The following is a 144,179-nucleotide window of genomic DNA, read 5'->3' on the forward strand; positions in this document are numbered from 1 at the left end:
AGGCTTTGTCCTAAATTTATATGATTGTGTAATAATTATGTACAATGGGCTTTTAGCAAACGATAATTAGCAATTAATCATTATTTAACATTTGCATGGATAATTCATACATGATTCCGGTATATAATAGCAGGATTCGGAGGAATTTAACATGCTGTTAGTTATTTGATAAATTCCATTTTATACATTTTATTACATTTTCATTTTTTCCATTTTATATATATTAATGATAAATTCCATTTTATATTTTATTATTAAGTTTCTATACAAAAAACTTAAAATTATATGTTTGAAGAAAATCAAGGCGTTGGTATTTCTGCTATTATTCTTAACTTGCCGCATTTGGCAACCTGCTAGTTCACCGGGATCAAAGCTTGCAAAAATGCTATAAATATTTATGTAACTTAAATTTTTTATGTAACTTGTTCACTTAATAACTTCCTCAACCAGATATTGATAGTCATATAATTTATATTATTACAGAAGCCGTAAGCTATTGTACTTTGTGACTCTCCAGATTTTTCTATCAGTTCCCATAAAATATGAACTTTAAATCAAAGTGAAAGTGATTAAACTTTGATTAATATAAACTTTTTTTTTTTTTTTTTTTTTTGCTGAAAAGTATCAGGTTTGTTCAAAAATATGAGTACGAAAAACAGAATCGTTTGGCACTACTGAATACTTTTCATAATGTATACAATATCCCAAAAAATTATTCATTAATAATTTATCTGAATAATTATAAATGGAATTCTTTAAAAAAATTTGAATAATTTTCGAAAATACATATTTTATTTTTTATTATAATATATTATTGAAATCTAAAATTGGCTTATTGTTTTTCAAGACTAAAATTGCAGAACATTGCATCAGAGCAGAATTTTGGAAATTTCCTTTCCTTGTTATTATTATTATTATATTATGGTGTGAAAATTAAGGAAAGAATGAGTATAGTGTGTTCAAAAAAAAAAAAATAATAATAATAATAAGAGTGCTCTAGGGGCCTGGCGCTTTGAGGTGCCGTGAAAATGTTGGTGCGAGAAAAAGGTGGTGTTGCAGCAAGTTCAACCATTGCTTTGAAACAATAAAACAGACAACTATCGTGGGGTACTACAAATATTATTATTTTAATTTTTTAATTTTATTTTTATTTATTATTATTTTTAACCGTGTTTAATGAATCAATGAAATAAAAACCAGGCATTCCAGTGAACTTAAGTGATGGATTATTCTTACAAAAATTACAATCTTGCAATAATTTTTTAATTTATCTGTAAATAAAAAAGAACATTGCAGATTTAGAAACTAAACTAATAAATATTTTGTTCTACAAGCATTAATCATGGGATATTTTTTATTTGAACTTAATTTCATATTAATACAATTCAAAACACTTTATAATATTTTCAAGGATATTTATAATTGCTTTATATAAGTCTGATTTAATCAAATTTTATTTTGATTTTTTTTATTTACTTCATGATTGTTTTTAAAGCATTCATTCTTCCGTTATCCATCGACAGTGGCTTAGCGACTAAGAAGCAAAAAGAGGTCATTTTAAGGCTTACGCGTTGGACTACCAAATAAATGCCATATATATTGAATAGCAGGGGGGAAATTTTTACAGGGAATGCAACTTCTTATCAGTCTTTGAATAAATAGAATCAAGATAGACTATCAATTCAGATGCTTTTCCAAACACTTTAAAAACGACTTAAAGTGCTTCTCGTAGTTCTCGAGTATGATAATTATCTGAAGCCTGAAAGCTACAATATTTTGAAATTCAGTAATATTAGGTTTCAACATATTAATATTGAAACAATAATAAATATTCTAAAAACAAGTTTAAAATATGTGTAATTTTTTGAATATTAGGATTTTAGGGGCGGGGGTAGTATTTTGCTATGTTAGTTTGAAATTTTTTTTGTGGGTTTTTCCTTTTTATATTATTTTCATTACAGAAGCAGAGCGTTAAATTCGAATTACAATTATCAGTACACAACCGTCTCAAAGAAAATATGTCAGGCAGGGCCCGCAATTTCCCCAAAGCTGATTGGACTAAGATTATGAAAGTTTTGATTGTTCTAAAACTATTATTCAAAAGTTTATAATCCAGTCAGATTTGATCGCAAAAGATAGAATTTTTGTATTATTATTTATTTATTTATTTAAAAATTGAAGCGTCAAGAATATTTCGCAGAGTATGATCCCTGGGGACCAAAGGACTAAATAAAATTTAGCCTTCATAATTTTTTGAAATACATTTATTAATCTATACAAAATAAAATATTTTTATTTACTTCATTTAAATACTTTTGAAAATAAAACAAAAAAAAATACAAGAATTGAATTTTATGTAGGATTAGAGGAATTTTTAATGGATAATTCTTTGAGATATTTTATAGATTATGAAAAGTATTCTGTAGTGCGCATAGGACATCAGCGCCGAACGATTCTGTTTTTTGCACTCATATTTTGAAAAACATTGCTTTGTTTCAGCATGAAAAAAAAAGAGGCTTTTGCATTAATTGAGTAATATTTTTTGTATTTTGTATAGTTTGTATTATCGTTTTTGTAATAATTACACTTCTACTTTGATTTAAAGTTCAAATTTTATGGAACTGATAAATAATTTGGAGAGATACAATGTAAAAGGACTTAAAGCACCTGTAATAATACGAGTTATATGACTATCAATATTTGACGCCTAAAAATATTTCGTAGAAGAAACTATTAAGAGACCAAGTTAAATAAAATATTTAATTGAAAATTTTAGCGAACATTAATTCAGGCAAATCAGAAGCTCGCAAAGTATATATTTTCGCGTAATGCATACAACAGAAATTAAACCCATTTTTAAGAAATATATGTGTTATCGGCAATTGATAAAAAGCTACGCATTCTATAGAACACCTAAGCATTTTTAGGCATAGCATGAAATAAGAAAATTATTTGAATATACTTTGCGTATTTTCCCGAGGATATTGTAGAAAGACAAAGTTGGACAACACATATTTAAGCAATGTACGAAATATAAAAGGTATGATAAGATTTTTGCTTAAAAGCTGCACGTTTTTCCAAAATACAGAGATTATTTAAAATAATTTCTTTAAAAAATGCCATTAAAATTCTTTTATTCAATCACATAAAAGAAAATGAAGATACAAAAAAAATATACCTTTCTTATTAAAATTAAGTAACTGAAATATAAATATATTTGTTGCATCGAGAAAGGATGTAGTTTTATCTTACATTGCATGTAATTTTATTCTTGTAAAATGTAATTGGATAATATTCCATACTTTGACGGAATGTCAATTTACAGAATATAAAATGCTTAAGAAATATATGAAAAATGTACCGTATCTTAATTTGCCTAAAAATGCCCAAGCATTCTGTAGAATGTCGGGTTTTAGATTTAATAGTTTATTAGTGTATATATATATATATATATATATATATATATATATATATATATATATATATATATATATATATATATATATATATATATATATATATATATATATATATATATACCAGTAATATATGCATTAATAAAACGTTTAAATACCTACAATTATCATTTTAATATAAATATAAAATAATGGTATTATATATATACGCTGTCAAATGAAATAGACTATTACAGGCTAATTTTATCAACCATACAAATAATTATTAATCTATTTAATACTACAAAAATGAGGCAAAAGTAACATTTTATAAATTAAATAAATAATAAATGCTGATTTTGCAATCAAAATTTATGATTTTTGAACTCCAGAAAACTCTGAAAATTAACAATGTTTGTATTGACTTCCAGGTACAATTTAGAAAGGAATAATGTTAAAAAAAACTTTAATAAGCCCTGAAAAGGATTTGAAGTCTATTAAACTTAATTAAATATTGTTGCAATATTATTAAAATTATAAATATTAAAAATTGTTGCTTAGTAATGTATGGAAAATTATAAAAGCATATGGTTCTTTCTTTTATGTGTATTCTTATTCAAATGCGAAAAGTAATTTTAAACTACATATGGAAATTGTTTGGATGCATCACTATATTTTTACAATCGATTCCTAATTGTTTGGAAAAATCTATCTACATTCCTTCGAAAAATTTTTGAGCCTTAATCTGCTTCTCATAATTCTGTATTTAAATACGATGTAGTTTTCTCTTCGGGATATTTTTTAAATAGAAATAATATTTAAAAGTATTCAATTTAATCGTGCAAATTACTTGATTAGCCATGAGAAGCAAGTACCTGGTTACTTAATCGGCATTTCTCATCAACAAGCTCATGATGTCTTTTTCCCCTTACACGTACATGCTGCCGTGGATTAGGTATTGTAAGAACTATTAAACTTAATTATCTAACTCATTTTTTTTAGTTTTTGAACCTTATTTTCAAGTTTCTAATAATAAAATTTTCAGTGCTAATTATGTCGAAGAAACATAAACAAATTAATTTCTTATTTATATTTTTATTACCTCAAATTTCCATTCACTTAACCAAGAAACAGCATGACTGCATTGGATTGTTGGATTTTAACTATAAGAGTAAAATTTGTTTGTTTCGTTAAATAAATTGTTAAAAAAATGTTTTAGAAAGATGATAAATACCAGAAATTTTCTTGGGTTTAAGCTATAGAAGTAGGAGCAATTATCAGAGGATTTTTTGATACATTAATTTCACTTATAATTAACAATTAAAGGATCAGAATTTTTAGTTGCTAATCCATATATGTTCTTGTCAAGAATTTATCTTCAATATTTCATATAGGATCATTGGAAAATTAAATAGACAATGTGGATAAAAAGAAATTATGTAGGCTGAAATTTAGATAATGTTCTTAAAGGAATCCGATATAAAATAGTAAATTAACAAAATATCTTATGAATTGAGCCTCTGCTTCATTAATGCTCTTTAATGGAATATCTTTAGTTGAATTCATCCGAAATGAAACAAAAAAAATCACTTGAAATTCCTTAATAGCAACCAAACACTGCATGGAACCATGATTTAAACTTGGCCTGGCCAAAAGTTATTTTTCATCTACAGCCTAATTCTTGAGAACAATTTTAATTTAACTTAATTATATTTCAGTGAAAATTAAATGTGTCAGTTTCTCTTATTACATTTTATATTTTTAGAAATTGTTTTTTCGACTGTTATATATATATATTCCGACTGTTTTAAATAAAAGAAAATGTTAGTGAATAAATAATAAAAATTTATGTGGCCTCCTCTCAATAATAATATATCTGAATGTACAATGTTTTTTATATTTTCTTATAATAAAAATAGTTTTGTTGTCATATCTGATATATATATATATATATATATATATATATATATATATATATATATATATATATATATATATATATATATATATGTCTGCTCAAATCTGCTCTTACTAAAACTTTAAAACTTAAAATCGAAAAATTCAGAATTTTTCGATTGTTAACAATAGAACTACATACACCGTTATTTTGACGGTTTTCAAATTTTATGCTTAAAAATTTTGATATAATTTATGTATTGCTCTATAATTTTATGATGACTTTTAATGAAATATAAGAACAATTGCATATTCCTATTTAATTTCCATTCATCCATTTTAACTTTCATAATCAGTATGACCTATATCTATTTATACCAAGACCCGCCAGAAATTACAGCTTTAGAATTTCAAACTTTATAGTATTTCATGGATCATCTATGCAATGCTTCATCAATACGTATTTACTTTCATTTACACATTGCTTTCCTGGAAAATTTTGAATGACATTTTTCATATGAAATTATACTGATTGACCCAAAGTGTTTGGCAGCCGTCATAATGGGATCTGTTTTGTTCCAGTTATGATTCAGTTTAGAACTAAAAGCTCTAACTGGATATCCTATAAATGCAAATACAAACTGTGCTTCGTGGGATTTTTATTAATAATTAATGAATTTTTATATTAAATGTTGTTGTTTTTTAACTTATATTCTTTTATTTACATAAACTAAGCCAAAAGTTACCATGAAAGCCATGATGATCAAAAATCCGTCAATTTGGCGGATGTGGTAAAACTAGGTATATATTTAACATCGGTAGTTCTAGTATTAAAACTAAAATGCTATTAAATTCTTTTAAAAAATATTTAAAACATAGAGAGGTCATCTGAGACTAAAATATTTCTTAAATCTCTTTTCTTATGCAATAATGATTGTAGATTGAGAAAATGTATACTGAAATTTCTTTTTCGTCAAGAATGAAAAAAATTCTGCATCGTTCTTTTTCTTGTATTTATCAAGTTGCACTTAAAGGTATTCAAGAACTTACTATCAACCGCCATTTATTAACTGTGAACTTATATTAAAGGACACACCAAACTGAACAATCAAACATGGATGAAGATTCAGGAACACCATTGATTTACCCTCAACAAATTGAAATGTGATCCTGACAAGGAAACATGTTCCACCCCAACCTCATAAAAAGACAATAAATCAAAAAAGAGGCGAGGACAGAGAGTGAAATTCCAAGGATGGGTGTCGAAATCGACCAACCAGCTCCTGTGTTTGTACTTCCCCTTAATGTGTGGGCAGGTAAACCGGTCCCTGGTCAGGTGTGGCGCGTGGTAGGGGCAGGTCTTCGTGTGTGGGCCCTGTCAGCTTGAAGCCTGACCCTCGTCTGACCCAACTCCATTTAAAAGTTCGGCACCTCTGTGGGAATTACCAAGGAGAAGACCCCGGCGTGTAAACTGTTTGTTCTGACTTTTGAGGCTTTTTGACTTTGATAGAGTGACGATGCCTGATTAACTGGCATAAATGCGGCAACGCGGCTTCCCGGGGTGGTCCTTTATGCCCGAATCTATCGGCGGGTTCAGTCTCCCATGATGCCCCCCACTTGCCACTAATCTGTTCGCTATCAGAGCGAGGTGTGAAGGATTATGCTGATGATGATGAATGGGAGGTGAGGAGACGAACCTGAAATTGCCCGCTCTTTTGTAAGACTTGTTTGACTTCGTAGTGACTTGCGGAAAATTTTAGAATACATAGAGGTTATTAGAATATAAGGAGATCGAAGAAAGCAACAAGTGAACTATATATATGTGTGTGTGTAATATATTATTAACAATGGTACTAAGGCGTTGAAGAAAAGACATTCATCTCGAATTTACTATGCTTTTACTGAATAGTGGTATAATTTTATGTTTTTAATATTATAAGGCCAATTTCAGTGTTCAAATTTTAATTCAATTTTATTTTTTGGGGGAAACAAGGAGAGGCTTTGTGTGTTATGAGTAATTTTTGTGAAGAATTATCAGGTCTTACAATGGTTTAATGTCATCTTAAAGGCTTGAGAAACAATAATTCGATGCTTGTACGACCCATGGACGTGATGATTAAGATGTTAGATAAATGAATAAACAATTGTATATCATGAGTAATTTTTGTGATGAATTATCGAGTCTTACAATGATTTGATATAATCTTAATTCAATGCTTGTACGTCGCACGGGCATGATGCTTAATGTGTTAAATAAATTCAGTATTAATTTAATATGAATTCAATATTAATATGAATTTATTAAAAGCTTGAGAGACAAAAAATCGATCCTTAATGATGCACAAGTATGATGATTAAAGTGTTAAATAAATTCATGAACATTTGTGTATCATGAGTAATTTTTGTGATGAATTACCAACGATGATTTGATGTCATCTTAATTCAATGCTTGTACGACTCTCGGATTGATGATTGAAGTGTTAAATTCGTGAACATTTGGACATCACAAATAATTTTTGTGATGAACTATTGCATCCTACAATGATTTAATCTCATCTTAAAAGCTTGAGAAATAATAATTCGATGCTTGAACGATGCACGGGTTTGATGATAAAGGTGTTCAATAAATTCATGAGTATGATTTTTATAATAATACTATCCAATTGTATGTTCTAAACATTCACGTTATTTTAATTTTTTTTTTTTTAATATCCATTAAAAAAATCTGTATAAATAATTTCCGGAATTTTTTTCCTTTCACTTTTCTCCTGTTTGTAATATCGAGTATATTAGTTCATACGACTGGCAAGTTTGCATGTGCCAGCAAGTCGCTGTGAACAAATTTTACACAAATGAAAGCATTTCATTATAATAACTAATTTTAAATCAAATTTATCATAGTCGAGGGAAAGTGCATTTTTAGATTATATTTTCCACTGCACTAATATGATCTACATACTGATATCCTGTATATAAATTTATTTTTGTGACATATTTCAAATTTCCCGTGAGTTAAAGTCATCAGTCAGACAAAACAAATCGATACTGCTTCGTTCAGTGGTGATGAGGTGGTTGGCTGTTCACAAGAAATATAAGTTAAAGTGATCAGTTCTTTAATAAAATGAATACAGACAAAAGTTTTTAAAATTAAAATAAAGTATGTGTAAATCATTTATAATTTTTTCAAGGAAGAGAGGAAATAATTACTTTTTTCTTTAAGCAAGCAATTGAGAAATTAAAATTGACAACTCAAGTAATATTATTGATGTATCAATATTTATTAATGTATTTATTAATGTAAGTCAATATTTATTAATGTAATGTGTATAAGTATTTAGTAATGTAAGTTAATATTTATTAATGTAAGTTATTTATTAATGTACTTTTATTTTGTCATAATCGGTCGAAGAAAAGAAAAATACCTCATTTCTGTATACATCATTGCTTAATATTTACACAGAGTTGAGAAGATTCTCTTTAAAAGTAATTTTTGCCAAATCATGTTAATTAATTTCATGTTAATCATGTTAATTTCATAACTATTTATGAAACAATTTTTATTTCGCAAAGTTTTGTTTGTAAATAAAAGGTGGACTTTTAAGAAATCAGATCATTGAATTTTCCGAGGGAATCTCAAAAAAGTAAGAAAATGCATAAAACACAGAAGAAGAAAAATTAATATGAGTATATATAGAGAGAAAGAGAGACATATTATAGAATATGCATTATATACAGAGTATATAAGTATTAATTTATATACAAAGTAATCATCATAGTTAAAGTTTGTCCATTCAGAAAACTCACAGCTGTAACAAAATTGCGGGCAAATTCAAAAAAAAAAAAAAAATGAAAAATGAAAAACACTTCAAAGAATGCATTAAAAAATTCAGAAAAGATTTTAAATAATATATTATATTTATTATTATGAAATTTGAAAAAAAAAAAAAACATTGCCCAAAATGTTAGTTAAAAAGATACCTTTGTAAAATTTTTAATTTGGTTACATAGCTTATATACAAAATAATTTCTGGTCATGTTTTGTAAACAACATTTCAAGTAAATAAATTTAAAATGAAGAGAATGCTTCAGATTCTTTTATCAGTTTTTAGAAAAATAAGAAATTGCAGCAGAAATTCTGAAAAACCTTTTGAAGTGTCTATTTTTAAAGGTAGACAAAATAATTCAGTGCACTACTGGAAAATGTTCTGGTTGGCGTACTTTCCCCAAAAGAATGGTAACTTCCTCGTCTCCTTCCGACTGTTGACATTCTCGGAGGGGTTGGCAGGTGGGCTGTCGAATCACTCAGTCTTCATTCATCCCTCTATCCGTCGGTTTTATTGCCAAGAATCCTCCCAATATCCTTTCGAAAACAATGACCAATGTCCTCCCCTTCAGTTTGTTCTGTTAAGCACTCGTTGATGATTGGCAAACCTGGCTCCCTCTTCAAGCAAATATGGACCTCACCGCCTCGATTGTCTCCGGGTCTTCTCAGCTGTGAAGAACGCGACTCGATCTTCCGTGAAAAACGACGGATGTTTAGGCTCTCGCGAGTAATGAAGTTGGAAACAACTCATGATCATGTTTAAATGAGTTATTTTACTGTTATTTTGTAATTATCAATGTGAACTCAAAAAAAAAAAAAAAAAAGGGTAAAATTTTCATCAAGCAAATGACAAAATTTTTCTATTAAAAAGGTGCTTCTATTTTTTTGAAATTAATCTAAAAGAGTTACAGTGGGGCAGCAATATATTCCTAGTTGTTAAAATAATTCTGAATTTGAATCAACTTAAAAAATATAGACTTGTTCAGTGTTACTTGAAATATGTCTCCTCGAAAGTAACTCGAGAGTAATGAAGATAGAAACAACTCATAACCATATTTAAATGAATTACTTTACTTTTATTTTGTAACTATCAATGTGAGTTCATGAAAAAGTAGTAAAATTTTCATCAAACAAATGAAAAATTTCCTCTATTAAAAAAAGTTTCTACTTTTATTGAAATTAACCTAAAAAAAGTTGCTGTGGGATAACAATATATTCTTAGTTTTTAAAATAATTATAAATTTGAATCAACTTAAAAAATATACTTGTTCAATTCTACTTGAAATATGTCTCCTCGAAATGATCCAACTCGCGAATAATGAAGTTGGAAACAACTCATCACAATGTTTAAATGAATTATTTTACTGCTGTTTTGTAATTATCAATGTGAGTTCATGAAAAAGTAGTAAAATTTTCCTCAAGCAAATGAAACATTTCCTCTATATAAAAGTGCTTATTTTTTTTAAAAAAATTAATCTAAAAGAGTTGCTGTGGGACAACAATATATCCCCAGTTTTTAAAATAACTCTGAATTTGAATCAATATGAAAAATATAGATTTGTTCAGTGTTACTTGAAATATGTATCTTCGAAGTGTACCCAAATGCATTACAATTAGGAAAGAGAAAGAAAACTCAAAATGTTGTTATTAATTTCTTTTATATTTGAAGAAATATGGGAAATACCGTATAAATCAAGAATGCGACAATATTTTCTGTTCATAAAAATTGATTCCGGAACACTAGATGTAAAAAAAATAATAATAATAAGTGATTGATCTTATGTGCCTGTTTTGAAATTGCTACACTTTCATATTAGACTACAAAAGTAAAATTTTAATTATTTGCAATGGGAATTATTAGTAGACTCGGTTTCATACTTGAATATTTCACAAATTCTTTCGTATTAATGAACTTTTATCTTCATAAAAATTTATAGATGTGCTTTATTTTCATAAATTCATAAAAAAAATATTATTTTAAGAGTTTTTTTTTTTCAGTTAAATTTATTTTAAGCACCAGGATTCTCACACCCACTCTCTTCTTGACTGCCAGAAAACTTAAAAAAAGTCTCCTTCCATATAAATTCCTATATATATTCGTATATTTGTATTCCATATAAATTTTTTAACCATTTTGCTAGTGTTTTATTTTTAAACAACAATAATATTTGTTCTTTGCTGAAAATTGCTTTACGAGTTTTCCACTGCGGCGATTAATTACGTACACTTGTTTTGAAATTAGATATCTCTAAGATTCAGAATCAAGTTCATGCTTTATAGGCTTGGAATATTTCTCACGGTTCATTCGTACTAGAGAAGAAGATAAAAATTCAAAAAAGTATTTTATCTTCAAAAATGCATAAAACATTTTTTTAACGATTTATTTCGGATTTTTATTTATTTGCCTTTCAGAAAAACCTTTCTTTTAGCTCCAGATTTTTATGTTTGTAAAAAAAAAAAAAAAAAAAAAATCCCTTGTCATACAAGTTTAGTGTTGATTGAAATATCTTAGCCCTTTTGCGTTTTCTTTCTGTCCTTTACTAGAAAAACTTTTCCTGAACTTTCAACCAAGTTTTAAGTCATATTGAACAAAGAATTAGAACATGATTAATTTTTGGTCACTGATAATAACATTTTGGTTAAAATAAAACAATGTATACTTTTTCAAAAAAAAAAAATCATATTCTTCTACCTCTTAAATAATTCCCAAGAACAAATTTAATGTGTAATGTTACTTAACTTATGAAATTGCAACAAATTGAAAACTGTTCAGAGCAATTTGCGCCGCTATATAAATCGTAGAGAATATTGTAGCATTATCACACCTTCGAACTCAATCACAACTTTTAGGCAATCTGCATCAGTGAGTTTTTTAATGGACGCACTCTTCTTTAGAGTTTTTCTTTCCACTGTCCATATTCCATATTTTATTCATCATTTTATTCTTGTGCGTATTCCGTCGAAATAATACTTATTTTATAATCATCTTCCAATCAGAAATATTATACTGGGAAGAATCTATGAAAATAATTGTATTGATCATTTTATTCTTGTATGTATTTCCTCTAAATAAATGTTTATTCTAAAATTCATCTTCCGATCAGAAATATTATACTGGGAAGAATCTATGGAAATAATTGTATTGATCATTTTATTCTTGTACGTATTTCCTCTAAATAAATGTTTATTCTAAAATTCATCTTCCGATCAGAAATATTATACTGGGAAGAATCTATGGAAATAATTGTATTGATCATTTTATTCTTGTGCATATTCCATCTAAATAAATGTTTATTCTAAAATTCATCTTCCGATCAGAAATATTATACTGGGAAGAATCTATGGAAATAATTGTATTGATCATTTTATTCTTGTGCGTATTCCGACGAAATAGTACTTATTTTATAATCATCTTCCGATCAGAAATATTATAATGGGAAGAATCTACGGAAATAATTGTATTGATCATTTTATTCTTGTGCGTATTCCATCTAAATAAATGCTTATTCTAAAATTCATCTTCCGATTAGAAATATTATAATGGGAAGAATCTATGGAAATAATTGTATTGATCATTTTATTCTTGTACGTATTTCCTCTAAATAAATGTTTATTCTAAAATTCATCTTCCGATCAGAAATATTATACTGGGAAGAATCTACGGAAATAATTGTATTGATCATTTTATTCTTGTGCGTATTCCATCTAAATAAATGTTTATTCTAAAATTCATCTTCCGATCAGAAATATTATACTGGGAAGAATCTATGGAAATAATTGTATTGATCATTTTATTCTTGTGCGTATTCCGACGAAATAGTACTTATTTTATAATCATCTTCCGATCAGAAATATTATAATGGGAAGAATCTACGGAAATAATTGTATTGATCATTTTATTCTTGTGCGTATTCCATCTAAATAAATGCTTATTCTAAAATTCATCTTCCGATTAGAAATATTATAATGGGAAGAATCTACGGAAATAATTGTGTTGATCATTTTATTCTTGTGCGTATTCCATCTAAATAAATGCTTATTCTAAAATTCATCTTCCGATTAGAAATATTATAATGGGAAGAATCTACGGAAATAATTGTGTTGACCATTTTATTTTTGTGCGTATTCCATCTAAATAAATGTTTATTCTAAAATTCATCTTCCGATCAGAAATATTATAATGGGAAGAATCTACGGAAATAATTGTATTGATCCTTTTATTCTTGTGCGTATTCCATCTAAATAAATATTTATTCTAAAATTCATCTTCCGATCAGAAATATAATGGGAAGAATCCACGGAAAGAATTGTAAAAACTTACCTACATCACACATTACCATTTCGAGTATCCGCTTCCATAAATATAAATTTAAAAATACAGCTGAAATACCGTGGCCACCCTCTGTTTATTTTAAACCCATAAATCTTAATATCCTAAATCACTGAACCCTAACAACTTCCGGGACCACCATGCTTATAAAAAAATTAATAATTTCGCAAAAGGAAGCAGACATTAGTTTTACACCTTAAAAAAAATCTTCACCTGTACAAGTTCACTGTCCTATTGGGACTATTGCACAATGACACAGTACAAAATTTCACTCCTAACCTAATGAACCAACCAAACTGAAGGTCATATCCATATCCTGAACAATGCAATAAAACAGGGATCCGGTGATATTTTGACCACAATAAATCTCTTCGCATTCTGCTTCCATTATAACCGTGACTTGTTCACAGCAGGCGGCAGGTGTGGGAATCTCGAATTTCTGGCGCTTATTGTTATTGTTATTACCGCCAAAGGAATACACAGAAATACATATGTACATTTTTTTTTTTTTTTTTTTTCGTTTCATTCAGAAAAATTCCAATTTTTCTTTACATGATTTTTTTATCGTAGTTTCGAACTGTTGCGATTTTACACTCGTAAGAACCGATTGCATCGGAGCTTTGGGGACTCTCTTGTTGACAACTGTGAATGATTTGGGGGAAAGTCACAAATTTTATGAACTTCTGTGCTACGAAAAATGAGTTCATATACAATTGACTATATGTTTAGTATCAGACAAAATGTCTTGTAAAAGTCTGAGTATTGTCTTTCACAATATTCTTTTTTAAAACATGTGTGGGTTTATTTCTTGTTAAAAATCATACAATTTCTAGTTTCAAGAGAATAATAATAATTATTATTATTTTAATATATTTAGTAACTGTTATTTAATTAATTATTATTAAAATATTTTGTATCATGTGTAAGGTTGTTGTTTTTTTTCTTCTAGTAATTGAAGCAGATCTTTGTACTTTTTTAATTTTTAAATGACAACGTTAAAATTTACTTTTAATAACAAATAAGGGATAAGTAGCATTGATTTTCATTGAAAATTAAAGGGAATTTATGTGTTTTTATACGAAGATAAATACATAGGAAATATAAAACTGATTTCGAAAATGTCAGCGTCTAATTTAAGTTTACGATTTGATGCCTTTTTTTTATATAAAACTATGAAAGTATCATTATATACAAAAGAATAACAATGTGGAACTTTTAAAATCTTCCAAGACTGATGTTATATATATTTTTTCAATGTGTTTAATTTGATTTGTTTGATTTTGTACGTTTCATTTTGTAGTTCCAAAAGATCTATTGTGGGATATAATTTGTAATTTTGTTTGAGTTTTGGATAAAGAAAGCGACACACCTCTCTCCAAAATTCCTCTTAGTATGAAGATAATCGGACCACGAGAATAAATTTAAGGTGAATCTTCGAACATAAACTGCCTATGTTTTATGAACTTTAGATTCTAGCTCAAACTATCCTTCAAACCAAACCTCAGCATACATAAAGGATTTTGGAAAAAAAATAAAGGATATATTGAGTATTAAAAAATCTAAAATGGTTTACATATCTATATTTATTTATCTTTGATATACAACTTGCGGCATTTCTCTCAAATATTTTATAATATCATCTTTATTCCTTTATTTTTTTTAATAGAGCTTCAGAACAATTGCATAATTATCATTTCCAACATGGTAAAAACCATTCAACAATATTTTTACTTTCTTTCAGAACAAAAATATCAGATGAATATTAACCAAAATTTAGACGTGAATTTCCTTACGCCATCAGAGACATGGAGTCAAAAAGACACCACTGTAATTTTTTATTGTCTTTTATAAACAGCATTGGAATTTATTTTGGAAACACAATACATTTTGAAAATCATGTAATTACCAAAAATATTAAAAATGTTAATATTAAAACTGCTAAATGTTATAATATTTAATGTTGAAAAGATATTATAAGAAAAACTCAAACAATCTTTTGATGAATACTTACTTAGTTTAAATATTATGAGATGACACTAACGTTAATAACTATTTGAATTTAACAAATAAAAATGAAGAATACAATACGGATTGCAATGTTGAATATGTAGAGATTAAATGGTGCATTTTATGTTTTTTTATCTCAGTTTCAGAGACGTGGTGTCAACGACTCCATAAATAGCCACGAAAACTTTGAAATAGAATAACTTGTGTTCAAACTTGGACTTCTGCCGTCTTGAAAAATACTATTTGAAGGTCTTGAAAAGGTATTGTATTCACGGACATAAAAACGCGAGATAATCAGAACCAGTGAGCAATGCGGAGTCATTTTGACTCCCAACTCCAGTTACGGGTTAAGCCCTTGCCAAAAAATGGTCATGTTTTATAAAAGAAATAAATCATGCTAAAATTTTAAAAGTCGTTATCAAAACAAAAACATAGAAGCCGCATGTTCTATCAATAACTGATTACTTTTTGCCAATGATTGAATATCACTAACCAAGTCTTGAAAAAAAAAACATCGAATGCATCATCACATCAAGAAACCGAAAGCCATCGATCGAGGCAAGAGCCCTCCACAATAAGTACACTGTCCCCCATCACCGAATAGAGATATTCCGCATTTACCAGCCCACTGAGCCCACGTATTGATATTCCAGTTCACCACAAAGACCCCCTTCCATTTCTTTCAATGTGATTACCTCTTGGCAGAGTTCTATTATTATTCCAGCGAGTCGTAATTTTATTATTATGCTACGATAGAGCGGGCAATAAATACAGATATCTTAAGATTGCCATATTCACTCGCTCGGCTGGTTTGTGTTTTCTCACAGTTTCCATGCCGACTTCCGAGGCTCGTCTTCCGCTTTGTGATCAGTTTGTTTCCTGAATTAGTTTCCTGAATTTGCGTCTGAAATGTTGTTGCAAGGTAATAGTCATTCGAAAAGCAGAGATTGGATGGTTTCTTGCAATGCATTTTTCTAAAGAAAAGGGGCATGCTTTTTTTTTTCTCGTTGTTGTTGTTAAATTAATTAAATGGATCTTCGGTTCATTAATCATATTCGTAAATTAATATAGTTCCGGATACATTAAATGGATATTTTAAGAAATCTATTTTAGGAAATATGGGTAGGAAAATTGTCTGAGGGGGAGCAGTGAACGAGGAAATTATTTCTAGAAATAAGCATTTTTTAAGGATGCGCTGTGAAAATTAATCATTGAAGCAAAATGTATCTGAAATTTTTAATATTCAGAAGAAGGGGGAAGAAAAAAGAATTTATTTATCTCGCAAATTTTTGTTTTAAACATATATATTCTTAAATTAAAAACAAATTTATTGTAAGAGGTATTATATAAGTATCATGAACATGCATTGTCAAATGATGTAATTAATAAATTTATAAATTTTGAATTTTAAACATTTGATAACGTTAATATATGAGCCAATTTAAAGTTTTCATTCATAGCTTGTGTTTTATACATTGTGCGTATAATCGAGATTATATATAAGGAAATATCATCTTTTCATCTAGAAACTTCATAATAAATAAATTTCGTTTTAAAATGAGGGTAGAGAGAAATCAAAAACTGAAACTTTCTCAACCTCTTTATTGATTTTAACTCATATCCTAAAAACTTTTAAGAAGCCAGCGATTTTACCCAGTATATATTTACTATAGAGAACACGCCTTTTCAAAAAATTTTCATACCTTTTAAAAATTGAAACGTGATTCTTCCTTGAAACTGTAATTCTCTTTATAATGTAACAAATGCCATTATCATTTCTTTTGAAAAGTTATTTTTAACTAGCAGCCTTTTGGCAGTCAGCTTAACGGCAGGAGATATTGGTTACAGTAAATTTCAGTTAAATCACTTAAACAAAATTTAATGTCTGGTTCTATGTAATTATCAGGCATTAAAGCCGTATTATTTTAAAACTTTTAAGAACTTATTTTCTGTTCTATACGGGGATTTTCATAATTGCACCCAGTCAAATAACATCTTAGTGTTATTTAAAAAGTAATTTTCCTTTGTATCAAATTTTTGGAGAGTTGTAGCTTTATTTTTTATTCTTAATGTAAATAAACAGGTACTAAAGAGAATCCTCCTTTCTACTTTGTTTAATGGAAGAAATTATGTGATTCAGTACTTGATTAAATATGGAAAATGCATTAAATTTCAGCGCGACAATATAATCCATTGTTGGAATTCAGACAAAAAAAATTACCGAAAATTTAAAAAAATTTCAAAGATGTAAAACTGATAGCATTAAAGGGACTATTTATAAATTTTAAAATGGTGTAAACATTATTTTTGTATAATTATATTTGAGAAGTTATATCTGAAAACCCTCAAAATTCAGTTTAATTTTTAATTAAAAATTCCTATAAGTAATTTAAAAAATCCTTCTAAAGTGTACATTCCTCCCTCTAAGGTATGCATGCGCCAAATTTGGTAGCTACAGAACAAACAATCTGATCTGTAGAACGCAAACACATACGCACGCACGCACACACACATTTAACATTATTACAATATAAAAAACCTTGTTGTTGTGAAATTTATTATTCAGTGTACTATCTTCATTAAATTTTGTAGAACTTGGTGATATATCATCTTTCGGCTTTGGATATTCAGCAATCATAATATCTTCAGAAGAAAATTAGATGCTCAAATGAATGAGCATTTAATTATACTATAATAAAGAGCATTTAATACAACACTAATTACAATACAACATAGTGTATTGTAATTTTCTCATTATAGTGCACTTAATACAATATAACATAATTACACTATAATGAAAATTTAATACAACTATAATTTTCAACGTTTTCAGATGATGCTACTTTTTTCACAGCAACTAATTCGATTGAATTTTACTGAAACAAATGAAAAGCTTACAAAAGGTACAAAAAGCCTAAAAATTTACAAATAAATGAAAAGACTTTTTAATCATTATATAGAAATTCGTAATATGGAGAGTTATTAATATGTAAATAACTCAGAAATTCATGCATATTTTCTAGCGAAACTTTCATTAAATGGAAATTCGTATAATGGAGGCTAATGTGGAGAGAAATTTATTTTTAATAATCTCGTCGGTATTACTTTCATGACTCTTTGTAATGCCTTCATTACATTTCGAAACACTTTATGATATGTTATCAGTCTATGTTGGATATTCTGTAATCATAACGTCTTCATCAATGCACAGAAAATTAGATAGCTATGTCCAATATCATTCAGATTTTCTCATTTTTCAAGACAAATGATTGATCAATTTTGTTGAGCTAATGAAAAGTGTGTAAAAAGTCACAAAAAAATCCATAAATAAACGAAAAAATCTATAAATTTTACTCGTCATATGGAAATTATCTTTCGTAATATGGATAGTTAGTAAATTCTAAATATTCTAGAAAATCATGTCCCACGTTCTACAAAAAATTTCATTAAGCAGGATAATACCTCGTTAAGCAGAAATGCATTGAATGGACAGTCTACTATATTTTAAATCTTTATCATAAAATCTTCAGAATTATAATGAGTTTATTCTTATATATTTGCATTGAATATATAACAGATTTCTTATATTTGTATTCCTGTTATTTCAATAACGCATTATAAACATAAATTCCTTTGTATTTCTTCGCATAACAGGATATTTATTTTCACACATATTCCTAAATTCTAAACCAGAGTGTTGTCTAGTTTGTCGTTTATCTGATACTAACAACTTCTGAATTGAAACATATTTTTTTATAATACGTCGTTTTAGTATATTTTTTACACAGACAGGTATAAAAAGATTTAGATTCAAATGAATTTTCATTTTTAAACTAGATAAAAATAAGTTAGTTATAAGGTCTCGGAGATGAAGAACCATCTAATCCAGGTGCTCCGCCGAAATAATCATCACGTCGTCGTCGTATAGTTTTTACGATAAAATCCACCTATACATACAAAATCGAATATGAGACACTCTAATTACAGAAATATGCGATCTCAAGGAAGTTTGATATTAAGGAATTAAGGATCAAATTCTGATCCAATCAGCACGAAGTTCAACTTTTGTCATTTGATCAAGAATCTTGACAATAATAAAGAGATTGGAAATAAATAATACTTCCATTATAAGATTGAATGAATATTGGTTTTTAGAAATTAGCTTTTAATACTGATGCTTCTGGAAATATTTCAATATAAATTGTGGAATATGATATTTATATTTAAAGAAGCCTGTAGGTTCAAAAATCTAGGTTATCCTTTTCTTTCCCGAGTAAACTATGAAGAATAAAAATAAGGGAACTATAATTATTAATGAATATTATAATTACAGTGATAAATAATACTATAAATATATAAGTGTTACTTCATTAAATAAAATTTATATATCATTTTAAATTGTGAGCAATAAAAATAATTAAAACATCTCACAATATATTTCTGTTATTGGTATTAACATTTTTTTAGCGTAATGTAATATATATTTAAAACTAAATACCATAACCTTATTATAATAATTCACTTATAATATTAATAATTTTATAAAATTGAATTTAATAACTTTTCACAAGGTCAATTACAATTTCTTTCTTAAGGCGATACAATTGAAAAGTTTTCAATATAAGATACTCAATATCTTGTTCAAACGGATCATTTTTTTTATATAATAAGAAATATTTCCTGAAATAAAAAGAAATCGAATAGAATCCATTTGGAATTTTATTGTTTTCAATCATTTGAGTTTTAGAATGTCTTTATTCTCATTGTGAAATACTATTCTAAACCTTTAATAATATTTTTTAATTAATTGGGAATCCTCGCATTAATTGAAACATGCGCAACTGAAGAAAAGAAAATAGGCTTTACAAACCTAAACTTAAATATATTTAAAAATAATGTGAATAAGGGGCATTTAAAATAAATATAATATTTTTTTTTATCTAACAATGATTCATTTTCGTTTAAATTCGACTTCTAAACTTTTTTTGGTATCATGTTTAACTTTATCTAAAAATTTTATTTGTTTTTTTATACATTGTGACAAAAAAAAAAAATGAAAATTCGCATTAAGTTAGTGATAAATTTTGAAAAAAAAAAAAAAAAAACTATATTTTCTTTACTTTGCTTCTAATATGTAATTTTTTAATCTTTATTAAAATCTTACATAATTAGTTTTTATGTAATATACCCTAAAATTGTTCGCTATTGTAAAAAAAATATTTAATTGAAATTTATTTACTGCTTCAGAGGAAAAGCAAACAGCTAACTAGTTTAAATTTATTCTAAGCACTGTTTTTATGTACTTATTTACGTATATTTAGTTTTAATAAGAAAGCAATTTTTTTTTTAATGTGATGGAGCAATTTTTCAAAGTAAATTTGTTAAGTACTATGTCTACTGTTAGCGGATTTCATTAAATAAAAGAACGTGCACTGTCTATTATTAAAGGGGTTTAATTAAACAAACGGACGTGCTTTTACGCGAAGTCAACAGTAAATACAACTTCATATGATTCATTAGAAAAAATAATTAGAGCGAATGTGCACTTGTAGTCTTTATTTAAGAAACTCCATAGTTAAAATCAATGTTATTAAGATATCGGTATTGATTTTCCTTTGTTTTAGTAAAGGAATTTAAGCTTAAAACTGAATCCCTTTCGTTCTCATGAATGCAGAGTTTTCCAACAATTTTTGTTAATGGTATCAAAAAGAAGAAATGGGGAAAAGTATAATTACTTTTAGTATAATTACGCGAAAAACAAATTTATAACCATGCAATTCGAAAAATATAAGTGCACGAAAAGAAACTTAATTTAAAGAATATCAACTTTAGTACTTCTTAGTTAACTATTTTTACTTTGTTATTTCAAAAAACAAAAAAAAAAAAATCATGCTCAGTTTTGAGTGATTCGTCATTCAGAGAAAAACAAACCAATGAAGTATTAATGTCGATTTCTTCTTAATCTCATTGATAACTTGTGTAGCCTTTAATCTAAAAGAGTACCCTAATTTATGGAAAGGAGTTGAAGTTCCAAAGGAACAGTCGCTTTGCTTTACAGTGGAAAATACTAATTGTATGTTAAAAGTTCACTAATGGGAAAAAACATCTCATAATCTGAGAAAAATATAATTCCAAGAAAAGTTTGTAAAACATCTATCTCTTTAGAAAAGATTTCAAAAAATTGTCTTCTCGAAAATGAATAAAATCTGAAAATAGCCTCGATATCCCATTTAAATAGCAAAATCCCCATGATTTCATATTCTCAGTACGTTCCAAGAAGAATTTACACTACATAATATTCTTTTTTCAGCAAAGGAGGGAAAGGGCATAAATATCGATTTAAAACGGTCACTGTTAGTAAACTAGCCCCTTAACACCTGTGGAGAGCCCCCAGTGTTGTTCGGCATGTCAACAATTCCGCACGTGCACTTAACCCTTTGTGCTTAATGCCATTGATGTGCACTCACCATTAAAGAGTGCGTTCAGTCACTTCATTGTGAAGAAAGTAAGGAAACTGTGGTAATGGACTGGAGTTACCAGTCACGGGGAACACGATAGATTCCGTTGTCAGCTGCAGGTGTTGAACCATTTAGTGACGTTGACAAACAAGAATTGATGGATGAATTGGACATAACAGTCAACGAGCGGATTGCAGGAATCGCTGGTATTTGCTATTTCATCGAAGAATAATTATAAAAATTGCAGATAAAAGATAGCTCTCAATGTATAAGATATTGCAATGTGAAGCAAATGGTAACGATAATTACTGTGATTTATAAGTTTATCGAAATATGATAGTAAAACTTTGATTGAAAATGATTTCAAAATGACGGAATTTCGATACTGATTTTCTTTGCATGATTTTCCTTTATAAAAATTGTTTTCGAAAATATTTTTTAAATAATTGATGTTGATCCGAGACTAAAATTGTTTTCAAAAATATTTTGCATGAACCTAATTTTAGTCATTAGGTTCATGGATGTTCTTTTACATATCTATTACATGTTCTTCCTTTGCAATTTCAGACTAATATTTTCTCAAAATATTTTTTTTTAAATAAGCATGAAGTAGCATCTTCTGCTAACTTTTGTCATTGGATTTTACATATTCTTCTTTTCGGACATTAAGTTTGGGCATGTTCTTTAGTCATTAGGATTGCATGTTATTCCTTGTGATTTTGATTTTGGACTAATATTTTGCTCAAAAATATTTTTTTTAAATAAGCATGTAATAGCATCTTCTGCTAATTTTAGTCATTCGATTTATACATGTTCTTCCTTTCGGGCATTAAATTTAGGCATGTTCTTTAGTCATTAGGATTGCATGTTATTCCTTTGTGATTTTGGACTAATAATTTGCTCAAAAATATTTTTTTTAATAAACATATAAGAACATCTTCTACTAATTTTAGTCATTAGGTTTGTGCATGTTCTTCCTTTCGAGCATTAAGTTGATAATGTAGATCCCGAACTAAATGTTCTCTGGTCATTAGATTTTATTGTTCTTCCTCTGTAATTCCGTACTAAAATTGTTCGCAAAAATAATTTTAAAATAAGCCTGTAAATAGCATCTTCTGCTAATTTTAATCATTAGGTTTATAATTAGGTTCTACTAATTTTAATCATATTTGACTAAAAAGCCGTTCCGAAAGGTTCTCAGGCCTGGTTAAGAGCAGAGAAGGTGCAACGGTTTGGTCGTAAGGTTCGAAACAGGAATGTTTCTTGGCTCAAAAATCGATTCTATCAAAACTCTGTCGTACATGTGGATCTTGTGGATGCTTATTTTCTCATCACAACCAATCCTCTACTTGCCGTGGTGGCAAGAATTTTTGAGAAAAAGGCCGACAATTCAGGTTCGAACATCGCTGATTGATCACACTTCAAAATTGCAAGATGTCTCAAAATAGGTTTAATAAATTAGAATGTTTAGTGCCATTAAGCTAAAATTATTTTAAATCGAATTTAGATAATGGGAATTCAATTCAAATAAGAATTTCAGCTTAATGGCCCTAAACGTTCTAATTTATGTAGCCTATTTTTCAAAATTTCGATATGCCATCAGTATCGTTGGAGGGAGTAATGTTTGATCATAATAAAGTGTAACAGACCTGCGAATGCAATGGATCTTTAAAAGAAACAGACTGTCATGCAACGATGCAATAATTGAAATACTAGCAAATCTGAATAACAACGACTGATTTCATAGATTTTTTTTTAAATCGATATACAAAAATGTTTTGAAATAAAAAAAGGAAGAATAGAGACATAAATTAATACTTGAAAAGTGATTTTAGATATTAAAAAATCAAAATTTTTAAGTTATATAAATAGTTTCTTTTGAAATTGCAATAAGCAAATTTTAAGTCCAAGCAAATAAATATGCTTTTTTAGAAGAGTGGCAGAAAAGAATATTTTGCTGCTTTCCGAAAAAAAAAAAAAAAAAAAGAAAGAAACGGATTGTGGAATGGTGGTTATTCGCATTTCAAATAATGCAGCTTTCTTGAAAGCAGCAATTCACAAGAAGCTATACACTTGAGTCCTTGTAGTTATTAGAAAGCAAAGATGAATTTTTAACAAATTTCTTCAATGTCTGTCATGATCTCAAAAGCTTTCTCAGAACTCTAAATTAGATCATTGATTGGGAAGTAAATATACAACTGATAAATTTCTAAAGAATTTTTTCAGATTCTTTATATTTTTTTCACATCCAACTTTCTTAATATATAGAAATTATTTTTTATAAAAGGTGCATTGAGAAGTCACATATTCAAATATTTTTATACATCACTGATTACACTAAAAAAATGTTTTTCAGCAATCAGAAAAAAACGCATTGCAAATTCTTAGTACATATTATTTCTCACTGAACTAGGAATTAATTTAAATATTTCAGGGAAAGTTTGAGTGCATTTTGCTTCTTGGAAAAAAAATTTTTTTTACAATGTTACTGATAAAAAAAAAGAGAGATTTTTTTTAGTGTGTCGAAGCATTCGAATCTGAATTAATAGTATTAGGCTGTCTCAAAAGTTTCTTTCTCATCGCGCTATGAATGGTCTTATTGTCTACTTGTGTAAACACGCAGACTAATCTATTAACCATCTATGTCATCGGTTTCAATCGTCTAGGCTTTCAACTGTAGCAAAGCCGGTACTACACCCCAAGAATGTTCTTTTGTTCATTTGGTGGAAATGGAAAGGTGTAATTTTCTAGGAGCTCCATCCTCAAGGTGAAACAATAAATTCTAAGAAATACTGTCATCAATTAGATAAATTAAAAACTGCCGTAGCAAAAAAAAAAAAAAAAAAAAAAAAAGTCAGAATTAATAAATGCCCCCCCCCCAACATGAGAACGTGAGACCACTTATTGCATTAGTCGTAAGAGAGAAGCTCTTACAGTTTGACTGGGATGCTTTACCGCATCCTGCATCCTCTCCAGATCTCGCTCCATCTGATTATTACTTCTTTCTGTCTTTAAAAAATTCCCTTCGCGATAAGCGCTTTAAATCTCTCAGCAAAATGAAAGCGCACATCGAGAATTATTCCTTGTCCAAAATACAACAATTTTGAAAAGAAGGCATAGTAAGGTTTCCTGAGAGATGGAAGAAGGTAATAGCGCAAAAGGGTTCTTATATAACAAAATAAATAATATCTTAAACAGTAAATATTGCGTATTCATTTCCTATTAGAAATTGCAAAGAAACTTATGGGGCACCCTAATATTTTTTTTTAAATTATATAACTAAGTATCTTGCAATAAAAGCTTATCTGTTCTTTATATATAATATTTTCAACAATCCGATTTATTTTACAAACAAAAAAAAAAAAAAAAAATGATTGCAAATCTTTAGATGTTGGAATTTCAAAGTTCTTTAAGAAACAGAGTAATACTAAAAATCGCAACAAAAAAGTAATAAATAGTTTATAAAAAATATGCAAATGTTTGGTATAAATATGAATATGTAAGCGAGAAACAAAATGGTAAAATTTATTGAAAAACTCAAATAATAATAATAATAGCATGCTTCGAAGATTCTAACCTCTTTTGCATTTTTTCCTTTTAATAAATTATAATAAATATGAAATCAAATAATAAATATGAAGTAATCATAATAATCATAACAAATATGAAATTCCTTTTAATAAATAGTTATAAATATTGTCATTTACCAATTTAGTCATTTGGTAAATGATTTATACAAATAAGTCACTTCAAGATTACAAATAAGTCATAATGATTACACAAATAAGTCATTTACCAAAATATGAAATCAAACACAATTTCTTTCTAAAATACTACGTAAATAAATATAAAACAGCTCTCTTTTCTTTTCTTTCTTTCTTTTTTTTTTTTTTTTTTTTTTTTTTTTGGGGGCCCTAAACAATATGGCTTGATTTTCTTTTTTTCTTTTGGAAGGCATGGTATGAAAAGTTTGTGCTAGTTTATGCAGAAAAAAAAAACGCACTATTTTTTTAAAGGATTTTATTTTACAGAATGTCATTTATATTATTAAATTTAACTTGAGTTTTTGAACCATTCTTAACTAGAAGTATATGCCCATAAAAAGCGAAAGCGGCTTGAATCTCTCAATAAAAAACTTCAAAACCTTCATTAATTTGCAAACTATGCAATGCCTTCAACTTGTTTAGATGTTCCGAAAATTCGAAAATTGCATATAGTAGGAATGCCATACCTATTTGTGAGCACAAGCGGGGGTTGCTTCGGAAATGGGAACGAAAACTAAGACCAAATTAGTCGAATTAGGGATGACTTTACGTTAACAACGTAGGATCCCAAAAAATAAACCCGAGTCAGTCTGCTGTCTATTTGTAGACGCAGTGGCTGCTGCTGCTGCAAATATGGAGCGTAATCATTACTAGGAAAGACACGGGAATTTGGGTAATGACTATTCGAAAAATGCATTTTTCTTCTAGAAATAAAAGCAACCTAAAGCATCGTCTCTCGCTTATTTCTTTTCGTTGCAAGGAGGTAGTTACGAAAAGTAATTGCATTCCGTATATGGGTTCATGGAAAAACAAGAAATAATAATAATAAAAAAAATTTATCCATGGAAAAGGGGTTGCTGCCTGTTATTTCTTTCTCTCTTCTGCTCTACCTTCTTTGTTCTGGTCGCCATGGTAACGAGAAGACGCGAGCGAATCCGACGCATAGTGGATTAATTAAAAAAGTTTTCTATTCATGAATAGAAGATACGAAGACTCGATGGAAATAAGGGATGGGCTGGGGGAGAGAGGAAAGCTGAGAAAGACGGCCCCTGGTACGTTAACAAAGCGTTGCGACAGTTCTCCTGCAAATTTCTCCCTTCACAAAATAATAAATGAAGCTTGTTTTGGTGTTAGAAAAGTTCTTACTTGCATCTCTTCTGTTTGTGCTCAAGAGAGAGATGAATTCCCTTGTGCCGGAATTCTTCTTCAGATTTTTACACTCTTTGTTTATTTATCTTTGTATTTTGTTTTATTTTGTGGCAACGGCAAATTTGTTTTCTTTTGTTCCCTTTCCCGCTCTCCATGGACAGAAAAGAAAGAAAAGGTTCTTTTCTTTTCTTTTTTGCGTTTTTTGAATGTGTTTCTCTATTCTAAAAGAAGGTTAAAAAAAAAAAGAACTTGTATTTACTCGGCGGGTAAATGTCTTTTTCGTTCTTATTTAAACAAAAATAAAAGGCATGGCTTTTTTTTTTTTTTTTTTTGTAACGAGATGAAGTAAAAATAAGTAAACTTTTTTTTTTTCTTTTTTCAGAGAGAAACTAGTGTTCTAGACACTTCAATTTGTCTCTGTCGCTCCTGAAGTACGCACGACAAATTTCTAGTTCTCCCCCACTCTTTTGGAGAACATTTTGAACACGTAACTCAAATGACAAACTTTCGCTCGAGTTTCAATTAAACTAAAAGGATTTCTTGCAGGCGTGCATTTAAAGTAGAACTGTACAATTTAAAAGGCCTTTAAGACTCTTCGGTTGCGACTTATGTCAAGCTAAAAACTTCCAATTTTAAAGCGTTAGTTGGGGGTCACTCGATACTATATTTCATTAAGTTGGTTCGAAATGTTTTTGTGGGCTCGTTATGTTTGTTTTATACATACATAATGGGAATTCGCTCTTTGAATCAAACGAAAAATTGGAATATCATTTCTGCAACATCCCTCTTTATTATTATTCTTTATTTATTTATTTATTTCAAAATAAGATCATAATAATTGCTTCAGGATTGCAGACTTTTAGAATTTCATGCTCATACATTTTTTTGTTTTTGCTATTTTGAAGAACCTGTTTGATTTTTTTTTCAAATTTTAAAACCCAAAGTGAATTCAAAAAATTAATTTATTTATTTATTGTTTATTAACCATTTAGAAATACTCCGTACAATAATTCGCACAATCTTAATCGAAAAATTAAGAAATAACTGCTGCGATATTCTTATTTTCTTTTATTTATTTATTTTGAAAATAAAACCCTTATTATTATTTAAGGATTGAAGATTTTTTAACGTTCTCCTTTTTTTTATGACTAAAATGATTTTTTTTAAATCACAATTTAATTTAGAGTTTATTTAACCATTTCGGAACATTAAGAACATCAATATTTAATTTCCAAAATGGTATCTTTATTACTGTTTCTGTTGCAGATTTTTAACATTTAATATTAGCCGCATTTTTTTCTTCTTCTTCTTTACAATTAAATAAAATTCTTCTTAAATTTTAAAAACTAAAGATGACTTAAAAGATTTATTTAACCATTCTGGAACTTTCCAAGCGCAATATTTAATTTTCGGAAGAAAGTTCAATATTTTTGCTTGATGAAATGGAGTTTCAACGTTTAACGTTTATTGCATCTTTTGCCCCTTCTTCCTTTTTTCATAAATGAAATAACAACTGAATATGAATTCAAAAAATTATTTACTCATTTTTGGTAAGTTCTATAGACCGATTTTTGTATTTTGGAAATCTAAATGCTTATACTCTATTTGTTCTTAATACATTCATACAGCTCGATTCAATAATTAGATAAAATATATTTAAAACAGTATCAAACGGCATTTTAAGTGAATCGTTTTTGTGCACACATTTATAAAGAAAAATATTATTACATGGGAATCTACTAATTATTGTTTAACTCAATTTTAAAAAGTGATTGTTACAGCTTCACGCCGATAGATGGCGTATCTGTCGAGTACAAAGTTCTGTTAATTCTTTTGTGTATCAGAACGTAGAGAGTGTGAAGAACGATGCTAGCTCTTAGACGTGGCACCCGATTGTGAGAGGTGTCCTAATCTGTAACGGTCTACATGAAGTGGCATAAAAAATGTGTCCAAAAATAAAATGGTGTTCACCAGAAAGAAATGAGTAATTATTTGTAGAGAATTACAGTGATAATTATTGTATTTTAGATTAATTAATATGTTAGAATGAAGCTAGAATTTTTATTTAAGTAATATTAGTTGTAAATTCATTTGATCGTTCCCTAGTGTTTAAAATATGACCTAAGCTAAGCTCATGATCGAATTCCAGTTATCAATTGTTTAAAATCCATTTAGATTTTTAACATAAATTCTACACATTAAGTGCATAATTTCCCTAAATTTTTTATCATTTATGAAATATTGAATATTTTTAATAAATTTTATGCTAAAATATTTGCGATGGATGTTTTATTATATAAACTCTAATTTGGACATGAATTTGAAAAACTGGTCAATCATCTCTATATCTTAACTAATTTTTTTCTCTATTTATTAATAATATTTTTCACCAAAGGGATATAAAATACATAATTGAAAATATATATTATTTCTCATTTCAAAACACAATACGTACCATTACGTAATTTGAATACGTATTATTGATGTTAATTATGAGTTTTAAGTTTCTAACTAATTTCAATGAAAGAAATTGACAAATAAAATAAAAAAATTGTCTAAAATTTTTGTTTGATTAGCCTATTTTTATTTTGCTTTTAAAACCTGCTCTTCGTTACGTAGCAGTGCTGACGTGAATACAAAAATATATTTATCATAACAATGCGCAGGAATATGAATCTAATGATTAAAGCAGTGAAAAGTATTGTTCCAAATATATTTTTTAAAAAATCTTTTAAAAAATTACTAATATTAAAAAAAAATATATGAAAATAAAACTGATATCTTTAAAAAGCTTATCTTTTTCATTTTTAAGTGTTATAAAAACGTGATATTATATACTTCGAAATTATTGATAAGAAAAGCCAAGATCCAATTGTTTTCTAATTAGGAATCTAATTAAAATTTCGAAAACTATTTTTTAGTAACCACTTCATATTCATGAAGTTATTATATGCCAAATTTGGTAACTCGAGGTGTAAAAATTTACTTCGTTGTGTACTTTTAAAAACTATTTCAACACGCATGTCGCATCAAGAAATTTAAATATGTGAATATTCTTGAACAAACAATATTTATGAAAGATGTTCTTTTTTTAGTAATAATTTTCAAAATTACATTTTTATTTCTTTTTTTTAATATCATTTTTATTCTAACCAGGATTAGGATTATTTTCACTAAAAGGATTAAGAAAGCTCATTTTGAAAACAAGATTCCATTAAATTGCTTCATGCAAATGGAGCATTTTAGTTTTCTTAATTTGGTGTTTGAAATGAGGTCTCATTTACAATACTGAGGATCCAAATTAAAAAAAAAAAACTGTGATTTGTATATTAAATAATATTTTTGAAATATTACTAAACCTACATTTTTTAGCAAATTGCTCTATTTATTATACAGAGAAGTTTAAAAAATAATATATATATATATATGTTACCGTTAAAGTGTAAAACTCTCTTGTATTTCATGGTTTAACTAGTTATTTCATAGAATAACGATCTGCAGCCCGTTAAAGTATAAAATAATCTATATCATATATCTCGCACGAGAAATACATTTACCTTCCACCCCTACTGCATTTATGTTTTTGTTTGTTTGTTTCAGAAATAAAAAATGTTTTTGTTTTAGAAATAATGATCTTTGTAATTCCAAGTGTCATTTTAGTAATCCTTGTTGTAAGAAATGATTTTATGATACGTTTCCATAAATACCATTTATACGCTGCATAAATTAGATAAATTGCTTCTTTTTCATTTTAATTGTCTATCATTAGTTTAATTTCATTTTAGATAAATTGTTTATTTTACCCTTTAACTGTCTCTCATTAGTTAATTTATAGAATACCTAGTTATTTCATAGAATAACTAGTTAAAGTGTCAAATGAATAACATATTACACACTTTAACGGACACGATCAGTTATTTCATGGAATAACTAGGTATTCTATGAAATAACTGCATTATATACTTTAACGGTAACATATATATATATATTATAATTTTTAATATGTATATATATTAAAAATTTAATATTCAAAACATTTTAAATAATAAAAAAAAATTTGAAAATTATCATAAAAAATATTTTTCTAATACATCTATTAGATATAAAAGGAAAAAAAATGACATTAAATTTGCATGACGTAAAAAAAATGAGTAGTGCTAGAAACAAATTTTAGTAAGAGAAACTGCATGTTTAAAGAAACTTACATGTTTTTAAGTCAACTAATAGTCAATGAAAGACAAATAAAGGAAACCAAATGCAGATATTAGTGATTATTATTGAATAACCAGCATCCCAATTAAAAAAAATAATATGTTATATTATGCTGACTTAAATGAATTTAATAGTAAGAGCTAACAGAAAAGAAACGAAGCACAATCTTTTAATTTCGTTATACGAATTATATTTCCAGCATCCAAAAACCACAAAAAATTTGCAAGAAACGGCAATGTGTATCATAAGGAGAAAAAAATTGAGATAAATATATCTGGAAAGATTTCAGTTTGTTTCAAGAATTGTCATAAAGTTTTTTAAACAAAATATGAGGTTTTAAACTTTACTTATAGGGACATTGGATTACACATATACATACATTGGACATACTTAAGACTTAAACACACATAACAAATAGAGTTCTTTTCAAATAATGTAGTCAGCGCTTTGCTGAGATTACTATGATTAATTTTATGCTGCTAATAAAAGCAATTGAGGTGTTTTTAATTAAATACATATGCGAAAGGCCAAACATTACAAGCATCTAATTAATTTTTGGATGGTAAAGAAACTTTAAACCATTCATCCATTGACAATAACCTCCACTGATTTTTTTTTCGCCTTTTCTGTATTAAATTGAGAATTTTTTTTTAATCATTATTTGTATAAAACTCATTCAAATCAATTCAAATACTTTTGCTGTTAACGGCACGTTATTTATATGCAACATTATAATACTGCTGCCCATAAGATTGCATGAAGTAATTGAAACAAAATTTTTATGTCACCTGAGAGAAGAAGGTAAAATGTTTTAACTTCTTTGTCGTTTGAACTATAATAGAACGGGAGTTAATCATCGTGCAGCCGCCTTTTCAATGCGTCGATTTGGATTCTTAGAGAAATTTAATGGCGGAGCTCTTGCCGAGGATGGGACATTGATCCTTCACGGATGAGTTGGAAATCGGGTTGGAAAAAGATTTTTTTTTTTCCTTGTCATCGCCTTTCAAAAGACTATGATACTAACTAACTATGCGCTAAACTGTATACCCAAGGGAGTTTCTATATATATCTTCAGTCAATTTATATGGTATGACAAAAACGCAATTTCTACATCATCTGAGGCAAAGGGGTAAAGGGTCTCAATTTCTATGTCATTTCAATCGAATCACTCAATACAGAGTCGGCATAGGTAAAAATTTAATTTTATGTGTAATGCTTTAATAATATCGTCAGTTTAACTGTATGATATGACTGAAATGCCTTTTCTGTGTCACTTAGGGCAAAAGGGCAAAATGTCTTCTTTTTCCTTTCTTTTTTATTTATTTATTTTGTCCTCTCAATCGAATCAATCATTGCAAAGTCATGCACAGTAGAAGTTTCTTTTTATAAGCAATGTTTTGCTTACATCTTTAATTCGAGTTGTATGGCATAACTGAGAAGTAATTCTTACATCCCCTGAAGCAAAAGGTTAAAGCATTTAATTTTCTAGTCACCTCAACTGAATTATTCAGTGCGAATTTGCGTACAAAACAGAGTTTCTTTTTAGAAGCAATGATTTAATAAGATAATCAGCTAAACTGCATAGTATAACCGAAACACGATTTCAATGCTACCCAAGACAAAACTTTCATTTTCTTGTGCATTTCAATCGAATGACTGTGCAAAATCGTACACCAGAGTTCCTTCTTATAAAAAATGCTTTAATGAGATCGTTCGCTTCGCTAAACTAAATGGCATAACTAACACATATTTCCTTCATCACCTGAGGCAAGACAGTAAAATGTTAATTTTTTTAATCATTTCAACCGAATCATTCAATGCCAAATCATGCGCTGATGAGAGTTTCTTTTTATAAGCAATGCTCTAATAACATCACCGATCAAATTTTAAGGCATAACAGAGATTCAGTTTCTAAGGTAAGAAGATTAAATATTTTATTTTACTGTATTTATTTACATATTTGTAATTTCATCTAAATATCTTTGTGCAAATTTTTGTAACAAATTTTATATTTGTTTTGTTTTTACAAATTTACAAAAATCAAAAACTCAGTAATCTTGATTGATTTGCGAAATATATACAAAAATTAGCTATTAACTCGCATAAGATTACGACGATATATGAAGAATAAAATTTCACTTTTCTCATTCTGCAATTACTGAACTGTAAATTTAAATAGGAAAAAAATTCCTATGCATTTGTACAACTTAAAAAAAAAAAGTTCATTCTCGCTTTTCTGCGTAATCTTACACCATTTATTAACTTCTCGTGAAAAGAAATGAATTATGAGGGAGCTGAGCGCCTTTTGAAAGGCGATGACAAGAAAAAAAAAGATCTTTCTCGATCCCGATTTCCAAATCATCGTGAAGGATCAATGTCCCATCCTCGGCAAGAGCTCCGCCATTAAATTTCTCTAAGAATCCAAATCGATGCATTGAAAAGGCGGCTGCACAATGATTAACTCTCGCTGAAAATCACTGCAAACTCTTATCGGGTGGGGCCGTGGGCCCTCGAGAGGCGTCTAAAGCCTCACTTGTTGGTTTTAGACCCGGCCATCGATGAAACTTGTTCCTAAATGAGTGTTATTTAGGAGCCATCTTCGATACTCCGGACAGTTAAGCTGCGCCCTCTTCACGCACCTCTACCGAGAGATGATTTAGATCTGCAAGAGCACCAAAATAAAGGGAAGCTACTCGGGCTCTCGATGGCTTATTTATAGGTCACGATCCGAGTAACAAAGTGGGAAGACCGAAGATATTTCTTGATGAAATATTTTGTACATGCCGCCTTTGGCGATCAGATTATTCTCTCAGACTATTGATTTTTGAGCTGTTAAATTATTGATATAAAATACATTTAAAAAAATTTACTTGTTATTTGAGTTGAAAAATACGACTTTAATTGAATCGAACTTCTATAAAAAATGTATATTCTACGAAATAGAAGTGTAAGTAAAAAACCTACTTCAGATATAAGTCCAAGGAAAACACTTTTTTTTTTTTTCAAATCTTAATTTCAACATTGTCAAAAGCCCGCGATTGAATAACTTGATGATTGAATTTGCATCTCAATCATAACATTAAAAACACTGTTATAGATTTGTATCAAATTAATTTTTTTTATTAAAATGAAAGAAAATAATTATGTACAGAAAGAAAACTCATATCATTAAAAAAAAAATTTTTTTTTTTTGTTTATTTTAAGATAATGCAAAAACAATTTTTGTGAAATAATAGTTAAGGAAGATACGAGCATCTAATTTCACAAGCAACATATAGTGATTACCTATCCTATGATGGCTCAATTTATTTTCGCATTCGATGAACTCTTCTGTTTGACGTCTATTTTAAGCATCTTAATTTCTTCTACATTGTTCATCTGACTGAATGAAGGTTTCAAAGGCAAGGTGAACCTACCCTCCAGCATTTTCTAATAATGTTTTGCAAGTAAAATAATTTACTAAGTAACGATTCGAATTAAGAGCAGAGCAAAAACTAAATCGAAAACGTACAATTTCTTTACAATTAAATGTTGCAATTCAGTGCTAAGTAATAACAACGATTTCTGTGCCATTTATTTTAGTTATATATATATATATATATATATATATATATATATATATATATATATATATATATATATATATATATATATATATATATATATATATATATATATATATATATATAAAGAGGGCTAAGCGAAACATAATTTTGCACTCAGCTGTTACAAATGTTAAGTGAAAATGGAATTCCCATTGTTAGGTTGCAAAAACAATCCCTTTTTAGAATATCAATCAGTTTTCAAAGAAAATTTTAACTCTACAATTAAGGATTGTTATTTTCAATAAAAGAAGTTTGAATCTATGTTACTGAAGCTAAGATTAGTAGGAAAAGTTCAGATCTTTTGAATTTAGCGTATAATTAAGTTAATTAATTATTACAAATTTCTTTAATATAAAAAAAACTTCCGTCTCCCAAATTAAAAAGGTATAGAGTATATAATTTCAGTATTTGATATTTAAAATTTTGACAATTAGTGTATTGAAAAAAAATTGGCAATGGAAATATGAATTAGTGCTTGGAGTTAAGTTGAAAATTAGAACGTCATGTACTGTACTTCGAAAAATTAATTATTTTAATGAAAGAAGAAGAAAAAACTAAAGTTCGTATTAGTTCCTTTTGTCGTATTCTTCCTTTGAATTTAGATTGCTACTTAAGTATAAAAAAAATTTAAAAAAAAAAAGGGGGGAGGCAAAAAAGAAGGAAAAAGATTTAAAAAAATCTTAAAAACTTACATTTGAGTTTCATCTCCCTCTCTCTCTTTTCAAGGTTTTTTTTTTTTTTTTTTTTTTTTTTTTTTAACTTTTAAAGAAAAAAATTTGAGGGAAGAGAAGGGGTGTAAAGTAGTGAAAAGATGGAAATGGTTACAAACATTTTAAATTCACTTAGGGGTTTCGCAATGTACTAGAAAATTGAGCTTCATAATTTCAGTATTACTGTTTTAAAGAACAGGGGTTTTTTTTCTTTTCTTTTCTTTATTTTTTTGCCTTACTTTAAATAATAGCAAATAAAAAAAACATTACATTCTTCTAACAGATATAAATTAGAGAATTCTTATAAAAGAACCGTCACTTAAATAATATATTTGGTAAATCAATCACAAATTTCAATAATTAAATATCAACAATTGTCTTTATATTCGTAAATAGTAATAAAGAACCTAATTTAAAAAAATAGTTTCTTCAATAATAGGAATCTAAACTTGTTATCAAAAAACAGAAAATATTTAGTTCTCAGTTAATATAATTTTCATTCGTATTTAAAAGGAATGAAAAGAATCAATATTAAAAGTAATCTGAGGCGAATTTTTAAATCATTTCTCTTATTATTATTAAATAAAGATTTTTAATTTATTTCACTCAAATAAAAAAAATATTTAAAACAAACGAGCTTTAATCCGATTTCTAAACTTTATATTCATTTAACTTTAAAAGGTAGTATTTAATTTTTGAAGTACTCTTTAATAATCCGAATTAAGGAACAGAAAGAAAGAATTTCTATTTAGAGGAAATTATAATCTATTTATAGAACATATATTCTATATAATTTTAATAGAACATTTATTTATTCATATATTGATTTTATCCATGCTAAAGCATTTGTATATAGCATCATTTCAAAAATTTTGCTGTTTAATGTAATCTTTATCTAACAACTGCGATTAATTCCATCTGAGATAACGGCAAAATTCTAGAACTAATCTCTACTTGAGAAAGCATCAAATTAATTCGCCATACGCTGGTCATCGTACCATTTGTGGTCATCCCCCTTCATCCTTCCATCCAAAATAGTCCTCGTTCCGCTCTCGGATGCTTGGGAGGTGCTACAACGCGTGCTCTGCTTCCATTGATCAAGAGTACTCCGACAGACCACGCCAATAGGAAAGCGTCTCCCTGCTCAATCTCTTATTGGTTCGTTTGAGTCAAGTGGACTCCACCCCGTTTCCCGAACACCTTCTCCCGGTTTCATCTTTTATTCTCATCCGCTCTTCGCGCTTCATCTTCATTCATCGACTCTCGGTCCGACTCGCTTCTTCAGTTCGAGAAAAACCAAAACGGACAATTCCATTCCATTTCTCCAGCGGAGAATTTTTGCAATCTTTATTCATTTGAAACTTGCATTCTTTTTCCTCCGGAGAGAAAGATATATCGGACGACGTGTGACACCGGATCCGCGCATGCGCTCTCGTGGAACGTCAACGACTCGCCAAGAGCCCATTGGTCGTGCCGACCCCCCTTCTTCCCCACTTCACATCGTATCACGCACTCACACATACGAGTAGGTCAGCCCCAGCGCATGTAGTGCCGTCCCTGTAGACCTCGGTGTCAGTTTACTGCCATCAAGCCGAATTGCGAAGCGTTTTCAAGTAGGGAAGAGACCCGATCCTGGAGCATCCCCGGACACTCTTGAGGGGAAAGAAGATCTCCAGTGACCCTGAACGGAGGGGGCACTTGTGGAGGGGCCGAGCTCTGGCGTTGTGAAGCAATGTCCCTGAGTCCCAAACATTCTACCCCGTTTTCCGTGACCGATATACTGAGCCCACTCGAGGAAAGCTACAAGAAGGCCGTCGCAGCCGCTGCAGCCGCGGCTGAGAATTCAGGACTAGGTTCTGCCTACAGGAGTCCCCAGTCTCAAGCAGCCATGAACGTGCCCGTCACCAACCCTTACATGCACATGTCCCAGCTCTCCCACCCCAACACCTTCCCTACCCAGTACTGCAACGGGACGGACATCTCAGCGCATTACGGGGACGTCCGGCAATCAGCACCAGGATGGTACAGCACCACTCCGGACCCGCGCTTCGCAAGTAAGTCACTCTTTCATTCTTTTTCATTATTGAACCATTAACTGGTTATATTTTCTATATCATCTAAGTGAATGATACTTTCTATTTTGGTAAAGATGTACCATATTTATTACACCTTAGAACCCATGTAACACTTGATATGTTTATGGACAATATTGACAAATACTGGCTATAATGTTCGTTATGTTGAAGTTGATAGTTCTTATGTTGAAGATGTATGGAAATGATATGTGAATAGCTTAATTTCAGCTTACATGCTTAAAAATAAAATGGTTCCATGTGAGTAGGCCACGGAGATAGACACTCATATTAATGACTCAGTAGTCAAGCAGCACCATTGTTTATTTCTCTAAAGAAGCACTTGTAGTTACAACAGGTGAATATACTGAAATGTAACTATCATTTTTTTTTCTTTTTGTCATTGTCGTTGTTTATCATCTCCTGCTCATCATCAATATAGTGAATAGGAAATTTGAATCAATAATCATTTGGTATAATAATTTGTCTCCTAAATTCGAAAAGGATTTGGATGTATTAATCTGAGGAGAAATGTTTAGTCATATATTTTAACCGCCTATTTTGAAATAGAAATTTGAATGGACTTGATACAAATAGCCAAAAAATTATATATTATAACTAGATAATTATTTAAGAAAAAGTGAAAGATAAATCAAATGTTAGTCATTTATAGATATTTCGTTTTAAATTGCTTAGTTAGAAAAAAAATAAAAATAGTAACAATTTTTTGAATGGCAATCAAAATGCATTAAAATATTTATTTTATCTCTTTAGTTAACCCTATAATGAAACATAAAATTTCATGAAAGAAAAAATTTTTTTGATAAAAAGGTGAAAAATAGTTTTTAGAAATAAGAACAATAAAAAAGAAACCCTCGATTTTCTGGAGCAATTCCTATTTCAAAATGTCTCAAATAAAAAATTTTATCTTCTGAAATTACAATGGGAAATGAAACCAATTTTATTTTATGATCTTTTCATAATTTTACTGTCATGTATTTCCAAATTTGATATTTCTTGAAAAATTGTTAAAACTCTTAGTTTCAGATTGGTTGGAATTTATATATATATATATATATAAGTGTTTCTTTAAAACCTGACAAAGTTATCTCGGGAATACATTTAAGTAGCTTGCATTAGTTCATTTAGATGTAACCTTTTTTATGTCGGAAGCGATATCCATGTATCTATTGTCTTATAATAAAACCAATGTAAATTCAAAATTATTTATTAATTTTCATTTTGTGTTTCTGTCTGCGATTGCTATTGTAGCAAAAAGTATAATATAAATGAGTTTACTGCTAAATTTATTATGTTTTTCAGTTTCAGTTTCAAATGTAATAAAAACTTTTCTATATAACAAATATTAATATAAAGCTTAGAAATTAAAAAAAAAATATTTTTAATCCAAATTAATATCAATCTAAACAATGAATAGATTGATATGATTGTTTGAATTGTTTTTAGAGAGTTCGTAAGAATACGATATTGAATCAAGGCTTACGTAAATGAATTTGATTTTGTTAGTAAGGCTATATTATATTATATATTATATTAGTAAGGCTATATTATATTATATATTATATTAGTAAGGCTATATTCTATTTTATAATGTTACTGTTTCATTCATAAAGTGTTTCATGCAAATTAATAATTTTAATGTCATTTCTCATTTATCAAGATGCATTAAATATTTAATAACACTTATATAATATTTCCTGAAATATTTGGAACGTGCTTCTTGTTCTGTAACGCAATTTCCGTCACTTGCCTTTTTTTTTTTAATTTATTCTTTTTAATCGTTATTTTTGTTATCATTTTTTATTGTTTAGATTAATAACAGAATTAATATAAATTACGTAAAAATAATTATATAATACAACTATAAATTATATTGATAGTTAATTAAGATTAGATATTATAAATTATATTAGTATGATTATAATTATTTAAAAAATGTTACAGATGAAAGCTTTGAGTAAATAATTAATTCTATAGAGAGAAAGTGGGAGATTAAATAACTTTTTAACAGATTTTGCAGTTGGAAGTTAAATTTAATTAACTGAATATTTCGAATTTTGAAAAAAAGAATTCCGAATTAAAAAGTTGTTGATGATAGTATTGCCGGTATGAAACGTTGCTTAGCATAATTAAAAAGGCAAATGAAAAAGATTATTATTAAATACATGAAACAATGCATTGAAAACTAATGTTTATTGCTTTTTTCCCTATTTATTATCTATTATTTCTTTTGAAAAAACCTCCTTTAACAAATATTATCTCATTACAGATTTTTATCATGATTTCTTTCGATTTTTTAAAAATATTATGTATTAGCTGATTCTTCTTACATAACAGACGAAGTACTTGCACTAAATGTCAATATCCGAGTGCCCCTTGGTTTCACTAAAAATATTTTCCCAGATATACTTATGTAGTTTTAATTTTTTGTATATTTTTTTAAAGAATCGATGATTTTAAAATTAATAATTAAATAATAATAATTTTAGTAATTAATTTAATAATTTTAAAATTGATAAATTCTCTTTTTTTTATTTTATTGCAATTAAAATGAAAAAAAAAAAAACATCTTTATGAGATAGCCATCATCAAGAGATAAAATACTTGGCTTTTTGGGATGGTAAGTGAGTACAATACGTTATAGAAGAAGAGAGAGCTTTTGGAAGATTGTTGGGAAAGTTACAGAATCATTATTTCGTTGTGGCACGAATCCGTTTTTTTAAATCACAGTGATGCAAAAAATTGCATGTAAATGTAATAGAAATTTTGAAAAATGAAGTATACCCTTAAATTTCAAAACTCATTGTTGTGGATGCAGAAATATCTAGTTCTTCATATAACCTTTTTTTTAATTTGTATTTTTAAATAAAAAAAAAGTTTAATTGAATTATTTCATTTTTTTTTCCAAATAATGCCAGCGTTTTCTTGGCATGCTTATTCCTAATTCCGTTTTTCTCTTAACTGTTTCATTTTTTTATTATCTAATTAGATCAAAACTTAATTACTAATTAGATGTCTGGTTTGGTTAATATACCATAGAATACTTAAAGCTCTTGCAAATTACACGTCGTTTTCATATGGAATTATAGCTTCTTAGAATGATTTAATATTGACCTATAAATTTCAGAAGTGATAGATAATTCGATGCATGGTGGAGTCACCGGCCTGATGGATGTTAAAAGTTCTTTTTTCGTAATGTATAAATTTATTCTAGCTTCTAAAAGGATAATATGGAGCTATTATTTATTTTTTAGAATAAACAGGAAATATCTTTTAAATCCAACAAAAAACTTCTACATTACTATTATGATTTAATTTTTTTTATTATTTTCCTTTAAATTTAAAACTATGAAACTATTAAAAGATAAAATTGTTCAAACTATAAAGTCAATATTTGCTCATTAGTAAAATATTGGCTTTTCAGAATTACTTCAATTCATCGAATATTAAAGTTTAAAAATAATAATTTAGAAAACAAATACGACAAGGCTCTCATACTTATTAATACATTAAAGGGTGAAATTAGCAAAATAAAGTGGCATTTTTTTTTTAATTTAGAGAAATTATTTAATAAATTTTCTGTAATATTGCATTTTATTCGAAAATCTAGTTTTTATGAAGTTTTTTATTTGAAAACTTTGGCAATGGAGATATTAGAAATAAATTTAATATGACTGAGAGTGAAATTTTCGGTCTAAATTTTACAAACAACAAGCGTAAGCATTTCTCATTCCAAGAAGAAGAAAAATTAGCCTCCTATATTTTAGTTACATAAAAATAATGTAGCAAACTATATATATTTTTATTCAACTAACACAATCGTTCGTTTTTGCAAATGATTTATATCTGTAATTTTATTGTAAAAGATTATTAAGGAAAATAAAGGCACCACCTTTAATAAAGAAAAAAAAATACAATAATAAAAAATTAATTATTATAAGGAAAATTATTAAGAAATTATAATTTTAATATTTATTTGAATAATATTACAAATAAAAAATATCGCTTTTCTCATTTTATTTGAAATTTTTTAAAATTCATTCTTTTCTTCTTACATAGTTATCCAAACTTATGTTTTAGTTATTCTAAATTTTTTTGAACAAATTTAGAATAACTAAATCTATGTGATAATCTAAATCTAAGCTAATCTTGCATCTAAATCTACTTGAAGAAGCAATTTTTGTCCCCCTCCCCTTTTTTTTGTTAACATTGAGTGAATATCGACTTCCCTTGACTGGTTTCAGGCATTTTCATATTTATATAAGTATCGACCATTATCAATCCAGATTATTTGAAATTAAGAATTTCGGACTGTCTTTCGTCTCGCAAAGCTCCTTAATTCTTCTTTTTATTTTCCTTTTTTCTTTTCCCAACTCGAAAAGAATTTTATGTTTTCGGTCAAATGTTTCAATCTAAAATTGCAAAGACTTTTGTTTTCAAATACAACTGACGCTGAGATAAAATTGTATTTCCATTTTCAAGTTGTGCCTTTTATACTGTTATAAAAGAAAAGAAACAGAGAAAAATGAAAAAGAATTTGGGTGTTTAATTTTACATTTTCATATTTTTCATGATTTTTTAGCAATTATATCGAAACAATCCAATAATACTTTTAAAAGTGTTCGTGAAAGTATGATCCAAAATAGTTCTTGAAGTTTTCTAAAAAACTCCTCGTTTTTCTTTAAAAAAAAAAGTTTATTATTTTATTTCCGCACTGAAAGCAAATCAATAAAGTCCGCTTTCAGCCGTTTAGAAACAATTCAGAGGAGCGGAGGAGGGAATTTGTTCGGAATGAAAAGTTGAGATACATCTACCTTAAAGTATAATGATTTCGAAAAAAAAATATTTATTATAATGAAACGGATAGACTAAGTAATTAAATGTAGCTCTTAAGCTTGAGCGGCACATAAAAAGTACATAGAATTGAGACATGTTTACGTTTATTTTCCATCCATATTTATTTATTTTGATTTCCTAATTTGTTGAATACGTAATTAAAAAGATTTTTTTTCTGATGAAGTCTAAAAGTACTTCCTTTCAGTTCCTTATTAATTTTAATCAACTTCTTCGGAATCTATTCCTGCTGTAGTGGATGCCAAATTTAACTATGGCATTTTCAGTAAATATAAACTTTTTAGATAATTAATTACTTTTCTTTAGTTATGAACTTTATATTCATTTATGAACTAATTATTTCAATATTTGTGTATGTGTGTATTACTGTAAATTTAATTATTCCTGTGATTATGTTTAATTACAGATACATACATAGTAATCACCAATTATTATATTTATTTTAACATATATATTATATTAATGATTGAATAGTTATATTTTATCAGCTAGCAATATTTCCAATACAATCTTGGGTAAGGTACGCTTTATACCAGTTATTGTTTAATAGTTGGTATTTTTATTTCAATTTAATTTTTTAACTAATTTTAAAATTAGTTTTTTAAAATTTTATTTACATCTGTATTAGTTTTAGAGTTTCCTTTAAAAGTGAATTCAAATTTCCATTTCTATATTTATCACTTATAATTTCATTTAAAAATTTAAAATTAAGTCATTATCTTTAAAGCTACTTAAACGTTTAGACATATTATCGATTTCATATTCCAAACGAAGTCTCAAATTTTCAATAACTGACACCTGACCTGGAAAAACTTACTGGTCGATCTTTTAACCGCGATCACTGAAGCATTGATGAATAGTAAACAAAATAAAATGTAATTTAATGTTGTTACTTAGCATGTTTTATGGCCATATCTTTAACCGAGATCGAATTTTATTATTAATTCAAACAACCATTGAAGAATCTCGCAAAAATGTATGTTTCCAAAAATTTCTACTTCATTTTTGGAGGCTTCTTATTTTACTGTTAAAAAAATCATATTTAAGTTTATTTATTCAGTTTTTAATTTTACAAAGAAAACAATTAAACAATTACATTAATACAAATAAGTTAGCATTTTGAATTGCATTTAGTGATAACGATCTGATATTAATTTTTACATGATATGAAGATGTGTTTCTCACAGCACGTGAAAACTGATACCTCTGATCTTCGGACCTAATTTTTAATATTATTCATGGCGCCTTGTCCATCTATAAGTTTCATTTGTAATTTCTATTCATACCGTTTAGTAATGTTTAATGTGGAAGTCGTTTCACCACATGCTTACAAATTACATAACATCGGTTAAATAAAGTAGTGGGAAAATATTAATGAAAGAAGTTATTTCTTTAAAAATCTGTCTCATTTCCTATAAAAGTTTCTAATTTTTGACATTTTAATAGCAGTATTAGTAGATTCACAAACATGGAAATAATAAATTTGAAAAAGGAAATCTGCAAGCGTTTATCATTTTCTATATAGTTTATATTTTAATCATTTTGTGCGATGAGATTGTAAGGTTGTCTTAATTCCTAAAATGCAGCATAAGTTTTAAAAAATATATAATATTTTTAAAGCGTAAGCGTAATTGCAATATAATTGCACTTTAATCGCTGAAAACTGGATGCAGTTATAGGGATGATAAATCATTTTTAGAATGATTTAAATATTTAAAATAAAGGATTTGTTGACAACTCCTAAAAAAATTCAGGGGATGATGACGAACATCTTATGCTTCTTCTAGAAATCACGAGAACTTTAAAAGTTTGAGCTATTGGAAAGTTGTTGTTATTTAATGAGTTGTTTGTTATTGGAAAACTATCGATTTGATGTTACTCGTTTGATTTGCTAAATCAGTGTGTTGTGTTGAAATTACACTCGATGTTTAGAATTCGTAATCTTGCATCGGACCAATAAAATCTAAGTTTATAGTCTTCTTTCCCATTTCATTCTGAAGTGATCTCACTTTTTTGAGACTTTGAAATATCTCTGTCAGCAATTTCATATTGCTGAAAATAAGCGATTTTCTAAAATAAAATCATCATTAAAATACGTGTACTTTTTTTGTTCATAATTGATCGTTGACGCGTTAAGTACTCTTTAGAGATGATTCCTTGCATATTTTGATCAAATGAATGTTTGGATAATCAATACTTGATTTTGTAAATATATTATTAATTCTTATATGATTGAATCAATTGATTTAATGATTATTTAACAGTGCAATTTATAGATTCAGTAAGAATACTAATTCCGTTTCCACTTAAGGCTTCGATCGCAGTTTTGTATGAAAAGAGAAAAGATAATGAATTGTGTCTATGCCTTGATGGTCTGTTAGCACAGTCTCAGGAAATGAGTGTATATAAAGTCTAATTCTCTTGACTACCCGTTGTTATATGCAGTCCTGGTATGCATTAAATATATTGATATACTTGGCCCTTTGCGGTTATGGTGAGAAAATTAGTGCCTCGGTTTTTCTTCGCCATCGAATCAAGGTTCAAAATTGAAGATTTCTTTCAAAATAATGCTTATAGTTTCAAAATAATAATAATAACATAACTAAATTAAGGCCGAAACTTGTGTTAGATTCCTATTTAGAATTTAAATTTTGTGTACTTTGTTTCAATTTTTGGCTAGTTTAAATTTTCAGCTTCAATAGAGAGACTTCAACATTTCGTATAGAATCAAAAGAGAGTTAAATTGCGATGTGGCCGATTTATCTTTGAAGATAGAATAATTTTTATTTTGAAAAGGAATTTTTTTAAAATCATCTTTAATAAAATTTTTGCTTTTATTCTTCATAAAAATGTTGGAAGATGTTTAAAAGAATACTCAATTTAAATTCCACAGACAAGAAGAATTGTTGACACGTTAACATTTCTTTAAGTTAGAGAGGAGAAGAAAAAAAACCAGAAAAAAAATTCTTTTAACTTTTTCATATTAAATCTTTTTAAGAGAATATAGTTTGAGGTAGTTTATACAATATTTGAAAATTTTGTTAAGTACTACCGTCTTTATAAAATTATATACTTTTGAAAATATTGCACCAAGATATCGTCAAAAGATATATAGCATGAAATTTTAAAAAAGAAAACTCTCTACAAAAATAACTCACTATACGACTGATACTTTTGCGAAAATTTATGTAATTTCGTAGAATAAATTCACAATGATAAAAGATTATTATCGAGGAATACAAAAGAGATCTAGCATGAAATTTTAAAAAAGAAAATTTTCTACAAAAATAACACTATATGACTTCTGAGAAAATGTATGTAAATTCGTAGAATAAATTTGTTATGACAAATATTATTAACAAGGCATATATCACAGCTACGCAATCACAATTAATTCACCGTTGATAGTGAATTAGTATGCTGCATTCAAAGAGATAAGTTATTAAGTTATCAAATGATATGGACAACTGATAAATTTATATTCTAATTTAGAAGCTGGACGGTGGGATTTAGCTGTTAGTAATTTCCGATTCAAACTGAAATTTGAATAAATTAAATGGAATTCAGCTTCCTTATTATAAACTGCCCTATATATGAGAAGTTTATTGGGAAAATTTGTGCTACAATCCTTAGTAGAAGAGAAATAATTATTATAAAGCGCTATGCTATTAGAAGCTTATTATAAAGCGATTAATTTTGAAAATAATGCAACATAAAAAAAAAGCTTCTGTAATATTTATGATAAATTTCTTTTAGAATGTGACATTTTCTGAGGAATCCCCATTGTTTAACTGTACTCAGGTATATTCTTTGAATTATCTTTTCATAGCAATTGCAGTTTTTAGTCATAGATAATATACATTTATAAGTTATATAGTCCTTGGAATAGATGATTAGAATTAATAATTTTTGAGCAAAGAGGTTTTATTTTTGACTTCTAAGCAATGTTCTTCAAATGGAATAAAAATAATTACATTGAATTATTTTTAAAAAAATCTAATGTATTGGAAATTAAAGCACAATTTACATTTATTACAACGTTAGAAGAAACTGTGACTTTAAATAAGCAAAATTGTTCTTAAATTCATAAAAAGGTTTAATACACGCATTGGCTCTTTATATGTTTCCAGAAAATTGTTCCAGCAAAATTAGAATCTAATTGCATTATTTCCTTAAAAAATCTTTTAAAAGTTGCCTTTTAACACTATATATCTTTCCATTTTTCTGCTTAAGCATGTTGAATAGAACTGATACTAGTATTGTCATTATGAAGCGATAGAATAAAATATCTTTAAGGTGCTAAAATCTAAACTTTTAAATTTTAAAAAGTTAATATTACAATACTTTGCATTATTTAGCATTTCGTAGCGATTACATTCTTTCGCAGCATTTTAAAATTTTAAATTTATACTTCTAAAATATTTAAACATCAGATTTAAAGGACATCTCAAAACGTGTTTAAATAATTGGTATCTCAGAAGTTTTTGCTTTGAAAATCATAAAACGGAAATTTAAATTTGTATTGTACTCGCTGTTTATAAAAATTATTAGAAATCAATCTAAATTCAAAAATTGCTAAATAGATAGAATAAAATTATTAAATTATGTATAAGGAGGATAAGATAAATATTTTTCGCAACTGTTTCTATCTTTTGAATTTTCACTTTCATTTAAAGATAACTACATACAGAAAGTAAATTTCGATACAATTTAAATTATTAAATATTCTTTGTATCAGGTATATTCTAGAAAACAATAATATGAGATAAATGGAGCTATGATTCAGTTTCTAAGAAGAATTTAAAAAAAAAAATAGCGAGAAAAAGGTTGAAAGCCGGAAAATATTACAGAAAGAACAGGGGGAAAAAATATAAATTTTCACTTTGAACTATTATTCTTTTCAACAGAAGGGGGAAAAAAATCGTAGAAAATAAAAATTAAATTTCAATTTATCAATGAAAAGATCGATTAAAATATTTTAATAAAATAGTCGAAAGTCGATTAAAATATTTTATTTAAATTTTAATAAAATTTAAATAACGAAATCTACGTGATGAATATATTTAATATTGTGAATTATTATTTATTAATATATTATTATTTTATATTATGAATATATTTAAAACAACATTGATTTAGTTTAAATAAGTTAAAATTCGAAAATGAATCAGTATATAAGAGGCATCCAGAGAATTCAGATCGCATAATCCAAATTATCCACTGTGAAAAATCGAAGAACATTGCGCACGATACAAATAAGCTGAGTTAGCAAAAAAATTCATGAATTAAGTAAAAAAATAATTTTGCAAAAGAATTCCATTTACTGGTTTTAATGCTTCCATCCAGCGTCTTCAGTCTATTTTTGCTATGCAAAAGGAAAACATGCTATTGAAAGCTCATCCTTTCGTATGAAATCTAGTAGTCTTCGTTCCACCCGTGCCCAAGCTCAGGGCTCTTTGCACAGGTGATACCCGATCCTGCTGAAAGAGGAAGAGAACGGTTCCACTCCAGGGGCTTCGAATCGCATTTCCTTTCGCCGCCCTTGCCAGAGAGCAAAGAGGATGCTCCACGACCCATCCTACCCCAATCACCGTGATCCATCAAGGGGTAAAATCTTTCCCTGAGATATGAAAGAGCTCAACCACCGCCATCGCCGATTGTAGCAACCTTTCTCTTTCCTAAATGATACTTCAGCGATTGTTGCCGCTGCGCATGGTGGAAATCCAAACCACAATGACCCTTGTATATCTTTTCTCTCTTGTTGTGTTGTTTAAACGCTATAAACAGCTCCCTTTTGCCCGTGCCTATGTATGCATGCACGCTTAAGAGAGAGAGCGTATCTATTTTTATATACATACACCCATCCGGAGTGGTTGAAAAGAAGAGCATCTAGACTCGTATGTGGCTCAACTGTTACAACATCCTTTTGGAGAACTATTCTAGGTTAAAGGAGAGAACTGCGAAAGGGTCCTCCATTCCTGGCCCTGGTAATTCCTTCGAGTATATTAGAGGGCCACTCAGCCATCCGTTTGAGGGTCACTCATTGGGTGCTGAGCATCTCGCGATGCCTCTTCACACCGTAGAAAAGGGCTTTTCTTCGGCGCCGCCGTTCAGAAGAGGGCACGAATCGCTTGCCGGAGGTGGGACGTTTTTTAAAACGCGTCACTTTACTTCATCACCTACTGGAAATTTTTTTTTCCACACACCCGATCCCACTTTATTATTGGTGGTATTATTATTATTATATTGGCTTTTTCTATCAACGGGTTATAGCTTAGCTTTTTGCACCTTCGAGTGTTGACGAAGTGGGATTTTTTCGGTGGACAAAAACAGCTTGAACAGCAGATTTTTTAAATAATTTTTTTTCCTTGACTTTCTTTCGTAATTTAAAAAAAAAAGTCTTATAGCTGTCGTGGAAAAGTTCTTTAGGTTTTTGGATGGGTACTAAAGTAGATTCATCCGCCTGTTGTTTAACCTACTTAGTTTGTTTTTAATTAAAGATATTTTTTATGAAAGTTTTTTTTCACTTTATCTTCAATTTTTTTTTTCTTTTTACAAAAGCCAGTGTCTTGCTTATTGATCCTTATTAACGGAAATAACCATATATAATTCTGGAAGATACCCGCTGATGATAAAAATATTTTTCTCTCGGTTTTTTTTTTTTTTTTTTTTTTTCACTAATTCAAATTTTATTATTTGTCTTTTACGAATTAAGTTGTTGCTTATTTAAAATTAGCAATGATTTCGTTATTCAAAAATTAATTTATGGGGAATTCAAATCTTTCTCTCACTTAAAATCCAAATATCCAAATGAAAATTTAACATCCAATCACATAAGAAACCATGTTAAAAATATTTGAAGGATTTTAAAACCATTGAACAAATTCATTGCACAAAATCATTATTGAGAAAAATTTAATTTATAGTATCAATATATATATATATATATATCAGTTTGTTTTACCTCCTTCACACTTTCCGTTTATTCATTATCTAATCAAGTGCCCCTTACATTCGAAAATATACTGTCTTACTACTTCAGTTAAGAATCCATAGAATACTTGAGATGTTTCTGAATTATGTGTAATTTTTGCAACGAATTATAGCCTCATAGAATGATTTGATTTAAATTTATAAATTTGAGATTCGATCTGTCTAAGAGACGATGATTAGGAGATTCGAAAAATATAATTTTCAATCCTGCATGTAAAGTTATGATGTGTAACCAACGAAGTTTTTTTTTTCAATTACGAAACTTACATGATGGTATATAAGTTTTAACAATATTTCCATCATAACATTTAAAAATATAAATAAATTAAAAGGTTTAACTTATTTAACAAATAAAAATTTCGATTCAATTCGATTAAAAAATGTTATTTAAAAAAATCTAGCCTATGCGTTGTTTTTTTTAATGATTTTCGATACATAATAAAAAACCGATCGTGAATTTTCATGTAAGAATATAGAGATAAGATTCAAAATCAGACGAGCTTAAAGATTAAATGTATTACGAATTGTTACCTACTGAACAGTAGGCAAATCAGATGGCATATATTTAAAACAAGGAGAGAGGCCAATTTGAAGAGGAATTATGTAATAAAATTGGCTGATGTCCAATCAGGAAATAGCTCGAAGTACCGCTCTTAAACGCAGTCGAAACAATACAAGTACACTCAGGACAAGCGCTATCGGAAGATGAATTGACTAGAATGCTATTCAATCTGCTTCTACGAATGAGCGACTAGCAGTTAGATTATTTTTCCAAACTAGGCTCAGACTCTGTAGTGACAAGGTTTCCTTTTTTTTTTTTTTTTTTTTTTTTCTCCCCTTTGTGCCCCGTGAATGTCTTTTTTCCATCAGTTTCGAAAAAGTTAGTACATTCTTTTCGCCTTTTAGTCGGAGTTCAGAAAAAAAGTGAAGTAAATGAAAGATGACGCACATTTTTGACTTTTTTATTGAAATATAGACCTCAATATTAATAAGGTACGGTTGTGCATATTGGTTGAGTATACGTAAAGCTAATCACGCCACAAGATAACTCATTGGTATTCATTGAAAATAGTTATTATAATGGAAATTTAAATAGAAGGGTATCAATTTATAGATAAGTTATATACAAAATTATTTATCTTATTCTCATCAGGCTAATATGCGACCTGCTACCATTAATCAAATCAAACAGATTAAAGTGAACCTATTGATAGAAAGCCAACATAAAACTGTACAACCAAATGATTTTCAGTTTACTGAAGAGTCTTGATCTTTATAAGCTTTCTTTATCGCATTCATATCGATAATTATTTTTAAACATTAGTGAGAAAATTAATTACCAGTGATGACCTTTTATTATTCAGTAATTTTTAAACAATATAGTAATGTTATTACATCATTTTATTTATGTTTGTGCTTTAAAGAAGATAAATGGCTAACTTATAATATGGGTACTGAGTCAGAAAGGACATCTTGTGTATAGCCGACCACCCCTCCACCACTGAACGTAGCAGTATCGACAGGATTTGTGGTGGTCGACTATCTTTAGCATAGTCAGTCCATAACACTGACCGATTCTCCAAACTGACATCGAGGCAATTTGTCCCTAGACACAAGGTAGTCAATCACTGACTTTCCTCCTCATCTTCTTATTAAAAACAGAAAGGACTGTTGGTAAATCCTAAAAAATTAAGTCCCTGATTTTTTTTTTGTGTGTGAATACTTTTAAGAGTTATTTTTCTTTATTTACAAGATAAAAAAAAGCCCATAATTTCTTTTTCCCACCATTGTTTGAATACAAAAGTAAAATATTATGTTTTTTTTTTTCAATTTCTCCTAGCTCAGAATTCAAATATGAATTGCGTTTTGCTTTGTAACTTCCCACAATTTTCATTTGTTGGATACGTTCATACGGTAGACTACCTTATTGTATGCCCAAAGAATATTCAAAAATGATATTTTTAACACAACTTTTCATGCTTATTTTTAATACCGACATGCGTATTACGCTAAAAGCTATATACCAGATTATGTGTTCTCATTGGATCTGTGATATCTGGGGTTAGTGTTTTCGCAAACACTACCTTTCTCCCGAAATGAAGTTTATCTTGCTTGTTACTAAAAATCACTTTTGCAAATTTCATGGTTTATTTATTTATTTTTTTAGTTTTGCACAGCAGAATGTATTAAAATAAACTAAGCAGTACAGCGTACTTATTTCTTTTTTTGATAATAATATTTAATGATAAATTATATAACGGGTAATAACACAGATTTAATGATAAATCTTTAACTATCATAAGTACACCTTTGCTATACTTGGATGTTTAGAAAATCTTTTAAAATACTAAATTCAAGCAATAACTTATCAGATTGAGAATTTTAACAGTCATGGTTTAAAATACTAATACATTAATAATATCCCTTGTTAGTGTTTAAAATCTTTTTAAATATGTTATTCTTGGTTACTAAAAGCCTATAAATATCATTACTTCGAATCTTCAGTCGATGTAAGTTAGTTTGATATGCAGTCGATTTCTTGATTTTGTAAAAGTATAAGCATATGTAAGGTATTTGTTCTAAAAATTGGTTTTGAATTCCGTAATCACTATATTCATTCTATGAATTTCAGCAAAAAGATAGCAATCACTTTGCTGGTCTAAAATTCGTGCAGCTAACAAAAATGGAAATATGAATCCTTCATCGCCAAATGAGTGCAATTTCATAAATGGCTTTTCTCGGATTCAGATTATTTCTACTTTATTACAAAAATGGAAAATTTTTATTACTATTTGCACGTGCACGTTTAATCAAATTAGTTTTATACACCATTTTTTTAGAGTCTATTAGCGTTACAAGAGCTAATATCGATGACACCTCTCTAAAACTTCTTGGGTAATTTTGAAATTTCTTAGATGAGTCTTCTCCCAAAATTTTAATCTTTCTTGCACTGAATTAGATGTTGCATTTAAAAGTTTCACATTTTTAGACGAGTTATCTTTTGTATACTCTTCTCCAAAACAAAAACAAGTGATTTATAAAAGAAATGATCTGTGTGTTTTAAACCTTTGTAAAATCAATGGTTCAATAATAATATGAATAAAAAATAACCAATGAATAAAAAAAATGATTTTACTTATTATACAATCGAGAGCTTTCGAGCAATCTGCTCTTTGTACAACGCATTTATCTTCCTGTGGAGAAAAAAAAAATCGTTAAAATTTAGTATATGAGTTTTTTTTCTCTCTCATTTGATCTAAAATGCTACAGTTTTCTTATTTTTTACCAGAAAATTAAATCACGAGGAAGTAAAAACCAGTTTATTTAGTTACTAATGTCCTACAGCAATCATCGAATAAGTAATACTAAACTTTTTTTATTGATGGAACTAGCGCAATTCATTTAAATTTCAGGTATTTTAAATAGAGTAAATGTTATGCTCCTTCGCAAACGCCTCATTATTTGATGGCATTTGACTTGAAAGTATAAATTGGTTGGTTTTGTCCAAATGCCTTAACATTATTTACCCCGTTAGATCATCCTTATCATTACAACTATGGTACAATAAAGAAAATTTTGAGGGCAACTAGATTAAGTGCATATAAGTGCATATTCGTGTGCATGTGGGTGAGTGTACATGTCCGTGCGTTACACATACGGTGTGTGTGTGTATTGTGTGTTTGTGTGTGTGTGTGCGTGCGTGCGCCTCAAAAATTCATTCTTAGCAAACTTTGTAGGATGTAAATGTGTACCTCCGACATACTTTATTGAAATTGTAATTATTTAAAAATTAAACGAAATTTTGACATTTTGTTTTGATTACTTCGTCAAATTTTGTAACAAAAAAGGGAATTTTTACATTGTATGAAGATGAAAGAATTATCTTTTCTCTTATACCAATTTAGCAGATGTATATCTTTTGTCTTAATTTCAATAAATCTTGAAATAGATTTTATAACAATACATTTCATTGCTGTAAGGGAATTCAAATGACTTTCGTTGTTTCGTCTTATGTTATTCCAAGTTTTCCTTCAATTTTTGATTTGCATGGTTGCTTCATAAAATATGCTTTCTGTAAAAAACATTCCTAAGTTTTGTGATAATTGCAGATAAGTATTAAGTTCAGAAGTAAGCAATTTTGAAAACTGTACAGACTACACATTTCTACTAAATATATAAAAAAATGTTACTGCTCTTGGTGCTTGTTATTTTATTGCAGTGTTCTGTTTGGTTTTGCTTTAAATCAGTTAACAAAAATTTTCGGTTACAAAAAGAAGCAAATTAATATTTGCCCGAAAAAAAATTCCTCCTTTCAAAATGCGGCTTTTACTTATTAAAAAAAATGCTGTTTTCAATTATTATTCTTATATATTTCATGTATTCTTATATATTTCATTAACCTATTTTGAAACTGCAAGCAAATCATTGGGGAGGTTGAGGTTTAATCGTTTCCCATTTCAGATTAAAGCGTTTTATGAAAGCAATAATGTTAAATTCTACATCTTTCTAAGATGGAGCTAGATAATTTACATAAGCAAACGGTTGGAATAAATTATCAAATATATAACTGTCAGGGTCTAATATCTTTTAACTGCTCGTTGTCTTTCATAATAAAGTAATTGTTATTGTTATTTGGATTTTAATACAACAAACAAAAACAGATTGAATTTCATTGCAGCAATGGAAACTGTTGTTAATAATTATTTAAAAATTGTCGAAATTTAAGAAGAAAAAAATTGCATCACAGCCAAATAGATGCCATCAGAACGATAATTTTTTGAATTTTAGAATGGTGTAAAAATGACACTTCTATGTAACAATACTTCCAGACGTTATTTCTAGAAAAGGCCAAATTCCTGTTTAATTCGTAATCAATTAAAATTTCAAAAAAAAAAAAAAAAAAAATTCGCTCCAACGTACTTATTTTTATTTACTAAAGTATATATATGTTTTGTAGCATATAAAGTATATATATATATATTGTAGCATTTGTAGTATATATATGTAAAATACATATTTGTTTAATTCAAACGATATGGTCCCTTTGATCTGGTGTAGAGCGTCAACACACATACACACGCGCATTTCCCTATATTATTAGTAGAGATTGTACTGAGCAATTACAAATATTTCTTGTAGATTTTAATATTATATTGCTTTTAAATTCTTCCATTTGATTAAATTTTGAAAGATAAAATTGAGTTCGCACACACACGACACTATACAACACACACACACACACACACACACACACACACACACACACACACACACACACACACACACACACACACATACACACACACACACACACACACACACACATATATATATATATATATATATATATATATATATATATATATATATATATATATATATATATATATATATATATATATATATATATATATATATATATGACAGATTTAGAATGCGTGTGTGAGAAGGGGGGGGGGATCTCAATGATATATGAAACCGCTAAGCATTTTTGGTTTTCTGATATTATTTTCCTGAAACTAATTTGAAATCACAACGGTTTTGCCAATTATATAATCTAAAGATTGATTTCCTTTAAATTTTAAGTACCAGTAGTTACTATGAGTTGAATAAATTGGTAGAATTTTGAATACACTAGGCATGAATGCGAATTGCAAATATTCTTCTGAATATTTCTAAGCCATCCAGAATGACAATTTACATATAGCTTTTGCAGGACTAATTTGTAAAAGCAGTTCATCAAGCAGTATGAATGCCGACATTGGTATATAACTGAAAGCCAAATCCAAGGAAGATATCGTCCAACACGGAAGCATCAGTTCCACGTCTGTTTTAAAAGTGTTTTCTATTAAGGTCGATAACCCATCACACACTTGATACATTTAACTTATAGGAAAAAGGCTTTTAAAATGTCATCAACCCATAAGTTTCTATGTTTACTTTAATGTCTATTTAAAAAATAAAATCAAACAATAGAGATCTAAAAAAAATGTCTCAAAGAGAAAGAGATGATCCCTTAGAAGAAAAAAGAAAGAAAGAACGAAGAAAGTAAAGCATAAGAAGAACGGTGTTTTGGTTTCTTCTAGGCGCACCATTTGTGTGTTCGAATTTCGAGTGTTCCATCCAGGACGGGTTCTCCATCGGTTTGTATGTGCCGCTCTCACAGGTTCGTCAAACAAAACCTGAGCTATTACATATTGATTTTGGGATCATCTTTCGCTAAAGCACGGGGAGTTTTCAAACCACGGACAGATGAAGGCAGAGGGTTAATTCCACACATTTTTTCTGGGCTCTCTTTTATGTTTTTCCGGCTCAGGTGCACTTTAAGGAAATTGTTTTCTCACCACGATCGATTTGTTCATATTAGTCAAAGGGTTTCCATAGTCTCGGTCATTGACTGTAAGTAAAGAGGTGATGAATTCGATTCGTGTAATTTCTACTCTCAAATACATTTTTCAGTCCAGCCTTAGTCTCCCGATTTGCCTTTTTTTCTAATTGGCAAAGAGCAAAGTCAAATTCTGTTATTTTTCTACTTTTATTTTGGTGTATAATATAGAAAATGCCTTTTTTACCTTTTCAGTTAAGTTAAACTAATCTAGAGACTTAGTTATGGAGTTATTTTGGATTTATTTTCCAATAAATTTATTTCTGAAGGATGCATAAAGGGCCCAGTATACACAGAGTAACGAAATGTAATTATTTTGTAATAGTTTCTGAGGGATCTACTTTTTTGCCCACTTGGATGTTTCTTCATCAAAATTAGAGGTTAAAAAATTAATTAAAATTCTACTAGATCGGAAATAATTCTCAAAAACTAAGAATGAATACCACCAAGTCAGCGAAATTATTTATTGCAATATATTAAGGTGATAATAACTCCAAGAGCATAAGAGTAAAAAGAAAAATACTTGAATAGAAACTTCTAAAAATTGATAAGATTACTGCTCAGAAACTCTAAATGACGCCTCCTTTTATTCATATTGAACGTAGTCATGAATTTTACGTATGTTAATCACTCAGATTTCGAAAATCATTCTGTGGAATGACTTTCCACAATTACTGTTTTACCGATTCAACAAAATCAATAACAGCCAATAGGGGATAGTGATGATCACAAAACTGAGTCTTTGCTATTTTCCTTCACATTCAATTCTGATAAGCTTGACGACCATGCAGTGGTCATCGAATATTAAAGACGCATTGGATTACACTAGTATTCGTATTTTCATGACAATTTAATATTAACAAACAATATAAAGTAACGTGAAGTCTATTTTGTTATGAATTTCGAAATTTTCATTCATATCAAATTATAAATTTTTTTACCGGAACTAACCTCAATTAATTAACCGTTCATGCATGGTGATTAACATTTATTATCAACATTCTGATAGTGATTAGTGCTGTTTATTGGAGCAAAAACTCAACATTCTGATAAATCACTTTACATATAGGATGGGCATCGCAACGAGGAAAGTCCTGTTATCATTTGAAACACTTCCTTAAACTCTAAAACTTGAAATTGGCAAGTTATATGAATGCTGGAAAGATCTTCTCAACAACTTTTTATAGATAGAAGTCGAAGTTGTCTACTTCAATCCTAGCTACTTTTCCTTGATTGAAATCCTATCGAATTAAAACAGGCTTGGACTTCAGAGTAAAATAAAACCCTTAAATATATTTTAATTACAGTTATATTTATGCCTGTTTTTTTTACACTGAATTCGAAAATACAACATAAATTTGAAGAAACTATTACTCCTATGCGAGATTATACTCTCGTTTATAGAGCGTAGGTAACTCCTAATCAGTTTGGTATGGAATGAAAAACATTAAAGAATTCTTTTACGCTTTTCTACTAAAATTAGGATGATTTTAGACCAAATTTTATTGATTTAAAATAGCTTCAAATGTGATGGGTGTGGGTGTGGGTGAGTGCGGCATTATTGCGCTCTTACGCAGGTCGAAACACCATTTTTAGTATGAAACGACTATCTCTTCACCTGACAAACAATATTCTGTGATATATTTATCGTATGTTCATCTTTTTACGTATTTATATTTCATTTTATGATTTTTCTTGTGTTTTATATATAAATTAAATACATATAAAACATATATACTATATAATTAACACTAGTAGTGAATAATTATAAACATATGCATACATATGTATTAATACAGATATACATAACATATATATAAACAATCTATATATAATAACACACACACTTCTAACCCAAAAAATATTTTAAAGATGTAATATATATATATATATATATATATATATATATATATATATATATATATATATATATATATATATATATATATATATATATATATATATATATATATATATATATATATATATATATTATTATTATTATTATTATTATTTTAGACTATTTCGATAGCTTTTCAATAAGATTCGCCAATCAATGAATGGCATTTTCTCTAATCTACCATTCAATTTTTTAAGATAATGAAATCCAAAGCTACATAAATCAATCAGTTTTGTCGCGGAAGAAATGAATTTTATTTTTAAAACTAGATGAATGTCAATTTTATTTTACCATTTATGCCTAAAAGGTTCAGCGGGGGGAGGGGGGGGGGAGGAATGGCAAGAATTAAACTTCTTAATTTCTTCAGCTACACTTTTTGACTAAAAAGCATAAAATATAAGTTTTTACTTTATTTAAAACATTTTTCAATCTTTTCAAAATATAATTTTTGATCAATACTTTCTTAATTACTTTTGCATTATCTTGAAATTCCAGTTTAATTTACTTGCAAGAAAAAGATCACACTCTAAAATTGTTGCAATAGTACTCACAACATGTTTATAATAGGCATTTTTCTATTTGATGAAATGCAGTTTGAAAACTAGATCGCATTAACTCGTTTTTGTTTGTTTGTTTTGATTTCCAAAAGTTATTTATAACCAACAAATACGTGAAAATATAAGATCTTAAATTTATTTATTTCATTTTTAAGAGCAATTTTAAATTTTGAAAGAAAAAAAAACGAGATTTATCAAAACAGTCAGCATGCACCTAGCTTCACTGCTGGCGTTTTTCTCATTCTTAAAAAGATTCAAGATTCTTGAGACAAAATAAAAAATTATATTAAAAATATATTGAAGTCTAACAGACATTAAGAAATTATTTAATGATTCATATAACCTTCTTTACTTTTTCAGTACATACGAAATTTCACCAAGCATTAAAAAAATATTTCGTCAGTTTCAAATTACTCCTGGAATTTTCAAAATCAATGCTGACATTTAAGAAAATAATACACTGTCTTCTTTTTATAAAAAGAAAAACTAAATCAATACACACAAAAATAAAATAAAAACAAAACCGCATCTTGAGACCTCGAAAGAAGGAGGCTTGGGTCCACTAAATGTCTATCGTTCTCATTATGTATTCGACATATTCGGCTTCTGTCAGCAAAAAGAAAAAGAGTCTCTCAATCCAAAATCTTTTTCTTATTCCTTTTCGGCCTCCCCACCCACAACAGCCTAGTTCGTTGTCATGCGGCTTCCAAAGATCTCGCGTGTAGGGGAAAAGGGGGGGGGAGGAGATAGAACTCGCTCGGGTCAGAGTTACCTGTTTCTCACCCCAGGCACAGTCCAGTTCGGCTGCCGCACACAAGGCCCGTTGGTCAATATTTGCTTTGGAAATCCCTCGACCGCCTCTACCTTCGCTTGCCATCCCTTTGAAACTCCATGTCTGTCCTCGATCTGTGTGTTCCGGGGACAACATATGCGATGACATTTGCTATCTTTAAAGGTCACGTTCTGTAAAGTGAATACAGCGCATTTTGCCGTATCCTGCAATGAAAATCGCGTTTTCAAAGCAAGTGGATACTGCGTTTATTTAAGTCTTTTGAATCGTAGTTTAACCTTTAAACTGTGAAAAATGGAGAAATAGGACAAACCACATGCATGCTTTCGTTTCGGACCAAAGTGGTAAACTAGGGTATACCAATGATAATATATTCTTTCCATTTCTTTATCAATATCATTTCCTCTTATTTGGCGAACAAGGAATAGATAGATATGTAACACATTAGTTTTTATATGTTAAATATATTTATATTATTCACTATTAGATATCGCTTCAATTACATTACAATATTGAATTTCTCGCCAAATATACCTATAATAACTATATAGGGCAAGAAGAGATTTTTCTTTTATTAAATTTGTTGTATTAGGCTAATACTGTTTGATAGCAGCCACCTACCTTAACACCAAAATTGGCATTTCACACTTATATTTATGCATAGGGGATTCTACAGTTTGCGTAATAACAAAAGTATCCTTTTCTAAGAAAATAATTAATTTTTTTTGAAGCACATATTATATTTATTGGTTCTACACTTAGATAGATGCAATATATTTCAAATATTGTAATATCGAGCTATTTATAAGCTATTAATCAGTCACTCCCCCCCCCCTCTAAAAGACTTGTTCATATACATGAACAATATTGCGGCCATTAACTTAACTTCGAAGTAAAGAAAAGTGGGAGGTAACTGAGCATGGATTTCTCCCTTCATTTAATTAAATTTAAAATTTGATTCAAATCTATAACTTCAGTTTTTAAGAAAGTGTTAAATTTAAACTATTCACTTAATTCAAGTTTTGAATTATCGTGTTACGTCCATACGACGAGATAAGTAGATAGCGCGTTAATAATTTGAAGTATTTAGTCTAAATTTTGATACAAATTTGTAATTTTATCGTTATTATCATACGCCAAATTTCATTCATCAAACTCATGCCTTAAAATTAATGTGTTCCAATGCCCATAAATCCACAGATAAAAAAAATTTTGTCGGAAATTCATAAGTTTGAAATTTTGATGTAAAAATCGTATTTCACTTAATTTTTTATCTAGATCAGTTTTTGCGTTAACATTACGTTTGGCAAGCATAATCCCCCGTCCCAAAGAATCCCCGATTTTTTCCAAAAACGCATTCAGAAAGATCTAAAATGTGGAGACTTAATAAAATCTCTACATGTAGACATTCTGACTTTTCTAATGATAATAATGTTTTCTTTTTATATTATTCACTCCAGGAAGTAAAGGGGTGTATATCCAATTCGGTTACCTCTTAAAAGTATATTTTGCTACTTCAAATGAGTAATTTTGAATTGTCAAGTATTAAATGTAAGAAGTTCAGAAAATTTAAGAAGACTAGTTGAAAAATTTAAGATCAGGAATTTAAATTGAACAAAAGAAAGAAAATTTAAGAAATGAAAAATAGGGGATGAGTTGCTGTTTGCAGTTTATAAAATGAGAAAACCACTTTTACTAATCCTCAAACATTCTTAAATTAAGATAACCGAAACAGATTATTATTTACTAAGTTCATTTTTTTTAAATAATGAATGAGAAATATCTTATTGATCTCTTTCATTGCACATGATCATAAAGTGTTCCGAAAATAAAAAATAAGCAAGCTGTTTAGGATTTTATATAAAAAAATTAATCTTAATAATGTTTTTATTGTTGTGATAAAATTCAAACTCCTTCATTGCTCAATCAAATTATTCATTGCATATTATTCTAACATGATTATAATTGAAAACATTATTTTCTTGAAACATTAACTATTAAATAGAATTATTCACTTCGATCTTTATTTCGTATTATACACATTTTTTTTTTTAAATTTATGCCAGCGTTAATTTTTAGTGGACAGATTTCATTAAATTCGTGTTTCTTAATCTTATCAAGGAACACAGTGAAATTTTAAATAATTGCATCCCATATTATTCCTTTAACAGACGAGAAAGTAAACATTCCGGGCAAAAAAGCTGATCACCAAAATTGATTAGTTTAAAATACAAACCTGAAAACATTTTTTTAAAAACTTGTTCTCTCTAAAATTAGTAAAAAAATTTGATAAGCTGAGGAGTTTATATAATGCCATACAATTCTGCTTAAAACTGAAGAAATTGTAAAAAATTATAAATGAGCTATTTTTTTCAACAACCGAATTTTAAAATGAATTTAAATATATTTTAAATTTTCTACCTATAGTTTAAACAATCAGAATTTGAGATAGTATTAATAAAACTCTAAAACTTTATCAAATACATTTATTCATTCTAGTGAAGTAATACATATGTAGTCAATGTCATCTTATATTCCTAAAAGTGCGCATCAACTCTTGTCGATGATATTCGAAATACAAAACGGTAGCAAAACTGCAGCTATTCATTTGTAATGAAACAATCCTTGGTGTTTGATTAGCTGTTGTCGATGTGTGTTAGACACTAAATAACCCTAAATTATGTGTTTTCTGGTAAAATTTTCTGTGTTATTTTACAATGGATAACCGGTTTGCTCAGCTGGTGCTTTATTGACCATCAGTTGGCGGTTCCGCTCCTTCCTCAGAGCAAAAACTTTTTTTTTTGTCGTTTTTATCCTTTTTAGGGATGAGTAAGGTGTTTGCAAATTGGTGAGAAGGGCTTGTTTGCAAATTGAGATTATATCTATAGCGAAAGAAGAAAAAAAATTAAATAATCAATATCTAAGCATAAATAATCTGTAAGTCTGATTGAACAAAAAGAAATATATGAAATAATTACTGCATTATTTAAATCGTAGTAGAACCCCAATGATTCAAATTGAATGGGATCCGGCCAGACCGAGTGATCGAATATCCGTATAGTTCTATAATTGAAGAAAATAAAGCTATTTCTTAGGGAATGATCTACTTATACTTAATCATTTAATGATTTCAAAAACAATGTTGATTAAATTTTGTACTTCTCTGTATTATATTAAAATATTATTGCATGAAAATAACAATCAGTCAGTCGTTCAGCTGATTTTAATCCTTTTTATTTGGGATGACTTCATTTGAAAATTTCTTTCTCTCCCCCCCCCCCCGTCCACACACACACTCTTTCAAAACACATTGGAGTTTCAATAATTGGAATTATATTTTATTTTACGAACTTTTTACAATATGGTAAGTCTCTTAAAAACCATAAAGAAATTCTAGGTGTAAGTGAAAATATAGAGAACGGATTTGTAAGTATTATAGTTTAAAGTAACAATCATGATTATTTAAAAAAATGCGAAATCACGAGGCAAGTATGATAATAGTTAAATCACATATATTAATTAAATATTATAGTAAAGATGCGAAAAACAATTTTTTTAGACAAAATTCAAGAATATAAAAATTTAATTAACTAAAAATTCTTAGTGACTTTAGATCAACCATTGAAAAAAATAGAAATTCCAGGAAAAATAATATTTTTATTGTGCGTAGAGAAGATTGCTATACTATTTATAAAATAGCAATGCTCTCGGGTTTTTTTAAAAAAATCTACTGGAAATATTTAAAACAAATCTTAAAGCATCATTGTATATTTTGACTATATGATACAAATTTATGTGAATTAATGCCAATATGGCTGCATTTTAAAACTTAATATATACCGATTTTGTTCTAACATAAAAATCAGTAGTTACAAGTGTTTTTTTTTTTTTTTTTTTTTTTTTTTTTTTGCGTTATTTATATGATTGCATGTATTCATATTGAATGCTGTCGCAAAGCTTACTTGTATTTCAAAAAAATGCTTTTCAAAAAAAAAAATTAAAATCCGTTAAATTAAAAATACCAAATCTTTTTTTTTAAAATTTTTATGCAAAAATATCCAACTATTACCACATAACAATGAGTAATTTAGGATTTAGTTACAGGCTTAAAGTTTAAAAAAAAATGGCATTAGGTATTGCCGACATGTATTTAGTTGCCTGACTTGTTACTGCGATATGTTATTGGTCATATAAAATATATAAAAAATAAAATCAACTTTGAATTTCGACAAAGATATAAAGTAAAAAGAACCCTTGAAAATCTCTAAACAAGCAAAGAAAAACGAATATTGTTGAGTATTTCGTGAAATTCAAATAAGCTATTAAAATATTGCCTTATTTATTCTCCGAAAATGACACTTTAACATTTTAACATTATAGCTGCAAACAAGAAAATATATAATCTGAAACAAGATATATTTATGGCAACGTCAAATTTTCTATATATTTTATATTCTCTTCTTTCATTTTCTGAAAAAAAATTTGCTTGAAAAATTAGTACCGTTTTTAACTACTTGATCAAATTCTGTATTAAATATTTTATTTATGTAAATCGTGGTTAGCATAAATTGTTAGAAGATTGGATATAAGAAATATTTATTAAAATACGGAGAAATTTTGGTTACTCAACATATTTTTATCATAATTTGAATTCAGTTTGCATGGATATGATATAAAACGAATTTATATCCGACAATATTTGAAAATACCGCTTTCATCAAATGCTTATATATTCGTAATATGATAGCTTTCTCAGACGTTAAAAGGACAGAAAGTATAAAATTTCTACATTAAGCATTAAATGGTATCAAAAGACAAAAATTCAATTATTTCATTAATTAATCCCCCCCCCTCTTTTTTGTGATAATTATGCACCAAAATTCATCTAAGAATTCAAATATAAAATTTAAAAAGTTGCCACTAAATTTAATGATATAAATGGTTAATTTTACCATTTCTAAAAATATATCTGAAATTATTTTTTAATTCAATATCAAATGTAAAATGCATATAATAATTATAAAAAGAAGTACAAATGATGATAAGTATTTGTTCTAAAGTGAATATTTAATGTCATTTCTTAGTTTTTCAAAAATAAAATGGAACTCAAAATTATCCTTACACCCCAACCTAATACTTTTTCTACATTATCGTAATAAAGCAAAAACCTAACAAGGTGTTTTAAATATCGTTAAACAATCAAAAATTAATTTTTTCATTCTTAAAGAGAAATAAAAAATAAATAAATATAGAAAAATATTTGAGTATTTATATTCATATTATGCCAAATATTTTTTTGTAAGGGAGAGAGCATTTAATTGAGTCTCAATCCATTAAAGATTAAATTCAAAGAAAAGCTATTTGAAAATATAATACTTATTTAGATTCTTCGGCTGCGAATTTTTAAATTTACAAAAGAGTAAAAAATGCTTTTTAAAATCAGTACGAATAATTATAATACCTTATAAATTCCTTTTAGTGCTTTTCTGTTTTATTACCGTCATTGCAATTACTATTTTGAGCGGAAAAAATACTTGAAAGAAAATACTTGTTTTGTTTTGTTTGAAAGAATGATTTTTGTAATAAAAAAAATTGCGTGATCGACCAAATGTTACAAAAAAAAAAAAAAATCCGGTGAAGACAGATTATTTAAAAATATTCAAGAAAAATATGTGTAAAATATTCACGATTTGGTACAATAATCGTTTCGGATCGTTTTGTAGTTTATTAATAATCTTATAAAATTTGTCAGCTTTATAAAAATTCGTTTTAAAACATAAACATCAATAACATTATTATAAAGAACATGAACAATACAAATGATTTATATGTAAAAGTTGTAAAGTGGTTTCCTCCCACCTTTTTTTTTTAAAAAAAAAGTTTGCAGTATTAATAACCCATTTGTTGTAAAGGAAAAATATATTTTTCAGATATGGGGTCCTATTTTAATTCTTATTTTTTTAATTATAAGTACAGAATTCCTGAATATTTAACCTTGACGTTATAAGCAAATTTTCGGAGTAGGGGAATTCGAACTTTATTCTTATTTTTTAAAAAACCCGAAGATAAATTTCCTGGATTTTTACCCCGACATTTGAAATTAAACTTTGCTTTATTTTTCTCTTAATTTTTATTCACATTTTTCAGATAGCAAATTTTCTGGATTTTTGATCTTGATATTCGAAGTTAAAATTAAATCATTCCAGTTATTTTTTCCAGCAGTAGAAAATAACAATATGCGCAAACATTTTATATTCGTGAATGGAATTAAATTACCTCGATTTTAATTAGTACCTTAGAATTTTCTTGTATGGAATGAAACAAATTACTACTAATCCTATTGATGATAACACCCACAAGAGCCTCTTACAGGGCACTTTTCTGCTACCATTCTTTTTTGCCCAAGAGCTTAAAAGTTTTGACTACATTCCCTTGGCAGCCATGATGTTGTTTCTGAAACTAGAACCAATTATGCACTTGATTCTCCGTACAGAAGTCATCGCGTCACTGTTTTTTGAGTGAAAGAGTCAATATTTGCTCTTCGCTTTCAATACGTTTAGCAGCACCTGTCAGGAATAACCTACATGCAGGAAATTTCTACCCACGTGTGCTGCATTTTTATTTGAAGTTACTACTTTTAGTTTTATAGCAGTCATGATTCGCATTTTAGAACGAAAATAACTGCTGAATTTGTAATGTGTCGAAGAAGTTGCCTGACAACCGTATTTTTGCGTATTGTCGATATATCGACTTGCAACTTTTATGATTATTTCATTTCTACTATCATTCATTTCTATCATCATATTCTTTTCTATTATTATCATTCAAGGACGCTAAAGAAATCGATATAAATACACAAAGTTGAAATGCAAATAACGAAAAACAAAATTTATTAGTGATAAAAACTTTCTTAATTTTATGCATATTTTTCTTAATCGAATGGTGAATTCCCTGGATTTATAACCTTGATTATTAGAGTTTTGAAATTGATGCTTTTAATTTCAAAGCAACGATGATTCGTATTTTAGCACAAAAATAATTACCGAATTTATAATATGTCAAAGAAGTTACCAAAAAATAGTACTTGTATATTGCCAATAATTTGTAATTTTGCATAGTAATCTAAATTAGATTGTTATTCAAAGAAAACCAAAACAATCGACATAAACAGGCATTTGTTAGAAAAAAAATTTTTTTTCCTATTTTTATTCTTAGTTTTTAAAAACTGGAATGGTTAATTTTCTTAATTTTAATTTTAAGACAATGAATTTGTAATATGTCAAAGAAGTTACCAAAAAATAGTACTTGTATATTGCCAATAATTTGTAATTTTGCATAGTAATCTAAATTAGATTGTTATTCAAAGAAAACCAAAACAATCGACATAAACAGGCATTTGTTAGAAAAATAATTTTTTTTCCTATTTTTATTCTTAGTTTTTAAAAACTGGAATGGTTAATTTTCTTAATTTTAATTTTAAGACAATGAATTTGTAATATGTCAAAGAAGTTACCAAAAAATAGTACTTGTATATTGCCAATAATTTGTAATTTTGCATAGTAATCTAAATTAGATTGTTATTCAAAGAAAACCAAAACAATCGACATAAACAGGCATTTGTTAGAAAAATAATTTTTTTTCCTATTTTTATTCTTAGTTTTTAAAAACTGGAATGGTTAATTTTCTTAATTTTAATTTTAAGACAATGAATTTGTAATATGTCAAAGAGCTTGACTGAAAACCGTATTCTTGTGCTATAGTCATATATTGACTTTATGAAATGATGAAATGACTTTTGAAATGAAAATTATGAACTTCCTAAAAATTCTTCTAATCGAATTTTTTTTTAGACATCTAGGGAATAATTTTCATTCTTATCTTAAATGTTATGAAAACAAAGTTCGAGATTTAGTTAAAAATCATTTTATTTGAGAAAAGATTGTAAGCTGATCTCGGAGATCAGAATACTTGCTTTAATCTCGCAGAAGGCATAGAATAGCAATAAAATAAAATTCTTTGTTAAGATATAATGGCAGTTAAAATTTATGAAAGAAATATGTCCTAATTTGGTATACAGACTTTACAAAACACGAGTACGTGTATTTAGGAGGGAAGAAGTATCGAAATTCAACTATTTAAAAGGAGAATCAGTGCATTGAAAATGTTTATTGAAGATCTTTGAATCCAATGTTGGTTAATGAAAGATTAATTTTGTTTCTTACTATAGCTTGAATATAATCGCTTTCATTATTAACTGATCATTTATGAAATTTTATATAATCCTTTTCTATGTGTTTATTATGATTTTGCACTCGTTCTTTAATCCAATAATGCCAAATTTGTCCGTCCTATTAGTGACTTCCGTTATTAAATCTTTTGTAGAATTAATCTTCTCGTGTCTTCTACATTATGTATGAAATTTGGTTTCATTTCGTTTATTAGTTGAAGCTATAGGTACATCAAAACAGAGAAAGTTATTTTATAACTACCCTGCGCATTTAATGTCAGGATTTTTTAAATTGTCAAAAAAACAAAATTTTTAACTTTTAAGGTAGAAAAAAATCTTCACGTGCGAGAAATTTTATAAAGATGTAAAAGAATATAACTTCGGATCATAAAAGTGAAAGCATCACTTGAAAAATTATTTTGAATCAAAATAATATGATAGCTACGAAAAAATTATATTGCTGCAGATAAATTTTTATTTTATATTATAGAACAATTCAGTAGAGCATTTTCTTTTTAAAAGTTTAGCTCCTTTAAAAAAAATGTTGAACATTTAAGTAGGAAATATACAAAAATAAGTTTAATGAATCTGAAAATTAAAGTCATATTTATTTATTATATTTTCAAAATATTTATAATTATTTTCTTTTAATTTTTTTTTTTTGATGAAAATTTATATGCTGTATATTCCACAATAAATTTTGGAAGAAAAATAAATGTTCAATAAGCGGAATGGAAAGTTCACTGCTTTTTTTAATCAAGAAATGGAAAAATTTTAATATATGTATAACATAAATTTATTTTATAAATTCAAATTATAGTATAAAGAAAAGATATATAAATAAAGTTTATATAGAAAATGCAAGGCTTATAAGCAAATGAACTTTTTCCCTGTACCTTTATATGAAATAATAATGAATTAAATTCATGAAAATATACATATTGCAATATTTAAGGATGTTTAGATTAAAACTCAAAGATATTTTCTTATTAGAGAAATTTTTAATCAAATATATTTATACACATTTATCTCTTCTCAAAATTATGCAGCAATTAATCAACAATGGCACAATAAAAGTAAAATTATTAATTCAATAAATTTTACCGACGCTTAATATGAAAACTAGATTTCTAACTTTGTTTCAACTGTTTCAATTTTCAAAAAATTATCTGTAAAAGTACCATTAATAATTTAAAATTTAACCAAAGTGTCTGAAACCAAATATGCTTTCGGTTATTATAAATATAAAACCTCAAAATATTAATTGAAATTACAGCATTTAGAAAGACCTGCAATTGTTTCTGTTTGAAGCAACAAGCGGTAACTGGGATCCCATCTCAGATTCCGATGCAGATGTCATCCGTCAATCGATTACTGTGAAGTTGAAGCGATTATCGATTTCCCATACGTGCGGTAAAGGGCCCATTCTTTTGCCTCGCGGTCATCTTTTTGATGAATTGAATCATCGATTCAAATTCGCTATTTAAAACAGCGGGAGGGGATTTTGCCGATCTTTGAAATAAGGCTGCTGTTGTCGCTTTAAAATGCTTTATTTCATTTGCATAGTTTGCAAAATCTGAAAGAGAAATGTTAAATTCACAAACCGGATTTTAAACGATATAAAGCTTTTGACAAAACAAATGGCATCGAAAAGTTTTAAATTTACCTTTATTCTCAATTTAAAAATTAAAATGTCTATTTGAATTGGCCTTTACACATTTTGAAATCAAATTTTAATTTGAAATAAAAATTATATAAGCTATTTTTATACAAATATGTGAAATAAACAAAATTTTTGCACATTTCGTCGAGTTTATGATGGAATTCAGATCTCTGTTTCAAAAATTGTTTGTAAAATAATATATCAAGTATATTTCATCCATAGTCTACAGATAATGTTGTGAGAGTAATATACTTTATAAATTAATATCACATCTAAAATTTTCTTGGGAAATTTTCCTGTTAAAATCAACATGTTCTTTAATTTCGAATCGATGGGCATCGAATTTGATGAAACCATTTAGTAGATACTTCATAGTCTTTCCATTTTTCGAACTGTGAAATAAATTCATGACGAATTTACAAAACAAAAAGCTATTTCTGAAAAAGAAAATGAAAAGTAATAAATATGATATTTGAATTTCAATCCACACATACAAATGAAAGTGTTCCCAAAATAATGGAATAAACATAATGCTAGAGAAAAGGAAAAATTTGGATTATATAGGATAATTCATTTTCTGAAAATGACTTTTTAATATGTGTAGGGATGCACTAAAATTATATTTAAATAAAAAAACTAAAGTCGGAAAAAAATTGCTGGTAAATTTAATTTACATTAACACATGAGTCTAAAAATTTTCCCCATTATTTAACATTATTGTTTCGAAGAAAGATCTTGGTTCCCAGAAGGAAAATACTTTAGGGAAAATTGTGAAATATTTTCGAATTATTATAAAATAAAATTGTTTCTCAGAACAGTCTTCTAACAAAATATATTAGAATTTGAAAAGAAAATGAAATGCTTAAACTAATTTTTTAAATAAACAATTTTATTTAAATATACTTCAAAATGAAAAACTTGTAAACATTTTTTATATGGATAGAACTTAGAATAGAATTTAGATTATTAATATAGAACAGAAATTAGATTATTTAGATAGAATTTAGATGGAATCTTTTATTAGAATAAAATATTTCTTTTATTAACAACATGCAAAGAAGTATTTTATTCTAAATACATATTCAAAGTTATATATATATATATATATATATATATATATATATATATATATATATATATATATATATGATGTGTGTGTGTGTGTAGAGACATGTTAACTCTGCCTCGAAAAACAAGCCTCTACGAATCGGATTATATATCAAACCAAATATTTCTCACGGGCCCTAGGGGAAAGCCCGGTTGAGATTAATGCTTAGAGATGGCTCATATCACAAGACTTACACAATAATTTAACATAAACGAATTTAATGAACTGGACGAACGGCTGGGTCCGCTTTACATCGATGAACGCTATTACAGTACTGAATACAGTTTTAATGGCGGGAATCAGATACCTTCTTATTGGCTGTTGAGTGATGACGCGAGCGCTGCCAGGAGGATGCTCCACCCTATATATATATATTAGTTCCTATAAAAAATAATATTTGGAAGACAGTTTAATACACATTTCCTCCGTATCTTGGTAAAATCTTATAAGCAAATGAAACTTTTTTTTCCATACCTCTGTATAAAATAATATTAAATGAAATTCGTTAAAGTCGGTTAAAAATAATTAATAAATATCAACAGAAAGTATCTGAATTATAACAAATTCATGCGAATTTTTTTCTGTGAAATATGCTTGATAAAGAAAATGAATTCATTAGTATTCATATATATAATTTGCAGATTTCTTTATGAACTAATTCTATAGCACTATATGAATTGACTATGAATAATGTTTAATAAAAGAAATTAACCTCGTTTTTTTTCATTTATAATTTCTAAAAAATTTATTTCTAAAAGACATATTTTTATTTTTATTGCTTTGTATTAGTCTTTCTGTAGTGAGCTATATTCATCAACATGAATGAATTTTCTGGCGAAACTAGGAATGGAAATTTAAAGTATGCATCAATTGTACAAATTAAATGACATTCAATGTTGTTTAAATTTCTTTTATTACATATTAGAATTTGAATGTAAAAGGTTTACTGTACTATCAGATTTTTAATTAAAAAATAGGCTTTGTTAGAGACTTTCAAAGTATCACGTGGTATCTACGCAGAAAAGAAATGACACAGGAGCAAGGTTATTTTGACATAGTTTTAAACATGAATAAATAATGAGTTATTTAGCATGATTAATATGAAGAATATTTAAGATTAAAAATATTGTTTATTTACATAGCAATTTTCCCCCTCCTTGCGGACATATAAATCATGTTAGAAATTCTTATTATTTCAAGAAAAATAATTTAAATACTTTACTTCTTTGAAATTCTATGTTATTTGCTTTGACACTCAGAATTTTTACTCGAGAATTCTTACTTTCAAGATGGTAGAAACTCAACAGATCATTTACTGCAAAATCATAATATTTATTAATGCTTAAGTTATTTAATTTTCACCATTAAATTATCATTTTTCAGCCAACAATCTGATGTAATATTATTTCTTATATATAAAAAAATATTTACTGTACGAAATTGCTTGCTTATTTTGTAAAAATAAATTTCCAGAAAAAACACTTACATTTCAATAACAAAGAGTCCGATGATTTTTCTTCTCGTTATAAATCCTTCCTTTTCTATTAAGTGTGCAGTTAATAAATTTCAAAACCCTTCTTAAGAAAAACCAATTAGTTTTCTAAAAGTTAGTTTTCTAGGGATATTTAATAATTCTTTTTTATTCAAAATATATATGTTACAAAATGATGGCACCATAAGAATTATTTTAACATCAATTTAAATCATTTTCTTAATTCATATGAATATAATGAATAAATTTCTTGACTTTTGAATAATTCCGGAATGAAATCGTTTTAATTTTAAATCTCTCTTTGTAACAAAAAATAACAAATCCATTTAGACATTAAAATAATTAATTTTCTCATAAAGATTGTTAAACTGCAGTTTTTATATCTTTTTTTTTTTCGCGTCTTCCCGAAGCTCTCGTACTTTTTTAACAAAAGACATCAACAAGAAAATTATCTAATTAAATTGAAAATTATTTAATCATTTGCTTTCACCTTAAAAAATTAAAAAGAAATTTCATATATGAAATTAAAATTTTCGATTATTTTCTGAAATGTTTTTACCACACTATTTTAGATAAAAGTGAAATATTAAAAGCAAAAAAATTCAGAGAAATATTAAAAATATATCACTGTATAAATAATACCTGAAATATTGATTACGCCATGATTCTTTGACAACTTTAGTAATTATGAGTGAAAAGATTTATTATAGAAATGAAGCAGCATCATAAATGAAATAATTACTTGATGATGATAATACAAGCAATAACTGCATTTTAAAAAATTAATCAGTAATTTCTAATTTTATTTTTATTTTTTGAAAAAAAATTAATTTAACTAGTATAACAGTGATTTAGTGCTGCCTTAAATAGTGTTTTATGTGGCTTCAATTGGTTGTGAAATCACATAAAATGTGTTTTAAAGCAATGAGGAATTCTTTTGCATATCGCTCAATGTAATTAAAATTATATCATGTTTCTTGAAAGTGGATTATTTTTTCAAATTAATCTTGATGAAATTTAAAGAATCTTCCTTGAGATATATTATCAATGGTTTCTATTTTAGCTATTTCTCTAGACCTACTTATAATCTGGATTAAAGAAATTCCAACTTCAATGTTTTATCGCCAAATACATAGAAAAGCACAATTTCAATCACTCACATCACCACGCCCGAATACAAATTCTTTTCTTTATTTTTATTTACATATTTTAGTTATATTTAATTGTATTTGTTTAGTATAAAAAATGTTTTATATGGGAAGACAGTTTTTCCTGCAGAATTTGAGAATAATTTTCTAAATTCCTCCCGATTAATGTCAGTACATATTTTTCTTTTATTTTATTTTCCGAATTCGCGAAAAATCCAAAAAATACTATCTTTGATTGAAACTGATTTGCAAGTAAAGAGCGCGGATATTTTTGTAATGTTATATGGAAAGGAAATAATTTGCATAAAAATAAATGTGTTTTATATTAGTTATAAAATTTAAGAATTTTTCGAATTATGGATGAAAAGATAAGTACATGATCAGAGAATCTAATATTAGGAATATTAGATAGGTACATGATAGGAATATAAGTACATGATCAGAGAATCTAATATTAGGAATATTAGATAGGTACATGATAGGAATATAAGTACATGATCAGAGAATCTAATATTAGGAATATTAGATAGGTACATGATAGGAATTTAAGTACATGATCAGGAATATAATATAAGTACATGATCAGAGAATCTAATATTAGGAAGGAGACAAGAGCGCTATCGATAGTGAAATTTCTCTCCCCCCCCTTTTTTTTTCATAATATGGTCTCCCTGCCTTTGATAACTGATTCTAATTGTTTGTTTGTTTGCAGGTTAATCTATTATAATCACCTTTCCACTGTTGATTTGATACAAATAGTAGTTTCTGCATGAGCAATTGCAGATTTTCCATTACATTACGGTACATTACAAATGAACATTTCGGAGTTTTTTTTTTACCTTGTCGAATATTTTCAGTTGACAGTAATTATATATACAGAAGATTTGGATTTTATATATTAGATCACGTATTGGAACTACATGTATTGGAATTAGTTGTAATAATATCATATACACATCTCTTGCATCAAAATATTGCCTGTCATGTACATAAATTATTTGTAGCCAAAATTCATAATAGGGCATAGTTTAATGTTTTCATTGGGATTAACAATTGGTATAAAATTTTCAAATCTATTGGAATGAAAAAAATATCTTTGAATTAGTTACTACAGCGGAGAAGATGTTGGGACTCTTAAAGCCTGATGCGTTTTTTTATATTTCATAATGTATTTTTAAATATTACTTAAACAAAACTGTCTATACCAAAACGGTCAATACTATTGTCAAAGCGGTGTAAATTTACTTCGACAAAATAAATGACCGATTGAACTGAAGAAACATTCCCCATTATCCCGCCTCTTCCACACTGATCCTATAAGGTCTAGTTCAAATCGACAAACATTTCACACAATAAAATAATTCATAATAGTTGTAATTATCCTTAAATAAACCCGTTCGAAAAACTTGAATATTCATAAATGCAAAAATTAGAGCTAATGGGCAAACATAATGAAACACCATGATCTATTTGTCTTAAAAGGAGAAAAATATTATATCGCAAAATGATACTTTATGCCATCAAATTTTTTAGAACCTGGGATTATCACCACCTTTTTTTCTTAAAGGAAATTAGAGTAATTTGAAGAAAAGAAGTTAATACGAACAATCTTATTAAGACAAATCATAACAATAAACAGAGTAATTAACGATGTTGAATAAGGAATAATTAAGGATGTGGGTGATAACATTTTTACGTATCAAAACTTTTGTTCATTCATCAAAGTTTTAGAACTTTTGGGGGAATTAACGTTATGATTTATTTGTCTTAAAAAGAGAAAAATATTCTGTTGAAGAAAAATAAATGATACTTTATGCGATCAAAATTTTCAGAACTTGTAATCATCCCCTCTTTTTTCCTTGAATGAAATTAGAGTAATTTGAAGTAAAGAAGTTAATGCGAACAATCTTATCAAGGGAAATCATAACAATAAACAGAATAATTAAGGATGTTGAATCTTGGATAATAACTTGTTTGCATTTCAAAACTTTTGTTAATTCATCAAAGTTTTAGAACTTTTTGGAGAATTAGCATTTTTTATTCTAATATATGGAAAAATAAAATTTAAAAGTTTTCTAAAAAAATGAATAACAGTTAGTTTTACTTGTTCATTTCGTAATTAATATCCATAATAAAAAACAGCTTCATAAACTTTCTCATTTCTATTTCAAGAGATGTAGATAGCTAAAAATTCTTCTTCGTCTATCTACTTATAAAATTTCTACTCGTTTAAAAGTTTGTTTCTGGCGGAAACAAAAGAAGAAGAAAAAAAAATAGAACAAAGAAAAAAAGTTTGAAATCCTTTCTAAAATCTCACGCGCTTTATTCTTGCATAGCGCCTTTGAAGTACAGGTGAAAATTTTCTTCAAGAGTGTGGAAAATGATGAACTTTTGAACCACACTAGGAGAAGAAGAAGAAGAAGAAAGAAAGAAAGAAAAAAGAAAAAGAAAAAAAAGATGAGCGAGAAAATTTCGGATTTGATTATACCTCCTAAATAATATGCATCACATTATCCGAATTGTAAGACTACGACAAAGGCTTCTAAGCGTTCCATTCTTTTGTCTCGCGGATTCGTCCGCGAGTACGGGTGCAGTTAAAAGCGGTCGGGTCTCGTCAGCAGCACTTGAGGCTTCGTCGCCAGCACACTTCATCACGAAGTTCGCTGCCAGAAAGCAAACATTGCCGGCGGTCGTTCCATAATTAAAGCAATATTAACGGCCTCTAAGTTAACTACGCTTTTCACCCTCGCCTCTCCCTTTCCAATTTAATTCTCAGGAGAACAATTTATCAAAACCTCCTGACATGATTACGGAGCGCCCAAAAACAATAGGCGATTGTTTTAGTTCCCCCTTTTCATTTTCATTTAAAGGGAAGATAGAGGGACATTTTTTTTGTGTGTGTGTTCAAAAAAGAAAGGGTGGATGAGAGAAAATTTAATATATTTCTTTTGTTAACAGTGAAGTATATTTGAGAATGAAGCAGCGGTGTATCAAAGAACGATTAAAGGAATATAAAGACATAGATGTCTGGAAAATATTTTGAAGACAGATCTAAATCTCATTTTATTAATTTTTTTTCCTCTCTTGCGTGGGTGTGCACGTTTTGGTTATAAATTTCTGCAATCGATGTAATACTGGATTACGAGATATTTGTTTCGATTAATAAAACTTATGAAGATGTAAGAATGGTAATAGTTATATGTAACTTATCATTTATATATTTAAACAAAGTCTTCAATTTTTTTAGAGAATTATAAATAAAAATGTAGCATGGTTGTCGTGTCTCCTATTATAAATACAAATAAAAGTCTGTCAACCTTAGAGAGATTAATATGCGCCGGTGTTATTTCTGATATATAATAAAAGTCTGTCAACCATAGAGGTCGATCAATATGCGCCAATAATATTTCTGATACATAATTAATATAATTTGTATTGGTTTTGTGGGATTTTTTGGGGATAATTCTGATATATAATAAATGTCTGCCAACCTTAGAAGTAAATCAATATGCGCCAATGATATTTCTGATATATAATTAATATAATTTGTATTGGTTTTGTGAGATATTTCTGATATATAATAAAAGTCTGTCAACCTTGGAGGTTGATTAATATGCGCCAATGATATTTCTAATATATAATGAACATCATTTGTATTGAGTTTGAGGGATTTGACTTAAAGATACAATAATTTTTGAAAATTAAATTTATCATTAAAAAGGAAATGGAATAATATTTTGTCGTTCTGCTTTCAGTTGAAGCCATACTTGTGTAAGAAATAAGAATAATATAAAATTCAAAAGTTATGTGGTGTGAAAAATTTAGTTGATTATTTCAAAGAAGGAAATACATGAAATAAACTAACAGTCTATGACATAAACGTAAATGGTGAAACAACTATTTAATAGAATTATTATATGAATTAGAAATTAATGTAAATGAATTTTTGCTTAAAAGTTAACTAAGCAAAATAAACAGCCGATTAAAAACAATAAAGAATAGTATATTTCAAATACAATAATAAAATATACATAAAATTTTCTATTCGTATGTATTCAAAAAATCCTTCGTATTAAAGAAATAATATGGTTCAATGATTTTTTTAATATCAAATACCTTATGCCTTTTTTTTTGTAAACTTTTTTACGTTGTTATTAATCTTATTTAGAAGAAAATAAAAATTTTAAGAATCCTTCTTATTATTTTCATAAAAGAAAAATATTTTTAAATTCTAAAACTAAACAGGAAATTAATTTTTTCTTCCTACGATTAAAAAATTGACATTTATTTATGAGAAGAAAAAATAAAATGATTGAAGTTCATATAAATCTATTTTTGCTGAATAAGTTATTTGTTAAATTTTTGCTGAAAAGTTGTTTGTTACTTTTTTCCAACTGTTTCATAACAAAATAAAAGAGTAAAAAAAAAAAAATCTTTCGCTGTAATGTGCGAAAGCGAAATTAATAATTTTTATAAGGAAAATTTATCGAGTAGATACTGATGCACTGAATTTTTTTATTGTTATCATAAAGATAATGTTTCCAAACAATCATATTTTTTTTTTATCTTTGAAGAGGAAATTATTAAACTTTATCTTAAAGAATGTAAAATAATTAAATTACTAAATAATTAAATTATTATAATAAATTAATAATTAAATTATTGGTAAATAGTTAAATGTTTATTTAGAGCCTCTTCATACGAATAGAAAATATTTGTTAAAAATGGGAATAAATATTTTTGTATACAATTTACAAATTTTTATTAACTAGAATTATATTTTATTGCCAAATATTTGCATCTCTAACATAATATTGTGATCATTTTTCTTAATATTTTATCATTCTAATATTAAAAAATAATATTACTTCCGTTGCAGACCAATTTCGAAATAATATCTACCTTTCGTTTTCAGATGTCACATCATTACGCGAACTCTTGCGACTTGAACTATGATTGATGACATTTACATATGCATTTTTATTCTTTTATTCTAGCAACATTTTTTTTTCGTAATATGGAAAAAAAAACAAAGAAATTTTCTTTAATAAAATCTTTATTCAAAATTCATGCAAGAAATTTATATTATTGTCTAAAATAAACAAAACGATATTGGAAGAATAGATAAAATTAATTATTTAAAAATATGATTGAGAAAATATACTGCTTTGATGATGAATTTGAATTTAAACAAAAAAAATCCAAAAAGTTTAACTAAACATTAAAAGTAATAGCAAAGCATTAATAGGAATCAAATGTATTAAATAAAAGCTGTTTAAGCACCAACTTTTCAAAAAAAAGTTATCTCCTTTTTTTATGTTTAATAAATTTATTTGGTATTAAGATTTTTAATTAATGCATCAGCAATATTTTTTTTTACAAGAAGGAGAAGAAAAAAAAAAAGTGTTAATCGTAATAAAATCTTGCAAGAAAAGCAATTTTTTTTTTCTTTACTAAACGTAAATCTGATATTTCGAAAGAAATTATTTATTCATTGTAAAAAAATATATATATATCTTGATTATCACTGTACAATAAAAAGCTTTATATTTCTTCAAATTGCAGCTCATGTAATTTATTAAACAACTTGCAAATTCAACAATAATTCAGTTCAATTTCGCATAAAGGAGCTTCTTTCTTTATTTTTTCCTCATTTAAACTAATACCTTTATTTTATTATAAAATATTTAATCCCAAAAATTAAAAATATGTATTAATAATAAAAATAAACAATATAAAAAATTTATAGCAAATTATTATATTAAAATTGTTTATTTTACTATTTTTTTAATATACAGTTAACTTGTTAAGCATTTTAATTGCAGAATATTATACTTGAAAGGAAGTTTAAGATGTTTGTTTAAATCTTTAGAAATAGTATTTTTTTCAACCTTATAACGATTGATTATAATTAAAGCTTACAAAAACGGTTCTTTGCAATTAAAAATTCTATTAGAGATTAATTCCTTGACTAAAACACTAAATTATTCAACAATTATTTGGTATAAGCTAGTTTAATACATTTTTAAAAAAATTGAATCAGAACTTACAAAATTTAATTTGTAACAGTTTGAATTAATCCATTTGTTTTAATTCTTTTCTCTATTCAAGATTTCATGAATGCTGAGTTTTTTTCCCAAATTCATATTGAGAAAAAAAATGAAAAAAGAAATCACGCTTTCTGATGTTCTAATTCAAGAAAAATATCTTTTGTTGACTTAAGTAATAAAAATACCTTACTACCTTTTCGAACAAATTGAAAGGCAAAATTATTTGATTAATTCCAACTTTTCTTCCATTACAATTTTTTGTAGCAATTTTATATATATAAAAAATCGTTTGCTGAATTCATGTGATTTATTATTTTTTTTGTTTGTCCGCCTTTGAAAATATAATTAAGTTTTTCTCCATTTAATTGGTTTGAAGAACAAACATCTGCTATTGAATTTTTTTTTATTGATTACATTTTTGAGAAATAAATATTTATTCTTTTTTTTTTCTCAATCATCACCCTTTTTTGGATTTATTTTTTTCAATTAGATTTATTTTTTTCTCTGAAGGAAACACATAACAAGTAATTAAGGTATTTCTAGTAGAATAAGCAAATCAACTCAGAAAAGTAATCAGCATTATATTACATAGAGTCTATTGAAAGAAATCAGTTTACCATATCAATTATTTGCGCTAATAGAATTTTTTATATAATCTTTCAATCAGATAAAGAAAAAAAAAACAGAAATGAGTTTTTTTTTAAATATTAATCTAAAGCATTTTATAAAAGCTCTAGTAGATTTTAATTGCAATCGTGATTAATTAATGATTTTTCAATCGTTTTCTTTTGTTAATAAAAGTATCATTTTCAATTTAATTACAAATCAAGAATAATAATAAAAAAATTATCAGTGTAAAATTTCAAACAAATTACTGCTTCGATCATTAATTGGGAATCGAAACTTTTATTTATCTTTATATTTCGTCATGAATACGAATATTGTTTATAAGATAAATTTGTTTTTGAAATATAATTAGTAAATAGAAAAACTTTTTAAAATATACTACAGTGGCATTCATTCCGTTCGGTAAATACTTTTTAAAAATCGAAATGTTATTTGAAATGTATCAATTTCGTTAAGATAAAATAATGGTATTAATAAAAATCGATGATTTGACTTTACTTTTTTTTCAAATAATTATCTAATTTAAATTTTTTTATTCTTTTCTAATTAGATAAGTTTAAGATTATATATCTTTTAGAAGGAAATGAATATGATGTAAGAATATACAGCACTTGATTTTATTTTAATAGTTCTATGAAATATAACAATGAAATTAGTACAACTTAATTTCATTGTTATATTTCATAGAACTAGTTTATATTCATTTTACTTCGCCTGTAATGATCGGGAATTAATTAATTATTTTTATTTTAAAGATTAATTTTTTTTTAATCTTTTAAAAGTTCGAATAAGGTTTTAGGAAAAAAAAAATATATACTAGCTAAACTAAACGGATGTATTTATCATTATCGAAATATTTTATTTACCCATTCATTATTAAAGCCATTTAATACTTATTATATAAATAAAAATAATATAATATTTTCACAGTTTTTAAATAAATTTAATATATAAAACATGAATATTATACTTTTCTAGCACATATAGATATATCAATTAATTATTTTGTGACAAAAGTGTACAATCATATTATATTTACCATTACCGAAAAATTAAAAAAATGTAATTGCTGCTTTTTTATGAAATATTAATTGCTCTGATCGAATTCTAATTGTTCCGTTCATAAAAGATAAATGGAATTATCATACTAAACATTATTAGATAAAATCATTAAATAGATAAAATCACTGCATTTATTTCATAAAGCATTTTTGAGCAATTTATTTTAATTTTAATTTTTTTTATTTTTCTTTGATTATTACAATGCGAATTACGAAATGGTTTATTATTCTAGATTATTTTGCAATAGTATGAATATAAAAACGAACACTTCGACACAGAAAACTTTATTAAGCAGAAGTATGATTTAAAAACAAAGAGGTGCTCCAAATAGACTTATAGACTTTAAAATATTATGAGCTAATTAGTTATCCACGAAATTGCATGTCTTTTTACTTGCGATGCATGTAAAAATATTTTTTTAAAAAATTTGAATAAGAAAGCTATTACTACTCTCAATACAAAGAATTCTATTCTATTGAACTAAAATAAACATCGATAGGATATGCCTGAGGATCCTATTTGATCTCAATAGATTCATTAATAATCACGCGTACATTTAACCGTAAATATATTCTCTGAAAAAAATCTATAAAATTAAACATATCTTTTTTCTGCTTCTTAAGTGCGCCTTTTAATGTTTTTTTTTTATTATTTCTGCAAATTTTAATAATTTTAACATCAATTAAATATCATCTAGTATAAAAGAGAGTTATTTCAATTTATATTTATTTAAAAGAAGGAAAATGACTGATAAAATATTAATCAGTTTAGTTACTATAAAACCCAAAACAATGCGTTGTTTAGTATTATGAAATACATTCGGAACCATTAATGCTTTAATTTTTGCGAATAAAATTTGAAATATTATTCGACATTGATGCTGATGGTCCTACATCGCCTAATCAGGTGGAAAGTTTTAGAAGCAAACTAGCTGGTAGGTAGGTAGGTATTTTGAGATTTAGTGACGCAAGAGCCAAATATGGCTATACTGCGCCAAACAAATGGTAAAAATGTATCTAGTACAATTCAGTCATACAATTTTTGAACATGAAGGGAGTAAAGATCAATGGGTACCTCGGGATTGGGACACCCGTACTCACCTATAGTAGGTGAGCCCCGGAGGGGACAAACTAGCTGGTAGATGGTAGCTAATGTATGTAGTATTGTTAATGCTTCATCAATCTGACAGAGATCATAAAACAAACGTGTAGGAGCAGAATCGGTTTCAAAATTTCGGTTCGTTGTAGGTAATTTAATACCTTATTTACAATAAGCGAAAAGAGCTTCACTCGATAGGATGCAGTGTCCTTACTGACGATTTGAATTTCCGTACATTCAAAAACATACTGCGCAAGAGCAGAAAATATTGAATGCTTCCTTTCATCAATGGATATAGAATGTTTTCTATGATTTATAAACAGTGGTATGCAATACAAAAACCTAATTTGCTTACCGTAGTTTCTATATATATAAAATTATCTGATTGTTACACATTTGAACAAAATATTTTGATCATAAATAGTTTAATGCTTCGCTTATTTTAATAAATGTTGAACATTCCTTATACCGATAACTGAAATTTTTTTAAACAATGATAATGATATAAAAGCATAATTTAATTGCCTCGTAATCGTTGTATGAAACTAATAATTTTTATTTTGGGCAAATTAATCATTTTGATTTATTTACTATGAGTTTACCTTCTGAATAGGAAAAAAAATTAAACCAAAAATTTAATAGAGGCTTGAACCTCGTGTTGAGACACCAAGCTAGCGTGATAATATTTAAGGCTTGAATCTCCTATTATCGGTCTCTTTATTTTATTTTTAAAATTTTCTCCTAATTATAAAACATCGATAGTGTATAAATAAAAACATATGTTAAAATCGTCAAAAATGTGCGTGTTTGTAAATAATGTAATTAAAATAAGGAAACATTTTGTAGTAAAATATGCTTAAAATATTTTTAAAAATTTGTTAAAATTAGAGAAAAAAAAGTATAGAAATAAAATAATATTATTGAAAACCTTTTAAAAAGTCTTAAAATTGAGCAAAAATAGTTTTTGTGCAATTGTATGCTCCAAAGATATTGATGAAAAATGTCGCAATTTTGAATTAATTTTTTATTAAAATTCCGAAGGAAAAAAACTTTCTTAGTAATCATATATTATCCAAGAAGTACCTACAAGTCAAATATGATAGTTATTTGCCCTTCAGAGTGTTTTGGACGAATTTTTCTTTATTGATTCCACATAATACAGATAGTACGTCTATAAACATAACGAACTAAAAAAAAGAAAAAATACTGATTCTCTACAGATGAAAAGCGCATACATCATTTCACCAAAAATACTTCAAATTTTTTTGTCTAAGTATAAAAGTTTTGTTGAAACGATTACAGGAGCTGCTGAAAGAAAGATGAAATACGAACGCAAAAAATTATCTCGCTTCGCCTATTATTAATTATTTATTTTTTGTTATATTATACATTATTGCATTGTTATATTCAAGTATGAAATTAAAAATATAATAAAAATTAATTATTAAATAAAAATAATTATATAAAATATTAAAAAGTTCTGCCGTATAGTAAGATTTAAAAAGAGAAAAGATGAAAAAAAAAATTAACATAAAAGGGGATACACATATCTACATTAGTTTGAATAAACGAGAAAATAAGAAAGTTATAAGTTTTTGTCAGAAAAACTTATTTTTCTTTATATTCTTATATTAATAATTTTTTAATGAATATTTGAATTTTCATTTGCGCGTTTTTGATGAAACATTTTTGTGAATTGAAAATTTTCAAATTCTGCATAATTTTATTCTTTTTGTGTTTTTTCTTAAGTTTATAAAACATTTATGCTGCTAATTACTTATTCTGCAATAGGTGTGTGTTAATGCCTTATGATGGGAAAAAAAAATTTTGATGTATACAATTTTTCAAAAATTATTTTAACACAAAAACTTGAGAATAGTTAAATATCAGATTAATGTTATAAAAAGTAATTTGATTTTGAAAACGCAAAGATGTGAATAATTACTTATTGTATAAAAATTCTTAATTAATTAGTTTGATTTTAAAATATCTTCTAAAAAATATATGTGTTATTGTAAGTACAATTCTTTTCCATATATCATCATATTTATATATAATTGTCCGTCATATTAAACTTATCTTCATTGTAGTTCACTGCCGATTCAGTTTGTCATTGTTTACAAGTATAAAATATTTGATTGCATGATCAAATAAATATTTGAAAATGTAAGTCCAGAATATAAGTTTCTTTTTTATATTCTTTAGTTAGAAGTGATTCAGGAAAATATACTTTTTTGCTCTGTTTATTTGCCTAGTTTTATTAATTTATTAAGTTAATTAAAAATGGATGCATATATAGAGATATTCGGTGAATATATAGAGAAAAATTTCATATTCATATCTGCACTTAATGATTATATTATCTTACATCTTCGGAAGAGTTTTAATCATAAATACAGATTTTCAATAGTGATATATAAATATTATATAATATTAAATATATATATAATTATAGCGATGCATAAATAATATTTTAAAGTATATCACAAATAAATCAACAATTTACCGTTGCGTTGCTTCAAAACTAAAAAATATATAATTCAATGAAATTATTCAACACTGATAATCATGTAATCATTTCGATGAGACATCTCTATACTCTTACACATCTTCATTGGAATCTTTTTTTATGTTCATTTTACAGGTTTTCTTTTCATACTTTTTTTTATTTATTTTAATTCTGGACATGTTATCATATAGCATCTGCTTCCCATAGACTTTTTTTTTTATTTGAACAACCATTTAGTTATGGAAAATTTCACCAAGTGATAATTATTCCTGTCAGTCGATTGTGAATTTTTAAGCAATGCAAGCAGTTGGAGCTTTCGTTGGGGATAATAATACAGTGGTCAATCGGTTATAATAATTTTTCTCTTTATAATATAGCCTTCGCGAATCCGGCTTTTCTAACAGAATAACATTTTCAGAAGAGGAGCGCGAAATCAAATCACTGTACGCTGTTGAAAATGATCGTGGATCTACTTAAACGATAGATTGCTACTTACATTTTGAATAACGTTTTATAACATTTATTATATATATTTTTCTACACAAATTTTATAAAAATTTGTGCAACAATTATAAGTTGCACAAAAGATCTTCACTAATCTGACCCCTTCCTTAATCAGGCAATTCTCTGAGCTAATATACATTGGATTATTTGGGTTGTCCTTAATTTAGTTATGTTGAAATCCCGCTTCTATGAGGCTTCCGTCAAAAACATTAAGGCAGTGACGTAGGGGCCAGGGGACAAGAAGGGGGTATGGGTGTTCCAAGTGTCAGTCTTAGAGAGAGTCATGGAACAGAACATTTATATATGTCATTTTTTTAAAGATAAATATCATGAGATGGGGGAAAAGTAATGTCATGCTCCGTTTGCCGGCGTTACTGCCCGAGAAGTATTTAGAATAGGCCTCATTATTTTGATTTGCGCTCAGAAGACGACTTACAAGCTGCACATTCACCAGATTTGTATTACATACTAATTTAAGGTCGTTTATCCCTCGACAATACAATTAATGCTTTCGAGGCCAATATACCAAAATTTTGCTGCAATAGTCTCCGAATTTCAGAGGAATTCTTGGTCAAATAAATAAATGCGGAATGATAAAGAAGCATGGATGCAGATCGCAACTATTGGAGAACAAGATTATTATAACTACCACCCACAGGAACTCAAGGACAAGGATAAAACAAATAAAACAACAACAGAAAAAAAAAAGGCTTCATTGTTTGTACCGATCGGTAGAATTCGAAAGGGACTGCCAACAAGGGGAAGAGGAGGGGGCTGAATGAGAAATCCCACATCCTCCCTCCTTCGAATTCCCGAGAACCCGTCTGCGTAAATTGGTTATCCGCAGTCCTCCCGACTAATGAAGAGGTTAGCTCCTCCCCTGTTCTTTATTCTATTTCCCAATTTCTCTCCATTGAGCTCATCCCTCGAGGTCTGTATTTCTTCCAATTATGGAGAACGAACAACGTGCCTGGCATAGCTGTAATTGCAGGGGAATGTTTTTAACCTAAAATGGAACACTCGCTGCTTGGTCGACCAGCTCCCCCACAATTTTATGTTCAGTTAATATTCTACAAGCCTAATAAACTGATGAAATAAATGGTTCTCAGAAGTGTGTCTAAAGCGCGTGTTCGTTCGCCATTGCTCTGATAATTACGTCTGAGTAAGAAAAATGGTAATTTATGGCTGTCTAGTAAATGCAGAACGTTCCGAATGATTACTGAAGTTTGTTAACAATCTCACTGCGCAAATAGTTTCATAAGTTTAAAAACTACTGCTGAAAGCAGATTGGTGCGTGGGTAAATTAGCTTTGAGAAAAATGGCAATTCTTTGAAAAGTCACAATTAAAAGATTACTGTTCAGAGAAGTGTAAAGAAATGACTAGAGATTATAAAAGCATAAAATGCCGGTGGTATGCATTGCAAAAGCATGGAAACGAATGATGGGCGATGGGCGATGTTAGGGTAGGGGATGAACTATCCTTTATTCAAATATAATTCAATCATCTTAATTTAATAATCCAATCTAATCGTAATGAATATTAATTACTAATTTTAAGTGGTAAAGAATTGCAAAAAGATGTAATCGAATATTATAAACACTAAAATTCCACTTTAATTAATAAAAAAGTTAAATAAAGAACTTTAAGATGAAAATTTTTCGTTATCTCCACCCCTCCCCCGAATTTGATCTTTATTCCTTTCCCATTCTACTGAAAGGATCCATCGATCTTTTCTGAATGTTCGAAAAAGATCAGGCATTTTAATGATTACAGTTTTTTCATACCTTTATAATGCTCTGAATCAAAACTTTTTAATTCTAACCATCGTTACAGAAATTCAAATCAAAACCATTTGGTAATACAGGAATGATATATTATACATATGAAATGAGTTTCTGAAGAATGAGTTCTGGAATTCATCATGTAGTTAAATGGCGGAACTAAGAAAAAAGTTGTTATGTTGAAACTGAATAGAGCTGATGTAAAATCAAAATAAATATGTATTTTCTCATATTTTTTTCTTGGTAAATATCATAATTGGGACAATTTTATTTGTAATATTCAAACATTTATTGCATTTTGTATTTTAAATTTTAAAAAACGGTTTGAAATTGAATAATTATTTCACATTTAATTTCACCAAAAAAATTATTTTACTATCTATTCCAGGTGGGTATATGTTACTGATTAATTTTAGAATATTCATTAAAAAACTGGCATATATAGAAGGACATTTATTTACAATGTTCCAACTAAATCAATATTTTCTTAAGCAATAAAGAAATAAATAAAAAAAATTCTATGATAAGTAGGACAACATAAGTGTAACACATATTTAAATCATTATGTAATGTGCAATTTTAATTACAGATTATAAGTATCTAAGATAATTATATAAATACTACGTAAAGGCTAAATTTGGAGCTAAATTAATCAGAAAAAACTCGCATGACCTTGATTAAATTTCAGGCTACTATATGGTAGCATCAATTTTAGTGAACATTTGGTTTTTGTAATCTCTATTATATAATGTTCATTCAACAATTATTCAAATAATTCAAGATATTGTAAAACCGTTGATCAAATTGCTATCAATTATTTTGCAATTTTATTTGCGCAATCATTTCAATGTGAAAACATATATTTTCATTTTACTAGTTTTCCACACGCATTTTATTTGGATATTTTTATTTTTTATATTCGATTATGAAAAAATATAAATATTTTCATTTAAAAATAATCATAAATATAATTTATAACATATATAAAACTTTAAATATTTAATCAGGGACCCTAAAGTTTTATTGAAGAACATTTCAGCTCATAACTATATCCGTCCTATTTTATATCATGTTGTCAAGTAGTACAAAGAATCAAGGAAGATTTCCCATAGGTTATATTAAGCTATAGCCTGGAAGAAATCAGAAAAAGCATTTACATTAGAAAAATGTCAATCAAATATTTACAAAAATTTCAGCACGGTTTTAAAAACATCTCACAAAATATTAATGATTTTTATTATTTACATGATGATATTAATGATTTATATTCTGTACATTAAATAAAGAAAGCAGTACATAATTTTTTCCGTTTATGTTTTTTATACTATCTTTTTCAATTCACAGATAAATTTCTTTTGTTATTTCTTTCACATATCTTCAGATTAAAAGACGAGTTAAAAAAAATTCTAAATTTTGTTCAATAATAGTAATTCCAATTGATTTATTGCACTTGCATTGCTTGATTTTTACATGCTATTTATTGCGATAAGGCTTTTAAAAAACATTATTTATCGTATTTACGATGATGATTTCTTTACCCTCTAAGTAGAATTTAAAATTTTTCAGTTTAAAATGTCTCACTGTTTATATGCATCTCTTAATAATAACTAATTCATTTAATATTTATGTACAGCACTATAATTGAGTTGCCCGTCAAATTATGTGTAGTAATTGAAATGCAATTGATAAGGAATATTAAATTTATATAGAATAAGTAAAAAGTATTAAAATTCTAAAGTATTTAATTAACGTAAAATATTTTATTTTAATAAATGACTTAAGATGAATTACATTCAGTGAATAATACTGGTTATTAAGGTTAGGGATTTACTTATTTTATATTTAAATTTCTTCATACACTGATTATGAACTCAGCATCAAAGAAATTTTTGAAAAGCATAAAAAAATTATTGAATTTTCGGGGATTGAAAGATATAAACATTTTGTATTTTTATTAAGTGATAAATTCAATGTCAAAAGGTTTTTCACATCAAAAGATAGCACTTGGTAAAATAAACATTTTATAAAACAGACTTGAACTAATAATTTTAAGAAAAATTTTGCTTCCTTATCTTGCTCTTAGAATTGTAGTAAAGCAATATTTACAACAGCCTGAAAAACATTGTTTTGAAAAAAAATAATATAAATTTTTAAAAAAATCTGCATTTTACACACTTTTGAAGACTAACAACAATAACTTTGGCGACATTTTCGATTACAAATTACTATGTTTTTAATATGTAGTCATTATGTGTTTGTTAAAACAGCTTTAAATTATAAATGTGCATATCGAAACGTTTTTCCTCACGTTTTTTGGAGTGGGGAGGGGGAAATAGTTATAAATCGCTGCTGTAGTTCTACCACATCTTCAATGGAAGTCTGATTTGCATATAACTATATTGTTTTGTATCAATTATTTTTTACCTTAACCATTAATTTTCATTTTTGTATTTATATTTTAGTGTTTATTTCAAAAATTAGCCTTTTTGGTGATATACCCATGAATGTTACAAATATTTAGGATCTTGATTCTATTTCTTTAAATTCTCAAAATTTCGATTAATTTTACTTTTAGATAATTCTAAAAACTTCGATTTTTTTAAACCATTAAACTAAAAAATATTTTCATAAAATTCAATCTTAAGAATAACCGTAGAAGATTTAAATGCTTAAAAATGCATCACCAATATCAAAACCAGCGGAAATGATCTCTCTGAAACATTTTCGCATTCTCTCCGATAAAAATATTATTCCCTTTATTTTGTACAATATTATGGACTTTGAGTAACGTCGTGAATGCCTTGCATGGTACTATTAAGCTATAGTTAAGAAATATAAATCTTTGACGTGAAGCTAGTATTTTTACTGAATCTATCATGCAAATATATACACCATTTTTGATGGTGTCCAAATGGTGTCCAAATTGTACACCATAATTTGGACACCATTTTTTTTTTTTTAATGATTGAAGCTAAAATTTGATAAGGAACTAGTTGTAATAGCAAGATCACATAATACTGAATTTCATTAAGTCATTGCGTTTATGAGTTATTCCGTTAACATATGCGGGAACGTACAGACCAACAGATGGTCAATCCTTTGACAGATTTGGTTCAAGCTTTGCTAAGAAGCTGTCTTACATGCCATACCTGTATACCAAATTTTATTTATCTAGCTTTTTTACGTTTGGCAGTTATCAAGGCAACTTGTACTCAAACAATCGGGCAGACAAACTTACTATGGATGAGTTTCATTCAAAGTTTGAAGGAATTTTTACAATTTTGGTATGAAATTCGTATACCCAATTTAATCCATCTAGCTTCAAATATTTTTGAGTTATCATATTTCCAGACAGACATAATGCCTTAAACGTATTGTTCTTTCTATGAAACTAAAACTTGAAAAATCGCAAAAATTTCGAATTCGAATTTTTTGACGATTACATTATTTTTTCTATACTACAGTATTTTTTCTATTTTTATACAATAAAGTAAAAAATGGTTTTTTATTTTTAACTACTTTAATTTTCAAAATTCTTGTGTTTCTATTACATTCAGTTTAAATTATAGCAATTTAATTAAATACTAAGTTATTTCGACGAATTCATATACTTTTTTTATTGTGTTTTTCTTTCAGTAATAACATATTTGAAAAATATTCGTTAACGAGATCTAATAAATATAAATAAAAAAACTTAAATTTTTATATTTCTTTTAATAAAAGAAAAGTCGATGGATTATTAATTTATTTAATTTTTGAGTTATTTAATTTCTTTTCTTCTGAATTTAAAAGATCCATCGTACTATTCGAATTCAATTAAAAGCTTGTCAAACTGATTTCATTCAATATCACTAATTTCGGTATTATGTAATCATATTTTTAATTAATATTTGGTCTTGTACTTTTTCTTTAAATTTTATGAATTGATATTTTATGAATTGATACATTTACTTTTTATACTCAAATGGAAAAAGTATAAGTGAAACTTGGAAAAAAATAGTTTTACGAGTACAGGATGAGATATTATATTGATAATTTAGAATGGATTCCAATGCTAATAATTCGAAATATCATTGTTGCCTATTGAATTAAAAGTTTAATTGTTTAATCAATGAATTTCTTCCATTGTTCGGGAAAAATATTTCTAAAGATATATGATCTGTTCAAAATTTTCTTCATAACATACCTATTTCATTTGAGTTAATTATAAAAAAAAACTTCATTTGTATTTTTTATGTAATTAAAAAACTATTCACCAGATTTTGTTTCCTTTTTTGAGTTTATTATGATTAAGAATTAATAACCTTGTATTTTTTCAAGTAATTAATACCGTAATGAGTTTTCTACCGAATACATATGAGTAAAATAAAATAAAAAAAATGTACCCGTAAAGGAAAATTTTGAGTCATCTATAAAATTTCAGTTCTTTACTTTAAAAAAAATAATAATTATCAAATTTTAACAACAAAAATTAATGAATTATCAAACCTAATAATGGTAAATATAATGGTAAATTATAAATTATTGCGATGCGATATTATGATTAATGAACTTGACGATCGTCAGCAGCAAAAAATTGAATAATGTTATAAAAGATGGAAGGATTTTTTTCTTTCATTTGAAATAAACTCAAAGTCACAAAAATAAACTCAAAATCACAAAAATAAACTCAAAGTCACAAAATATTTTTAATTCGTAAAACTAAAACATTTATCAATACTAAAACATTTATCAATAATAAAGTGGGAAAAAATCTACAAAATGAAAACGACTCTAAAAAATTGCCAACATATTCCAGCACGGTATTTACATTCAATCATTTTTTTATAACTTGCAGTAATTCTCCATCATTTGAGACATATCTAATGTGTGTATATTGTCATTATAAAATATATAAATAATAAATAAGGCAAAAAAAATTTAAGAAAGGAAAAGAAAACTTGATAAATAATAATTGAAATGATAAAAATGCAATCAACTTTAAATGTTTGTAAAAATAATGCTATAAATAGAATCTTCCTTTAAGATATTTCTGACCTTTAATAAACATGATTGGATGAAATATATATATATGAACTTATAGAATGGCTTTCTTATATGATTGCATACTTCGCTTATATGAATATTATCGGCATTTGCTTAAATTAAACTAATTATATATGTACTTTTTCTCTTAATTATGTTCTAGAATCAGGGCTGGTTCGCTACTGTTTAGCTGTTATAATAAGTGGATGCCGTTACAATTATAAAATAAATTTTTCAGTTTTCTTTTCTTTTTCACTACAAAATAATTTACATATAATTTTTATTATTATTTTAATTATATATTCTCGTTCTTTTTTCGCATTCGTCACTTTTCAAAGAAAAAATATATTTAAAAATATATACTGCAAAAAATAAGTATTGCTCATACTTCTGTATTTGAAAATAACATACTCTAAGCCTTATGTCACAATCTATTTATCTTCGATTGTAGCATAAGGATAATTGGGAGGGGGGGGGGTATTTATAAAGAAAGAAAGCAGCATAATTTGTATGAAAACGGACTAAAAACGTTTCTTATATATATTTTGTAACCAAGCAATATTTATAGAATTATATTTTGTATCTTTCTTTTACTTACATGTTTATATACTGTAAGTGCTTGCTTTTTTTCATTAACTCTTGCTTCTACTATAGTAAGTAATGACATAACAGTACCTCTTATATTAAATCAAAAGGGTTTTCAATAATAACGCAACTTATTAACTAAATATTTATAAATATATTGATCTTATTTGTAAACTTTTTCATTTTTTCTTCAAGATTAAAATCTGTCTCTCTATTCAAAATTAATCGATGAATTCTTCATTCCTCATTCAGAATATCAAAATTATATTTTTGATTTTTACCAATACAAAAATGCCACATGGAATATAATTTTTTTTTTCAAAATACTATGGTTGCGCATTTACATGACTTACTAGGAAGACGATACTACTATATTTGACAAGCCTTAGAGTAAACATGTGCGTAAAGCGAGCGTGTATGTGTTTTTTTACTTAAAAGATGAATTTGAATACTATTATAAAATGAGATAAATTGATAATGTAAATGAATTTTTAATTCAACAGCATACTAAACTCCAAGCAAATATTAATTGTTTTGGCAAAAGCATTTCCTTGAAAGAAATACGAAAAAGTAATTCGTTAAAGGAAATTCATGTATATTTAAACAAATATAATTTGAATTACTTTTACCAAAAAAATTATTAACTATACCGAAGTGCAATCAGTAGATGATTAGATACTACTTATCAATTCATTTTGCAATCATTAAAAAAAAACAATTGTTAGAATGTTTCTTATGAATGTATGCATCATCCTGATACAGATTATTGTGTTAAAGTTTTTCATTATTATTATTATCATTATTTACTTCTAAGATTTTTATCATCGAGTAAAATTTATAAAAAATATGATATCTCGCTGAAAATATTTATCAGATTTTCTTCGCAATAAAAAAAAATGTAACTTACAAGATTGTGAATTTATTTATTTAGAAACAGTTTATATATATATATTTGATTTGAATTTTAAAATTCCACTTTTGATTTTGTGGACATTTCTCTTTATTTTTTGTTTTATCTTTTAACATGTTCTGGGTCATGATTTTCATAACAAACAATTTTCCTTCATGTGTCTTATACATTAAATTTATTTTAAATAACTTTCTCTCCTCTCCTTGCAGTTTCCCGCCTGATGGGTTCCTCGACAGGCATGTCGATGTCCAACATGAACATGTCCAGTCTGAGTGCTTGCAGCGTTGCGGCTGCGGCGGCCGAACAAAAAGTGACCGGTGGTGGTGTCCAGTTCCCGTTGACCCAACGCCGCAAAAGACGCGTCCTCTTCACACAAGCCCAGGTCTATGAGCTGGAGCGGCGGTTCAAGCAACAGAAGTACCTCTCCGCCCCCGAGAGGGAACACCTGGCCAGCCTGATCCACCTCACTCCCACGCAGGTCAAGATCTGGTTCCAGAACCACCGCTACAAGTGCAAGCGGCAAGCCAAAGAGAAAGCGATGGCCGAGCAACAACAGTCCCAGTCTCAGTCCCCGCGAAAAGTAGCCGTGCCAGTGTTAGTTAAGGACGGCAAACCGTGCTCAGCGGGTTCTGGGGAGGACGACAGCGGCGATATGATGCAGAGCGACGGCTTGCAGCAACAGTCCACGCCGCACCAACACGCACAGCAACCCCAACACCACCAGCCGCAAGTCTCCGTCGGTGGTGCCCACAGAAACAGCTGCCTCGGCGACTCGTGCGCGCAGAGCTCAGCGGCCGTGGCGGCGCGGGTACACGCCCTGGCCGCAGCGCAGCAGTCGTCGACGTGTTCCCTGAGCGGTGGGGGCTCGGCCGCAGCGGCGCTGCAGGGGGCGCTGAACGGCATGAGCGGGTACGGACAGGCCGTAGCCGGTAATCTCGATCTTAGTGCTGTTACCAACGCCGCCATGTGCCCTTCATACTTACAATTGCAAGGAAGGACTTGGTAATAGCTGGACATTGAGTGAAACGATTGAAAAATTAAGGATGAATTGTTGTACATAATTCTGATGTAATGACTGAGCGAGGAAGACTATGTAAATAATACTCATTTAGTGACATTGGACAGTTATTTTGAAAATTTAATCCTAAAACTGAATTATAAGTGCATGCATTTTTTTTTTTTTTCGTAAATAATCACAAAATAATTCAACATACCAATGAAAAGCTGGAAATTTAAAGGGATTTTTCTTGTATAGTTTAAAGAAAAATTTGTGATCCCCCGATCGAATCACACTTTTTCAAACAAATTTGTTTCTTGAAATATGAATCAGTCAGGAGAGAGAAATAATAAAGAAATAGAAAACAATTCTTTAAATACCAATAAAAAATGCACAAATTACCTAGTGTAGTCAAATAAAATATTTTTCACATATTAATAGTATTTATAAGTATAATATAAAATCTACAAAAGAACATTTGCCAAAAATATTTATTAATTTTGCATTCACTTTATTTCGAAAATACAAAACTTAGAATTCTTTATCAGATAAGTGGAGTTCTCAGGACTTCTTACATTTTAATTAAAATATGAAGTATTTATGAGCGAAAGTTATTGCGCAGTTTATTAACTACAAATATTGTTAATAGATTGTTTAAATATAGGTAATTGATAGAATGCCATCTTAAAAAACTATATAACATTATTTATCTAAATATAATAATAAGTCATCAAATATTTAATATTAATTACATTGTTTTAAATATTTTTGCAGAAAATTCCCTTACAAAAAGTCGCGACTCATGAAATATTGAATCTAAAGCAACGGCTTTCGTTTTCTAAAAAAGAAAGAAGTAAATAATTGTATGCAAAAAAAATGAGAAAAAGAAAATAAACAATTAAGACAAAAATACAAAATCGATGCAATAATAATTTTAAAAAATTGAAGAGTTTTATTACTTGCTTGGCAATCTGAGTCCCTTTTTCTCTCTATATATATTTATATATATTTGAAAAGCATCAAACTGATCCACCCGTCAAGATCACAAATTTAAAAAAAGCTGTTAGTTTAATTAGAAAAATTAATTGAAACTAATAAAATGAAAATGCTCGAATTAAAAAAAAAACTGAAACAATAGCGATGTCTTCAATCTGATGAAATTTCACCAAATTGTGAAGTTTTTAAGAATTTATCATTTTCTTCAACTAGCGTACTTAAAGACAAAAATGTGATTATAGAAATTTTATAGACAGAATATCAAATTGAGTGAGTGTGAAAAAAAATATATTTAAAAGAAAATAGTTTGACAGAATAATCTTGAAACTCTAACTTTATGATCCTAAATCTCTTATAAAAACTTTTATAGTGAAAACATTTTAGGCAAAATCAAAATTAAATTTTCATTAAATTTCACACAATTGCTTCTTATATTATCAGACGGAGAGAAGAGAAAAAGTATGCCGAAATAATTGAGGATTGTATCATAACTAATAATTAATAAAAGTATTTGAACTATCAATTTTTTTTGAAGTTAAATACATTATGAATTGCGTTCAGTAAAGTAATTTTAGATCGGCAAGAAATTAAAATCAATTTACTTCCTAAATTAATTTAGATTGATATGAAATTGGTTACCTTAAAGTAAATATCCAACAACTTTTTAGTTAAACATTAGAATTTTATTAAAATTTTAAATAATTATACTATTGTGTATTATTATTTAAATTTTACGTGCGGCAAAATGTACTAAGAGCGATTCTTTTTCATATATTTCTTTAGAATATAATCAATTGATCAATTCTTTTAATAAAAACTACACAAATACGCCACAGAAGATTTCCATTAGAGCTCCTCTGCAAAGAATTAGCATTTTAACGCAGTTCAGTGCTTTGATATTCACTGTTTATAAATATTTCCTTGTATATAGTATATATATTTATTATATGCTTTGATTTGTACATGTATATTCAATATCCACTACGCCTGTTCTTGTGTAAAATAATATTTTGTATTTTTATGTTTGTATATGAATCTCTCCAAAGCAGTATGAAGCATTATAATAAAAATATACGGTTCCTCAATTTTTTTTTATATAGTAAGAAATTTATGAATCTATTGTGCATGGAGTATATAAATTATTATTTGCAAACAAAAATAAATTATTATCTATATATTTGAAAGCGTTTTTTAAAACTTCCCTTTTTTTTTCAGCTTTTTTTTAATTTACTTATCGGATTATTTGATAATTACTAAATTTGGTAATATATTTAAATAAACATAAATTGTGTAATTTATTTTCCTTCTAATTGAAAAGTAAGAAATGTGATGTTTGTTTTGGAAATAAAAATAGAAACATTAAAAATTTTCAGTATTAATGATAAATAATGCAAAATAGCATAGAAAGTCGGAATTAGCAATAATTTGATCTCATTTGAATTTTCAGATTTTTTTATCAAGTAAAGCTCTTCTGTTTAGTGTAGAAAAATGCGGGCATAAATATAAGAAAAATTACCTTCAAAAAGCCTTTTCAATTTATATGTAATATTGAATACTAAATAAATGAAAGAGGCATCTTTAGGAATTGCTGAAAATATAAACGGTTGCATCTATTGTTGTGAATATAATTTAAGAATATAATCTTTGAAATAAATATTTTCTATGTTATAGTTACATTTGTTTATTTATTAATCTTAAAAATAAATCTTTTTAAAATATCGATGTAAATCATATTTATACTGCTATTAACAATTTTCATTAAGTTAATAAATTTATGATTATGAATTTCAACTAGATGCCATATCCTTTTCTTAAATTGAAATTTTATTTTATTTATCTTGCGTGTGCATTTAGTGTTATTATTATTTCAATTTAATTTACTGATGCGAACCTAAAGCTTAAAATGAGGTAAAGTTTTAAATATTTTTTCTTCATTTACTATTTTCTTCAATTTTATTTACAATTCTGCAATTTTCTCTTTAAAATTTTTAGTGCTAACTGTTAAAATTAAACAGTTAGTACTTAAAACCTATTAATAACACTTAGCCGTTTATTATTCAGTTTTCTGAAGTTAATCATTCGATAGTTCATCTCACACATAATCCAGAACATTAGCATATTTAGTCATGCAAAAAATTACCGATGAATTGAAAATGAATTTAATTAAAGATTTTTAATTAATTCTAATACATTCGTGGACAGTGAAAAACAAAACAAAACCAGGTGAAAATACTCAATGAACCAAATAACCTTTTAAGAAAGCATAATAAATAATATAATAGCATCAGAAAATTGAAATGAATGTATGATAATGTTGATTATAGATTTGAATGTTATATCATTCACGTCATTTTACATTACAATGAAAATCAATGCTATAGCATTCATGTCTGCTAATGTGTTAAATAAGATAAAGCTGTAAAACTGATTGCAATGAAAACTGTCCGCAAATGTTATAGTAGAATATAATTTTGATTTATGCATCATTTATTGATGATGCATTTTTATAATTACATCCAATGGTAATATGCTCATTTCAAAATAACATCATTGTCTATGTATCTATTAATTTCCTCATTTAATTTTTAAAGGCAATCAAAACTTTTTTAAGTATTGAATACTGAAAATATTATATGGTTTTATTTGTAACTGTATTTAAGTTATAAATTATAAATACAAATATTTTTGAATTCATTAACCACTGAAATACTCGGATATTTCGCATATTTTGTGAAAAACTTCTTTGTGTTTTCATTTAAAGATGTATGTCCCATGATGTAATAACCAGTATAAAGAGAAAAAAATTATTTGCTTGAGCTTGTTTTGGCATTTCCGTTGAAGAAATAGGTTTGTCGACCACATTTTTTTAAACTCGATATTTCAATACTTTGTACTTACTGTTTACAGATTCATTTGAGACATCTTTGCAACTGTTAAATTATTTGATAATAAATTTCTAGTTTGCTGATGCTTGTTGCATTGTATGAAATTTGTATGAAAGGTTTTTCATCACTCTGTATATATGGACATGAAAGAGAGAGAGAGAAATAAAAATATTCATAACAAGAATTTTTATTTTGTACGTTTTTTTATTCATTCTTTATTACAGTAATTGATATTTTTTCTTAGAATTATAACTACATATTTGATTTGAAAATGCATCGATGAAATTTGAATTTTAAGCATATTTTATTTTCTTATAAAAATATTTATTGGCAACATTGTCACATTTTTACTGGAGTAATATTTTTTAAAATACTCTTATTATTTACTAGCCGCCTTTGGAGACTAACTGGTTCACCGAGAATATTGATTTTGTTTGAAACCCTTTATAATTCTCTAGTATATATTCTTACCACCTGTGAAAATTTTTTTATGGGGGCTCAAAAACGTTTTTCAAAATAATAAATTGACCAATCAGATGCTTAAAATTCGATTGAGCTACTTTAATAGCTCAGAAATGCATTAAGTGTATATAGTTAAATATCATTTCGATTCAAAAGTGATAATTAGGCTTACCACTACTCGTTCACGGTGCAAGAATTTTTGTAGCGACACTATGTTCCAGCGTTTGTCTTTAAATTGTAACTCCTAAAAATGTTTTCAGACATGAAACACCACTGTGTTGTGTTCCATATGTCTAAGATATATTTAATCATCATCATTTAATATAGAATTTATTTAATTTAAATTAAGCATTCATTTTTAAAAATGAGCAAAAACTGTTGATGCAGTTGGAATTTCTTAAAATTCGGAATTTCTCAGTTAATGATTTTATGTATATTTTGACCATTTTTGATGTACTGAATACTGTAATTTAAGAAATTTTAATTTATTTATTAGTGAAAAACGTGACTAAGATGTTATTAATAAAATTGGATAAAATTGCAGCAATTTTATTTTATGCAATGTAGCAATCCGCGCAGCCAACCTAAAAATGCAAAATGAGCTTCAAATTTTAATGTAAGACATTACTGAATTTGAATTCTATGATTTATAACTAAAACAACTGTATAAACTTGTTTTAAATATCTAAAATTGAGTAGTAAGCATACTCACCAATGAACATTCGACTATATTTTTGATCTTAAGACTCAGTGATAAGTATCTTACCACTTTCAGTTTTCCCTGAACGATCTCTGGTAAATATATTTACCAGCCCTTATTTCATAAATTAAATGGCAAATCAATGATAATATTATGATGACAGTTTATCATGATATAACCCTAAAAAAATTTATTTTTTAGTGCCATGGAATTATGTCCTATAAACGGTTAATTTTAACTAAATCTCATATTCAAAACGTAATATTCTTAATTTCCACGGAAAATCATTTTTAAGCATCCAATTGAGACTGACATTAATGCTGTTTTATTTTTTAAAATCTTACAGCTGTCCTGCTTATTGCATACGTGAACATTTCTACTAGGGTCCAGTCCCATTGAATGAGAGTATCATTAAAAACTTATATATAAAAATCTATGTTTAAGTTTTTAATGGGTTATTTCAAACTGCGCGTTGTATTTTTTCTTTTTCTCAACATTCAACAATGGAAAGATCACATGATTAAATATTTAAAGAAATAATGAAAATGTTTTGAATTAATAAAAATGATTAGAACAACAGTGGAATCTATTGTTATAAATTATTCAAAATAATTTTTTAAAAATATCAAAACTCATGAAAAAAATTTGTATAAGCTTTAATTTGATATCATTAAAAATAATTTTTTTTTAATTTTAAAAGGATTAAAAATAAATTTTCAGATAATGATCGTGTTTAAACGGCAAATTCTTGTTTGATTTTAGAGTAATTAAAAATTGTAAAAAATCACTCAAAGTTATTTAAAAATTCAAAAAAATAAAAAAAACACTTGTTAAAATATTTTTAAAAAAAAAACCCATCAAAAAATGAATCTTCTATGTCTTTTACGTCACTAAATGCAAATTCGTTAAATGTGAAACGCAAAATCAGAGTAGAGCCATCCTAAAAAAATTTGAAATTCTAGAGCTAGAATAGTTAGATGCCATCAAAACCTTCGGAAGAAATTTGTGTCCCTATGGCGCCTTGTGTCTCCAAAAAATTGAGATGCCAACAAGAAAAAAAATCACTTCTATGATTTCACGCTTTGGATTTTACAAATCGGAATCTTACCAAAATAGGATTTTGCAAGCCAATTCCCTCTATTCTTGATTGAAAAAATAATTAATTTTAACTGTTACATTCTAAATAAAAGTTTTTAGTCCTATCATATCAAGTTTTTATTTTTAAAATTATAAACTAAAAAAATGAAATAAATGGTTTAAAATTAAAGCAAAATCAACAATTTAAGATACTATTGGAATCAGTGGCGGTCCTGAGTTATAATCTAGTTACGCCACTCAATTATAATCTAAGATGATCCTGATTATAAGATTATAAAGGTTAATCATTTCTGAAAAAAAAAATAAACCCATTTTACAATAAATTTGAGAAAGTACTTCTTTTTGTGTACATCCGACACCCCGCTACCACTGAACGAAGCAGTATCGACAGGATTTGTTGTGGCCGATACCTGTTTTGAGAAGGTGCTGTCGGTTTCTTTGAAAGTATCAGTTTAGAACTGAAAACAAAACACTGAATAAATTAATTCTATCGAATGAAATATAAAGTGGTGTGATTGAAAAACTAATGTATCGAAATGCTTATTATTTGCGGAACGGGTTTAATTTTATATTATATATTGTATAATGAGTATATATGTTTTAGAAAAAGTCCCAGAAAGAATTTCTTTAAATTAGTTTGCAAACAAATTTTATCGTAATAACAGAAGTGAAAAGAAAAAAGAAAGAAGACAAAATATGCCATGTAAAAATAATCGGTAAACCTGAAATGCTTATAAAAATACTCTGATTACACAAAAGTTAGATGGCAGACGAAATTATATGAATTTTAATGCAGCAAAATATCTCTATTAATAGTAGAAACACTTGAGACAGTGATGAAATATTTGCACAGGAATCCTCATAATATTTCTCTCGACGTCAGACAAATTTCGCTAAAATATTGTTAGGCAATAGTCAAAGAAATACCATGAAATGGAAGCTTTCTAAATCAAAATGACTGGTTTATTGAAGTATCAAAAGTGTTGTAATAAATCGACTAATTTAAAATCAATGTGTCGCGTTTACATTATGTACTAAGTACATGTTAAATGGTACTGCCAAGCATATGCATGACGGAATTATAAATGGTAGACATTAGAAATGAAAAAAGTGTAATTAACTTTTAAGTCCAGTTTTCACTCTTAGTATCTTAACGATACACTATTTTGCTTCTGAATCAAAAATTTATACGCCAAAAATTATACAGAACAAAGTGTATAATATTTTGATGTAACAACTGAAATCACTAGCGACATATGGAATCTGTCCTAATGTACAATAATCGCATATCACTTGCAACAATTTGACACTAGATAAAACTAACCTATACAAGCGTGTTGCATTAATAAAATACTTTGATAAATTTGATATACGCCATTTTGATATAACAGTGATGGTATTAAACTGCTGATAAAATAATGATTCGCTTCCGTCAACGAAAGACATGGATAGATTACGCAAAATTTTTGCAAAGAAATTCTGTTTTCAAGAAATTGATTTTCTCTTGGAAAAAAGAATTTCTTATAATTAAAAAAAAAATCCAAAGTAAATTTTTATTTCCGAAGTTTATGTGTGCCAAATTTGATAGTGCTTAGCCAAATGGTCTAACCTGTAGAACCTCTGCATATATATTCTTCTTTGTTATTAGTAGTAAAAAGATAGAGGTAACTTTCGTTGAGAAAGAGGCAAAAGTTAAAAATGAAAAGAAAAATTTTAATATAAAAGTGTTATACTTTCGTTTTGAAGCAAGAATTGCCATTATGCTTTAGAATAAATTTTTATGCTACTTATTCTAGAATATCGACACCACATTATTGAGTCCAGTCATATTGATTCCTGGGAATGCTTTGAATGCAAAAAATAGAATATGTCTGAATACAATGTGTGCTGTTAAAATATTCCTCCCTAAGTAAAAGTAAAGAACTTAAAAACTGAAAATTCGCCTGCGTTATTGCTACAAGAGTTATGGCACTTTTAATTCATAGCCAGATATGGCTGTACTATGCCAAATATTACTTAATGACTATATTGCTATACCAAAAAACTACTCTACTATGCCAAATATATTTAGTGAATATATAAATTTGCTGTAGATTAAAAAAAAAAAATCTGTTTTAGTGGCTTCTGAAATTAATGAATAATATTGACTGCGGCAGATGATTACCATATGCTTTTTTTATAGCGTATATATTTTCAAAAAGAAAAAAAAAAGAACGGGTGAAATTAGAAAAACATTTGTTTAAGATTCTAATCCTGTCGTGTTTAGAATTTGTTCGGAGTGCATCAACAATGCATTAAAGAATGTGGAATTCGCGTAATGATTTTGGATCTTTATCTTTTATCTTATCTTTATACTTTTAAAAGTTCAAAATTTTAGTTATTTTTTTATTACTACTTAATAAATATGTGTATTGTCTCTACATTTCATTTTATGTTCCTATTTAAAAAGTTTGTGAAAGCTTTCCAAATGGCCTTCGTAGTTATTTCATACTTCATCTTCATGTTATGCTGCTTCATCTTGCACTAATCATGACGGACCATCAACAGCATTGTTTTTAGTTCTAAATTTAGCAATTTAGCCAAAAGTTCTTCTTATATATATCATTTTTTTTCACCCAACAAAAAGCTCACGGAATATTTTTTAATCCATTGCTTTCTTAATAAACACTAGTAAGAGAAAGTGCAAGAAAAGTTAAAAATATGTGAAAATGCTATAAAAAATTGTTTCTTTTCAATACTCATGTTTCGCACTTATATTATAAGACAAAGAAGTTGAATTCTTGGAAATACGTGGTGATGGATCCACTTATATCTGGTGAATGCTTAACTCTAAATCAGTCATAAGTCAGCCACTTTTTTTTATATTTTCGCTTTATTTTATTCAATATAATGCTGTTATAATCATGCAATATACATAATAATACCATTACAATTTTCTAATATGTATCAATCAATGCAATATGTATTCTTAAGCTTTAAAATCATATTATTATTGTAAATAATAGTCATAGAACCAAAATTAAGCGCAATATGTTTCATTTAATATTAATAAAATTCTCAATTAATAGTCATTTCTTGAATCTTGAACACATTCGAGTTATCTGATTAACTATTATTAGCTCAATAAAATCAATAGAAATTTATTTACTTCAAATGAAGAAATAATTTAGAAGATATTTACGATAACCCAATATTAATATCGCTGCACAAAATATGTATGTCATTTGGGGGGGGGGGGAAATGTCATGTATATTAGAAACATAAGTTTAAAATAATTCAAGAGGTGCTCTTTCTTTTAATGTTATGTTTTAAGAAGTGGATATCGTAAACAACCGATTATAACACTAGGTTTGCGAAAGCTCGTCATTTTGACACATTTACAGATATTATAAGGAAAATTACAAACAAAGTTTGCATTTTTTTTTTTTTTAATCTTTTGCATTGATTTTTATCCGTTGAACAAGGTAAATATATATGATGTCTATTTTCTTCAAAGATGTTGAAATATTTTAATTCTCTATGCGGTATACCTATCTTTACTAATGTGTGTCAATTTGACGCGACCGTAAACCTAGTGTTAAAAGACAATAACAAATACACTCCGGACACAATAGCATATAACAATGAGACAAAGTTTGCAATCGACATAGTATGCGAAATGGCGGGCAAATGTACCATCAAGGCAGCATGTTTCTGATGGCCTCTGAAGCTGTTTTTCAACATTTGAGATTGAGTGGCAATAAAAGCATAGATCTTATATAAGAATATACTACATCAAAACTATCCTAAAGGATTTTCTATTATACTAACATTTTTGAATAATAAAACTTTCTATAAATAGATTCATATTTTTATTTTTAGAGTTTATTTTATTTTTTCTTATAGTGTAAAATTATATTGCCTTCTAAGTGGTGTTTTCCCCCTTTAAATATATGTAGTCGCTCACGCGTCAAATTGACGCGTGTCGTAAAGATAGGTAAATAAGAAATGTCCGTAAAATTAGTGATGAAACTGAATAAACTGAGACTTAGAAACTTTATATTTAATTTTTTTAAAATGTAGAAATAAAAAGATTTTTGAAGTAAACAAACTCTAAAAGCATCTATTTAAAATACCAATCATGATTAATAACTAGTCCTTTCAAATCTACCGTTCAATTCAATATCTGAAATAATACCAATTATCTTCTATTCATGGCTTCAAAAATTCATATTTAACTTGTCAAAGAAATCAAAGTATCAAAAGTATTTAACTTGTCAAATAAAAAATTTTCTAATTAATTAAAGAAGAATCATTTGAAATGAAGCATTGTAGGAATGAAATGAAGTAGCCGGCATAAAAGACCTAAAAATCAGCTTTAGATAATCTAGATCCCCCCCCCCTTCATGAATCTTTCCCCGGGTTCATAAAACTACCATAAAAAAGACGCAGAAAGAAAAAAAAATCGATTTTATTATTCTTAATTTTCAGCATATGATAAATATCACGTGGGCGGGTGAACAGTAGTAGAGAGAGGGGGAAAAAACACATCGACGATAAAGCGACCGATTTTACGGTACGTGGTCATTCCGGATCGGATGATGGGAGATCCCATCCACCGACGAACAATCACGGGCACACCCCTCCAACCACCCCCACTTCTCATCGAATACCCGACTCAAAACACCAGAAAGGAGGGGGGGGGGGTGCATACAAATGCGCCTGCGCCTTAATTACGGCCGAGGGCCAATTTGTTTGTCCCCCTGACGATTACTATCGGAGCCCCCGAGGCCAGATATTGGGCTTTTGTCAATATCCATCCCCCCCTGGTGTGGATGGGGGTCCCGGGTCACGTGACTTCTGATGGCGGTAGCACCTTCTCTTCGTGTTTAATCACGGCGATCGTAGCAACCCTTTATACGCCGCGGAAAAGGTCCAATTACCATGCGCCAGAATGAAAAAGACGAGCAGGAGTGAGTATGTTTTTGTGTTTTAGAGTGAGCCTACCTTTCCTTAGTCGAAAGCAAAGTGAATAAATATTTTAGAGACGTCGTGTTGTCTTGCCCATAAAGCTAATCAAGGACTTTTGGAAGTTGAATAAAGGATGGCTTGAAGAGACTCTTTTCGTTTCAGAAAGTGTTAAGGCTTTAATAAAATGGATTCGAAGACGATAAGTTTTGTCGTCACCAAAGGAAAATGTTTATTATTGCTTCTCAATAAGAAAAATCAGAGCATTTTAAACTTTGGATCATGACCCCAAGTAAGAATGCGATAATCCAAATGAAAAGCTTCCTTCTTCCAAATTAATTAGTATCTAGAAAAACGATAATGAGAAAATCATTTTAAAACAATCCTTTCACATAAAATGATGTGTCTGACTCATAGTCAAGTTTTTTTTTCTTAATTTAAATCTATAAATACATCATGTAGCAATTAATTTATGATACAAAAAAAAATCAAGTGAAAATGCTTTAGAACCTCAATTACATTTCCTCATACAGATTAAAATAAACAATGGATGTACCCAATTAGGAGATTAGTTGTGATTTAATTAGGTTTTTTTTAAATAAATTCTTGTATCAAAGTAGTAAAATATTTTATTAAAAATTGGTATTTAAAGGTTTCCTTGGTAAGAATCTTTTTTATATAATTAATTAACGCTTTTTTTTAAATATTTTTTTTTTTATATTTGGGGGTCACTCAAAATTGTTTTGATAAGAATAGAATCAAAACGCCCAGCCCTCCATTAAGAGGAGCTAGTGAAGAAAGCTTAAGAGGAGTATAATTTATGTAAAAGATATAAAAAAAAAACAAAAAAAATCCTATTGCTTGATTATAAGTCAGAAAAAGTTTATCCAAAAATGCAAGTTTTGAAAATAACTGTAGATTAAAAAAATATAATGTCTTAAAATAAATGCAAATTCAAAACAATTTTCGTACATTTACATCATTTTGAGGTATTTGCTTCTAACACTCTACATGAAATGGTGGAGAACAATATTAATACGTTATTCATATTTCAAAGCAATTAGGTTTTAATTCTGGACGGATACTGCTCTTTCACACTTTAACATTTTCAATAAAAGTTTGGAACCAATGAAAGAAAGCTGGCACAGTATTGATTTCACATTTATTATTTAGACTTACATTTATGTAAGTCTAAAATTTGTAACAAAAGTGAGAAAAAGATGGAATTATGGCTTGCACAATTCCTTTTCTCACATATTCACAAATATTTAAACATTATGTTAGTAAGATTGTTGGCATAATTTCGTCGTTGAAAAACAATTGAATTAAAAACCAATGAGAATGACCATCTCCAAAATTTTCTCCCACTCTCCCTATTAAAGATTTTACCATTCCTCCCATATGCAATTGGGGCTCTTGGTCAAGAATGAACGTCATGAGTACTCAGATTTTTATTTTCGGAGTCCCACACATGGGAGGTGGGAGCTTCTTGCACAGTAAAGAAAACCCAATATTTATTTTGACCGTCATTCTTTTCGGCCTATTGGAATAAAAATCTCGCAAGGAACTACAATTGTAGACATAAGATTACATACAAAATTTTAGAAGATGATCGATCAACTCGGACAGATAGACAAAATTTGATAGATATCTACAAATTTGATGTAAAAACCGCATGCCAATTTTTTTTTTCTGGACTTTGAAAACAGCCTGAAACATAAAGATTTAAAAAAAAAAAAATCTCTAGGTTGTTTTCCTTTCTTTCTTTTTATATATTCCATTTAAGAGAAAATAAAAAAAAAATATCCAATATTCACAAAAAGTAAAACTGTGCATTAAAAAATAACAAATTTCTAATTATTCAGATGCAGTCAATTTTAGAAAATCTACAGACATTTGTGACTACTCATCATAAATACAGAATTTAACTGAAATGGCGCTACTCTTCTAGCGTCTTCTCTAAGTGATATCGGTTTTATTTAATAAAGCCGCCTTTTTTTTTCTCGATGTATAAACTCCTATTTGTGCTAACAAGTATACCACAAGGCTTACAGATGTAAATCAGTACACAATTGACAGTAGAATAAATTACAAATATAAGGACGCAGGCACAAATGCAAAAAAAGAAGAAAGAAAAATGGAGGGAAACCAGTAGATACACAAACAAAAGCAAAAATGGAACAAAATTGCTCACATTTCTCCCAATTTATTGACTTTTTATGATGTTAAATTTATAAGAATTTCAATTTTTTTTCAAAATTTCATTTTATTATTTAATAAGAATTAATTAAACTAAATCAGTATTCTATAAATTATTGCACTTACAAATTAAAAATTCTATATACTACAAAACAAAAGCGAACATTAAAATTCTATTTGTGTTGAGTCAAAGTCCGAAGAAAGTAATTTTTTTATTTTAATTGTAACAATGACAAAAGCAAATGATTAAAGACTTTGAGGGGTGATTTTAAATTTCATTAGGACATTAAAAACAGTGTGACGGATTGTGCCTCAAATTAAATTTTTAAAAAATTTATCCAAAGCAAAGAAAGAAATTGTACAGAAATAAAAATGATATGGTTAAAAAGGTTATTTTTTTTAATTTTAAGATAATGTAAAAATCATTTTTGTGAAATAATAATTTGGGAAGATATGAACATCAATTTATAGTTTTGTTAACATGTTCATTGTCACGACGTCTAGATTTGTCACTCTAATTTTTCATTTTCATAATTTAACATTTCTCTGACGATAACTTCTGAAACTTTCTTCTTTTCTCCTTTCGGCTAATTAGACATCCAAAAAAAATTTACTAATTTTTAAAATTTAAAAAAGTAATCAATTTAAGCATGACAATGTATAATGCCAACTGATTTCCCTGATATTTCTGTTTTAAATTTACAACAATATTTTTAAATACCGATAGCAAAATAAGTGTGTTGAATATTTCATTGGACAGAGAATCAATGGACATGTGCATAAATATCATAATTAAAAATGTCTGTAATTATGTCGTTGGATGAAAAGTGACAATGAGTTGATAAATAAAAGCAAAATTAAAAATGAAACTGCGTCTACCGAGCCTCAGTTGTCCGTTTATCTGAATGACTACTTTTTCATTTTCTAAATATGAAAAAAAAAATCTATTATTTATTGAATTTCGGATATATATAGAGACATTCAAAATTGCATGCAACAGTCTTAAAGCCCATTGTTTAGTAGTTGAGTATGTCCATAACACATAGTGTCTGTCAATCCAAATCGCAAAATTTTGCTGAAATGAGTTGAATTTTCCTTCTCAAATAGTTCATTACCATAAGGAGAAAGAGGTAGTATATTTTATCATTTATTTTCTAATTCTTCACAAGTTGTTTTTGATGACTTATTGGTTTGTTGAAATTATTCTTTATGTCAAATTTAAATTGAATCTTTTTGTAGATAACTTAATTTTAAAATATAAAATTTTGACAGACATGCAACCATTTACTAATATTTAAGAAACCTCATATATTTATGTCTATTGTAGTATAGGCCTCTCTAATTTTTTACTCATTTTGTTTAAAATTAGAAATTTAATTTTAAAAGAAAAAAGACTTAACTTCAACTTATCCTGTAACATGCTTCCTGAATCGAATCAAGTTTGTAAAAAAATATAAGGGCAGTAAGAAGAGTCCTCGAAAATTGAAGTTTTGTATGTACAATCGGATACATTTAATGGTTTACGTAATATATCAGATTTTTCATTAAAAATCTTTCTGTTTCAAAAAAATTGGCCAAAAAATGTAAATTAGTAAAAAGTAAACTATAAAGTTAAAGAAACGACAATTTTTAAACATTTAACAATGCGTGAAATTTTAAAAACATTCATCATTGTTTATTTCTGAAGTCAAACGTTAACTTTAATTTCTACAATATTCAAAATTTTTTATCAAAAGTACACTTTAAATAGAAACTTATTCAATATGGAGAAATAAGCCTAGTCTTCATAGATTGATCGTCAACAATGGGAAGAAAAACCATATGTAATATGGTGATATATAGTAACAACGCGATTGGAATGATTTGATTTTCATTTACAACAACAAATATAACGTTGTGGTAAAATAGGCTTCAAGATATCTTTAAAAGTTAATTTAACTGTCGACTAAAGAAGTTTACAGTAATTAAATTCATATCATGAAGCAGATAATTGTTTGACCTTTGAAACGGGGTAAAAATCATTTTTATAAAGATATATTTTTAGAAGTCATTGAAAAAAAATCTGCCGAAATCTCATTTAGTTTTTAATTTATAGTGGTATTAAAAGAAAGTAGAGAATATATAGTGCGTTTTTTAGAGGAAAAAAATACCTCTGAAATCGAATAAAGTGTCTACAGTTTTGATTTAAAGAACAATAACTCGTTTAACTAACTCAAAACGTGTTTTTCAAAAATCGTATGCATATAAAGATTCGCATAAAATTTTTAAATGAGTTTTACAGCTTTCAAAATTTAGCAGCATGTAATATTCAGGTTATAATATAAATAGTGCATAAACTGTTCTTGGGGTGTTAAAATGACGGTATTAAGCGTTTGTAGAGAAACGTAGTTAAAAAATTTACTAGTAAAGCCGTATTTTTTAAGTATTCATAAACTAGTAAAATTTAGCTTTAACTATTCAACTTTCTTTTGTGAGAAAGGATTTTACTAATTTCTTTCTGTAAAGATATTGGGTTCTTTACTAGGAAAAGATAAATGAAATATAGGTATTAATAACTTTTATATGAAAATAATATCTTTATTTTTTCCCCTTATCTTTCAATTCGTTTTTGAATTATTGAACTAAGCCTGACATTTATATATTTTAAAATAATAAAAGCAAAAGAAAACCTGCATTTTCTTTTAATAGATATTTACATTGCAAAAATTAAAAATACTAAATTCATTAAAACTTTAATCAGAAAGAGGATTCCAAATTTTCTATTTCAAAGTTCATATCAATGAAATGCTGATTAATTGATTATTTCATAAATAATTATTGATTGCAATTATTTTAGATTTAAAATCCAGTTTTGTGTAATGTAACCATCGAAATACATCAACCATTGTGCCGTTATGGTGACCATCAATAAGTGTATATACATGTTTCTGATTATACTATAATTATTGTTTGTCTATTTTGTAATCGTCGATATATTATGTTTTCTTTTCAAGAAGGATTTTTATTTTAAAAAAATCAGAACTTTTCTTCTGAATTCTTATATTTAAATACCATCAAACTTTAATATCGTTTGCTTCCTTCTAGTCACAAATGTGTTGACCTCATCTCTCATGTTCGAACTATATTGTATCCAACAAGAGCCAAATAATTCAGACTTTAAACAACACCATTTCCAATGTGCAAAGTTTGTAAAAGAAATTCGAGATAATCTGTTGTTTTTTTCTTTTTGAACACCAAAGAAACATATTTCAATGTTCATATTTACCTTTATCATATTCATGAATCTTTGATATTTTTGAATATTCGAAAAAAAATTCTTTGCAAGAATGAATTTTTTTTTTTTAAATTGGATCTAGATAATTATTAATTTCAAAATCTATTTTTTTTTACTTTCATTTTTTTTAAATCTTTTTTTCTTTAATTTTCGATTTCAAGTTGAAATCAAAGACAATTCTAGGTAAAGCAGACTATAAACAAGCATACATGTCAAACAACATCATCATCAAAGTCAATGGAACCTTGACAGAATTATATCGTGATTGCCTCTTTGATCTTTGCTTTCTGATTTGAATATGTGTTGGTGTTTATTTATTTAAATAATTTAGAACATATTTAAATAAAGAAAATTGACTGCGGAATTCGGTTAAGAATAATAATTAAATAACCCTGTTAACAAGACCAACATTACAAAACTAGCGAACTTGGCAACTTTAAAGGTAAGACCTTCATATTATTTGATAAAAACTGTTCACTGTGTGTTATATGAAATTATGTATGATAATTAGTTCAAAAATAAACGAATAGAAGTTACACTTGAACTTTACACTTTATGTTGAAATAAAATATATGCAAATTTATTGTCTATTCATTGTTAGATAAGATTGTGTGGTCATCTTAAATGAGCACTTAAACAATTGATATTTTAAATTGTATGTAATATTGTATTTTTGCATTATAGTATTATTTGATAATATTGAAATAATTTTTGTAAGATCATTATGTCAATTAATTATCTAGGCATGGAAAGTATTTTGTTACTTTCCAGTGTACAAAGTATATTATGACACAATTTCTACTTTGCTGAATGTATTACAATTAATGTAGTCTCATATATTATCCGATGCTTTTTTTTTTTAATGGAAAGGTGTTTATTTTCTCGTATAAGAAGCATATCACGATGAGATTTCCAGTTTGCTGAATATGACAGTTAATGCAATCTCTTATGTTATCCGATGCTTTTTTTGGTGAAGGTGTTTATTTTCTAGTATAAGAAGTAAACTATGATGAGATTTCTACTTTGCTGAATGTATGGCAATTAATGCAGTTTCATACATTATCTGACATTTTTTGGAGAAAAGGTGTTTATTTTCTCGTATAAGAAGCATATCATGATGAGATTTCTAGTTTGCTGTTATGATAACATATGACAGTTAATGCAATCTCATATGTTATCCGATGCTTTTTTTGTGTGTGGAAAGTTGTTTAGTTTTTCGTATAAGAAATATAATATGACGCGATTTCTGCTTTGTTGAATAAATGACAATTAATTCAGTCTCATACATTATCCAACACTTTTTTGGAGAAAAGTTGTGTATTTTCTCGTATAAGGAGCATACTATGAACGCTCTTTCTACTTTGCTGAATGTTTGACAGTTAATTCAATATACATTTTCGGACGCTTTTTCGGAAGAAAGTTGTTTTTTACTTTCTAGTTTCCAATGTTTAAAAATATAAAATAATTAATCATAAAAAAAAATTGAATTAGAAGATCTGTTTCAGATGTTCATGAACCATGTTTCAGATATTTTTGAATCCGAAAAGCATATTTTCAGAATTGAGTCGCTCTGTTTGTGAACAAGATATCTAACAACAAATCTTTGATCTTGATGGAGGAAATTTGACATATGGTCCTTACATCATCAAATTTGTAGATTTCTCTGTCAAATTTGTCTACCAAATTTGTCTATCAGATTTTGAACAAAATACATTTAAAGAAAGTCTGTGAATCTGTGCGAGTATCTGAACACAATAAATATAAATAAAAGCTAGATAAATAGATTTGGCATGTAAAGTGCAAATTCATATCAAGTTTTGAACAAATTCTATTTCTTTCTTTCTTTCACATGATACCAAAACAGGGAAAATCTCGCGTGCTTATATAAGTAATAATTTAAAAACTCAACAATTTAGATAAATGAAATTTCGTTTGTGATTTTATCACTAAAACTGTAGTTCTTTTTAAATTTTTGTTTTCAATCGACAGGGGAAAAAAGACACCTGAAATACATATTATGTTTAATATTCTACGAAGCACAAGATTCTTCTTTGAAAGGTTCTGAAAATAAAAATCTGAGTATTTGTGACATTCACAGAATTGCCCATTGTCTACAGTTTTTTTTTTTTTTTTTTTTTTTTTTTGTTAAAGAAGGACAGGGCAACTCTTTTATTAGGAAGTATGCAAGAAAGTTTCGGAGACACCACTACTCCTATTTTCCTATCCCCCCCCCTTGATTCAGTTTTAAGGCATTTACGAATTGAAAATGTAGCTTTGACTAGAAAAGAATATTTAAAATTTTTAGTTATGATATTGTGAGCATCCAGCTTCAAATCTTTCAAAATTTAAATTAATCAATTGGATACAGGATAACGATCACCATAGTAAGAAGGATACCAATTTTTTTCTGCTGGAATTCTTTAAAGTTAGTAGAGCCTAGGTCATGATTTTTCAGAATCATGATTTTTCTTGGTCATTATCTTTTTATTTAATTGTATATTAACGTCTATTACTCTAATAATCGAATATATCTAAATACAGAAAAAATGAGTGTGGAATTCTCAGAATAATAACAACCTGGGAAATATTACTGACAGTTAAATATTAGGAAATTTCCGGACAAAAATCAGTTACAAAGTATAATTAGTTTCAGTAATAATTTTACTCTCACTTGCGATTTTATTTTTAAAGACTATTTTTTACTGAAAATATTAACATAGCTATAAAAAAAAGAGAAAATTCCGAAAAAAAAGGAAGACTATCAATATCCCACCCCCTCTTATTGCTTTTTAAACTTGTTTCTTGCAATTTAAAATATCTCTGCATTTCTTGCTAAGGTAAATAAATTTAAAATGTGCATACAAAGGCGTTTAGATACTATAAGCACAATAATATGATACAAGAAAGTATATACCCGTTTTCTCATTTATTCAATACTGCAATTGATGGTTTCCAAAAATTACCTTTGAAATTTTTGATTCGATTTTAAGTGATGACATCTTTAACAACTTGGCGACCGTATTTGATACCGAGTGCTTGTCTGATAAATACGAGGTCTTGAATTTGGCGAAGTTTAGTTCTCGAGAAACTGAGGAATTTCCAAAAAGTTCAACCATTTACATTGCCAAGCCATAAAAGCGAACAATTTCTTTGGAGCGGAGTTTCACAGATAGCCAAGCTATTGAATCCGGAGATGTCTAATGAATTCTGTGACATTTCCTATGTGTGTTACTTTATGGTTCTAGTTTATGTTCTTTTATAGTTGAGTTTTTATATGAACATACTCTTTATGTTGCCTGATTTTGTCGAATTGAATTTATTTCTATTCAAGGAACCTACATCATCATGTGAGCCTTCTATCATAAATAAAAAATGGTACTCGATAACACACTATTTGAATTCCGGTAATTGCACTGTTCTTGAAAAATGCATTACAAATCTGAATTTAAAAAAAATGTTGTAAAGTAAAAACGTTATTCCGATAAAGTGAAGCATTTTGTTAAGTCTGCTTTATCCTGCGAAATAAAAGAATAAAAATGTGTGGAAAAATATATATAATTAATAAAACCACTGTTCCTTGTAAAAAAATTCAATGCAAAGAATGAATTTAGATTATATTTAATTCTCCGTAGTTATTTACACACTATTCATGCAAGTGAAAACAACATCCTTTTAATTTATGTAAGTTTCAAAAACATCAGAATTTGCACAAAGATTTTTAAGAACTAAAAATTGAATAAATAAAGTTTCCTATCGTTGGAAATGCAAAATTTTCTAAGCTTGGTATGCTTATAATAATTTAAAGAGTTTTTTTTTTTTTTTTACATAGCTTCTATTTTATGCACCTGAAGTAAATGTAATTAAGGAGACAAGTTTTTATCTCATTATGCACCATAGAACTCCTTATTAAGGCTCTGCCGGCTTCCTTATTAGCTTTTATTCGCACACTTATTCAACGAGAATTTGGGGAAATTCACAAACTAAGTCCTTTCTAAGACAACTAGTGACAAAACTTCATAAAGCAACAACAAAGAGCTTCTGCTAATTAAGTACACCACACATACCGAATTTCCAAAAATGATAATAGCAAAAAGATTTAAAAAAAAAAAAAGTCATTTGAACCGTCCGTGCCAATTAAAACGGGCGTTTTAATTACCTTTAAATTCTTTTCAATTAGCGGACACAAGCTTCTAAAATTATCGAAATCTCGTTTATTATTTGTATGCCCAGAACATTACCAATTCATCTCTTAAAATGGAAGTGACTAACAAGCTCTCGAAATTAAAGCTCTTCATTTGTGTTTGTTTGTTTTAACTTCAACTCACTACGCGGTTCTTTATTAATTTCGGAAAAGTTTTGCCACATGAAAAGAGGGCCGTTTAAAAGTAAAGGGAGGGAAAATAAATATCTCAACAACAACAAAAAAAAGGAGAGTATAGAGTAAGCAAAGAAGGCGAAAAAGTTCTTTATTCTTCTTCTTCGGGGACTTCTTTTTAAAAGTCGGCGTTAAAAAGAAACAGGAGCAGAACTAACCTCCCTGATTTTCCACTTACTACTCATATTTCAAGAGCTCGCAGACACCTTCTAGAAATTACAGAAAAGAAGCTATCCGCGTAAACGCATTCCGATTTAAAATCCCACATCCACTATTTAGGAGACTTCTTTTTACAGTTTTAGTATCTCCTTCTCAGCTTTTTTTCTTCCTCCCTCTCCTTCCTTTACCACATATCTTCCCCCTTGACATTATTCTTCTTTAGTCTTGTGTTGCACACAGCGGATCTTCTCCCAAGCCGAGAAGTGCTTAGTAATGATCTTTACGAAGGAATTTATCAATGGACAGTTTTATAACTGCCGAATGGAAGGTGAGGCTGAGTTGGTCGGGGTGGGAGGGGAGTCAAAAATTAGAAGTTTTTGGTGGAAAAAGGGAGGGGTTGGTGATGGATGGATGGATGGAAGGAAGAAAGACAAAGAAAAACAGCGAAGGATTTTGTGGTCTTTCCTGTGGCTACTTGAAGTCGCACTCCGAGGTCTTAACAACTTTTCAAGAAGCTTCTGAAGAAGGGTGGAAGAAATTAGGCGAGAAGAAACGTGCGATGTTCGACGTTTATGCATTTAAGTGCGCCTTCTTTCTTGGAGGGAATGATGCACGATTTTTATGGTGACTGAATGCGCGCTTGTCTATGTACGTGTGCCACCAGAAAGAAGAGACTGGAACTGAAGCACAAAGCAGAACAATTAGGATTTAAACGGTTTTTAAGGGTAAGAGGGAGTTTTCTTTAATTCATTAAGAGAACGTGATACAGTGGAGGTTAGCAGTGGAAGTCTGAGTAGGTTCAAGCCTCCTCATATTGCTATTATGACTCAAGTTGTGTATTTATTTTAAAACGCTCCTTTTTTTTCTGTCCGTAAGGGTTAAGAAAGTTTTTAGTGCAAAACGTTCTGAGGAAAAAGCAAGAAAATGAGGCAGTTTATTTTTTTTTCTCTTAGTTATTCAAGGTTGTTAAAGCTTCTCGTATAAATTAATAATATTTTAAAGTTAGTAACAACATATCTTCATTTAATTTTTTTAATGTATATAAATCAACAGCTGCTTACATGGAAAAATATTTCCAAACATTTTGAGAAAATTATCAACATTTTCTAGGATATTACAATAAGGCATACTATTGTTGAATGTCTTAGTAAAAAAATTAAAGAAGCATGATTTCCTAAATTTTTATACTTTGTTTCAAAACTATTTTATTGTCATACATGATAAGAATTTGTTACAATAGGAGAATTAAGAACTTTTATATATAAAAAAAGGCACTTCCTTTCTTTTTTTTCAAATTTGAAATTGTTCTGATGAGTTTCTTTTCGAATTTAATTGCTGCTGGATTTTTTGGATTTTTTTGGATTTTTTGTTGCTTATAAAAGTTAACATAATTACATTTTTTTCTGAACTATTTAGATGTAAGAATAATAGTAATGTAAGAATAAGAATAATCCAATGTTTTTCTAAATAATGAAGATGTAAACTCGTTAATTAAATAAGAGCAAAAAAGCTTCTCAACTGTTTTATTCAACATCAGAAAAATTACTTTCCGCTTCTGATTAAATAAATAATCATTGAAATATATATTAAATTATAAAAACAATAAACGCTAAGCTCAAAGCTTATTTTGACATCCACTGCGTCAAACCTATGATATCTTATTTTTTTGATATCCTTACAACCAGAGATCTGTTCAAAGTTGCAATAAGACAGCATGCATTTAGGTACATCATCTTATGACCGTCAGATTAAAATTTATAAAGCAATTAGTTTTTTAAATGTCAAAAATATCGCAGTCTGAAAAAAATTACAAAAGCAATCACCTGCGTCATGTATACCGTCAGTTACCAGTGATGGACGCGGTCCGAACGGAAAGTACAGTGTCAGTCACCGGTGACTGACATAACCCTTAACATGTTAAATCTGAGAATTATTATTTTTGTAAAGAGAAGTTTGTGTTATAACTTGTAAAATATGCAATTAAAAATTTTTAAAAAAAATTATCTTTCTGTCAATTATCTAGGCATAAAATGTTTAAAGTGAAATCGTTAAAATCATTATTACAAACTGGTACTTTGATTCACTGCCGAACAAGAAAATATGCAAGAAAGCAAGATTTACAGAGAAAATGCAGCACTGAGAAAAATGTATCCAGAAGAATTACCTCGCCAAGTTAGCTTAATTTTAGTTGTATTAACTTCTGTTTAGGAGTAATTCGAGAACTATTTTGATGCTATCCTCTAATTTTGATCCTTTGCACTCGAGAGGTGGTGCATTATTCACGATGGTGCATTATTTTGACGTTTTATTTATTTATTTTCAATTTTGATTGTTAAAATTACTTAGAGAATGGTAAAAAGATGTAAATTAACTTTTCGGGGATATTCAACTTGATACCATCATATATATTTATTTTTCGGAACGATAAACAAGCCCTTGTATTAGGTGAATAATTTTGCATCGAATTGCAAAGGGTTAATTTATACACAGATGCTGAAAACATTGACTTAATTTACTTCTCAAGTTTCACACTGAATATTCAAAACTTTATACATTTAATCAACTGCCCCTCCCCCTCACCGAAAACTTGTAGAGTGAATGCTGGAAATGAAAGGAAATCTTAAGATATTAAGATACCATTTACAAGAGCAATATTTCTGCTGTTCCCTGAAATATTCTGAATTATAATTTGAGTTGAAGCTATTAACATGTATTCATTTAATCTATTAAATATGCTTTTTTCTGCATATGCCCGTAGTCACAGGCAAAAGTTTTTATAAACATACAGATAATATCTGTTTAAAGGCGCCTTTTAATTGGGTAATGTCGTATTGATCCAAGTAATAATCCATATAATACTTTAAATCTTATGAATTTATCATTTCGTACCGAATTATGATTTCCATGTATGTTTTAATACAAAATTAAAAAAAAGGCGATAATTCGATGCACGAATCGCATTCAGGCCTTACAATTAAGGTTCTTAAAATGTTACTAAACAGGATAGATTGTTTTTATTTTATTGCTTCTTGTAGTTAACAGAAGACATGTTACTTAACAACTGAAAACATAATATAAGCAAATGTAAATTAAAGTTTTTTTATTCTATAATATTTCATACATCAATCAAAGACATAAAGTTAGCTCTTAATTTCCAACGCCTATACTGAAAATAACCTATCACGAATTTTCTCGTGTGAAATACTGCAAGTGTAATGCTTAAATTGAAAATCACCATCTCCTTTACATATTTATTTGGAAAATAATTATGAAAATGAACTTTGCAAACACGTTTTGCACTGCAAGCCACACCAAATTTTTATTCTCATTTTAGAGTTTCTCTGATTTTAAGCTTCAAACGAGCATTTAAGGAAGAAATTTTTGCAGTCAAATCAGTTCAATTTTAAAAATTTCAAGACATATAGAATAAACTGTATTTTGAAACCTAATAAATTTTTTTAAAATGAATTTGCTACTTAATAATTTTCAAGACCTCAAGTAATAGCTTTGAATTATGAAAAGACTAAAATATTAAAAGTGCATTTCTATGAAAAAGAATATTATGTACATTTTTACTCAAGTATAATTTCTTACATATTTATAAGATAAACTAGATATAACTCTGAGACCGAAATTTTTATCATAATGTCTCCAAAACAAAATTAAACCATGATTTACATTAGGATAAAAATATGCTTGATTAATTTTATATAATTAACAGTTGTTCGATGTAGTAATAGGTACGGACCGAGCTTTTTAACTCTTATAACTATTGTTGCTGACTTTAAAAAAATTATAGAATGAAATCTGAATTTTTATTGTTGTTCCTGACGAAAATTGTTAATTGTCTGTTTTAAAATTTTTCTTTTAATGTTCCGGAAACTGTGTATTTTTTTCATAAATTGCTTTAATGCCGATAGATGTATTTATTAAATTAAAAAATATGTCAAAGTTGAGTTTTTTTCGTTTTGTGATTGATAGATATCGAATCACCTAACTTATGACATTTGAAGTTTGCTCAGTCAGTATTGTTGGAAATATTTAATGAAAATTATTATGAGAAAGTATTTATATTGTATTTGATGGTGAAATGGTGTCAAAAAGGAAAGTAAGGCTTTATTTATCACCAAATTAACAGCAAATGAGTTTAATACAATATTGTTTGTTCATTATTCTTTTAAACACATCATTTGTGGCAACACTAATGAATAACTCTTCGATTTATTTATTTTTCTCCAGTCGCAGAAATTTTTCGTCTCTCGTCTGGCAATCGTCTGCATACCTAAGCAATAAGCATGCTAACCTTGCATTATTTTTTAATGGGGCGTCCAAAGATATCAGGTGAAATAAAAATGGGAAGGAATACCGAGCGAGAATTTTCCGATTTGAAAAGGGAAACTTATCGTTTGTTTGTTTGTTTGTTTGTTTCTTATGGCACTTGCCACTGACAAGCCCGCTGTTACGAAGACAGCGATTTAAGCCTGAGGGGAACGTCTCTTATTTTTTTTAGCACCGCCAACTAGGGCCAAGAGTACGACTTTGCTACTCACGCATCACTCATTCGCTTGCACAACCCCTTTTTACAGGAGGGCACATTCACACATCTCACAGATAGAACAACAGAAGAACAGCCATGCCCAAACCGGGACTCGAACCCGGGACGCCCAGATCACGGGGAAGACGCGCTACCCCTATGCCAGGACGCCGGCAAACTTATCGTAAAGCTGCTATGTTGGCGGCAAAACGTGAAAAATTGATTTAGATATGAGTAAGAATGTTCAATATTTAAATATGAGTAAGGAATGTTCTCATTGTGAGACTTTTAGTTCTGAATGTATGTTGTAATCATGGAAATAAACTACCAACGTTGAACGAATAGTCAGTGGAGTTTAAAAACTTGCTAACTGACGAACATCGGGTACAATATGGGACAGCATTGGGGTTGGAGAGCAAAAGCTAACAGACGGTGAAGCCTCCTAGTGTATGCGTGTATGTAGTGATAAATACAGAAACAAGTGAATAAGGGAGATTTATTATTAAACCTGATTTAAATATGATAGAAATAAGAAATACAGTTTTCTTGTTTTTAAAATGATTTCTAATGTCAGATACCCGTATAAAAGCAATTTTTTAAAGTTCTAATTTAATACAATACACTCTAATGTAACCTTTCAACCATGATTATTTTAAAAACATTTGTATATTAAGTAAATGTCATAAATTATTTTTTCTTAAAATTACTTTTGAATCATTACTGTAAAGCTTAATTCAGTATCTGGCTCATATAATAGTGCAATAATTTGAAGTGGTGAAGTAACCTTTTTGATAAAGTCCGTCTATCATGATAAAAGGAAATTAAGATTTCTACCATTGGCCAAAGAAATTTTGGAGAGCCTAAGTTTGAAGTCTGTTTTAACTCAATAAAGAAAATTAGAATTTTGTTTATTCGAACAACTAGCATTTGGGCTGGAAATTTCCATTTCGCAATGTCTTATCCTCTTTCCACATCCTACCATTTCAAAGCTCCTTCATATGCTTATAAAATCCCTTGTTTCTAATTCTTCCCTAAAATCCCCGCACAAAAAGAAAATTAAACTATCTTATAGAGTTCATATATTCAGATAAACAAACAATTCTTCAGATGATGAAACCTAACTTTTTCATCATTACGCTAATATAAAATTAGATAGAACATTAAATCCCTATAGATGATGTTCCTTATTTTTAAATGCTGTTTCTTCATAAATAATTCTCTCAGAATTTTACACAAGTTTTTTTTTTCTTTCATATGTTGGTTTCTGATTATTTAGTTTCTCTATGCGCTTCTTAAGACTCCTATAACACAGTTAAATACATGTGAGTAGTACACTTTTATTTACAGAGCTTTTAAGCTTTTTGCAAATGTATACATTTTCAGATATTACTACTGCTTTTTTTCTCTTCGAGAATCTGTTTTTGTTGCTTTGGACATGTTGTTTTTATCTTGTTAACCTATATACAGATGTATTGTACATTTAAATAGTTCATCCTTTAATTTTTATCCATCTGTTTTTTCTTTTCTTGATTTTTAAATTAGATTTTGAAATCTTATTTCTTATTTTTACATATCATGTTATTCTAGAAAACACATTGAGTATGTGTGTGAAATATTAATATATGTTTATGTATGCTTGGATTTTTTTTTATCCCTCTGTTCTATACTTAATATTTTATATGTAAGATCCTAATTGAAGCTCAGGGATCCCTTTTTCCCATCCACTAAGTGGCAATCCACGAAAAGAAAAACCTATAGGAAATGCTATTAACAACATTGCTACTGAAATTTTAACAGCCCATATACTGTAAATTCCATTCTATTTATCTTTATTTCATTTAATTTTAAACACTTCTATCATTTTCTACTTGTAAATACTTAAAAAAAAAATAATCACTTCAGACTTTCCATACAGATTCTTCCCGAACTAATTATTCTCGTTCCTATGTCTAAGAAAGATAATTTGATATGACATAGTATCAGTAGGAAGAGGTAGGTTGCATTTTTGATCCATTTTCAAGGGGAACTAATCAATCGAATAAATTCCCCATAAACCAACTTTTGAATAATGCCGACAACGAAAATAGAATATAGAAAACCATTAATTTCTTTCTGTAATTCATGTCATTCAGATTTACACACACACGTTGATTTAACCCACTAGGAGGTTTCCCACTACTTTTAGATTCGTTAACCATGTTAATTAAAATTTGCTTCTACTCCTTAGCCTTTTAAAAGGCCATTATTTTCTAGTCATGATATATTAAAATATTTTTAAGATTGTGATTGGCTTAAGAAAAGTGATTCATTTAGCTTATTGGATAACTTTAATTTTATTAATTAATTTATAATTAAGTAACGAATCAAGATCATTTTGTGTGAGATAAGGAGCAAAAACATCTAAATTTATTCCTTACTGAACCTACTGAAGTTATGATGCCAACCTACATAACTTCATACAAAGATTGATGAATTTGGTGGGAAGCATACTTCCTATAGCCCTAGAAAAGGTTAAACTGGGAATACTGATCTTCTATGTAGAAAATATTCTTGAATAATCATTTCATTATTGTCAAAAGATATAAGATTTATTTATTTCAATGTTAAAGAATAAATTCACTTGACAAATTACTCTTTTTATTCTTTTGAAAAATGTATTAAAAGCTGTTGAAAATAATATTTTGCGAAGACTAGAATTTTTTCTTATTTATAACATCTTTTCAGATTACATAAGGTAGATCATATTCGACTTACATCAAACTATATAAAGAAGTTTTGGGCTAATAAAAGGAGCATTCAACTTCATAAAAGTAACTCAGAATAAGTTCATTTGAATTATACATAAAGTATCAGAACAAACAAACAATACAACTGACATTTTTTAAAGTAGAAACATTGTTTTTACAAAAAAAGATTGAATTTTTTTTTTTTCTTCAAATTTCTTGTGTCTAAACTGTTTTTTTATAGCTTCTTAGTCCATTTCGAAATTTACCACAAGAATTCCAAAGAAACTCTCTAGCTATCACTTTAATTCTTTTTAAAAGATAATAGAAGTCATAAAACTCTTTTACGCCAACAGCATACCCCCATCTTCATGAGCAATTTAAAGTGTGCATCGGGAAATATATAACTTAAAAAAAAGTTTTTCATGAAGGATGCCATCACATTACGTTTTATTCCCCGAGGTTTAGTCTTGTAGAAAATCTTTTTCCTTCTTCTTATTTTCTGCACGAACTCTTTTCCCAAAGTTTTGCCGAGGCTGAAAACTTCACAGAAGAAAACTGAGAGACTGAAGCAGAAGCTTTACTGCTGAAAATTGTTCAGCAGTAAAGCTTCTTTAGTTTTATGCATCAAGCAATTTCTTTTAACAGCTCAGAGGCACAAAATAGAAGATACTGCAAAAAGAGAAGAAACGGCCTTTTTAGGAGTTTTTCGCGCTACACTTACTTCATTTTTTTTTTTATCGTTCTCTCCTGTTATCAATCTCTTCATAGTTCTCTGCTTCTAGAAAGAAAAAAAAAATAATAATAGTAATAAACAGAAGCTCCAGAAAAGTTGCTATGATCTGTGTAATTATTTCTATTCCTGGGGACTTAAAACTGGCTGCTTACTTATAGGGACTACAGAAATAACAAGATCCATCCGTGAGAAATATTGCGTCGGTGGCGGAAAAACAGCGCCGGAAGGCATTTGAAATATTCGAGTTTTCTTACATTTTGAATGTAAATTGTATTTTTCTTACGGCTGACAGAATTAAAAGATGCAGGATTTAAGAATAAATCTGGGATCATAATAAAGCAGGTGCCAATTTCTCAACTTCATCAACACTTTCAGTTATCTTGCGGCAATCTTTAGAATTGCTGCTTCAGTTTAAAATGCGCAGTAACATATTCAGTTTCAAGCTAACATAAAATGGATTTCTTCAAAACGTCTCAGGAGAAATAGGGTTTTATTTATTTATTCATTTTTTTATATATTTATTGAATTTAAATATTTTTGTTCGAGATTTGTATTCTTAAAAGTGTAATAAATAATTCATCATTTTTAATATATGGATGAAGATAATTATTTTTAATGATCTGTAGCATGTTTTTCATACATATTGAAAATAATGATGCATTCCAAAAATTAGAAACTATTTAGAAGTTCTGCAAACAATTTTTTCATTATTAATTATTAGAGAACATTTGGTTTCTTTTTTCCCCTTCTTATATGTATTGCTTATAAATTAATTTATCTATTTAAAAATCTCTACAAGGTTATTACCAAATTTTAATTGCATCTGTTTGCTAAATAGTTGAATTTTCTTTTAGCCTTTTTAAGTATTTTATTATTTCTATTCTGTTTTATCAATGCATTTAAAGGAACGCATTGTAAAAAAAATTTAACTTTTTAAAAGGAAATAATAAAGAAAGTTAGGCTTTCCAAAGTTTTTTTTTTATTTGCATTTTGAGATATTAATTTGGTTTCGTAAATTTCTGTGCTGGAGCGTTCCACGATTCCTGCTTATTGTATGCAAAGTTATGAAAGCATATAATCGAATTGAAATTGTTCTTCTTCATTGCTATTTCAAGTTATTCGACATTATAAATATTCTTATGTGCTCATTTTGAGAAGCAATGATAATAACGAGTTATCGCATGTTATTACGTAATTTATATTAAAGCGGCTATTCTATTTATCAGATAATAGCGCATATATCTAATTATAGAAAATATAAAGCAACAAAGAAGTCGAATTCAGAAAAATTACATTGTAGATGAAAGCAAAATATTTAACGTAAATTTACCTTACGATAAATTACTCGATAGAAAAGAGCTGATAAAAGAAATCCCAATTCTAAATCGGAAAGCAGCAAACTTATCTCAATTCTATCCAGAAATAAGTAATCCCTGTTTATACGGCTTAGTTCTGTTGTAACGGAGTGACTGGCTGTAATTAAAAAACATATATATCCAAAAATAAGAGACATTCCGCATCTTTTACATTTAAACTAGAACACATTTATTTATGTTGATGGCTCAAACAACTATTTTAGATTAAAGAAAATTTCGTAATAAAGAAACTCAAAATGCAATTTAAGTTAAATTATAATTAATTTAATAAATTGTATGTGGACCCAGCATGTCAGTAGTATGGAGAAAACGATCAAGAAAAATGTAATACAAGTGATGTGACGGATGCCACGAAATCAAAATAGTAGTGTTTAATTACATTTTTTAAAGCTGAATATAACGAAGATGAAAAAATTTTACTTCCCGTTTTGCGGAACTATTCAACTATGGATGCGATTGCATCAAAATAACCTTCGTGTAATTTATCAGTAAAAACTTGAATGCGTGAAACTTGAATATCTTATTAACTTGCGAATGAATTGATTCTTCAATATTTAAGAAAATAATAAAAAATGGACAGATTCTATTCGAAATTTAATTTTATTTGTGTTGAATAGTATTTTGTTCATGAAAAAGGCTTCATCATCGAAATATACCACTATCTGTCAGACAATCGATATGCCTAAAATTATGTGTTGTTTTTATAAGCTTGCAACATATTTTCGTTGACTTCTAAATTTAGTTCAGTTATATCGCTAGTGGATTATCCTTAAATACTGTAGAATATCAGAAGCGCATCGAATAATCATCAGGAAACAATATAGAATATCTTTTAATGAAATTAGCAAAAGTAGACTTAACTCTCAAATTCGTTTCCATTGTTTACGGGTCAGTCGATCAGACCCGGTCTATCAAAAAATGCCTCCCAAATACGCATCGGAGATGCCGAAGACATCAATTTCTACATCTTCAAAGGGTTTTTCTCTTGAAGCCGATGAAATATCTTCTCATCTCTTTGCACTATGGCGCCGGAGGCCAACCAATCGATCTCATCACCCTGAAACTCTCCCCCACCCCTCAGAACACCGATGCTCCACCCTCGCCCCTCAAGGCAAACGACTCACAGAAAGACCGAATCGACCCGATGCTTTTTTCTTTTCCTTTTTTTTCCGCTTTTCTTTTCTTTCTTTTCCTTTTTTCCCAGTTATCTTCTGTCCTAATGTACACTCACTACAGTAATTCCCACAGACCCGATGGAATTCTATTCGAGATTTTTAATGCGTGCCAATGTGTATATAGATATAGATATAAGGCATCCAGTAGAAATATTTTTCTATCGTTGTAAAGCTCCCCGCCACCGTATGTTGGAGAAGAAAATGCGTAAGTAAACCGGGGCTTTCAACTGCGTGATTTGATCTGTGGCAATGGAGTTTTTCAGCAGAAGTCTCAATTCTCCGAGCGAGGGTATTGACTGTGGAGCCGTGTCCGACTGACTTTCGTGGGATACTATTATTTGATTCCGGATGGCTTAGCGATGGCAAATAGAACTCGGGTATATTCCGAAATGTATCCTAGCAAATGTGGTGTGAGTCTTTACATTCTGGAAGAAAGAAAAAAATAATTAATGCTATAAAAGCAGATACAAGAAAGGTGAAAGAACAATAAAAATTTTTGAGGAATAATACAAAATATTTTCAACTTTAATAATCCAATTAAAGTGGTTTGGTTTGAGGTTTTATGGCGCAAGAACCGCACAGATTTAAAAATAACATCTTTAATAAACTAAAACTTATGCATCTTGCAGCATACACAGCATACATCAAGTCGATGTAAGTTCTTCCCATTTAAAAACACAATCATAATAAATATAAAAGTTCAATGAAGAAACAACCAATTACAATTTATTCGAAAGTACACCGTACTTCCGGTTACAAAATAAACCAACTAATAATTGTGCTTTTCTGTGACAATCTATTTGATTTGAATATCCAACAATATGAAGGTTATACTGCGCCAAGCAAGTTTATTTCTAAATCAAAGTTTAACAAAAACAGTTTCTATTGAAATGATACAAAAATAACCATTGATAAAATGATGATAAACTACAAAAAGTCATAACAAAACTATGATAGTGAGTTCAAATTAATTAATGAAATCCCATAGATTTTAAAAAGACAAAAAGATTCTCATGTGGGTCCCTGCCAAGCAACAATGGCAAAGCCACCACTGTTGTTTTGAAATAAAATAAACGCTGAGCATTAAAATATGGACTTTCAGTAAAGATAAGTTGCTCCACAGCTATAATGTGTAACACTTTGTAAGTATCCAATTAAAGTGGAATAACTTGCTTGTGTCGAATAGTTACGATGAAAAAGCTTATTAGTCATTTGTGGTTTTTAGCAGTATTTAACAAACTTTTATACACCGTATATAAAAATAAATGCAAGCAGCATAAACCTTATTACCTTTTATGTCTATAAAAAGGGGAAAACTGGATATAAAATATATTAATCTTACAATCTGTCCAAATTTAAAAATTATATAATAAATGTAAAAATCACGAAAATGCTTTAAAAAAAATCAAGAAATCTAGTACATCCAATATTTTCGATTTAATCGATGACATTGCATCAAGCTGACAACATATCTCAGTTAGTGATCATAGAGTCGAGTCTTTGAAACTTTGTTACTCATGCAAAGTAAAGTCTGTTGCGTTACCATACTTTGGAAAGTGAAGTCGATATGCTCCTTAACAGTATTTATATTAATTCAGTGAGGAAAGCAGGAGACCGATATGTAGATTTTATGTTATCGAATGGCACTCAAAATTTTAAACTCTTCCTTACATAAGCTGTATCCATGGCGGAGCCCGGTCGAAAATATCCTGGCCATTGTCACTAAACTAATCATCCAGCTTTCCAAAAGACCTTAATAGTTCAAAAGGAACCTAAATTGACAGACATAAAGTTTTTAAACTTCTTTTATTCTTAACCATTTGTGAAAAAATGAAGCTTGCACACACGCAAATTAGAAATCTATTTTGTAAGCATTAAGATTTATAGTGATGCCTTTTAAAACAAATTTACAGTTTTTGTTCAATCTTTAACCCATGTGCTTTTCGAAAAAAAAAAGGAAAGTTAATGCCAATTTTTCAAAGTCTAAAATTAATTAAGATAGAAGTAAATAATAAAAAAATAAAGAAAGTTATTGGTGGTTTTTAGCCATATATATATTACTGAAATATCTCTTTAAAAAATATTTAAATTATTTTAAAACTTTAAAAAAAACTTAAAGCTTAAAAAATTGTTTTTTTTATCATAGTTACACGACTATAGATTAAATGCCAAATACATTTTCGAACAATCCTTTATTTGTTTAATTTTAATAATTTTTAAAATTTTAATTTGATACAAAATCTGTAACAATACTTTTATTGTTATGAAGAAAATTACATTAATTTCATAGTTCCATCAAACTATTCATTCGCCTGCATATTGTTAATGCTAAAACTAGCATTAAAAAATTTGCTATATTTAGTCATAACTTCGAACTATGATTTTCATTTTAACTTTTACAACATAATTTATACATTCTTTAAAAAATTTATTGCATAGTAATTTGTTGTAGACCGATTCCCTTAAATTAGTATTTTCCAGTCTTATTAGATAAAAAGTAGAAATACTATATGAATGTACTCCATATTAGTAGTTTGACGGCTAAGAAAGTCAATATTCCTGGCGAACAAGTTAGTCGTCAAAAGCTATAAGTCAATTTTTTTTTAAATGTAGTGTTTCTTGATGTAAGAAAAGAAATACAATAAAAGATGATTGTAATACAAAGTACAAAAGAAATATAAATAATATAAATCTTTAAGTAAGAAATTTAAATTTTTAAGTAAGAACTTTCTTATCTTAATTTTTAAAAAGTATTTTCAGTTTAGTTAATCTTAAACTTTCGCATGATTTACACGAGTCAACTAATCCATTAAGACAAAGTACAAATTTCAGAGCATTATTCTCATGATTATTATCATGTACAAAAATTCACAACATTTTAAAGTGATCCAAATTTTTCGCCTTTGGCTGATTAATACACTAATCAGCAATCCTGGCACTGTCCTATTTACATTCCATTACAAAATTCTGTAATTTTTCTAAAAATTTCTTTTAAGTTCATTTATTAAATTCTCTTTATAAGTGAAATAATAGAAACAATTCTCTTAAAAATGACTCCAATTAAGCTTTTTTTTTTTTTTAAATTTTAGTTTGTCATAAGAATTTTTTTTACATAAAAACTCCTTATATAAAAATAAAATTTAAAACAAAAAAAAGAAGAAAAGAAGAGGATACAATTTACATTACGCAAAGACATTTTTATGGTGTTAATTATGAATCTGCAAATATTATATCTCCCAGAAACACATAGAATCTAATGTTCATTTCAGACTCTCCATTTGATTTCCAGAAGTCACATGTAAAAATCGAAAGTAGCAACTGATTTCAGCTGTAACTGTTTAAAAAAAAACTTTTGATCCAAGAATTTATCATTATCTTGACTTCTGTTTGTTTCCCCGAAGAATATCATTGCACAAGTTCAGTGAATTAGACTCAGCTGACAGCACAGTTTGCTTTTTTAGTGAATAAAAATTATATTTTCGACAGTAGAGCCTCTAGCGGCAGATTGAGCATCAGTAAGGTATGAAAAAAAATTCTGAAGAAATCATTCAAATCAATTTACTTTAAATATTTAATTGGAAATTTTAGCGAGGATTAATCCTGGCGAACCAGTTGGCAATTGAAAATCACGAAATCGTTCGTAATATGTTTATTTTATAAGAAAATTTCGAACTTTTGTTATTAGTTGTGATTTAATTTTATTGCATTGAGGCTTAATTTTGATTTAGTTGTGATTTAATTTTAATATATATTGTTTTCATTACAGAACACGCTTCCACAAATTTTGCTTTTATAACCAGAATTTTGCATTAAAAATTTCTTATTTTAGTATTTAAATAAAAGTTTTTAAAATCTTCTAGATTTTTATTTCTTTTATATATTTCATAATCCATCATTATAATAATTATGCAACATTTCACTAAGTCTTTCTCATACACTAGGTGACGCATCTTGTATTTATTCAAAAATACATATAATCAAACATTTAATCGATTATTAGATTCTAAAAATATTAACCCTTTGCTCTCGGGAAAGTAATTCAATGCATAATTATTCACCTAATACAAAGACTTGATTATTGCTCCGAAAAATAAATATATATAATTGTTTTAGGTTGAATTCTCCCCTTTAATTAATCTGTATCTTTTTATTACTCTGCAGATATTTTAACAATCAAAATTAAATAAATAAATAAAATGTCAAAATGATGCACCGTCTTGAATGGTGAATGTGAGTCACCATCCGAGTGCAAAAGGTTAAAATATTATATAGTCTTTGTGGTGGAAAACACAACATGAGAAAAAGTTCATATTTCTAACACACCAGGAAATGAGTAAAAAGTCAGTTATAAAATTTCATCTTTATAAATACGAAGCAAGTCAAGTTAAATTAATATTTATAACTTCAAGTACTAAAACAATACTATGAAATAAAAGTGAATATTTAAGCAAAATCCAATTACATTTTTTACTTACTAACAAAACTTTTAACATAAATATAATCCAAATCAATTTCCGGAATTAAAATATATCATTTCTTTAAATTATTTTACCCATCAAAGGTAATAAAATTAATAATCTCAAGATATTTCAAAAAACAAAATGATTTTTTTAAAAAATAACTAAAGTTCTCATTTCAATTTGATACCATGAGAAACATTCCCCTACAACAAAAAAATCGTTTCCTAGAGAATCAATAGCTTCATATCCCGATCTTGGCTTTAAGGAAAGGATACAATTTACGCACGGGCCTCTTTAAGAAAATAGATTTTCAAGTGTGTCCATATAGCCGAAAACATATTTGTATTTCCTCAACACGGGAGAGAAATCAATCTTTTGGATCCATATATCAGAAATATACTCGTGCACGTAGAACCAATTTCATTTCAAAACGATGTGTTTTCTATTGGAGGAATATCTACTATATCATAATGTGGATGGAAAAGAAATTTATATATCATGTTCGAAGTCGTAGGCGAAAAATCTTACGATCAAATGTTTTCTAGCATGTTATTTTGTAAACTTATCAAAAATATATCTATTTTGCTGCAAGTCATTTTCGTCAATGCATATTTGAACAGAAAATTTAAAAATATATATTTTATGGATATTAATATTGTCAATTTTCGACTTTTTCTTTCAAACAAATATTGTTAAAATCGTATTAGTAACGTCAGTTTTTTCAAAAGCATGAATAAATATTATGTTTATGTATTTCTTTCACCTTATTATGTCCAAAGAAATGAAATAATATCATGAAAAGAATATATTTTCCGAGTATTCTCAGTAGTTCTCTTACTTGAAGAGCTGTTATGATTCTGTTTATCATAATCATTGACATCATTTTTGATTCATTTATTAACATTTTGATACTTTGTTTGAAATTTTTTTCACAATATTAACGTTTTCAATTAGTTTGTGATTTCATAGAAATTTATACTAAATGTTTTTTGCTTGTTAATAACATTTTATTTTTGCTTGTTAATGAAGTTTTAGTAATTAAAGCAAGTTTTTCAAGTTATTTCGCTTTCTACTACTTAAAAAATGCAATATATACACAATAAATCTTCTCTGAATTTCGATGTCCATTATTATTTATGAAGAATCGTTGATTAAAATATATACTACTTGCAAATATTTTAAGAATTATCTAATTAAAACATATTTTATTTCCTTTTTAAATGAAAAGTTGGCAATGATTTAAAATATTATGCAATATCGGTAAGATATATACAAATTTTAGTTTTCAAAGCAAATAAAAATCATTGTTAGAAGACGATTAAAACAAACTTGTCCTTCGTAACGAAAGTTGGATAAATGCATTCGAGTTTAAGATTTCTGATTTTTTTTTAATTAGCTCGTAATCTATGTCGCATAACTGAAGTTATTGTAAAATATTTTTTTACTCTCGAATGAAAAATATTATTTAATTTCTCAGTTTACATTTAAAACACTAAATGAGCATATTTTTGAGATCACGAGAATATTCATAATTCGCATATTTATCGAATTTTGAAGATTTTATGAAATAACAGTTGGCATTCGCGACCAACATTTTGTTCGGAATATTTACTTTCCTGGCTCTTAAACTGGTAATATGGAAGGCACCTATTTAAAATTTCATCCTGTTTGATAAAACTTAAAAATATGAATTTGCTAGAAACAATATGTGCAATTTTAAAGGTGTATATGTTACGGTTAATTTAATTAATCGGTTATTAATAACCGATTGCTGGGATAAACCGATCTAATCAATCAATGGAATTGATTGATTAATCATTTTTACCGATTAATAGTGATAATAACACATAAATCACATTAATCTTAACATATATACTTCGAAATAAAAGCGAAAATAAATATCCTACAAGAATTAGTATCCTAAGTAAGCATTCGTTTTTTATTTTAATTAACAAATTTCTTTTTATTTTGGCGAAAGAAAGAGACTGAATGATTTGGAGAAACAAAAAAAAATTAATTTGAGTTCCTTCATAATAATAATAAAGCCATTGCAACATTGTGTTCAAATTAAATTTTAAAAAAATTATTGATGAAATTAAAGAAAAAATTGTATGGAAAAAATATTTGCATCAATATGGTAGTTTTTATGATAATGTAAAAATGATTTTTACAGCATAATATTTTCGAAGAATACAGCTAGAAAACATCAAAATTTCACTTAATTTTCAAATAATTCCTTTGCATACAATGACATTGTTGTATAATAATTGTTCGTATAATACATTGCTCTAACATGCGCATTGGAATTGTTGAATTTTTAGATTTGAAATGCAATTATGCGAAAGTATAAGTAATTTAAAATACAAAAATCTCTTTAAACGCTTCAATATCTCAATTATCCCTTTATATTATTGAAGGAATTAAAATAACACTAAATGTCAAACGTACGACGTATCACCAAATTAAGGAGCTAAATAAATTCGTTGATCAAAAGGTTAACTAATATTTTAATTAATATTTGAACTTTAAAATTTGGCACACGTGGTCTTCCTATTTTGAAGATTTGTGTGCAAATTTCAATATCAGAAAAAAAAAAAAGGAAAATTTATATAATAGAACATACAAACAAGCATTCAACCTTTCATTAGTCGCCTTCAGAGATCAGCTGATTAACCTGAGATATTGGTTAAATTTAATTTCAACGGAATCGTTTGAATATAACTGTCTTACAGATATTCTGTTCAATGCGAATATGAATTTTTCTAATGGAGACTAGTCCCATGAAATCATAGCGCTATTAAAAAATATAAAGGTATGGTTCATCTATCTTCAAAATTTTCGCGATATTATAACTTTATTTTTGCAACTCCTCTTATAAATTACATAGATATTAAATAAAAGTTTTTATCTTTAGCTTTTAACAATGGAAGAAAATCATGCTATTAAATATTTGATTAAAAAAATAATAGAAAAGGACTTGAATTTCAGGGCAACAATGCAATCGATTTTTGGAAATTAGGCGAAACCTTATTTTTAAATAATTGCCAAAACTCAGTAAAAACTTGCACGCTTATTAAATTGACATCATTAAAAGACCTTTTTTAAATTTTGAAACAGAATAAAAACCATGGGGCAGTAATATATTCTGAAGTTATTCCTTAAAGACGCTAAAAATTAGTTTAAGTTTTAATTAATTAAAATTTAATTACAATTTCAGAAAATCACTCCAAAGGTTCATATCTCCACCATCCAAGGCACATATGTACCGAATCGGGTAGCTATAGGTTAAATGGTCTTCCCTAGAAAGCACCAATACACACACGATAATATAAGTAATAATAAATTTAATACACAATTTTATCATCAGAATTTCAAACCTGTACCGAATTTTGGATAAATTCATCAAAGTATGGATCAAATTACTATGCTAAACACGTAAGAAACTAAGTATATTAGATATCATTAAAGGCATAGCCAAATTTGAAAATATGTATCAAATTGTGGTACCAATTGAAGATGTCCAATACGCAGACTCTTTTTTCTTACTTATACTGTAAAGTACAAAATACGTCATCATACAAAACACGTAAACAAGTGAAAGAGGTGAAGGGTCTTATGCTGATTTTTTTATTAATTTAAATTATTATATTCTCAAATAAATAATAAATAAATTGTTATCAAAATTGACTCCGCATCTTCTAATACCGACCTTGGTAACACATCAGACCGCTTCTGGATATTTATGGGAATTGAAAATTTAAATTTTTAAATAGACGCATGCAGATAAAATCGTTTGACAGAAAATCAAAATACAATACTCATTACAATATGTTTGAGAAAAAGAAAAGATTTCTATATAATATTTTTATATTAATAATTAGCACTCTAACATTATTGCAATAATGCTTCAAAGCTATGTAAAAAAAATCTCAGAAAGTCTTATTTGAGAATTATTATAAATTGAAAAAAATAGGGTGGGGAGAAAGAAAAGCAAAGAAAATATTATGTCGGGCCGCATTAACTTAAGATAACCACAGAAGTAATCTTACGCTTTACTTCCGAATTGTGTCGATACAAAATTCGAAGTAATACATCATTCAAAGCAATTTTTCCAACAAAAGTATCCCCCACTGCTGTCTAATTCTTCCATATTTCTTGCTACAGTATCAAAATCCGATCACCCATAATGTATAACTTCATCACTCCCTCTTTTAAAAGAACCAAAAATACACTCCGCGTAAGGTCGCGATACGGGTCAGAGTGCAACGCATAACAACACATCGCGCGCAATATCGTGGGAGAGGTGTACACTGACGTACACTTACGGGTCAGTGGTTGCATTGGATCGTAAACGGATGACGTCACTGGAGCATGCATAATGAAAATGGCGCCGACATATGTGCCTACAAGAAACAGTTTGCCTGCAGGATTATTTTGAAAGATGCGTCCTGCCCAAGAGCGGGGACAAAAGTATTGTGGTTTTGACACCCTGCGGATATGAGACTGTTTGCTGAACTCTGTTCAGAAGGCTACTTAAAAGCGATGTTACCCCTGCGCTTGATGATGACAAAGGAAATTTTATATGGAAAGAAAAAAAAAATGATACAAGCAAAATTTTCTACCATGAATTTGTTAATTAGAGGAATCGGTGATTATTTTTCAATAATATTTTTTAAGTTTTTATAAAATGCACTATTCTAAGAAATGATGTATTTATTTAAAAAGGAATTAGACAATCAATTTGTAAGAAAATAATTAATATTTAAAGGAGAAAATAATCTAATAATCAGAAAAAAAAATGCTAAATTATTTGATAAAAGAAACTTTTATTCAGTTTATGTTTTGATTGTGCTATATTAACCGTCTATGATGATCAACTTATTTGCATGGAATATTGGCTTATTTAGTTGTTATTTGGAATGCATTTGTATAAAATTTCAGTACTCGTATTGAATTAAGTACTTGTATTGAGAATTTTTATTTTATCAGTATTGTAAAATATGAATTTTACAAAGTCAATCTAATAAAAATTACAGCAAGAACAAATTAAAAGCGATATAAAAAAAGAAATAAAAGCGAAAGTGTGAATCTTAATTGGGTGTTACAATCCAAAGAAAGCATTGTTTAAAAAATCTTAACACTTGAAAAGCACGTGATTAACTGGTTTGACGAAATAACGAAAATAGATTAAATTTCACCAATAAAAGCATTGTTATAATGAAATGAAATTAAAAAAATATTAAAATAAAAATGCACATCAGGAAGGGTTTTTACTTTTTAAAAATATTATTAAAAAACATTTGTATATGTCATTATTTTTAGGGGATATTATTTTTACTAAAAAAATTAAATATTTACTTAATTAATTTGCATTTTAATTACGAAATTAATAGTTAGAATGATTTTTTAGTTATTTACCATAAATGGTTTACTTTAATTTTAAAGAAAGTATAATTTCAAAAAGTTATGAAATTAGTTTTTTAAAAAAACTGAGGTAATTCAGGAGAAAAGAGTACATATTATGTCAGTTAAAAAATACGGCTTATCAGAGCGAATTTTTCATGATATTATCAATTAGAAGGAATTATTGAATAGTTTTGTACATTATGTAATGAACGTGGTTCATAAAGTGTTATAATTATTAAAAATCAAAAATTTCTTTCACGATGAATTTTATATAGAGGTTAATCTCTTAACCAGCAGGAAAATAAGTAATTCTATCGATTTTAAATTTAGGTTTTCTAAAGAATGTGATTAAGCATAATGCCATGATTAAAAAAATAACAACAAAAAGTGAAGATAATTTATGAAATAACTTTAGTATTACTTTGTCATTTAGTAATTAATTTGTTTGAATAGCATTAAAATCTATATCGATATATCTATTCTCCTCACCCTCCACAAAAAATTGTTCGTATTAGTTCGTAAAATAATCAGATATGAAAGTGTATTAATTTAAAGAATAAAATGAATTACAATTTTACTGTACAGCCATTAAAAGCAATAAAATTTACTCTATGTCTTCAAAATAAATTTTTTGATCGTTTATCCGGGGTCAGATTATTAAATAGGCAAAGCAGGCAATTACTTAGGGACTCACAACCTAAAAAAGTCCCAAATCTTCATGTGCTTTTTTTTTTTTTTTTTGTATTCTGAAATTTTATTTTGAACTTTCAGTTAATTATAAAGGCTGCGGTCGAGCTTTCTCAATTTCAAATCAAATATTTTTAAATTAATTTTGGAATATTTTTTTAGTAATATTTCTAATTAATTTTCATTTACAAGTTTTATATTACGTTATTTAAAATTCTAAAAAAAAAAAAAAAAAATGTGGTTCTTTTTAATTTTAAAAGAATGGCCGATCCTATAATTTAATTAATAATTCTTTAGACTATAGCCAATTTTGCATTCCAAATTAATAATGTAACAATCAGAAAAGCCAATGCTCCGGAAGAACAGGCTAGTCACCTAAGGCGGCTAATATAAATATACAGAAAATTATTGAGGCTACTACGATATTGTAATGCGGCAGGTATTAAAAATTAATCTTCCAGGCATTATCTTTTAACAGTAAGTATAATAAGTAGAAATACCAGTACAAAATTCTCTGTAAAGGGATTAGTACATACTTTAATAACTACCATACAATCATGATTATCGAAGTTTTTTATTTCTTTTTTCAACGAACTTTTTTTCCCAAGATGGCTTTAGAAGCAAATAAACTTCTCTGACTAATCTTTTATTCTTATATTCCATAGCGAATAAAACTCTCGGATTAATTATTTTCTTTTTCATTATCACACTAACTTCATTAGTCCATTACAAAAATCACCTGCTGTCACCTGTATTCGAATTTGATGTTATTATCGCTGACTGAGTTTCATCGCTGCCAGAATTAACTAGCATCTCATAATCCTATAGAAGCTAATTAAACCCCGCACTAATCATTGCGGCATTTTCCTTAATTTAGTTAATCATTGCAATCGGTTTAACGTTGCCCGCTGTATTAACCATACTTAAAAGCCTGGAAGGGAGACGCAATAGAAAAAAAAAAAAGACCCTGGCGTTTGCAAACCGGAAAATTTTAGATCCTGTTCAGTAAGGGATGGAGACTTGGATTTTTTTTTTATTTTTTTATTTCTTTCATTTTTTTTTTATTTATTATTTTTTCTTCCTTGCAATCAATAGAGGACGTTAGTAAATCGAGAGGTTGCAGTCAAAAAGCCAATCCCATTACTGACAATTCGAGTCCAATTCGATGCAAAGGGGGCAAATCGCGTTTCACGCTCCCGGTGTCCCGCAGTCACCGGCGTGCTTTTTTACCGTATCTTTGATAGTACCCTCCGTAAGTATGAAGTCTCTTTGAAACTTTGCCGCGGTGTCTTCTTCCGTGTTAGATACATTGAAAAATTGAAAATTTATTCTTAAAGGGATTTTTTTTAATGAAATGAAAATTAGGATTAGTATATATTGTTATGTATACCGTCTTTCACTTGCCAAAAGAGGCTTAACAATGACATCGATTATTTGGATTAAAATAATTTAATTTCCTCTAATTAAAGTTAAAAAATATGTTGTTGTTGTTACTTATGGTACTTTACAAGCCCGCTGACAGATCTGTCAGCGATTTAAGCCGAGTGAACGTCTCTTGTTTTTTCAGTAGCGCGTACTAGGTCCAAGACTAAGATTTAGCTATTTCATGCGTCAACAATGGAAGAAAATCATGCGATTAAGTATTCGATGAAACCAGATTAAATTTTAGTTCAACAATGAAAACTATTGTTGGAAAAAATATAGCTTTAAAGAATTACTAAAATTTGAGAAAATTTTGCCAGACAATTCAATTGGTATCTTTAAAAAGACATTTTTTAAAATTTTGAAATGGTGTAAAATTTAATTTTGGGCAATAATATTTTTGAAAGCTGTTACGGAAAACGCCAAAATTCAGCTTAATTTTTTTTAAACATCTCACCGATGTGGTGTGCTTGTTCTTATCCTCCAAAATATATATATACGAAATTTGGTAGTTATAGGTCAAACGGTCTGGCTTGTAGAGTGTCAACATACAGAAATAGATAAATTAATCTTTATCTTTATTATATATAAGAAAAAACTTTTTGCTGACACAAAAAAAGAAGAAAATGTCATAGATCGGGAATTTGGTGTTAGGATAATACACCAATTCCCATTCATCTTATTTGTTGTTCTTTTGAATTATTTTCTTCGAATTCACATGCATAGACAAACAAAAATATTTTCGAACTTTTCTGCATAATATATGGGAATTATAACAACATTGAAAATTGGTTAATTTCCTTCATTTGATTATAAACAATTTTCTAATTTTATACAAAATAATACAACCTTTAAAATTTGAACCTAACTGATAGAGTGTAAACACCTAAATTAAATAACATATATTAAAACGTTGTAACTATCAAAGAGTGTAAATTAAATATTTGTAAGCAAAACAATCAGATCTTTATAAAATAATAGAATTTGGAAAATGTTAAAAAGAAACTTTATTTTTGTTTCGAAGGAATATTTTTGAAGTATAAAATATTTTCTATATTTTCTTTTTAAAATGTGCCGTTCATGTTTGTTATTAGTTGTGATTGATGTATTTTAACACTTTTTCTTGCATATTAGCAAATAAAGTAGTGATTAATTCATAAATACGGGAATGTTATTGATTAATTTTAATACGGATTTTAATTTTAAAATTAAAATTTCTTGTTTGCCATTCTGATTTTAATTCTTTTTAATTCATCTTTAATCAATTGCCTGTTTGCGTATTTTCTTGTAAAATAACAACAACAATGACAAATGAGTATTATTTTATTTTTTTGAAACCAAGTCAGACGAAAAATAAACTAAATTCCTCGAAGAAAAAAAGATCTTTGCAAACGAAAGACGATGAAATTTGTCAAATGAAAGTTCAGTCATTCATAAAATTGTCCAAGAATTTGATCATCAGGATTCTGGAAGTGCAAAAATAAAATAAAAAAATAATCAAATATCAAAACTATTCAAAATAAGATATGAGAAAGTTGGACAGAATATACCAAAGAACTTTGCATGTCGTGAAACCCCACTGCCAATTGTAAACCTGACCCGCTCGATATGGTGTCCATTGAATATGGAATTCCAAAGACATATTTTAGCGAGCAATATATTTTTCAATTCAACCGTCATAAAAAAAAGGTTGGCCGCAAGAATTGCCAGTCTATTATATTTCCGACTTGGTGAAGGTTAACTCCATACAAACTGAACCACCTCCACAATTGGGGGGTCCATTCCAACACGCGAGAGGGGGGTCGAGTTTCACAATAGAACTAATTCGTGTAGGAGATGCCCACCCCCATTCGCAGTCTTGAAAGGCGTTAAATGTGGTCTTTTGAACCTTTAACTGCTAGTTCTATTACGGCATCATCATTAAATGTGGCCACTCAAGTAGACGTAAGCTGGGAACCTACACACACTTGTTGTGTCACCACTCAGTATTTGCAGTAGAGGCTGAAGTAAGTTTAACTTAGGGATTTTTTTTTTTTTTTCATTGTCGGTTAATCTTTCTCCCATGGCGTGAAAGTGATAAATATTAAACCAGTAGTAAACAACTTTTGCTTCTCCATTATAGTGAGAAATTGCCGTTTATAAAATAGGTGGTGGCTATTTTTTGTGAAAACATTTTTTTTACCTGCTTTTAAATATCTATTTGATTCTTTATTATTTAGAGTATATTGTTTGGTAAACAAAGCAAAATATTAATTATCATTCATTGAGCCTTTCTTGCTTTAATTATTATTTTTAATCAATTTTGCTTAACTTTAAATGCTTAATACTAATAAGAATAGAAATTGGCAATCAATTGTTTTTTTACTCATTCCCACATGTGTTTGAGTTTTACAGTTTTGTGGTTTTATTGGGTCCTGATAACAATAGAATGTTTAAATATTTTTAGAGTCCTTAATTATCAATTAATATAGTAATAAATGTTACACTTATAAAATCAGTTAATATATAATCAATTAATTACAAATATTAAAGACTACAAAGTGATAGATAATAAATATAAAAATACTTAAAGAAAATGTATAGTATATTAAAGAAAGTAGAAACAATTCCTTAAGTCATAAGTCTGGAGGTCAATAAAAGCATCGCAAAAGCATAAAGTGCAGATAAAACCGTTTAAGTAAATTTTAATAATTTTTTTTTGATATAATGAATGTTATTTATATTAATAAATCTATTTATTAAATTATTTATTACTAATTTTATCTTTATTTATTAAATCTATATCGATATTTATTAAATCTTTATAGTTTTCAATTGTTGTTTCCCAGGTCTCATTTAACGATACCTGTTTTAAAATCCTGGTTTTTTTGTTATTTAAAAAAGTATTTGCTTTTTAATTCTTTGACTATTAATTTTTTTAAATCTTTCTTTTCTTGATTTTTTTATGTAAATGAAGAGAATAGGTTTTGTATAAGACAAATTGTTCATTTTTTTTTTCTAAATAATTTTCAAGCCAGAGCCTGGGCTAAAGTGGGCGAAGAAAATGTTTTATAGTAAGAACTATTTAAACTAGATTTAAAAGACTAGTTAGATGTGTATGTTCCATTAGTAATCAAAAAGTTACTCAACTGTAAAAGCTTTTTTTTTTATATTTAGCTCATTATTTAGTAATCTAGACACATAGTTAACTAAGTAGAAATAAAAAGAAATCAAAAAGTGGCAAAACTAGTTATGTCAGATACAGAATTTCGTATGGTTTTCGAAACTTTTTTTTTTATAATTTCATTTTGATTCTTTCCTTTTTTTTTTTTTTTTTTTTTTTTTTTGTGGCAGTGTTAATTTGATTTACAATTTTGACTGCAAAGAAAGTTGAATATATTCTAGGATAAATGATATTAATTACATAAAAAAAGAAATGATTAAAGCTATTAAAAATGACTGTTCAAAAATTATTTTAAATGAATTTTCATGTACAATAAATTATCATAACCCACAAAAATATTTTATCTGAAAGTAAGCTCAAAAATTTCTTCGAGATTTTTATCACTAATAAAGAATGCACTTGCAATTTCCGTGAGCAACACAAAATTTAAGAAACATTCCATAAAACTCTTCGGAGGGACAGTATCTCATTAGAATACAAAAAGGATTTTTAATACCTTTATATAACTTAAAAATGCCTTATTTTTTTCTTCCACGAATTGATCAGAGTGTTCCCGACACCACAAAATCGCAACCAGAGGGCTCACACTTTGATAGGTCTTGTGCAGTGGAAGCGCTCGGAGAAATACTTTCTTCCGTTGGTCGCACATCATTTGAAAAGCTCTCGAGTCACAATGCCCTGTCCGGGGCCGGTATGAGCTGCCTTGCCACTCGTGTCATTAAGGGAGACAGTAATGAAATGCAGCACATTATGAAAGCAACTAACTCTGTTTGCCTCGCTTAATCTGCAGGTTAACCGCAGGTTCTCCCCTTCAGTAGGGATGGTGTCCAAAATGCAGAGGGAGTAGTTCAAGTTTCCATCTTCCAATCTGTATTGATGTAAGACGTACACTATTAAATCAGTGATGAAAATCCTCTTTTTCTATAATCTTGTTAAAACGATGAAATTTCAAAGTTCACATTGTAATATATATATTGTTTAATAATGAAAGAAGATGATCCTATCTTTTCATAATTTAACTGAGCAACTGAAGTTTCAAAGTTAAAATCTGTATTATGTAAGATATACGTTATTTTTGAAATAAAGGGTAAAGCTCCTATATTTTCAGAATTTTAGAGAGCGACTAAAATGTCAGTGTTTATGTCTGTATTAATGTGATATATATATTGTTTCTTATATAAATGATGAAGCTTCTTCGTTTCCATTATCCTGCAAAATCATTGAAACGAAACTACGTCTCGTTTTAGAGCTGCTGTTTATAATCTAATCATATAATGTCATGCTTTTTTTATTGGTATTTGTTAATCAAGTAATGCTTAGAAAATGCTTTAAGTCGGAAAGATAAATAATCATTACAGTTTCAAAATCACCAGAAAGTTATGTCAAGGTTGGTTGAAGATTTTAGGTGATTGCATTGGAGAGATGGATATAAAAAATGGGATGCTTGTCCATTACACAAAATTACCTTTCCTTTAGCGAATTTCGGTCCCTCATCAGGAATATTAATTAAAATATTATTCGTTCGTAGTTCAAAAAGTCGTAACTTAAATTTAAATGAAATCTATTATTTGGCGCATTTTTATATGGTTTATAGTTGTCATCATAATTCATAAATACCAAACTGAAAAGATTGAAGCGATAAAGTGGACATGTTTAAAAATGCGATATGGTCATATTTAAAAATTAATTCCTTTAATACTTTAACAGCTTTTTATTCGAAATCTAATTAGATTACACTTTCCTCTTCATGTACATGCTGCCTTGTTGATTCAGTCAAGAATCCACAGAATAATTTGAAGTGTTTGTGGATTATGTATGTTTCCGGTTGATGATTACTGCATTTTTGAACGGTTTAGTTTCAGTTTATAAGTTTGATTAGCGATAATTCGATGCATATGAGATTCAAAGGCACGACCATGAGGGAGTTAAGTTGAAGTCGAGTTTTCATTTTTTAAAAGGCATTCAGATTTTTTTTTATTATTATTTCTGAGTTTTCATAGATTGAGTTTCATCTGTTTACCATATTATGTACCTTAGTAGCAATCATTTTTGCATTGGTGATTTGGTATTCGTTGATATTATTATGAGGAGGTACCGACTAATGAATTTCAATTCGAATGGGATCTTTGGTGTTCGAACTTTCGCATTACTGGCAATGATATCTTTAACTGCAGTTATATTATAATGTGCCATAAAGATTTATTAATATTAAAGTACGCATTATTGAAAACAATTGATTAATTCTTTTTTTTCCTGCAATTTAAATACTGTTTTGTTAATTCTTAAAGTGATTTTTAAATGATTTATTTCTATGTGGCTATGTTTATGAGCATGTATGTACACACGTGAATTTTGATTACCTAGAAATACAATTGAACCATGTATAGACCCTAGTGACAGCTAAATAGCTTTGTGGCGCATATAAAACAACTATTATTTGTCTTCTTGAAATATTTAAAGGCTTACATGTGATAAATGTTATATTAACACATAAATTTAATCCAAATACTTTTTATTTTGGTTATCTAAAAGCACTCCTCCGGTCTTATCTTCACCTTGTACCCCTTCAGAATGTTAAATTAGCAAGTAAAACTTAATATTTATTCCATCAAAGTAGAGGTTTCCCATTTATGCTACATTCTTGCTATTACCAGATGCCTGTCTACAATGTTCATGGGAAAATATTAAAAGTAACGAATGCAATCTAATATGGATAATCTTCGATTTAAACAGTTAAGCGATAGAAATATATTACTACATTACAGACTCATAAATTATGAACCCAAAACCGAAGAGAGATATCTAAAACATTGATAAACGTTAATAGTGTGCTCGTGCATCTGTGCGTTTTACTTTTTGGCCCTTGCTAGATGTTTGCATTTCATTTATACATGATTCTGAACTTTATAATTCTGCATTCTCTGTTGTTATTTTTTAAGTGTGCTGTATGGTATCTCTCTATATGTTTTTTGTTCATGCACCCTGTAAATGGAGTCATCTGTAAAGTGCTTTTTTTAAATAAATAAATAGTGAAATCTACTATCAAATTCCTTAATATTGAAAAACATAATAATTCAAAAATCCTTATTCAAAATCATTCATTTATGAAAGAAATTTATTAAAACTATGTTTATGTTTAATGAAAGTTTCATTTTCTTATTTTATATTTCTATTTGCATCAGCCCTTAGGATCACAATTTTTTTCATTCACAGATGGAGTTTAGGAATGCATTTGCAATCGAAATGGGGTCACAATAAGAGAAAGAAAAAAGCCTTGGTAAGCGAATTTTGATTATGAAAATGAAAAAATGATGTTCAAGGTGCTTCATGCTTCACTTACAAGGTAAGATTACTTTGCTATCAATTTTTATTAGAAAAATTTCAAAAAGAAAAAATATTGCATTTTAATATATGATTTCATTTCTATTTCCTACACGGCGGCATGGTAGCAGGTCATCAAAATCCAGTATATACAAATCAATTAAACTAGTTAACAAAATGCAAATAAAACATATTAACAAACAGGACAAAGATGCTTTATTTTAATTCGACATCGTGCTGGACTTCCTAGATTATATTATCTCATTTGCTGTCTGGAGAAATAGCACTAGCATGTTTCCAGTGCAAATGAGTTATATCTGTTTTACTGTACACTGCCAGAATGTTAAAATTTTAATTCCCAACGTTTACATTT

General features: G+C 27.9%; 1 protein-coding gene across 1 annotated transcript; it reads left to right on the forward strand.

Annotated features, from left to right (window-relative positions):
• The first annotated feature begins 36,709 nt into the window (after positions 1–36,709).
• Positions 36,710–94,143, forward strand: LOC129970538 (homeobox protein Nkx-2.1-like). The gene is made up of 2 exons (XM_056084467.1): positions 36,710–37,403; positions 92,921–94,143. The coding sequence occupies exons 1-2, from the start codon at positions 37,082–37,084 to the stop codon at positions 93,715–93,717; spliced, it is 1,119 nt and encodes a 372-aa protein (XP_055940442.1). The 5' UTR covers positions 36,710–37,081; the 3' UTR covers positions 93,718–94,143.
• Positions 94,144–144,179: the final 50,036 nt, after the last annotated feature.

This window comes from Argiope bruennichi, chromosome 1 (genome assembly GCF_947563725.1).
Source record: "Argiope bruennichi chromosome 1, qqArgBrue1.1, whole genome shotgun sequence".
Taxonomy (NCBI): domain Eukaryota; kingdom Metazoa; phylum Arthropoda; class Arachnida; order Araneae; family Araneidae; genus Argiope; species Argiope bruennichi.

Bases quoted from the DNA above. Each gene is read 5' to 3' on its own strand.
- LOC129970538 (XM_056084467.1), top strand. From the start codon at position 37,082: ATGTCCCTGAGTCCCAAACATTCTACCCCGTTTTCCGTGACCGATATA. The intron at 37,404-92,920 runs GTAAGTCACTCT...CTCTCCTTGCAG, and splicing joins TCCGGACCCGCGCTTCGCAA to TTTCCCGCCTGATGGGTTCC.